The sequence below is a fragment of the Ascaphus truei genome, chromosome 3 (assembly GCF_040206685.1).
Source record: "Ascaphus truei isolate aAscTru1 chromosome 3, aAscTru1.hap1, whole genome shotgun sequence".
Taxonomy (NCBI): domain Eukaryota; kingdom Metazoa; phylum Chordata; class Amphibia; order Anura; family Ascaphidae; genus Ascaphus; species Ascaphus truei.
In genome coordinates this window covers 437,247,814-437,391,992 of record NC_134485.1, presented here as the reverse complement: position 1 = coordinate 437,391,992, position 144,179 = coordinate 437,247,814, and the positions used below count along the sequence as shown (strand labels likewise).

Here is a 144,179-nt window from a genome sequence, read left to right as displayed (position 1 = left end):
TGTGGATGGGGAAGCTCTGCAGGGGAAGTCCAGCTCCCTATGGAGTGTGAGTGGGAATCAGCTAACAGGCTCCTCACCGTTTCGGGTGAACGTCAGCTGCTCTGTGAAGAACCTGGTCAGTGAGGAACACAGCCACCTGACTAGTGTGTCCTGCCCAGGTGAGAGAACCCCCCCTATAATTCCTCTGTCCAAATCCCACATAGCTCTCCAGTCACCACCAATAATTCCTCTGTCCCCATCCCACATAGCTCTACTGTCCCCCCCCAATATTTCCTCTGTCCCCAGCCCACATAGCTCTCAAGTTCCCCCAATAATCCCCAGCCCACATAGCTCTCAAGTTCCCCCAATAATTCCTCTGTCCCCATCCCACATGGATCTCCAATTCCCCCCAATAATCCCTCTGCCCCCAACCCGCATAGCTCTCCTTTCCCCCCAATAATTCCTCTGTCGCCATACCATATGGTTCTCCACCCCCTCCCCCAATAATTCCTCTGTCCCCAGGCCACATCGTTCTCCAGCCCCCCAATAATTCCTCTGCCCCCAGCCCACATAGCTCTCCAGTCCCCATCCCCCCAATAATTCCTCTGTCCCTATCCCACATGTCTCTCCAGTCCCTCTAATAATACCTCTGTCCCTATCACACATGTCTCTCCAGTCCCTCTAATAATACCTCTGTCCCTATCCCACATATCTCTCCAGTCCCTCTAATAATACCTCTGCCCCCAGCCCACATAGCTCTCCAGTCCCCGTCCCCCCAATAATTCCTCTGTCCCTATCCCACATGTCTATCCAGTCCCTCTAATAATACCTCTGTCCCTATCCCACATGTCTCTCCAGTCCCCGTCCCCCCAATAATTCCTCTGTCCCTATCCCACATGTCTCTCCAGTCCCTCTAATAATACCTCTGTCCCTATCACACATGTCTCTCCAGTCCCTCTAATAATACCTCTGTCCCTATCACACATGGCTCTCCTTTCCCCCCAATTATTCCTCTTGCCCCATCCCACGTGGCTCTCCAGTTCCCCCAATAAATCTTCTGCCCACATCCCACATGGCTCTCCTGTCTTTTAACCATACTTACTCTACAGATGAGCGCACTGTGAGTTTGTGTTGCTGACCCACTGACACAGAATTATAGGAGAGATATGAAAGAGATGTGGGAATTGTTCATATCCAGAGGAAATTGCTTCTCCAGAATTAAAGCATTTCACTGAGATTGTGACCAGTTTTGTAAATCACAGAATGACGATCAGTTTTCCTTTTTGATGTTACTTTGTAGTGTGGCAGAAATCTGCCGCTTAGAGAACCCAGTACGTGTATTTATCCCACATCCCTGTGTTTTGGGTGAGTTTTGTTTCCAGGGACAGTTGTGCAAATCTAGACATGAGGAAAACTCCCTGAGAAGTTTGTAATTTGTCACATACGGAAATGTGTATAACGCTGAACCTCACACACTCCATGCAATCCGATTGCAGCACATTTTCTAAGTCGGAGAAGCTGGAGCTGCGTGCATATGATAGTATCATCAGCATACATGTGCAGAGACATTTTCTTACTAACTGTTATAACAGGTTTATAACAATTGTTATAAGTAATGGTGTCACGGGAGACCAGGCATTTACACCTTTATATCTGGATCATAACACTGAGCAAAATTAGTTGGTGAAATAAATTGTAGTTTATTCACTTAAATACTCAAACACACTATGAGGCACAAAATAAATAAGCAGGCCACACTTACTGGGGGTCTGGGGCAGAAAACTAGACTTCCCTAGCTCAAATGCACAAAGAAAAAAAGGTTTTATTTGTCTGGGACTTAGCCCGAAATGTCCCTGAATACAGAGAGGAAGGAGACAGCTGGGGTAACATAGAGCTCAATGATCCCACTGCTACCACCACTAAATAAGCCTGTCATGGGAGACCAGGCATTTACGCCTTTTATACCGGGATCATAACATTGAGCAAAACGGGTTGATGAAATAAATTGTCATTTATTCACTTAAAATAGGCAAACACACAGTGAAACACACGTGAGAAAGATACACTTACTGGAATCTGGGCTACAAAACTAGACTTTCCTAGTTGAAATGAAAAAAGAACAAAAGTTTTTAGTTGACCGGGAATTGTCCCGAAATGTCCGGGAACTCAAATTGGCATGAAGTTCCTGACGCCACCGCTCTCTTTCTTCTGGAGGTGCTGAAATTCCTTGACCGGGAGTTAGTCCGAAATGTCCTGGAACTGTTTTCGGCTTGCAATTCTAGCCGCGACCGCTACTTTCAATTAACCAGAACTTTGCCCCGAAAAGTGGGACTTAGAAAATTTCTCAACCTGAAATTTCTGAAGCCGGCCCGCTGCGATTTCTGTGAGAGCATCTTTTTGGCCATTCGAATTTACCGCTGCTGTCTTGGTGTCACGGGAGACCGGGCACTTTCACATTTATACTGGGATCATATCCCTGAGCAAAGCCAATAAATAAAATACATTGTGATTTATTCCGTAGAAACAGGCAAACACACATTGGATTACAATAGGCAGAAGAAAATACACTTACTGGGGGTTGAAAAACTAACTTTCCTGATTGAAACAAAGTCTTTAAATTGTCCGTTGGTTGACTGGGACTTAGCCCGAAAAGTTGTGGAGCTCAAATTGGCACGAGCCTCCAGCAGCTCCCGCACTTTCCACTCCAAATGGTGCTGAAAGTCTGAGTTAGACAATATCTAGCTCCTGACTTCTGCCGCTGTCCGCTGGAAATGGTACTGAAAGTGGGACTTAGAAACTTTTCTGCTTAAAGTCATGTCGCTGTTTCCTTGCTGTCTCCACAAAGCTTCTTTGGGATGCTTCGACCCCTCCGTGAAGGTTACACAATTTGAACCTTGGAATTGCAGGTCGGATCGGTGTTCTGATCTCTGGGCTGGCAACTGACATTCTTATAACTTTTGCAAAGTCAGTCACACAGCATTTCAGCCAACCCAGAACGTGGGAAATTGTGCAGCTAGCCATTCACATGCTTGCCAGTCCAGTGACGCCTGGCATCTGAGCTTCAGCATGGCAAAGGAGCATGTACAAAAATCGTCATCTGGCCCACTTGTCATGCAGGGGCCAGGTGCCTCTCAGGCTAGGGAGGTGACTGCTTGCCAAGGTGGCTTGCAATCCGCCAAGGACAGGGACACAACTCAGCCATCCTATTTAGATGGCTTTCGCACCTCTACCAGCATGTGTGACTTTGATCTACAGACCCAGAATCAGACTTGATGGCTCCACATTCCAGTAGCCCTAAGCCCCCCCTCCCCTCCGAGTCTTGTAGGACAAAGACCCAGCTAATGTTACAGTGAAAAAGTATATACCAGTTTAAACATGGCAGCTTTAATAAACTATAATTTTCTACTCTTCTTTATTAAAATGTGCTATGTCTATTTGGTGGGAGAGAGAGTGAAAACTGTAACTGTTTTTCCTCACTAGCCATATCTCTGACACTCAATAAATACACTACTTATTTTAATAAAAACCTGCTCAGCCTTATACATGGCTGGAGCACCCCTGCACCAGAGTCAGGTAAACATACTTAAATGCTTGGCACATTTTATTAGAAATACTCTTAAGTCTTTTTGGTTTGAGGGACAGAGGGAGAGCTAAACTGTCTGTCGCCACCCGCCATATCCCTTGTACTCTGCAAATGTAGACTTTTTCTTAATTCTAATAAAAAATCTCCTCAGCCTTATACCTGACTGGAGCACTCCCCTGAACCCCTATAAAGGATTCAGGGTACCTGGGCATCCCCACTTATACTAGGGACCCTGTGTATGTTGCAGGGATACATTAACCCCTTTATGCATAATTTACCTTTTCTCGATCGTGCTGCAACAGGAATCCTGGCGGTTAGTCGCAAGAACGTTTTCAGTGTAGGAGTTTACCTGGAGCAATGTGCTTTGATATGTATGAGAATCTTATTTGATTCCCGGATACATCTTTGGGGTATCCTGTAACTTTGGAACCCTGATACATAGACACATTCTGTAAAGACTTTCTCTGACACTCTAGGAGCTCAACACACAACTCAGAAGAAACCAAGTGGGCTTAACCTTTATCAGTGAACCTGGTTACCCCCTCACCGTCAGACTTGGCACTTAAAATCTCATCACCGGATTGGCTGACTGATTCTTATTGTATTTCAGAGTTCATTCATGAAATACTACAGCCAATCCGAGCGTGGGAATAATCCTGCGGACTAGTCCCGCTGCAAACTATCGACGTGGATGATCAAGAAAGCTGGACCAGCAGTGGACCGGCGCCGGCGCCAGCTGAATGGGAAATTCTATGGTGAGTATTGTTGCCGTATTATTTTCTGTGTTTTTTTTATTTTGACAATACAGTATCAATATCGGTGCGATTCAAAAGTCAAGCGATTCTCCTGTAAGCAATATCATTGGCTGAGCGGCTTCTGCAGCATGCGCATGTGAACAGGAGACGCCCGCGAGAGAATTATTGGTGGGACTGGCTGGGAAATTCTTTAGGGGACTGAACATTACAGTAAAACTTTTCTTTTTGTTTTTCCTCAGAAAAGAAAATGGCTAATGGAGGGATTTCGATGGATAATATCGCTGCACATTGCTGAATCGGATTTAAAAATCCACGTACCGGAGTCTACAGTTTAGTGGCCATTGTTATTGATTAGGATAGAATACCTGAAACAGTATGCTGATGTTGTCCGGCCTTACAGTATACAATACTTTTTTATATACAGTATACTGTGTAATAAACCCGAAAAATTAAAAACTATGCATTTATTCTACATGTGTCACATTCATTATGTGTCTTCTACAGTATACAGTGCTAGTACATACAGTACAGTAACTTCTCTGGAGACTTGACTCGGGGCCAAAATATGTTTAAGGTTAGGTGCTCGCCTGGGATAGTGTTCAAACGAGCACCTAACCTTAAACATATTCTGGCCCCGAGTCAAGTCTCCAGAGAAGTTATTGTATCTGGAGACATTAAAACTCGTCTGGGAATTAAAGGCATGTATAAATGCGGAAAGTGTAAAGCGTGTAACCATATCTGTCAAGGAAAAACGGTTACGTCAGGAGTTACTAAAAATGTTTACAACATAAAAACCTTTATCAACTGTCAGACAACGCATGTAGTCTATGTCTTGCAGTGTAGCTGTAATTTACAGTACATTGGCAAGACTAAAAGACCACTTAAAATGCGTATGTTGGAACACCTGAGAAATGTTAAAAACATACCAAAAACAATAGCAAAAGGTATGCCATTAACTCCGCTTTTAAAACACTTTAAAGAAGTGCATAATAACTTACCAGGCTGTATTACATTTAAAGGACTTGAGAGTGTATCACTAGGTAGCAGACAGGGAAATAGAGAGAATCATTTATTGAAACGTGAGCAATTTTGGATCTATGAAATGCAAACCAGACATCCGTATGGCTTTAATGAATTAATTGAATTGACTCCTTTTTTAAGATAATGATTTTATTGATATGAAAATGTATTAACATTGTATTTATGTACGTTTTGTAAATATGTTGTTAATTTTCTTTTCCTTTTTTTTTCTTTTAGTATACAGGTATTATCATGTTTTGTTAACAATGCTTACATAGTGTGTATACATAAATGTTGCAAGAGGTTATATTCCTGTCTATCCTCATAGGGGCGTTTATAATGATTAATTTATACCATACATTCACTCCCCATATGAGCTGCTATACACCCTGTTGCCTAGTACCCTTGTTTGGAGGTGTTCCTATGATCACAGCAAGCAGCCATAGTAAGGGTGTCTTTCTTAAGGGGCTGTCCTATTCAATTAGCTGCCGCCTATTAATACGCGCGGATGACGCTGTGCGTGACCTCCTGACGAAGCACGTGGTGCGAAACGCGTAGAGGTCATGACAAGTCATCCTGCGCGTGTTTGCTGGCAAGCTGGGACGGAGCGTGCAGGAGAAGGCGGCGGTGTTTTCCATCTGCGTGGTGTTGAGATCCGGATCCTTTGTAGACACCGCTATCCCGTTTTCTGTCTTTGTGTAAGTGTCCGTCACCCCTTGCCGGTGTCTATACTAAGATGATTTCACCACAAATCACTAGATAGGCTGTTTATTTTATTTTATTTTCTTTAGAGAGTATCTTACTGTATTTTACTGTTATCTGTATGCTGTGCATCTTAGGATTTAGTTACTACTAGATATAGTCTCTAGTGGTGTCTAGCTGTTTTAATCTGTGTAGTATTATTGAGGTGGGGTTGGATCCCCTCATTTATTGTGTACTTTTTTAATAAATTACTTTTCACTAATCCCTGGTGCGCATTTGTGCAATTTCTATACCTTGTTTTTCAGGGTGTTCTTCCCCCCTTCTGTAGGGGGGTTCACCTTGAGTTGGGAGCTTTTGGGGAGACTCTCCGTGTGCATGCTGCAAAGGGATTATCCACATTTCCACACAGCACGAGCGCTGATTATCCTGTGCTTTTTTTCAACAGTATATATATATTGTATATTTATATTTATATTACCACAGTATATATTTTTTGTATATTTATATTACAAGTGTATATACAATATACTGTATTTTGTATATTTATATTACAACAGTATATAAATTGTGTATATTTATATGTATACAGTATTACAACAGTATATATATTTTATATTTATATTTATATTACCACAGTACTGTATATATTTTTGGTATATTTATATTTATATTACTAGATTATATATATTGTATATTTATATTTATATATAAATTTTATATTGCTGCATATTAATAAAACAATATATTTTCTTTACATTGTAGGGAGACAACTTTTCTGATGGACAAAATAAGTGAGGAGAATGATGAGAGGAGCGCATTAAGGGTCAAATACACTCTGCAGGAAAAGCACAATCTGACTGTATCCGAGACCAGCATAAAGAAGATGAGACGCAGCATTGGATGGAAATATGGACGTGTGAGGTTAGTACTGGACAGTACAGGAGGTAAAAGTGTTGTTTAGGAAACTGTACTGTACCGCTAAAATTATTAATTCCTTGTCATTATAGAGCATACCCCATGATACGGGACGCAAACAAAATCAAAAGAGTGGTCCAGGCCCAGGCATGGATCGACAGTGGGGAAACTTTCCAGGATTGCATCTTCACTGATGAGTCTACTGTGTCGCTGGAGAGATTTGCAAGCTTTGCATTCCACAAAAAAAGCCGCATATCTTTGAATCCGCGGCCAAAACACCCTGTGAAGCTGCATGTGTGGGGTGCCATCACTAGGCGTGGACCAGGGTGCATTGTCATCTTTACAGGTAAAATATAGAAAATATAATGTAGCCTTATGCACTGTACTTTACTAGTGTAGCCTTACTGTATGCACTGTACTGTACTATTGTGCAGTTTTTTGAGCACTTTTCTTTTCTTGCTATAGGAATCATGAATAAAGCTTTCTTCCAAGACAACATTGTCCCTGAGATAGTGCAATACATCACACGCGACTTCCCCAATGGTCACCGCTTCTACCAGGACAACGATCCGAAGCACACCGCGTCAACAGCGCATATCCTTGAGCGCGGCATCAACTGGGTGAAGACGCCAGCGGAGTAAGTGCAGTAGACCGTGTCCGATTTTAGTTCCCCACTGTTTTAACTGTGTACTGTATCTCTTAAACCAATTGTCCTTTTTTCCAATGACAGATCGCCAGACTTCAATCCGATCGAAATGGTCTGGCATCAGCTGAAGGACCATATCCGGAAAGTGGCGAAACCCTCCAAAAAGGACGAGTTGTTGAAAGGCATAATGAGTTTTTGGAACGCTGCAATAAATATATAGACCATATTGCCACTGTGTTGCCCATTGTGATCGCGCGTAATGGGCAAGCATCAGGAAAGTAGTGCTGTGCTGTAGTATTGTAAGTACAGTATGATACAGGTAAGTATGGCACAGATTTTTTCTTTCCCAATAGTCAGAGTATACAGTAGTTACAGTTTTTTCTTTACAGAGAGAGCAGCACCAGCCATCAGGTTACAGTACACAGTATTTAAAGGTAGTCTGAGTATACAGTAGTTCTAGTATAGACTAGTTTGACAGTACTACAGTGACTGCTCAATGTATTTCTTACACATCACACAATGCCGTACAGTAATACAGTACGCACATACTGTAACTGCACTAATTTTTTGTTTTCATGTCGTTTCAGGAAAAAAGGGTGGCCTGGCCTGGGGGGAGGAGTGGTTTAGTGTCCAGTCAAAACTGTTGTGTACAGTAAAATGTACAGTATATAAACATCTGTATTGATGTACACAAAACCTCTCCTCTCTCAATGAACTAAGTACTGTACTGTTCACAGAATGAGGAACAAGATACAGACGGAAAAAATAAAATTTCTATATACAGTACAGTATATATATATATATATATATATATATATATATATATATATAATACAGTACATTACAGTATATATTATTAATTAATATTCATATAAATGTGCAATTTTCATGTTTCTCCATGTTTTACAAATGTTTTGTAAATGTTTATCCAATTTCAATCTGCCAGAAGAATGTAATAAAGACTGCTTTATGTATTATTCATGATTATTTTTATCTTTGAATTTTTTTCATCCTGATGAAATAAAATAAATATTTATTCACATTCCTGGTAATCTTAATCAGTGACAACAACCACACACCCTCCCACCTACAGTATAAAAATGAATGAAAAAACAACATGAATCAGTTAATGGTTTTTTTACTCTCAATTCTCACAATGCTGTGCACATCAGATTTACATTTCAAATTCGAGAGGGGATTTTCCAAAGCGTTACCATAAAGAAAGCCGCAAAGGGTTTGGGGGTAGGGTGTTGGATGAGTAATGTGCTCTAATCAGCTACAGTAGTTCCCCATCTCAAAGAGGCTCAGGGTACACGCTGGCGCAATCAGGATCATCAGGCTATTGATGCTCGGCTAGGGACGGATTAAACACACTGCAGAGGTGTCTGTCTAACATACCTGTAGTTTGTGTGTGCGTGGGGGAGGGGTGAAGGATTAGTTGAGCTGCAATTCAAGGAAATTACACACTTTACTGCAGAATACAGCACAGTAATTTCAAAAGGCAGTTCATCATACTGTAATAAATTGATCAATAAACCCCCAAATACAGTACGAACATAAAAAGCAAGTCACTTTAACTCCCTGTGCCTCAGGCACCACAACAGTACAGTACATTGTTTGTGCCTGCAAAATGTTCTGTACAGTATATGCAAAGCGCTACGTACACTACTGTATACTGAAACTAACAGCGCTATACTGTACAAAAACATACTATTCATATTATTATAATATCAAGGTTGATGCCCTGTGCAAATCAAATTTGAGAGGGGATTTTCAAAAGCGTTACCATAAAGAAAGCAGGAATGTGATTCAAACCAGACACACATTCAAAGGAATGGTGTGGGAGAGATGTACTGCGTTGCACAGAAGATAAGTTGAAATACCTTGCAGTGCAGTTAATTATACTGATTTAAATAATCCAAAAATTAGAACCTGATGGAGACAATAATTTTAATAATGTGTGTTATGAAACTAAGTTAAAAAAAATTTATTGGGAGAGATCCTCAATTAAAATATACGGTCCTCAATACATAAATCCTATGTTAGCGGCGAATTTAAAATCAGGTGGAGGAAGGGTAAACCAAAAAGGAGTATGTATCCCAAATAAATTCTAGGCTAGCTCTATACCCTCTAACAGGGCAAGTAAGTATATGCAATGATATACGGTTTCTAAATGTTTGATACAGTGTTTAGCACTGACATGTAAAAGGAGATACAATATTGCCAAAAGGGTTACTCAAACAATGTCAGTAGCGAGGGTTCAAAGACAACAGCTCGCAAACGCCCCCCTGAGTTTTTACACAGCATTGCAGAATTGCAGACAGCGAGAATAAAATGCTAATATCACGGGCGCGAAAATAACGCAGTTCACTCCGGGCTAAAACAACACAAAACCGCACATAACCGGGATAATCTGAAATTCGCGGATCTAGCCGAGTTAGAATAAAGGCTGTCGCCACTTTATGGAGAATATGAAGGAGAAGAGGGTGGTCCACGGTGTCAAATGCTGCAGAGAGGTCGAATAATATGAGCAGAGTGTAATGACCTCTGTTTTTGGCAGCATGGAGGTCGTCAGTTATTTTAGTGAGGGCTGTTTCCGTGGAGTGAGCAGTGCGGAAGCCAGATTGTACAGGGTCTAGGAGAGAATAGGTGTTGAGAAAATGGAGCAAGCGAGAGAATACAAGACGTTCAAGGAGTTTAGAGGCAAAAGGCAGGAGGGAGACAGGTCGATAGTTAGAAAGACAGGTATGGTCAAGCTTGCTGTTTTTGAGTAATCATATGACTGTTGCATGTTTGAAGGAGGATGGAAAGGTTCCAGAGCAGAGGGAGGAGTTAAAAATGTGTGTGAGCGTAGGGATTATAGTAGGAACAATAGGTTTTAGGAGATGGGAGGGAATGGGGTCAAGAGGGCAAGTGGTAGAGGGAGAAGAGGCGATCAACAGCGACACATCCTCCTCTGAGACAGTGGAAAAAGAGTCAAGGAAGGCAGGAGGAGAGTTATGAAGAAGTGTAGGATGGGAGGAAGAAACAGAGGGGATGTTCTGCCGTATGGATTCCACCTTTTCCTTAAAATAGTCAGCAAAGTCCTGAGCGGAGATGGTCGAAGGAGAGGCAGCAGAGGGTGGTTTGAGTAGAGTATCAAAGACAGAGAACAGTCGGCGTGGGTTAGACTTGTGCATGTTGATTAGTGCAGAAAAGTAGGCTTGTTTAGCTTGCGAGAGGGCAGAGTTGAAACAGGATAGCATAAGCGCTGACAAAGTTGAGACATTAGGGCGTCTGGCATAACAACATAACAGCATTTAGAATGAAGCCATTTTGTGTGAATATTTCAATCCGCCATCTTGTCTTGTCTTTGTGAGTCTAATTTCTGTGTTTCATTTCTGGATAAACAAATGTGTGAAGCAGAGAATGGAATTTTTTCGCTCCTAGCTAAATTTATTGACTCTTCCTCATCCAATCAGCTTCAAATTAAAAGAGTAAACTGGCTAAAAGTTATGAGAACCCATGAGATAAACTTAGATTCTCGCAGTGAAACTAGTTCTCACACAAATGCCAGGTGGTAGGATAGGCACATCCCATTTAACCCCAGAATGGTTTCTAGCTGACAGGCAGTTATACAATATTATTATGTATTACAAAATGACATCAGCTTTAGTATTGTTATGTATTACAAAATGAGGTAATGTTTAGTGACGTGCAAGCCCCCCCATAAAGGGGTGGAGCTTTAGGATTTAGGGTATAAATATATGGCATACCATGTTTATTGTTTGGAGAGCTTTTGTTTTGAAGCTGTCTCCGTTGTGCACTTGACTTGAATAAATTCACGTGTTATTCTGTTTTCAAAATAACCTCAGACTGTGTTTCTTATTTACGTTTTTCTCAGATGGCGCATTCCGAAATAGGGACTCAATATCATCGGAATCGAACACCCGGTTGAATCACTCCTCCATCACTCAAATCTGAGCTCACATATGAATCAAGGTAAGGCTACCTGCATTTTTTAGACAAACAGCCTGATTAAATTGTTTTGAGTGGTGCGTGGAGCTGATTTTTGAACGGTGTCTTATCTGATGTGACGAGTAAGAATCCCTAGCAGTTTCACGTGAATTTATTATTCTCTGTTCCTGTATTCATTTTAAAGTGTAAGAGTTGTTAAGAGTTGTTAGGGGCTAAGGTAAGAGTTCCGTTAAAGATGTTGGTGTTTTGGTGATGAAGGTGAGTGTTTGTGTGCTTAAAGGGATTGTTTTCAGACCGTCCTGGGTTGTGATAAATATTTTTGTTGTCTGAGCAGGACGGGTCCCTGATTGTACATTTGCTCTGTTTTGTCATTAACATACCAAGTGAGTTATTCATGGATATCTGGTTAGAAAGTCTTATCTGTATCCATGTTTTAAAAGTATAAGGTTTATCAGGACTGGGTTGGACCCGCTGAAGTGATTCAAGTTTTTCTTTGGTATAGTTATGGTGAGAAAATGTGATTGGGGAACAGTCTTGTGACAGGTCCGTATTTGCATATTTACACTATTCAGAACAATAACATGCCAAAAGAGTTGTACGTAATCAGCTTGTGCTGATTATTGTAACGCTAAATTGTACAGGTCAATTAAATTTGATTGTATCAGGAGTATAGTACAGGTCAATTAAATTTGATTTCTGTAACAGGGGAATAATGGGAAACCAAAAATTCTCACAGGATTGTGTGTCTGCAGACGAAAATAATAAAGAATGAATACAGAGAACGAAAAGAGACAATATAAATATATTTTGTTGGCCAGAGAATGGCACTGTTTGTACTATTATCAACAAATTGCGCAGATGTTTAAATGAAAGAGGGGTCTTTTTCTGTGGGATTGATAAGCTCAGTGAGCGCCGTCTCGTGTGTTTTTGAATCCCACAGGGAAACATACCTTACGTTAATATGGGTCAAAAGAATTATGTTGAGGGACAGAAGGGTCCCGCTGCATTAATTTTTACCATTGCCAGGACAGAAGTTAATATAATAACAAGTGAAAAAGAAAGTGTTTGGAAGGGACAGAAAGTGTTATAAGTGTAAAAAGGTAGGACATGTTGCCAGTAATTGCAGAGCAGCCCTAAGAGAGAAAGTAGAAGAAAAATAATGGAATTTAAAAGGTTTGTTCGTACTGGCCACACGAATAGGTATTTTGAACCAGAAAATATTATTTTTCCTTCTGTTCTAATGGCAACTACAGGGAAAAGGGAGACCAAAAAGCGCACCAGCACAAACGGAGCAGGAAGAACCCAGGACAAAAAAATGATTAAAAGGGCACTTTAATGTGGCAAAAGACCCATCCAATGCATTTCGAACGTCGCAGCGTTCTTTTTCAAGGATAAAACACAATGTGATAACATCCATTATATACCCTCTTACCTGTGGGCCGTTTCGCGCCAAAAATCAGAACCTGATGACGTCATAACAGAGCGACTCAGTGCCGATCTAAGGGCAAAAGGAAGTACCAAAGGCAGTGTGGCCATCTTGGATGTGGGCAAACATAGGAACACAATAACAAAGCTTTATTGACCATTCCAGCAGAACAAAATACATTGCTGCTAACTGGACAAGCATATTTAAACGAAATAAAGCTATATTAAACTAAACTAATGCTTAATAAAGGGTACTATTATATCAAGAAAAAACATGAACAAGGTGGATTAAAAAACTAGCTGTGTTACAACTAAGTTATATACAAAAAAAAGTTAAAAATAAAAACCTCTAGACATGATTAAAAAAAATGTGCAAGAAAAGTAAATTTAAAGACATATTACACATATATACTGTATAACACAGATTGTGTACCTAAATTATAGGAACCAGGGAAATACAACCATTATAAAATATGAAGTATTATCCACAAGATACATCAAAGAACAATTTAAGCTTACATATTAGCATAATATTTGCATGATAAGGCATAGGTTCAAAGGTTATAATGATAAGAATATAATGTCCAATATAATGACAATTGTCTTATTTAATCTGTATTACCAACTAATTACACCATAATACGTCTATCACAAAAATGTTTACAAAAAATGTGTTAGTTGCCAGTCAATGTTCAAGCCCATAGGGAAGCGCGTTTGGAGAGTGAAGATCCAATACGCCTCTCTACGGTCCAGAATGGCAACTAGAAAGAGAATAAAAGCAGGTTATTTATATGAGAAGCTGATTCGCTGTGTAGGAGAGAAGTTTGTGTCTATGTTCTTTGTGTGTCTGTATTGTGGTTTCTGTATTGTGTGTAAACCAGTAAAAACATGTCAATTGCATTTCTATAGGATTAGGATATGTTGGAGAGATTTTAAGCTTGCACGTACTGTATTGTTTAAATTATATAGGGTGTGTTCATAAGTTGATCTAACCTCAGTTTAGTTCATTGTCCCATTTTTATTTTTTGAGAGGCCATATTTTTATTTTTGAAAGGTCATATTTTTTATTTTTGAGAGGCCATATTTTTATTTTTGAAAGGTCATATTTTTTATTTTTGAGAGGCCATATTTTTATTTTTGAAAGGCCATACATTTTTTCGGTTTTATTGCTGTGGAGAGAGCTCCATTTTTAACTTTGAGCTGAAGTTTCAATCCAGTAATTAATATTTAGAAGACGGAGAAACTGTTTTGTTATCTGCTTTGCACTCAAGGTCTTTTTTTGGCGAAACGCCCGGGCTGGCAAACTGCCCAAGATAAACATGCTCTGAAATTTTTCTCTGAGTGTCTTTAAAAAATAACGCTGTCAGTGTGTTCGGCACTGTGCAAAGAGATTATATTACAAGAAATTTAGTGTGAAGTCCTATACAAAAGCATTTGACTATTATATGAATATGTGATATATTTTATAACTTTTAACCATTTATTTTTTCCATAGGTGTTCTATTTTATAATAAGCAGTAGTTATTGTTAAAATATTTGTAGAATGTTTTGCCAAAGTGGTGCATTGGGAGTCACCTCTCGTTTTTGGATATGTTCTAGGTATAGAGTTAAAGGACAGGTGATACCTAGTTGCAAATACAGTTACATAAGTGAGCAGGGTATATATTATATGCAAGGCATTTCATATTTTTAGCAGAATAGTTACAATGGAGTGTTTGGGGTGGAGGCCTGACTGTACTTGGCTAGGGGCATTTGTCTTAGTATAGTAATTGTTTAATTGGGAGTGAACACATTTTTGTCCATGACATTGGATAGTAGTGTATTGTAGTGTATGAATTTATTTACAGCGTCAAAAATGTACTCAGCACTTCACAAAGAATACAGTAGAGGGAATTATAATAGAATAATAAGTGCAGCAAAATCACATAAGTGCAGCAAAATAGGAAAGGAAATCCCTGCCCTTAAGAGCTTACAATCTAAGGTTTGAGGGGAATTTACAGAGATAGCAGGTGAGGGAATAAGTGCTGTAGATGGCAGTGCTTGGCCACAATGGGTGTGGTAGGAGTGACTGTGTGTGAAATAATAGCCATGAGTGCAGGCTATTGGGATGTTTAATTTGTGGGGCAAGTTTTAAGGTTAGTTAGTATTTTATGAAAAGGTTGATACCATTTGCATCGGAGGAGATGACAGTGAGGCATGAATGAGAGCAAGTGTGTATTGGGAGAAGAGAGATTGGTCTGTAGTTTGAGACAGTGTTTTTGTCCCCACTTTTGAAGATTGGGACAGCTCTGGTAGTTTTCCAGGTCTTAGGGATATGGCCTGCAGAAAGGATAGAGTTGATTATGGAAGCAATTGATTTGACAATGGCTGAGGCCCAAAGCCTTAGGAACTTAGATTGTAGTACAGTCAAGTCCACATTAGCTGCTTAGTTTTAAATATGAGGAGCATTAATAGGAGATACCTCTGTCTATATGCAGATGTTAAGACAGTAGTAAACACATTGATACACAAATTTGTTCTTAGGTATAAATTATCTCCCTATGAGACACTTATGGGATGACTTATGACTATCAGTAGTTCAAAGGAACAAATTAAGGACCATCTATTGGTAATAAAACAATAAATATTGTATACCACTAATACATTTTTGGAGTCTCTCTAGGCATAAGGTATGATAAAAGTTCACCTACACGAGACGGAGTTAAAGGTCAAGTAGTTCCTAAACAAGCATGCTCCTCATCCCAGATGAAAGGGCCCGTACTAACCACCAATACAGCAATTAAAGTGGCAAAGTTCTTTCCCTGGACCCAAAGTACTGTAAAGCTCATTCCAGATACAAAAAAGACCAAAGGCACCTAAAGCACAGCCGCATCAAGTTAACGTTTTGACGAGACAAACTTTGACCGTTAACCAACGAGGAAAATAAGATACCAGGCAGAGGCCTGATCTTATCAGGAACATTTCATTTTTTCAAAGACTCAAAACATTCTATTTTTCAGAGACTCAATATTCCTGATTTCTATCAGAACATTTTATTTTTCAGAGACTCAATATTTTTTATTCTTTAGAGTGTGTTTAAGTTAGAAATTTAAGGTGTATGTACAATTGAGCCTTGATGGGAGGATTGGTTTCCTGGAAGCGTGGCTTGTGAAAACTCTTATATGTGTTTTGGCAGTACTCATCACTCTCTATGTATGTGTCATGTGCAGCAAAACTTTGATCCAGAAGTGTGTTGCACCTCCACCGAGAGGAGGGGGTCACCCAGGGGGTGTGTCAGCCACAAGGAAAGGATCATAAGTCAGCCATGTTGACCATCGCAGACATTGTCTGTTCTGATATTCTGAGTGAATGATGTATACAATGCGTGCAGGGGTGAGGATCATGCATTGCGCTTCCACAGATACCAAACCCCCTCAATTCTCAGTAATAGCTGAAAATATATGATGATAGAGATAGATGCCATATCCTTTATCTAGCAATTGCATACCCAAAGAAAGGTTGCTTGCATAAAATAAGGTTTTTAGTATTATGTGTATAATTTCTGTATTTTTCCAATTTTATAAGGGAACCTCTTTAAAGGGTGTATCACACACTAGGAACAAGAATCAATTTATAGGTCAAGTGTCTCCACCAAACAATGAAACCTGTGTAAAAATGTATGTTCAGTCAGATAACAATTTACAGGAAGGATGTGGCCTTAATTTTGCAGTTTTTAATTTCATCATTAAACCAAGAACAGGTTCAGATCAGGCTTATGGCCTTACAAAACAGAATTGCTTTAGACTATGGTTTAACTTCAAAAGGAGGGGTATGTGCTCTAATTAAAGAACAATGTTGTGTTTTCATCCAAGATCAGAGTGGCAAGGTACAACATGAGTTAGATAAGATAGGAGAAATTCAAGAAAGACTTAGGAAGGAAGGTGACACAGACTGGGACCCTTTGGGCCTGACTGGATTGGTAGGATCACTAGGAGCGAAATTTTTGAATGCGGTAATGTGTGTGATTGTGATACTCGTTGTCTTCTATGTTTGTGTTACGTTTGTCAAAGGCATGATCCACAAATATGCAACCCCATCTGCAGACATAATGCCATTGTTTGCAGAACCAATCTACAGAGGTCCCTTGAAGAAAGAATTTGGCTGCAACGCCATACGAGACTATGACTACATTTAGCAGGCACCCTCGTGCATTGTCCTATACCCTCAAGCAGCATTATGAGATGATGGAGCACCCTTGTGCCTCCCAACGTGTTTCTGGACTAACATCATACCAATAATTCTCAAAAACAATGTTTTAAAGAATCAGAGGAGGGACTGACAAAGTTGAGACATTAGGGGGTCTGGCATAACAACATAACAGCATTCAGGATGAAGCCATTTTGTGTGAATATTTCAATCCACCATCTTGTCTTGTCTTTGTGAGTCTAATTTCTGTGTTTCATTTCTGTATAAACAAATGTGTGAAGCAGAGAATGGAATTTTTTCGCTCCTAGCTAAATTTAATGACTCTTCCTCATCCAATCAGCTTCAAATTAAAAGAGTAAACAGGCTAAAAGTTATGAGAACCCATGAGATAAACTTAGATTCTCGCAGTGAAACTAGTTCTCACACAAATGCCAGGTGGTAGGATAGGCACATCCCATTTAACCCCAGAATGGTTTCTAGCTGACAGGCAGTTATACAATATTATTATGTGTTACAAAATGAGGTCATGTTTAGTGACGTGCAAGCCCCCCCATAAAGGGGTGGAGCTTTAGGATTTAGGGTATAAATATATGGCATACCATGTTTATTGTTTAGAGAGCTTTTGTTTTGAAGCTGTCTCCGTTGTGCACTTGACTTGAATAAATTCACGTGTTATTCTGTTTCAAAATAACCTCAGACTGTGTTTCTTATTTACGTTTTTCTCAGCGCATAGAATCAGTGTTCAGTATTCAGCCTGTGCAAGTCTTTGACGCGAAGTCCTGGCAGCCGGATAGCCTCCTTAGAGCACTTCCGCCCTTAACCTTGTGTCAACCGGAAGTGACGTTGATGGGAGCAGAGACGTGGAGGGGAACAACACATTGTGTACCGGTGAATTGTGCTTACCTTATCGGGATTTCGTACAATGAGTGTACTTACTGTATAGACCTTATGTGAGTGCATATCCATATGTTTTATTTATGATGATCTCAAATACATTTTAAGACGTTATTGCGCTATTTGGTGTTTCTTATTATTCCTGGGTATTTGTGTTACGGTGGAGAGGAAGTGAAAGGGGTCTGTACCTGTGGATATCCAGTTTCATTGCTCTAATCAGAGAGAGGAGTGTCTCTGTAATGCCTTACTAATGAGAAGAAAATTGTGAGTGGATTATCTATACACTTGAAAGAAAGTCACACAGAGTTGAAACTATACCATACTATGTTGCTTTTATTATTCTCTTACATATGACTACATGAACACTGGCGCTCCCCTGAATCTTTGAGGAATTCTGCAATCAAACAGACTAAGAGAACAGTCTATACAAGGGTTTTGAGTAGCTTTTCTATTAGCACCTTTACACTGGGTGTTGGATTTTTAATTTCATTCACTAATAGATCACAGTTCACGTTAACCACTTTTTTCTGAGATATTTTTTCTGTAATTTGCGTTAAACATATTGTTTTATATAGTTCACATATTTTAGGACATTGTCACAAGTTAGCGCCGTTGCAATCGTTTTTTTCTTTAACCCTAACACTGCCTGCGCTGGTACCAGGACTACGAGCTGGACAGAGGATTTCAGTGGTCACAGGTTACATGGCTACATATACTTATAGCACAGAACATGCAGCAACAGTGGCACACACACGCACACACTGCATTGAGCCGAGGTGTGCAGCGCACAGCAAAAAATGGAGAGAGCAGGTCTTGCAAAAATGAACAGTCCTTTATTGATAAATCATGTGGTTGTGGGACAGCAGCAAACCTTCTGCGCGTTTCGTTCAAAAGAACTTTATCAAGAAGTGCTGTGCGTAGTGAGACTAACAGTTTAAATACAGCTGATTGCCTAATTTCGCGCCAAACGGTGACGTCACTAAACGTCTCTAACCAATGAAATGAGCGATCTCCGCGCATGCGCGCGGCGCCAGAGTACTAGGGACTCCCTGCTCATACCAGCCGTGCTCACTCACAAGAGGCACGCCCCTCCGGCCGGCTCCACCGATGAGGGCACGCCTCTGGCAGTCGCAGGGGAACACCCACTTCTCTCCGCTCAGCGCATGCGCTGGTAAATCACCCTTCCCCTGCTTTTCCATAGCGACCATAAGGGAGGCTAGTGTGTGAGGTAAAAAGATCTAATAATACACAAATACATGTAGGAAAATAATAAACATACATAACTGAGCTGGGGAATACTAGGCAATCAGCTACAATATGTGTGCACAAAAGAATACAATCAAGTATGAGGCAGAATATGCAAGAGAAAAAATATATATATATACAAAGGAAACATATGTACATGTATATAATAAAGGAATTATATAATTATCTGTTAGAGAAATGCATATAACAAGACAATTTATTGATTAAAAAGATATTAAACAAAGATTCATACATAGGTGTATACAGTACCATTCCTTAAAGTGCTACTGGTGTGGCTAGTACAGATACAATTGCTCATATACAAACATGGGGTTAAAATCTTGATAAACACATCTTTTGTAAGGGGATACAGTACTTGGTAAACGGGATAGGGAATGAATCTTATGAGAATATAAATTTAAATATAAAATATAAGTGGTGGTACATACTATAAATAACAATATTCATACCACCACTTATGCCTTGTGATATGCCCGTATTTTATTGTTAGAATGTGAGTATAATATTTTATTGCTATAAAACTTTTTTATCTCGAGTGATCTGTGCTATGCCAGTTTTTTCTCAACATTGGGGTACGTGATCCTGGGGACCTGATCCACTCTGATGACAACTGCATCATCCACTTACCTGTGACTGTTTGAGTGAACCCTGCCTATTTGACTCTTACATCTTGTAAGTAGTCAATTCATTAGAGCCAAGTCATTTGAAGGCTTTTTTCCACGTTGCCTTTTTTTGCGGCACTTAAATTTATTTTTGTTTCCTCCCCATGCTCCCCGTGGATTTTGTGTGTTTTGCTGTTACTGTGGGGGAAGAGTGAAGACTACCCCTTCCAGTGGGTTCCAGAGCAGGGGGTGAAACTGTATTTACTTAATAATTTTATCACATTATCACCTATTTAAGATTTTGATTAGTCACTTATTATTAGTGTTCACTTTTTATTTGTTTGCGCCCTATTTCACTTTACCACTATACGAAAGCTGATATAATACATGACAAGATTAATTGGGACAGTCATTGCTAATTAATTTCATACCTACTAAATGACCATACAGACGATCATAATTCTCCCAAATGCACGTTACGAGGACTCGTTTCTCTCATCGTTAAATTTTAGATTCCATTTTTTTTCAAGAGGAGTCTCATGCCCAGAGCCAACCACTGAGGTTTGCAGGAGAATGCACTCTCCCCAACACCCCCACCACCACTCACCCTACCACCACCACTCACCCTACCCCCACCACTCACCCTACCACCACCACTCACCCTACCACCACCACCACCACTCAACCCAGCACCAACACTCAACCAAGCACCAACACTCAACCTACCACCACTCAACCCAGCACCAACACTCAACCCAGCACCAACACTCAACCTACCACCACTCACCCCAGCACCAACACTCACCCCAGCACCAACACTCACCCCAGCACCAACACTCACCCCAGCACAACCACTCACCCCAGCAGCACCACTCACCACACCAGCCATACCACCATCACTCCCATGCCTCCCTTCTATACCTTCCATACCTCTAACAAATAACAAATAAATACATTAAATGACACACCAAACACTTTCAACCTCACAAGACAAAAAAATGTTAAATAAATGTAAAATATACAAGACTACACTATCACAATTCAATCCAACTATAACAATCACAAATCCTCACAAATCCTAGCTCTGTCTGTCTCCCACTCCAAACAACACAGAGAAAGATTACCAAAAATACACCATTTAAATAGGCCGCTCATCAAATAATTGAATGTCTCGCGAGATTCTCGCACAATAAAAAATAAAAACATTTCATTGACACGCCACGCCATTTCCTCATTCTCTAGGAGGCGAGAATCACGCCGCTGGCTACTCACCACTTTAGCAAATGTTGCTAGCACAGGAATTCGGGCCTTTCTGCATACCGTGATAAAAACACGGACAAAAATGACGACTAAAAACATGCAGCGATTTTTTTTCCGGAGCTTTCTGCATAGGCCCCTTAGTTAGAACTAAAAAACGCTTAGGTTCATTCTCCGAGCTGTATCTCATTTCAATACTGAAAACTTGACTTAGGTTTCATAAAAACCCTCGCAACCTCATACTGTATATGGTTGGAGTATCCCCCAGAACCTCTATACTGGTTCTGGGGATCTGGGCATATACAGGGGAACCCTCACTAACTTAGGGACCCCTGACGGTACCCAGGATACACATATCCCTATGCACTCATTTACCTCTTTGGTCTGTGCTGAAGCAGGGAAATCTGGCGGTGAGTCGCGTAACTGTTTCCAAGGGAGGATTTTGACCGGAGTAGTGTATCTACATGTCCCCGGGATTCTGACCTGATTCCCGGATACATTTTTGGGGTGGCCAGCAACTCTGGGTCCTGGTTATCTAGACACAATCCGACAACACTTTTACCGCAAAAAAAACCCTTGAAACTCACAGCCTGAGAATCTCCCCTGGTTAGCACACACAGCAAATAGGTTCAAGAGCTGACACTCTAAAACTCCAAATACAGCTGAGAGTTAACCAGCCGGGCATAATACCTTTATTGATGGCCTGGTTACCCCATCACCATCACAGTAACCCCTTCACTGACACGCACAGGCTCAGTAACCCCTTCACTGCCACGGATGGGCTCAGTAACCCCTTGTGACGATGAGGGGGAAACCCGGCCATCCAGCAGGTTACGTCTGAGCCATATTTTGGGAGTTAGAGTGTCAGCTCTTGGACCCATTTGTTGTACATGAAATGTGTGTGATTGTGCGACAATAAAGAATGTATATGTCTATTACTTTTCCGTGGTGCAGCAAGCAGAGATCGCGAGGCTATGAGTTTCAGCGGGGATTTTGTGGGGAAAGTTTTATCAGATTGTGCCTAGATTATCAGGGTCCCCAATAATGTACCCGGGAGTCCGGTCAGGCAGTCCGGATACACGTAGTACAAGGCTTCGGTCAAAATCCTGCTCTGGAAACGCTTTTGGGACTCATCGCTAGGACTCCTTGCTTCAGCACAGACCAGAAAGGTAAGCGGGGCATAGGGGTTTAAAGTATCCCCAGAACGGTACCGGGGTCCCCCAAGTAACCAAGGGATTCCCAGTTCAATGCACAGTTAAACAGAACAAGTATAGAGGTTCTGGGGGCACTTCAACCATATATGAAGCTCCGAGGGTTTTCAAGAAACCCAAGTCCGGTTTTCAGAGTATAGAGAAACAGCCGTGAAAATGAAGCTGCGCGTTTTTTATTCTACACAAAGGACTTAGCGAAAATATGTGAAAGTATATTTTATTACATGGTGTTTTAATGGTATAAATGCGTGTGCACGGTATTATAAGCTTTGGACTTCCAGGTCCACGGTTCCGAGAGACCATGTGGCTCCCAAGCCTGGTCAGAATCCGAATCCGTGCTGGCCTGGCTTAGATAGACTGGCATCGTCCTGATTGGCTGGTAGGATTTTTCCAACGCACGGATTGGCTGGAGTAGTTCATGAATGAATCTGAAATACTATAAGAATCCCTCAGCCAATCCGTTCGCGATATTCTAAGTGCGGCAAATTCAAAGTCACCAAAAGATGCTCAGAGAGAAATAGCAGCGAGCGGCTTCAGGAATTTCAGGTCAAAATATTTTCCGAGTCACAACTTTTGCGGCCAAGTTGTGAGAATTGAACGTAGCGATCGCAGCCGGGGACTGAAGCCGATTTAGTTCCAGGACATTTGGGACTTACTCGCGGTGAAGTTACTGTATTTCCGGCTCCGGAGCTCGTACAGCGGTGGCGTTTGGGGCTTCAGGCCGATTTGAGTTCCAGGACATTTCGGGACAAGTCCCAGTCAATCTAAAGACTTTGTTTTATGTAGCATTTCACCTAGGAAAGTCCAGTTTTGCAGCCCAAACCCCCAGTAAGTGTGTTTTCTTCTGTACTGTGTAATCCCGTGTGTGCGTGTGTGTGTGTGTGTGTGTGTGTGTGTGCGCGTGTGTGCGTGTGTGTGTGTGTGTCCGTTTCTATGGAATAAATGACAATTTGTTTAACCAACTTGTTTTATTCAGTGAATGATCCCGGTTAAAAGGTGTAAATACCTGTTCTCCTGTGACACCCCTTCACTGCCACACACAGGCTCAGTAACCCCTTCACTGCCACATTCAGGCTCAGTAACCCTTTCACTGCCACATTCAGGCTCAGTAACCCCTTCACTGCCACATTCAGGCTCAGTAACCCCTTCACTGTCACACACAGGCTCAGTAACCCCATTCACTGCCACATTCAGGCTCAGTAACCCCTTCACTGCCACATTCAGGCTCAGTAACCCCCTTCACTGCCACATTCAGGCTCAGTAAACCCTTCACTGTCACACACAGGCTCAGTAACCCCTTCACTGCCACATTCAGGCTCAGTAAACCCTTCACTGCCACACATAGGCGCAGTAACCCCTTCACTGCCACACACAGGCTCAATAACCCCTTCACTGCCACATACAGGCTCAGTAACCCCTTCACTGCCACATACAGGCTCAGTAACCCCTTCACTGCCACAGGTGGGCTCAGTAACCCATTAATTGACACACACAGGCGCAGAAACCCCTTCACTGCCACACACAGGCTCAGTAACCCCGTCACTGCCACACACAGGCTCAGTAACCATTTCACTGCCACATTCAGGCTCAGTAACCTCTTCACTGCCACATACAGGCTCAGTAACCCCTTCACTGCCACAGGTGGGCTCAGTAACCCCTTCACTGCCACACATAGGCTCAGTAACCCCTTCACTGCCATACACAGGCACAGTAACCCCTTCACTGCCACACACAGGCTCAGTAACCCTTTCACTTCCACACAAAGGCTCAGTAACAACTTCACTGCCACACACAGGCTCAGTAACCACTTCACTTCCACACACAGGCTCAGTAACCCCTTCATTGCCACAGGTGGGCTCAGTAACCCCTTCGCTGCTACACACAGGCTCAGTAACCCCTTCACTGCCACAGGTGGGCTCAGTAACCCCTTCACTGCCACACACAGGCTCAGTAACCCCTTCACTGCCATACACAGGCTCAGTAACCCCTTCACTGTCACACACAGGCTCAGTAACCCCTTCACTTCCACACACAAGCGCAGTAACCCCTTCACTGCCACAGGTGGGCTCAGTAACACCTTCACTGCCACACACAGGCTCAGTAACCCTTTCACTGTCACACACAGGCTCAGTAACCCCTTCACTGTCACACACAGGCTCAGTCACCCCTTCACTGCCACACACAGGCACAGAAACCCCTTCACTGCCACACAGAGGCTCAATAACCCCATCACTGCCATACTGGCTCAATAACCCCTTTCTTTGCCAGGAACACAGGCTCAGTAACCCCTTCATTGCCAGGAACACAGGCTAAGTAACCCCTTCACTGCCACACACAGTCTCCGAAACCCCATCTCAGTAACCCCTTCACTGCCACACACAGGCTCAGTAACCCCTTCACTGCCACACACAGGCTCAGTAACCCCTTCACTGCAACACACAGGCTCAGTAACCCCTTCACTACCAGACACACGCTCAGTAACCCCCTCCACTACTAGACAGACAAGTAACCCCTTCACTGCCAGGAACACTGCCTCTGTAACCCTTACACTGCCACACACACAGGCTCAGTAACCCCGTCACACACACACAATTACACACCCACAGTGACACATTAAACACGGGTTTGTTTTAGCTTTGAGTTCAAGTACACACACAAATTAGCACTATCCCACTAAGTCAGCCAGCACTATCAGGTATCGGGCTCATGGGTAACTCTCACACCACTTGTGTCCCCCAAACCCCGTGGCATACGTGTCCCTGCAGCACATACACACGTCATGGCTATTTGTGTTTGAGAAGATGTGACACAAACTTTACTCTCAGGAAAGTCTCACATTAATCAAGCAAATGATTATTTGTCACATGAGACAGTCAGTAAACTCTGTTATTTGTTTGTTTCCAAAACTGTTCTGCCCGAGAAATGTAATATTTACCCATAAAATAATGTGATTTCTTTCTCACACAGAGTCTGCTGATTCTATAGTGAAACATTCCCATCAGGATCTGTATATAACACTCACCTCACCCTCCATAGTAAGACATACCAGGTGATATTCACAGGTTACTCATCTCAGTTCCATCTCCACCCAGCTGTAAGTACAATTATTTCTAATGGTTATTTCTAATAGAGTTATTTTGATATGTGATAAAAGATGAGCCTTTAATATGTAATGTCTATAAGTATTTTCTGCATCTCAGAGTATAAACCCCACTAATACTCCTCACGTGTAATAACTAGATACTATACTGTAAGTAACACTGTATCCCTGGGGTGCAGCCCCCCAGGATATGTCTGATCTGTCCCGTGCTGAGCGTATTATTATACCTGTGATAACCTGTAACATTCTCTAACAGATCTGTAAAGATGCTTCTCTCCCAGAGACCTCTGCTGCTCGCGCTTCTCCTGGGGATAATCTCCATCGTCACATTGGTGGAATCGGCCAAATATAAGACGTAAGAAATGGAGTTTGTGGGACAGAGAGAGGAATAGAGATTTATTGGTGCTGTGTGTAGGATTGTAGCTGGGGATCCTTCATGTGATGCGTACCTGATATTAACCCTCCGGTGCCTGTTCCATACGCAGCCTGTCTAACGTGTTATTATATCTCTGCGTGTGTTATTATATCTCTATGCTTGTTATTATATCTCTCTGCGTGTTATTATATCTCTCTGCATGTTATTATATCTCTCTGCGTGTTATTATAGCTCTCTGCGTGTTATTATATCTCTCTGTGTGTTATTATATATCTCTGCATGTTATTATATCTCTATGCGTGTTATTATATCTGTGCTTGTTTTTATATCTCTCTGCCTGTTATTATATATCTCTTTGTGTTATTATATATCTCTGCGTGTTATTATATCTCTGCGTGTTATTATATCTCTCTGCGTGTTATTATATCTCTGCGTGTTATTATATATCTCTGCGTGTTATTATATATCTCTGTGTGTTATTATATCTCTGCGTGTTATTATATCTCTCTGCGTGTTATTATATCTCTGCGTGTTATTATATATCTCTGCGTGTTATTAAATCGCTCTACGTGTTATTATATCTCTCTGCGTGTTAATATATCTCTGTGTGTTGTTATATCTCTCTGCGTGTTATTATATCTCTGCGTGTTATTATATATCTCTGCGTGTTATTATATCTCTCTGTGTGTTATTATATCTCTCTGCCTGTTATTATATATCTCTGTGTGTTATTATATATCTCTGTGTTTTATTATATCTCTGCGTGTTATTATATCTCTCTGCGTGTTATTATATCTCTCTGCGTGTTATTATATCGCTCTGCGTGTTATTATATCTCTCTGCGTGTTATTATATCTCTCTGCGTGTTATTATATCGCTCTACGTGTTATTATAACTCTCTACGTGTTATTATAACTCTCTACGTGTTATTATATCTCTCTGCGTGTTATTATATCTCTCTACGTGTTATTATATCTCTCTGTGTGTTATTATAATGCTTTTCAATTCTTTACTTGCCCCTGTGGCAGTGAATGGGTTAAATCTGAGCTGGGAAATATTTGCCCCCTACCTCCCCGGGGGACATTTCCTGACATCAGTTTGTTGTCTTCTTGTCTAGTGAAGAAGATCAGATGTTGGAGACCAAGAGAGAGGAGAATGAGCAGGGAAATCGCATGGAGAGACTGGCAGGTCTCCTGGAAGAAGTGCGATCTCTTCTCACACGGGAGACGCGGGCGGGTCATACAAAGAGAAAAGGAAAAGGACTTACAAAAGAACAATCGGATGCGTTGTGGAAACTATCAAATATCCGTGGAAAGGGAAAACGTGACAGTGATTTGGAGAGCAGAGATATTCCTTTACTTGATAATCTTCTTGGGGGGTTGGGCCTGGGGCGTTAATAAATTCTGCGCATTACATGTGAGCTTTGCAATGTCCTGTAACACTGCGCTCTCTGTATAAGGACAATGTCCTGTAACACTGCGCTCTCTGTATAAGGATAATGCCCTGTAACACTGCGCTCTCTGTATAAGGACAATGCCCTGTAACACTGCGCTCTCTGTATAAGGACAATGCCCTGTAACACTGTGCTCTCTGTATAAGGACAATATACATGTCCCGCTGCTTTTATGGGGTTTCCTAAATCTCCTGATTTCCTGCTTTCTCCATGAAATAATAATGATAGAAATGAGAGATCACTGTTACAATAAGACAGACTGTAACATGAAGATAAAAGGGTCTCCCTCACTAATCCACGCCAGAGATTTAGCACACGCTAGTGTCACTGACGTGACTAGTACTAACATGCACTAATGTGAGTGTGTGCTTTAGTGAGTGAGACTCAGCATGTGTCACACACACACATGAGAAGAACATGCTACTAATAACCGTGCGTGTGCTGACAGTATACCTAATATCTGTGTCTGTGTCACACTGTCAGTGCTGAGAAGGGTTTCTTCCTCCGTCTGTAACCGTATAATCACAAAGATCATTTGTACGCTGCTTTTCCCTTTTACTTTGCAATAAAACAGCATTTCAGCATCAGTTTGTGTACTCTCCTACTTCCCAGGGACCCTTCACACACACACACACACAAACACACACGTCTTCCCCCACAGTGACAGTACACGCACACACAGACACCTCTACCCCCACAGTGACAATACACACACACACACACACCTCTATCCCCACAGTGACAGTACACACACGCACATACACACCTCGATCCCCACAGTGACAGTACACAAACGCACACACACAGCTCTATCACCACAGTGCCAGTACACACACGCACACACAGCTCTATCCCCACAGTGACATTACACACACCTCTATCCCCACAGTGACAGTACACACACACACACACACACACACACACACCTCTATCCCCACAGTGACATTACACACACACGCACACACGCACAGCTCTATCCCCACAGTGACATTACACACACACGCACACCTCTACCCCCACAGTGACAGCACACACACACACAACATGTATGCTGGTGCAACCACACACACACACAGTCTCACTTGTATCATACACACACATATATATATATATATATGTAGCCCTGCTTCCTGTCGAACACAGGCTGCTACCCTGTTCTGTGTCACCTGTAGGCTCGCAGGGCCTAAGTCTCTGCCACGGAGAGCCTGGGGTACTCGCGCAATGATTATAATGGGTGCAGCGCCTCCACCTGTGACAGCTCCCACCAGAGGGGGAGTGGTTCCTCGCAGGAAATATATATATATCACTCCACACAACGTATATAAAACAACCACTGACTTTACTTGCAGGTAATATCGTAAGCATACACACGTATATCAACAGGTGTCCCTCCCTAGACACTTACTACTGCGTCACGCAGGACGCTACCTCCACCGAATGATCCCACCCAATGTCCAGTAACCCCACACAGTATCACCCCACCCTCAAGTGAGATAGATATGTGTGACTGCGCAGCCACTCTGTCCCGTGTGAATATGATATGACTCGGTGGTGCACTTGTAGATTACCTGCCGGGCACTCCGGTGCCCGGGCCTGCCAAGGAACTTCACAAAGGATCCTGATGTCGACTGTACACCGGAACTACCGTCCGGGGCGATCCCACCCGGATGGCTGATGCAGCAACAGCAAAAGTCTGAGCCCAAATCAAACAGCTTCTGCTGTGTCACTAACTGGCTCTGAATAATATGTGGCAGGGTCCCTAACCTGGGGGCTGTCCCTGACACAACTCACACTACTGGGTGACTCAGGGCTAGCGGGGGCCTTGGGGCTGCTGGCCTAGTGCAGGGAGTCACTAACTCCTGCACCCTACCTCCTTCCCCTAGCTTCTCCTGGATCCAACTGACTAACGTGCTCCAAGCCCGCCAAATGTATCTCTTTGCCCCTGCAGGGCCATCCTCCAGCCCTGTTGGCTCCCTGGCATCATGTGGGGCGCTGCTGAGGCTCATGGGACTTGTAATCACTTCCAAGAGCCTTCCCTGGTAGGCTAGGGTTTCGTGGGCTCCCCTCACGCTTTCCTCGTGCATGCTCAACTCTGCAGGGCCGTCGGGACTCACTGCGCATGCGCGATCTACATCAAGATGGCGGCGCCCTGCTCGGGTGCCGCCGGGGACCGCCGGAACAACAAAGCGCTCCCTGCACTGGCCCCCACTCTCCAGAAATGCCGGCGGGTCCATCGAGCGACCCGCGGCAGCGGAGGACACAAGGGAAAGGTCGCGAGGCAGCAGGAACACCTACCCCCCCTCCCCTAAGGGAGATTTGCATGCAACGAACGTTATCTGGTGCTGGTTAGCTCACCTGATGTAGGCCAGGAAGCCTGAGTGTCTGTGGATGGTAGTGGGAGTAGCAACTGGACAGGCTGGTAGTTCTCAGGTACAGCGCTTCCATCCTGTAGGGAGCTGCCAGGGGCAGAGAGTAGTCCCTACAGGAACCCCTTTTTCCAGTAACCACACTGTAGGCCCGGAACGGTTCACCTTTTATTTGGCAGGACAGACCCGATTCCCTCTCGTGCAAGAGAGGTACTGTTTACATCCGACAGTCATGGAACATCTTCCCTCGCATCTTGCATTCGGTTACTTCCCTGAATAGGCCCCCGAGGGCTTGAGGCCCTTGAGGCAAGTCGAAGGTGATAATAATGTCCAGCACTGAAAGAGTCTCAGAATAGTAGATAGCTGCAGTACTGCACCGACACACTTTATTCGAGCAAATACCCAGTATGTACCTGGCAGATACCTGGAATGCGCCGCTCCTCACCTCTGACAAGCCCCGTTGCGTTTGCCTTCCCAGCCTGGGTTCATGCGTGGCTGACGGGCGGCTGATCTGTTAAATGATAATGATTAGGATTTAATAGGCTGCAATGCTTCGCGTGTCTACCAGATGGCATAAATTCATGAATTGTAATGCAGTATATATATATATACTGTGCAGTATTGCAGCCAGCGGGAATAAAATGCTTCAATCCCTGCCTGGAAAATAACCCAATGCACTCGGGCAGAAAACAGTCACAAACCTCAATACACCCGGGTATACCCGAATTCGTGGGACTAGCCGAGCTCGAATAAAGTGTGTCGCCAGTGTAGTATCTTCACAGCTTGTCTTCAATGTTTGGACTCCATATGTATATGCATGGGAGAAAAAAATAGACAAAGAAAACATATCATAGTGCAGTATGCAAACACCAAACATGCAGGACAAACAGGACAAGACAAACACTACATAAAACAGGCAAGGCTGACTAATCCTACAATAAAGTATTTATTAACACAGTAAAATGAAAATGATGAGGTAGCACACGTGGGATCCGGTGGGTAAAAACCGGAATCCTACTTACAGGACTGCCACAGGACATAAGCAGGGGTGCAAGGATAGATGGTAACCGGCAGCAGCTCCGTTTTCTCAGTCCTCAGACCTCCAGGGACCTCTCTCTCTCCGTGACCGGAAGCGCGTCACAGCACGCGGCTTGGCGGATCTCGTGGAGCTCCTGGTGCTGTCTGTCAACCTGAATCCGGAAATCTGCTGCTAGGAGGCGGGTGCAATCGCCGAATTTCCTTTCACTTGGCTGCAAGGCTCCCGCAGTAACTACCAGTCCTCTGCCACACTCAAAATACAAATCTGCCCAACGCGTTTCGTGCGTATGCGCACTTCTTCAGGGGTAATGGATACTGGGCATGTGTGATTTAAATACTGACAGAACTCTTCTAATTGGATGTTGTGGTTGAAACCTACCATGGGATTGGTTCAAGCTACTGTCAGTCATGCCCTCAAGAACAATCAGCCTTACTAATACAAACAAAACTCACAATGACAAAAAACCTGATAAAATATTAAAATTGCAATGGATGATATATACACAAATATTAAGCTAAACACAACATGTTAATCACATAATTATAGTTACATAACGACCAATAAAATTACTTACAAATAGTACTAATACATGTTAAAATTATAAATAAATAATTTAATAATTTTATAATTATTATCTATGTTAAAAACACTTTATAATCATTTTAAAAAAGCTCCTAGGTCAAATTCAATGTTCAAGCCATTCGGAGAGAGGGTCTTCAGCTCATAGATCCAGTATGACTCACGTCTACTGATCTGCTTGAGCTGATCGCCCCCTCTCCAACTGACCCACACATTTTCAATGGCCTTACATTTAAGTCCGACCGGATTTTGATTATGATGTATTAAAAAATGATGTGAAACACTATGTGTAATGAGCCCTCTTTTTATATTATATATATGCTCATATACTCTCCTCTGATAGCACCTCCCTGTGCGGCCCACATACTGAAGGCCGCAGGGGCACTCGAGTAGGTAGATCACAAATGAAGTGTGACAATTAATGTGAGACTTGATGTTATATGTTTTTAATGTCACATTTGATCTAAATATTTTAGCATTCAACCCTCTTTTTAACATACACTTTTTTACATACCATCATGGAGGACATTGATCATTCTGAAAATGAAGACATACAGAGTAATGTTTTTGTTCAAACATGTGGTGATAATACCAAAAGAATTAAGAGAGCAGAACATGTTTTTGACACTTCCACTGAGTTTATATGTGAAGAAAACTCAGATTTAACAGCCCATTTCCTCAAATTGGAAAAACTACTGACAGATAACATCAGATTATGGTGGGACATAACCACGTTACAGAATTATACAAAAACCAAGAGAATCCCGCGAGGATTGAGGATTAAAAAAGCACCCACTTTTGGTTTCAGTACAAAAGAATTTGAGCAGAAATGGAAAGACACACTTAATGAATGTTCATTTAAACTCATGGACTTGATCATAGAACATAATACAACAGAGAGAGCCTCATTAGGCATAGAGATCAAAACATTACAAAATAAACTCAAATCTTTTGAAAAGATGGACCATTTCTCAAACAATGATAAAATCTTACTATGTAATATTGAAGACATGGAAGATACTATCATGCAAAAAAAGCAGTCCAAGTTTGAACGAGATAAATTGGACTATGAGAGAAATCAGGTCTATACCTGGGAAAGACCAGGGAATGCTAATCCCAATAGAGGAAGATCCAGAACACCCTCACAACCACAAACCCATAGAGATAAAACATCTAGTACTCCCAAGAAATCCATCTTAAAGTCCAAATACACAGACACCTCCAGTTATGAATCAGACACCTCAGAAAGTGAAAACAAATATCCATCTGTGTCTTTCGATATTACATCAGATACTTGGAGGGGAAAAAGCTCCACAGGTTTAGACACCAGAGAGGCTTCCACGTCTGGGTCCACTGGACACTTCTCCCAAATGAATAAATCTCAGGAGTCAAAAAACTACCAAGGACAAGGAGGTCAAAGAGGAAGAGGGGGATCAAGAGGGGCAACAAAGAGGAAAAAGTACTCTTAACCGCAGAGGATAATAATGTTATCAATATTTCGAATAAGACATTGACTACTGGACAATTATCCTTACTAAATAGAGGGTTGAACTTTGCCCCCCACAGCAACTTCGACCTCTTTAACACTTATATTGATCTGCAGCGATTCACCCGCAAATTGTCTTTAAAGAAATTTTTCATGAACAAACAAAATAATGTTGTACCCATTTCTGATGTGCCTATGTTATGCGGCTCTGCAGAATCAACGCCAGATCACTCTGGCATTGATTCACCAGAGCAAATTGTATCTAGTCTTTCATTCAAAGATTACTGTGCGGTCTCTGACCTAGAGGATTTATATATATGGAACAAGACATAGAGAATAATTCTGAGGAGGTATCCCTTTCTAACTTTCTTAGTTTTGAACACACCACTTTTAGAAAGAAATCTACCTTTTGCCCTTATGGCTCAAAGAGTCCATTTATCACTACATTTGAAAGATTAGTGGAACAGGATTTGAGGAATTTGGCGGAAGACTGCAATAACAAAAAAAGCATACATCAGAGCAACAATCTAACCACCCTTGAATTGCAAGAATTACAAACCTTAAAATCAGACAAAACTATTGTCATTAAAAATGCGGACAAGGGTGGTGCGATTGTTGTTCAATCTGCTGAGTCTTACAGACAGGAAGCATTGAGACAGCTGTCTGAAGAACAGGCTTATCGCAGACTACCCTCAGACCCCACTACCACTTTCTTACATGAATTGAATGATCTGCTTGACCTTGGGAGAGAATTGTATGTACTTAGTAAGAAAGAATTTGAATTTTTATGTTCTCCTAATCCCATAGTTCCCATCTTTCACCATCTCCCAAAGATCCATAAGTCTCTCACAAGTCCACCGGGACGGCCAATTGTGGCGAGCATTGGATCTTTGGGAGATGGACTCTCTCGTTTCATAGATGCATATCTTCAACCGATTGTACAAACACTGCCATCTTTCTTGAAAGATTCAAGTCAATTGATATTCGACCTTAATCACGTACAGTGGCGAGAGAGTTACAGATGGGTGACTATGGATGTGACCTCCCTCTACAATATTATCAAACATGAGCAAGGCATTTCCGCCATACAACATTACCTCTCATCATCTCACTTATCACCAGCACTATGCACTTTTTTAATAGAGTCCATCACATTTTTACTCACACACAATTATTTTAGATTTGATGCACAATTTTATTTACAACTTCATGGCACAGCTATGGGCACCTCTTTTGCACCCTCTTATGCTAATCTTTTTATGGGGCTGTGGGAATCTAACTTTATCTTTAGTGACTATAATTCTTTGAGGCACCAAATTAAATTTTACAAACGTTACATAGACGACCTTCTATTTATCTGGGATGGTGACCTCCTTTCACTCCAAACATTCATTCACAAACTTAATATCAATGATCACAATTTACATTTCACTTTTCAGGAGAATATCCACCACATTTATTATTTAGATCTAATGTTGTATGTGGATATGCGGGGGTGCATCCAAACTGACATTTATAGGAAGCCTAACGCGCGCAATTCTTACCTCAGAGCAGACAGCAATCATTCAAAATATCTCAAAAAAGGTATACTTAAAGGACAATTTACTAGACTGAAACGGTTGTGTTCTACAGAGGAATCGTTTGATGTTCAATCAAAAGACCTTATCTCCAGGTTTAAATCTAGGGGTTATAGTATATCCCATATCACAGAGGCTTTGAATTCTGTTAAACAACTAGATAGAAGGGATCTGTTGAACTCCTCTAAAAAGAAACCATCATTAGAATATGCAGATACACCATTGTTTATTACACAACAAAGCACACAATCAGATCGTATCCGACACATTATACACAAGCATTGGGATACTCTAAAACTAGATCATGATTTGTCATCTATTGTCGACAGGAAACCTAAATTTGTCTTTAGGAAGGCCAAATCATTGGGTACATCGCTCTCCCCTAGTCTTTTTGACTCCAGTTCTAATTGCAAACGGATTAGCAATATCCCTAAGGGATTTTTTTCATGCGGACACTGCAGCATTTGTAAATATGCAAATAAAATCAAAAAAATCACTGGAATTAATCCAAAGGTTGAACACACTCTACATACCTTTATCAATTGTAATTCTAGTCACACAGTGTACCTCTTGAGATGCGGATGTGGGAAGGGTTATGTGGGCCGTACCATTAGGCCGCTTAAAAATAGAATCATGGAACATGTACGTGCGATCAACAAGAGAGATCAATCCCACCCGGTCTCCAGACATTTTTCAACATGTCCACAGGGGACTATTAAAAACTTTTCCTTCTCAGGAATAGATCATATACATGCCCCAATTCGGGGAGGAGACAGGTTGGGTACACTAAACAGAAAAGAAATGTACTGGATGTACAGCTTAGGTACCATGCAACCCTCTGGTATTAATATCGATTGGGAATTGAAGCATTTTTTATAAAACCTGTTTTTTTATAAACCTGTTGTTTATGCTCAAACATGTACTATTTCTGCTTTCTATGTTCCTTATCCAAATATGTCTTCTATGCTATTTATATTCATTAGACTGTTGATTTGTATATATCTATACACACGTCCTCACTGTTTGGTATGTTTTAATCGTACGATATATTATCTATTTCATAAGACAAGTTACCTGATGATAATATATTTACATTCCTTATATAAATTTCATTAGTATAACTATTATAGATCTAAATTTATACATGTATTCATTATTTATCTCATAGCCATACATAGGTGACTATATGATATTATATATGCACTATTCTGTTATTAGGGTTTTTTATCAATATTTTTTAATTTATCTGTATCAATTTGTTTATTTCACATCCGAGGATTTGACTAATTCTATTCACTAATTTTATTATCATTTTTTTACATTTTATTATTTATAGATTTAATTAATTTTTTTTTTTGATAAAGCATTTATACTATATATCTCTATGTCTATACATTAGGTATACACATGGTTTATATTGCCATTTGAATATTCACTTACACTATCACATCTCATTAGTGTTTATCTAGCGTCAATACACTGATTATATATATATATATTATTTTTATTATATTTCATGCACATATATCTTTATTATTATATTAACACATTTGACACATTGTTGCTATGATGTTCACTATTAGTCCTTTTCTTCTTTTGTTTTTGTTTTTATATTCATTGTTAGTTGTTGTAACCATTTAGGCTCTCACAGTCTCATATGATGATTAGTGTCATGTTAACATCTTACACCATAAGACCCTTACAACAGCTCTAAATTACAGCTGTCTGCATAATCAATTAGTATGGAAGAACCAGGCGCTTACCTTAAGTGACAGAATCTCAGAAGAGCGTTGAAACCAATTATTGTGGTTATTTGCTAATGGTGCGGAGTCGTTCTTGCAATCCCTTCTGCTTCTACCCCTAATAAAGGGATGATCCAAAGCCCTTATGGAAACGTATAGACAAAACAAAGTAGGGGGAGCGAGGGATAAGTAGATGCACAGATAAGACAAATACAGACAATTTAGTACAGGAGGTGAAAGGGACGGTGAAAAATAAAATATAATATATAATGATGTAAGCTTACACGGCCCTGTGTAAACCTTGTCCCAAGATGGTATCTTTGTGATAGATGGTGACCCTTCCGCAGTTGTGTGCAGGAGGGGTCGTGGTGATGCACAATATAAATATATCTATACTCACACGGCCCAGTGTAAGTAACGTCGCAGGGCAGTTGTCTTTAAGGCATACACCTAGGTTCCCCGTCAGAGATACTCCCAGGGGTGTTGTATGCGTTCCTGCTGGCGGGCAGGGGGTTCAATGCAGGTCTCAATTATAGTTCCCCCGTTCTGGGCTTCTTCCCCTCCCCGTTACAGAGAGGGGCGTGGGTGAGGCAAAATATTGTACTGGGATCAGCAGTGCTCGTTTTAAAACTTCAACGTTTAATGCACATCAATAAAATCCACAATAAATGCACTCACATGGTATTTACATTAAGCTGGTGTGTTCCCGTGGCTGCGGTTTGCACCGGTCCCCAGCTGCTCTCTCCTCCGCGTCCGGATTCCAACTTTTTTCTTTTTTTCTCTTCTACTTGTGAACTATAATTGAGACCTGCATTGAACCCCCTGCCCGCCAGCAGGAACGCATACAACACCCCTGGGAGTATCTCTGACGGGGAACCTAGGTGTATGCCTTAAAGACAACTGCCCTGCGACGTTACTTACACTGGGCCGTGTGAGTATAGATATATTTATATTGTGCATCACCACGACCCCTCCTGCACACAACTGCGGAAGGGTCACCATCTATCACAAAGATACCATCTTGGGACAAGGTTTACACAGGGCCGTGTAAGCTTACATCATTATATATTATATTTTATTTTTCACCGTCCCTTTCACCTCCTGTACTAAATTGTCTGTATTTGTCTTATCTGTGCATCTACTTATCCCTCGCTCCCCCTACTTTGTTTTGTCTATGCATAATCAATTAGACCATCTTCTGATTCATTGGTTTCAGATCAGGGCGTGTACTTTAGAGACTGCTATATAGTCTGACACTGTGAGAACCTCAGTACTCTTTGATAAAGCGCCTCCACGGCGGGAAACGCGTCAGAGTTTTTTAACCTTGTGTGTTTGTTTTTTTTGGCCATTATGCCCAATAAATAATCTTTATTCATTTTTTGCCCCAGCCTTTTTTCTTTTTCCCTGGCAGTGCTCCGCTTTTTTCTCTTCTTTTCAATCCTTCCACTCAGTTGGCAGCGTTGAGTCTCCGAAGTTGAAATCCAGATCGACTAACTGCTCATCCACTGCAGCGGCGTTCACCTGTGGCACCGTTTCCACAGGGCTGACCTGATATATGCGGCCCAAACTTTGTCCTTGTAAGGAATCCACACCTCAGGTTACTGTTTACCTTTCCTTACAGACCTGTGCAGTCCTGGAACACTTCCCCTGATATTTACTGCAGCCTGGATTCACTCATTAAAGCAATACTGTCACACGCCCCTTCTGCTATTGGTTCACTGACCTTTAAGTACTGCCTTCCCACAATGCTCCCTGTCGAGCATAGTCCTTCCTGGATGTCACAGTGTTCTGCCATAAGCCTTGCCTTGTCTGTCTCCTTGGTTCCTGAGACTGGCTGCTAGTGTCACGCAGCGGTCTGTTCCTGTCTCCTGTGCTGAAGCGGAGTACTCTCCTTGTTTACTTCAGCGCCTTGTTTCCTGAGACCGGCTGCTAGAGTCATGCAGCAGTCTGTTCCTGTCTCCTGTGCTGAAGCGGAGTACTCTCCTTGTTTTCTTCAGCTCCTTGCTTCCTGAGACTGGCTGCTAGTGTCACGCAGCGGTCTGTTTCCTGTCTCCTGTGCTGAAGCGGAGGTTTCCCCAGTGTTGCCTTCAGCTCCCTGGTTCCTGGGGCCTGCTGCTCTTTCTCTACTGCAGAGGCCGTGTCCTGGTTCCGGCGCTGTAGCGGAGGATCCTCCACCCCGCTCAGGACTCTTGCGCTGAAGCACTGATCTTCCACTGCTGCATGACGGTGTGCCCACTCCGGTCTACCTATCACTTCCTGAGACCAACACCATGGGCCATGGTCACCGCACGCGCAGAGTCCACTCCCGCGCTCCTAAGCTGAAGCGGGGAACTCCTGACTACCTGTTGCCGAACTCCTGCTTGAACAACGTTTATCCTGATGTCTCCAGTCCTGACTCTGGCTTATCCACTGACGATGCTGCCTTCTCCAGTCCTGACCCTGCTACGTACGACTCCGAACTGCGCAATCCGGATCAGCCTGTGCGGTCTAAGGTCGGTGCTTTTACAACCCCACCTCAGCCACGCGGTCCGACCCAGGTTTGTGGCGAGCACAACCGTGACAGTCCTGCATCAAGGTTCATCGGGAATGAAGAGATATTCTGAACATATGCGTAGGTTCGTAGAGGAATTTTATTTGGCCACTCTCTCACTTCGGGCATTACCCTATACCCTCTCTGAACTTCTTCCTCAGGGGTAGTCTCAAGAGAGAAAAGATGATCGGTCTCATCTCGATCGGGATAATAGCACCAGACGGCCATATGTTGCACTCACCCTGGTAAAATGGTCGTCTGTCCGCGCTGACGATTGTAGAGGTCCCCATGACGCTCTAAGGCATATACTCGATTGCACTCCTCCCGTAGTACAGGGTCAAGGAGTGTATTGGCCATTGGTAATTCGTTGGTTCTTTCAGGTACGCTCTGATTACAACTCGCACTATAATCAGTATTCGTTCACAAGATGATCGGTACTTACGCTGTCCTTGAGGCTTCGGACATACCATTGCTTCCACATGCATGGGATGCTTCTTGCCGGTGTTCAGTTGAAGTATCTCCAGTTGAACTCTCACAATCCCATCGATGGGGTAATCTTCGTTACTTAACCCCCTCACCTTCATATGTTCCGCCGATTGCAGGGGACAGTGTTTGAGGTGTTGGTCATAGAATTGTCTGTATATTATGGTCACTTGGGATCCGGTGTCCAGTAGAAAAGAGGCATAGATCCCTTCTAATACCACACGCATGATGGCAGATGGGCCTACCTGACTGTAAGCATCCCCTGGTGGAGTTCCATCATTGGGGCTTAGGTCAGTAGGAGCTTCGAGAGGCGCAGGAGTGGCCTCAGATATCTTATCTTCTGTGGTCTGTATCCGGCAGATCATGGACCTAGCCGAGCTTCCCTTACTTGGAGTTTTTTTCTCTTGGTTGACTCCTTCAGGGCACTCTCTGGAGAAATTACCCTTCTGTCCACAGCCATAGCAGACGATATCCTTAGGATCAAGTCATCTTGGGTAAGGGGGGAGAAGATTTCCCCGAAGTTGGGCCTTTCATTGAGGGTGACTTGGGTGGTTCCTCTTCTTCTTTGACAGGTTTCTTGACCCGGCGAGCGGAGGCTCCCTGAATGTCACTCGTAAGCTGTTCTTTGACCTTGGTGGACGTATGTACAGTAGCTTGGTATAGGCTTCAGGTCCCTTGACTAGCCCCAAAATGTACTGTATATGAATGTAGGAGGATGCCCTTCCATTAGTGAGCACCTAATCATAATCACTATGTGATGCGTGGGAATGGCCCCTCGGAGGAACTGCTTGCGCCGGTATTCGTCCATTTCTGAGGCTGGAATGAGGCCGCAAGTTCGCAATTTCCAAAGTACCAGCTGAATTCGTTGAAGAAAATCTGACAGGTCTTCTTTCTCCTTCTGTCTGAGACCATAATATTTGAACCACAGCTCACTCTGCTCTTCATCTTTGCCATAGATCTGGACTAACAAGTCTACCATCTGATGAGCAGAGAGATCAGGGTCTTGGTCGCGCTGTGCAGTGACCATGGTGGATGCTGGGGGTCTGAGGCTTTCCAGGATTCTCTGCCTTCTTACCGCTTTAGAGCAGGGCCATTCATCGATCACCTTGAGGGTGTGTTCCTTCCAAGACTCAATGCCTTCCTCACCTGCGGGGACAGGAACCATTCCTGAAAGTGCCTTCAGCTTCCGGTAATTCTGATCTTGTGCTGACGTAGTTATAGCTTCCACAAACTGCGGGAATGTCACTCCCAGCATGGAGCCGCCACTTGCTGAGGGACTTGCGATCCCCACTCCCTGAATGTTAAGGGTTGGTGTGAAGCTGCTCCTTAATCTGTTAGGGGCCGGTGATGTTGGCGGGCTACCGGACCAGCTACAGTTGCCCCTTGCCTAGCATCAGAAAAGACAGTCACTCGGGGTAGGGATACGTCCGATCTGATGGGAGTACTGGCGGCCATATCTTTGCCTTCCCAACCCGCATGTCTGGTATGGGAAGTTGCGTAACTGGAGACTGTTCCAGGGTAAATGAGAGGGCATCCAAACTAATTGTTGAAGAATTCAAAGCCTACTACGAGACCCTATATGACAGGGCAAAGGTCTCCCATTGCGAGACCACTCGTAAACTGCTAAGAGCATTCCTATCAGAGGCAAGTTTGCTCAAATTAAGCAGAGAGGAAAGGAAGGCGCTGCAGGGAGACTTCACATTAGAGGAGCTAATGGAGGTAATGAAGGCACTAAAACCATCTAAGGCCCCAGGCCCAGATGGCGTCTCAAATTTATACTACAAAAAAATTCGGAAAATTTAAGCTCCTCATTTACTAAAACTATTCAATTATTTTCTGGCTGGTGCTTCTGGCATCCATCTCAGTGATACATAAACGGGGGAAGGACCCAGCGGATTGCAAAAGCTACAGACCTATTTCTTTAATTAATTCAGACACCTAATCAGGCGATGCCAAAGCTGGTCCATCCCGATCAGGTGGGCTTCATATGTGGAAAGCAGGCGACAGACAACACCAGACGGATCATAGATTTAATCGATTAAGCTAGGAGAAAAAATATTCCGTCAATGGCATTAAGTCTGGACGCCGAGAAAACTTTGATCGGATTGATTGACACTACCTGAGAGAGACGCTGAAGGAATTTGGCATGGGGGGGAGATTGATAAACGCCATCCTAGCTCTATATCAAGGTCCGACCGCAAAGGTCAGATACCAGGGCTTCCCTTCGGAAGATTTCCAGATAAAGAGCGGCACCAGGCAGGGCTGCCCTCTATCCCCCCTCCACTTTGCACTATGCATTGAGCCGCTGGCAGCACACATCCGCCATAACCCAGACATAACAGGGATACAAACCCAGAAGCAGTCACATAAAGTGGCCCTGTATGCAGATGATGTTATTCTAACATTATCAAAACCCCTCACCTCTCTGCCGAATGTGTTTAGCTTGTTGGGGTAATTTAATAAGATCTCGGGATTTAAAATGAATCAGGCAAAATCAGAAGCCCTAAATATAAACCTGCCAAAGATCACAGAAAAACTAATTGAGGTAAATTTCAATTTCAAATGGCATGCTTCCTACATATAATACCTAGGGATTAACATCACCAAAGAGTATAGCGCCTTATATTAAGCAAATTACCCCAGACTGATAAGGACACTGAAGGAGGATCTCAGAAGATGGGCGAACTATAGTATCTCTTGGATCGGCAGGATCCAGTGCCTAAAAATGAACCTATTACCCAGAATTTTAAACTTGTTCCAAACACTTCCGGTACGAGTTACCAAGGAAGACATTTTCCGGCTGCAGTCCTCTATGATGAAATTTGTCTGGGGTAACAAAAAGCCTCGTATTAAATCTAGCACACTAATTCAACCAATTATAAGAGGAGGATTAGCGGTACCTTGCTTGTTGTCATATTTCAGAGCAGCCCAACTAACTCAAATTATTCAGTGGCACTCGCACCCTAACCTCAGACGTTGGGTCGAGTTGGAAAAAGAGTGCTGTGCCCCCATAGAGATACAGGATCTAATTTGGCTTCCAAAAAAGGTTTCTAAATTGGTTAGTGAACCGCTCGCTGCACTGAACAGCTCCCTGGCAATTTGGGAGACCATTAAATATAGGTGTGCCCTCACAGGGAGTCACTCCTTGATGACCCCGTTTGTGGGCAACCCTTATTTCGCTCTGGGCCTGCATAGTAAAGATTTCTTAATCTTGAAACCAAGGAGTCTCACGAGCTTCTGGACATATACCCTCAAAACCATGACCCCAAGAGGTCTAAATATAGAATTCGATCTGGCATCATTTCTAAAAGATGGCGAGGTCAGTTCTATATTCCAAGGACATGTGCTAACTAATCCTCTGATTTTAACTTTTTCCTCTGCATTCTCTGACTGTTGAAATCATCAGTGGTTTCCTTTGCAGTATAAGGTTTAATAACCCTCACCAGCATTATTTATGTTTTGTAATCTCTGTATTCACATTAACTGTTTGTCTTTTGCTGTACAGATTATGTGTAAAATGCTCATTTTATATGTTATGTATAATTCATGCAACAAGCATGTTCATTGAGTCCAAACGGATTAAGTGTTCAAGGTAATGAGCAGGAGTTTCCAGTTAGGCTAGTAGCCAATGGGAGCACTGCTGACATTCCTCAATGTGTTTAAATAGCACGTATTGCCTCCATGACTCCATTACCCCTGAAGAAGTGACGTCAGCAGTCACGAAACGCGCGTAGGGTGGAGTTTACCAGACGTGATACAGCGTGCACGCATGTGGGGAGGAGAAGGGGCGCTCTAGCAGTGACGTCATCAGAGGGAAACAAGGCGCTCCGAGTCGCGGCCACGAAGCGGGGATTCACGCTAGGTCTCACCTCCATCTGCATCACCCCGGCACCCTCTCACGCAAGCGGACGGCATGTTGTATCCTGTGCATAGGGACTATCAGCATCTGAGTGTACTGTTGTTTAGTCTTGTAGTTTTTTATTCAATTTTACGGTATCATACCATTGGTTCCTATTTCTTCCTTGTATTCCGGGTTATGTTGGTATAAGCCTCTATCCGAGAAGAAGGGTCATATCGCCTGGCAACTGATGTTGGATCAGAAAACCGGGAAGGAAGTTAAAAACAATACAGACCGGCGCATTAAAGTCCAAATGGGAGATATAAAAGTTCAATGGATGATTCTTTAGGGATAAGAACGACTATGACACGGGTCGCCAGAGAACCTGGAATAAAAAGAGTAAAGATGAACAGATCAAAAAACCAGATCAGAGGAATGATAATCCATCTGTAGGGACAAAGAGGATTAGGACAGAGAAGGGAAATCCCACTCCAAGTAATAATATTACTAGGTCCAGAAAACCACACACTCTTCCCCTTATACCCATTCCAGTTCCCATTCCCCAACCACAGAGGGTATTACCCCAGCATGATACTGTTCAATACCTGAGACAAAAAAGAGCTAAAAAAGTGTATGACGCACAGATAGCATCAACACATGAGGTCAATTTGACCAATAATAAATATCATGTGCTATCTGAAATCGAGTCAGAGAGTGAACCTGACAGTGTGTCTTACACCCCTTTACCTACACAAACAGCCAAGTCTAACTTCTCTTTTTTAGAATGGAGAAAGGAGAGGGAACACATCTTTCCCCAGGTAGAAATAAAGAAACCCAGTGTAGAACCTCCACCTCCCATGAATCACAAAAAAAGAAAAAATGCACCAGAGGGAGAAGAGGAGGTGTTAATAGAAATAGGTTAGGTGTCAATAAGACCTATCAAAACATCTTCAATATCAGTCGACACACTCTTACACAAGTTGAAAGGAAAGTGTTAGGTAAGGGTCTTACCTTTGCGCCAATATGTGGCCCTAACAGCTTCAACCTCCATATTGATGTTCACAAATTTGCACGCAAATTGGCACTTAAAAAATATTTTCTAAAAGATGCAGTTACCCATCAGCTAGATCATAATCTTCCCAATGTTGAGCCGAACAAACCGTGCACTAATTTTAAAATTAAATCAACATTTTATCCTAAATTTGCGCAGGGACATCTGGTAAACTCGTTTGTAGAGATTGTAACCAGAGAATTAGAGGAGTCCAGTAGGGCATATAAAATACACAAAGATAATCTTAATACTAAAGAAAAATTAGCTCTACAACAACTGGAGGATAACAAGAAAATAGTTATAAAACCTGCTGACAAGAGGGGGGTATAGTGGTGATGGACATAGACTATTACCTACGAGAGTCTATGCGATTGCTCGGGGATACTGCCACATACCTCCCCCTTGCCAGTAATCCATTAAGCCAGTTTGAGACTGAACTCACTAGAATGCTAGACATTGGTTTAGAAAAGGGAGCCATTACACAACAAGAATTTGAGTTTTTAAATACACAATTTTCACGCACTCCTATTTTTTATTTCATCCCCAAAATACATAAAAGCCTCACAAATCCTCCTGGCAGGCCTATCATTTCGGGTATTGGGTCACTCACATCTAATTTATCCTTATTTATAGATCACCATCTTCAACCACTAGTCCATCAGATCCGATCCTACTTACGTGACACTACACATGTCCTCCAGTTACTGAGAGATCTGGAGTGGAAACCCGAATATACCTGGGTAACAGCAGATGTGACATCACTGTATACCACCATTAATCATGTGAAAGGATGTCAGGTCATCACACGTAAGTTAGAATCGGATAACACTACACCATCAGCACTAAAGTCATTTTTAGTTGATAGCATTAATTTTATTTTAACACATAATCACTTTCAATTTAATTCACAATTCTTTTTACAGGTCTGTGGAACGGCGATGGGCACGAGGTTTGCCTTGAGTTATGCAAATCTATCCATGGACAGTTGGGAAGAAGATTACATTTGGAACAACTGTCCACTCGGGGCCCACCTCGTGCTCTGGCGCCGTTTCATAGATGACGTTATATTCGTTTGGTCAGGCAGCCAGGTACAGCTTGAGTCGTTTTTTACATATTTAAACTCTAACGATAGGGATTTGAAATTTACATTTAACCACCATAAGGAACATATAGAATTTTTAGACCTCGCTATTTATATCAGTAACAATAAAATAGAAACCAAAACATTCTTCAAGTCTGTCCAGGCTAATAACTACCTTAGGGCAGACAGCCAGCATAACCCTAGCTGGATCCGGAACATTCCTAAGGGTCAGCTCACCCGCCTCAAGCGCAACTGTTCAAATTCAGAGGAGTATGCGCTTCAGGCGAGTGAGCTTAAAGATAAATTCCGTGATAGAAGTTACCCAGAAAATCTACTCGAGGCAGCTTCCCTTCAGGTGGAGAAAATTGAGAGAGACACATTGTTGGAATATAAAGATAAAAACAAAAATGTATCGAACCAAAACAATGGAGTCTCTTTTATAACTCAGTACAATGAGATGGCGCCAAAAATTCGTCAGATTTTTAACAAACATTGGCCCATGCTCTTGTGCGATACGACTCTATCTAAATGTCTCCCGGAGAAACCAAAAATAATTTTCACAAAAGCACCAAATATTAAGATGCGTCTAGCACCTAGTTGTCCATTGGAAAAATCAGAATTAAAACCAAATAGCAAAAGAAGGTTTTTTTTTAAATGCACTAAATGTATGGCTTGTTCATTTAGTAATACCACTGACACCTTCCAATCTAATGTTACAGATAAAATATACACTATTAAAACATCAATAAACTGTGATTCCACATTTGTAATTTATCTATTACAGTGCCCGTGTGGCCTGCAATATGTGGGTAGAACTGGAAGATGTTACAAAAGAAGAGTGTATGAACACATCTATAATATAAAAAGAGGTTTAAATACACATAGTGTGTCACACCATTTTAACATCTATCATAACAGGAACCCGATGGGTCTAAAATGTCAAGCCATTGAAACTGTACAACAAAATTGGAGAGGTGGTAATTTATTGAAACAGATCAGTAGACGTGAAGCCTACTGGATCTATGAATTAAAGACACTCTCACCTAACGGACTCAACATTGATTTTGATCTACTGTAGGCATCTTTTTAAAATGATTTTATAAAATGTTTTTTTAAAATGATTTTTTAAAAACAAAAGTTTTTTAAACAAAAGATTTTTTTAAATTATAAGGTTTAAATGAATATATATATATTCTTATATATATTTATATTTTTATAATATATATCTTTATTTTTAATATAGATCTTTTAAAATGTTTTTTTCAGCAAGCAATAGCTGCTGCAATCATGAAAGCCAATAGCGTGCAAATGAGGTCACATCAATATGGAGAAAACAATTATTAAAAAGAAAAACATTATTAATTGCACTATGTGCATCCATCATAATATTTGTTATATTCTGATTAAGTAGGTGTATTAAGCATGATCAGTAATAACTGTTGAATTTTATGTATTTTTAAGGTATATATGTATGTTAATTTTTGTATATATGTTGTCTAGTTGTATGTTAAGGCTGACTTGTACACAGGACGTGATTGACAGGCAGTGCATCCAATCACGGTTTGCATAAACGAACTGTGAGTGACACTTTAATTAACCAATGAAGTGTGCCCTGTCTGTATTTAAAGTCACCATGGACTGTGCTCATTATCCCCTGAAGAAGTGCGCATGCGCACGAAACGCGTTGGGCCATTGAGAATCATATAGCAGCATTACTGATAGAGGAGCAGACCTTTTCAGCAGCCCCTGGAGCCGCAGTGTACAATTGTTGATATCGGCAGAAGTACCCGGTGTGTTGTCCCGCCCGCTGTGACGCACTTCCGGACGCCAGCGAAGGAGAGTCACGTGTGGTGGAGGGAAGCGTCGCCATCATCGGCAGTGGATGAGGGAAACTCCCACAGGCATCTACACGTGGCGCGTGTCCACCAGCACTACCCGTCGGACATCTACACTATTCTTACCTGCGCTTGTTCTAGGGACCTGCTGTAAGTAGGATTCCGGTTTTTACACACCGGATCCTAGACCTGCTCGTCACCAGTTACCTGCATTTTATTATGTTCATTAAATAATCTTTAATAATAGTCAGCCTACTGTTTAGTGTTGTTTGTGTATGTTTGTCTATGTCTATCTGTTTTTTGTTTCAATCATACAGTGTTACACTATGATCTTATTCTCTTGTCTCCCCTACATGTTATAATTATTCTGCTGCTGAGGAACCTGCTGTCCACTGGACCAGATCAACATCCATTGGATATTCCTAATCATCCATTGAACTTTTATATCTCCCATTTGGACTTTAAGGCGCCGGTCTGTATTGTTTTTCTTTTTGTCTATCACTAACTGTGTTCGGGTTAGTTATTCCTGGCAGCCTTGCCTATTGCAATACTATATAATTTTCATCACGTCGTTGTTAATATTTGAATTGTATTTGTACACATATATTTTTTAGCGCTAATCGCACCATCCTTTTTTCTAGGGAAGGAAGTTAAAGATACCTTTTGAGGCCTTTTATTTCTATTTTTAAGTAAGTAGCTGGCAACGGTGGGGAGTCAACGATTGACCAGAAGTACTGCGCAATGGTTGTCTTGTCTTCTATGTGATTACAGATCTGATTCCACCACCCCAGAGGACTTTGAGTACGATTGGATTCCGGACCAACAATCCTCACTACCGAGATTCTTGGACTTCATTTTTCTGTCAGGTTTATATACCATATAGTGCGCCAAGGACTATTTCTGTTTTCATTGTTTGTTTTATTTTTGTTTTTACGGTGTTAAAAACCCAGGTTGTAGACACATGGTGCTGGCTGTTGAGGAGAGAGGAGTAAGCTACTGAAGAGATTACTGATACAAGGTCTGTTATCAAAGTAGATGAATGATGAACTGTCTGTCTCCTGCATAGAAAAGGGTAACTGCATTATTTTTAGACTGTTTGCTAAAGAGAAACTTTTTTGTTTGTCTGCTGAAGAAAAAGCCATTTTCTTTTCTCCTGTCTGCTGAAGAAAAAGCCATTTTCTTTTCTCTTGTTTGCTGATGAAAAGCTATTTTTGTTTTTGTGTGCTGTATATCTTTTAAGGCTAAATAAATAAGCCTTGTCAAGAAACCCACATGTGTAGTTGCATGTACCCTGCAACAGGTCGCATGCGCGGTCTCTACTGTGCATGCGCGACTGAGCAGACCTTGAGCTGTGGAGCGCCACTTTGCCAATTCCGCGATCGCTCTGCGCATGCGCAAACCTTCATGCGTGCGGGCGCACACAAAACATGGCGGCGCCCTGTGGAGGGAGCCGCCGGCAAGCCCGTCGCCCTCTTCGCAACATCCCCCTGGCATCGGAGGCAAGGGGTGGGGAACAGGATACCGGGTGACAAGAGGGGACCTGGTTACATCTGTATGTATGTATGTTTGGACAGTAGGGAAACCCCTGCTACAGCCTTAGTAAAATGATACTATGAACGGTGCTTAGGGTATAAACTGTAGTGGATATTGGAGAGAAAGGACCCAATGTAGCACTCGGGTTCACATTCTGGGGATAAGTGATTGAATTAAAAACATAATCTTTATTAAACAACATATATAAAATATTAGTCCAACGACGTACTGAAGGTGAGTTGATCCTAAATATAGGAAGCCATATTGGCTCTGGATCAAAATAATAAATATGTACCAGACGGTTTTAATAAACCACTGGTACTGTTGCAACACAGTAATCCTAATGCAAACCTGTGTTGTAGGTGATTGTAACAGGGGTGTCCGGGTAAGTACTGGGATTGCAGGTCACAGTGTCATAATAAATCTGTATTAGATGTGACCCAACTGATGAACATAAAAACAAATATACTATGTGTATCAGTGTTGGTATTGCTTAATCAGCTGCGCTTCTCTATGATAGTATGCTTGTAAGCAGATATGCTTTTAAGTAGAAATGTTTCAAGTAGAATATGAAGTTTAAAAAGGAATGAAGACTATTGAATCACTCATCTCATCTCATCTCTTCTCTTTCCTCAGGTAAAAACATATTCCAATTGTCTGTCTATCCTGATATCCTCCCCTGCTGTGTATTTAGTTCTATCTAGGTAAAAACATATTCCAATTGTCTGTCTATCCTGATATCCTCCCCTGCTGTGTATTTAGTTCTATCTAGGTAAAAACATATTCCAATTGTCTGTCTATCCTGATATCCTCCCCTGCTGTGTATTTAGTTCTATCTAGGTAAAAACATATTCCAATTGTCTGTCTATCCTGATATCCTCCCCTGCTGTGTATTTAGTTCTATCTAGGTAAAAACATATTCCAATTGTCTATCTGTAAATCATCCCCCTAGTGTCTTAATTTAATTCAGCTTTCACACTTGTGCAAGGCAAGGCAACACCCACCTTAGAAAAACCATTTGCTTTAACGTCCCTCACATGTGCTAATTAAGTTTGTTGTGCCAACCAGGTGACTTTCTAAAAGTATATAAGTAAACTCCTAACAGCCATTGCTGCTAGCAGCCATGCTTCTAAGCAGATATGCTTTAAGTAGAAATGTTTCAAGTAGAATATGAAGTTTAAAAAGGAAGTTCAAAAAGAAGTGGAAAAGTGGACATCACCTACTGCTTCTGATTCCTGCTTTTGATCTACGTTGGAAAAGAGGATATCATCTATCTAAGACTGCACATCTCAACACTTAACTATTGCTGTGATGCCGCCTTTATTTTTTTATATTTGCTGCAACCTCACTTATTTTCAAATTATGCACTTCCTTCCACCAGTCTCCTTATGTCTCTAACTCTATTCATATATCTCCATCTCTCCTTTCTTCCCCACTTCTCAGTTCACATGAACTCCTTTCTTACCTGCGCCCTCTGACACCACACAGCTATACACCCTGCACTAAAACACACCCCTACAAATCATCCTCACACTTTCTCTTTCTTTCCATGCTTCTCCTCCTTGCTTCTGGGGATATCTCTCCCAATCCTGGTCCCTGCCTTATTTCTACTTGCTCTCGTCCTTGCCTTCCACATGCAACTTCTACTCCTGGTGTTAACCCCTCCAACCTCATACCCATCCCCTGCCACCCTCCCTCCTCTCTCCCTTTCTCCTGTGCCCTTTGGAATGCTCGCTCCCTCTCTAACAAGTTCCTCTCTGTACATGACTTCTTTCTCTCTCACTCCCTGCTTCTCTTTGCTATAACTGTGACCTGGCTCACTCAGTCTGACTCTGCTCTGGAAGCTGCCCTCTCCTACGGTGGCCTTTCCTTCTCCCACACTCCGCGCCCTGATGGCAGGGGTGGAGGTGTGGGGCTCCTGCTCTCCTCTCTCTGCCGTTACCGAACTCTTCCTATTCCCCCCTCTCTTGCCTTTCCCTCCTTTGAGGTTCACACTGTCCAGATCTTCTCTCCTCTCCCTGTTCATCTGGCGGTCATCTATCGCCCACCTACCTCTACTCACCCCCCTTCTGCCTTTCTCTCTCACTTTGAATCCTGGCTCTCTTTCTTCCTCTCCTCAGACTCCCTTGTTCTTCTCCTTGGGGACTTCAATTGCCACATTGATGACCCCTCTCTACCTTGGGCTTCCCGCTTTCTTTCTCTAACCTCTTCTTTTGGCCTTCAACAGTGGACTGCAGCCAGCACCCACAAGGATGGCCACTACTTAGACCTGGTTTTCACTAAGAACTTCTCTCTCTCCGATTTCTCCATTTCCCCTTTTCCTCTCTCTGACCATCATCTCATCTCATTCTCTCTATCTCGCTTCTCCCCTTCTCCACCTCCATCTACCCCCCGGTTCTGCAGAAACCTGCGCTCTATTCACTTACCTGACTTTGAGTCCACGTTACACTCCTCCCTCTCCTCTCTCAGCTCTGCTACAGACCCTGACAAACTGGTCAGGAACTACAACTCTGCCTTGTCCTCCTCTCTTGATCTACATGCCCCGCTTTCTCTCTGCCGCACTCGCCCTTTTAACCCTAGACCCTGGTTAAATTCCCATACGCGCATGCTGCGTTCCTGCACTCGTTACTCTGAACGCCTCTGGAGGAAATCTCATACTCTCGCAGACTTCCTTCACTACAAATGTATGCTATCCTGTTTCAACTCTGCCCTCTCGCAAGCTAAACAAGCCTACTTTTCTTCACTAATCAACATGCACAAGTCTAACCCACGCCGACTGTTTTCTGTCTTTGATAATCTACTCAAACCACCCTTAGCTGCCTCTCCTTCCTCCATTTCCGCTCAGGACTTTGCTGACTATTTTAAGGAAAAGGTGGAATCCATACGTCAGAACATCCCCTCTGTTTCTTCCTCCCATCCTACACCTCTTCCTAACTCTCCTCCTGCCTTCCTTGACTCTTTTCCACTGTCTCAGAGGAGGATGTGTCGCTGTTGATCGCCTCTTCTCCCTCTACCACTTGCCCTCTTGACCCCATTCCCTCCCATCTCCTAAAACCTCTTGCTCCTACTATAATCCCTACGCTCACGCACATTTTTAACTCCTCCCTCTGCTCTGGAACCTTTCCATCCTCCTTCAAAAATGCAACAGTCATACCATTACTCAAAAACAGCAAGCTTGACCCTACCTGTCTTTCTAACTATCGGCCTGTCTCCCTCCTGCCTTTTGCCTCTAAACTCCTTGAACGTCTTGTATTCGCTCGCTTGCTCCATTTTCTCAACACCTATTCTCTCCTAGACCCTCTACACTCTGGCTTCCGCACTGCTCACTCCACCGAAACAGCCCTCACTAAAATAACTGACGACCTCCATGCTGCCAAAGACAGAGGTCATTACACTCTGCTCATATTACTCGACCTCTCTGCAGCATTTGACACCGTGGACCACCCTCTTCTCCTTCACATTCTCCATACTTTTGGCATTCGGAACAAAGCTCTATCCTGGATCTCATCCTACCATCTCCCATCGTACTTTCAGTGTCTCTTCTGCTAATACCTCCTCCTCCTCTATTGATCTCTCTGTGGGGGTACCCCAGGGCTCAGTCCTGGGACCTCTTCTATTTTCTCTGTATACACTCTCTCTAGGTGACCTAATAACATCTTTTGGGTTTAATTGTCACCTCTATGCTGATGACACACAAATATATTTCTCAACACCCGACCTTACACCTTCTGTACAAACCAAAGTTTCTGAATGTCTCTCTGCTATATCATCCTGGATGGCCCTCTGCCGCCTTAAACTCAACATGGCTAAAACAGAGCTCCTCATACTTCCTCCCAAACCTGGCTCTACTACCTCCATCCACATTACTGTTGGAACTACGATCATTCACCCAGTAGCCCAAGCACGCTGCCTTGGGGTCACACTCGACTCCTCTCTCACATTTGCCCCTCACATTCAAAACATTTCTAAAACCTGTCGCTTTTTCCTCCGCAATATAACAAAGATACGCCCTTTCCTCTGTTGCTCGACTGCTAAAACTCTGACTCAGGCCCTCATTCTCTCCCGTCTTGATTACTGTAACCTCCTGCTGTCCGGCCTTCCTGCCTCTCACCTGTCTCCCCTACAATCTATCCTTAACGCTGCTGCCAGAATCACTGTACTCTTTCCTAGATCTGTCTCAGCATCTCCCCTCATGAAATCCCTCTCCTGGCTTCAGATCAAATCCCGCATCTCACACTCCATTCTTCTCCTCACTTTTAAAGCTTTACACTCTTCTGCCCCTCCTTACATCTCAGCCCTAATTTCTCGTTATGCACCATCCAGACTCTTGCGTTCTTCTCAAGGATGTCTTCTTTCTACCCCCTTTGTATCTAAAGCCCTCTCCCACCTTAAACCTTTTTCATTGACTGCCCCTCACCTCTGGAATGCCCTTCCCCTCAGTACCCGACTAGCACCCTCTCTATCCACCTTTAAGACCCACCTTTAAGACCCACCTTAAGACACACTTGCTAAAAGAAGCATATGAATAGCACTGTGGATATTCTGAACACATGGCACATAAAGCTTGGCCCCCTGCAGACACACTTACCAGAACTCCCTCCTACTGTCTCTGTACGTTCTCCCTACCTACCAATTAGACTGTAAGCTCCTCGGTGCAGGGACTCCTCTTCCTTCATGTCTAAAGCACTTATTCCCATGATCTTTTATTTATATTATCTGTTATTTATTGGATTACCACATGTATTACTGCTGTGAAGCGCTATGTACATTAACATATACTGTTAGCCTCTTTAAGGTGGTTTAAGGGATATTGCTCCGGTATTAAAGTATTGAGTAACCTCACTTGCAGTACACCATAGCTGCTCTGTCGCGCTGGTGTGCTGCTGTACATCTGTGAGGTTCACTTCAGCTTCTACCATCACGCAGCTCTCTGTTTTAAAAAGAGTTACCTACCTGCCCCTACTATCAGTGTCTCCCACACTGGGATACTGACCTACTGCCACAACCTTAGTCAGGACATTACTCTCTGACTATAGCCACACTGGTTCACATAGGTTTATACACCCCAGGAGTACAGTATCCAGAGGGTTACCTCAGGTCATGTGTCACTGATAGGGGCATACTAACTATCATAGAGAAGCGCAGCTGATTAAGCAATACCAACACTGATACACATAGTATATTTGTTTTTATGTTCATCAGTTGGGTCACATCTAATACAGATTCATTATGACACTGTGACCTGCAATCCCAGTACTTACCCGGACACCCCTGTTACAATCACCTACAACACAGGTTCGCATTAGGATTACTGTGTTGCAACAGTACCAGTGGTTTATTAAAACCGTCTGGTACATATTTATTATTTTTGATCCAGAGCCAATATGGCTTCCTACTGTATATTTAGGATCAACTCACCTTCAGTACGTCGTTGGACTAATATTTTATATATGTTGTTTAATAAAGATTATGTTTTTAAGTCAATCACTAATCCGCAGAATGTGAACCCGAGTGCTACATTGGGTCCTTTCTCTCCGATATCCACTACTGTATGTATGTTTGAAAAGGTGACATGGGTCCCGATTTTAGCCCCAGAAGAAGCTGCATTTCCTGGGGGGCTGGGAGCTTTTAATATCCCGTTGCTGTTTGCCCTGAGCTGAGCACACGTGTCAGGGCTGTCAGAGTTGTGATGAGATGTATTGCAAAGCTCTCAGTGACATGTTATGTTTGTATTCATGATATGGATCCATGATAATTACACATACCGTGTGCGGTGTTATTTGAACGTTGTGCGCTGAGTATTCCCGTATATGAGGAGCAGGAGTGAGATTAGATCATGTTTTTCTGCAACTCTATGTGGGACGTATTACTGCTGCACACATCGCGGAAATCTGATCATTCAACATCCTCAAACAGAGGATGTGACAGAGCTAGTCGTGTGACAGAGCTATAGTCTCAAAGGAATTTCATACATCTTTGTCCTATTCCTTTGACTTTGGACCCGTACTATTTTAACTCCTGTTGTATAAGTATTAATAAATGTTATTGTAACTGTTTGTATACAGTCGTGCCTAGACCCTTATTATTATATTATAACCGCTGGTCTGCAGTGCGCCACCTCTCGGGGTCCTGTGTGCGCATCTTGTCCTCTTTACATTATGCACAAACTCTGAGTCTGTTCTACCCCCCCCCCCCCCCGGCAGCACGCAGTGCCACACATTTAGGGTTTCAGCGAGGTTTTTCCATTACCTTGATTCAACATCCTCTGCAGAGCATTGCAACCCGTAACCCCTTCCCTGCCGGAGACCTGCAGAGCCTCGCTCCGTGTATCCATATTAACCCCTTCCTCCCCTGTGACTTGCAGAGCATCACTCCCTGTTTCCATGTTAACCCCTTCCCTTCTGCATATGAATATGAGGAGGTGTATTAAGAACTACTTTGGGCCGTCACATAGCTACGGTGAAGAGCAGGGCAGGAGAGGGGGGCAGGAGAGCGGGGCAGGAGAGGGAGGCAGGAGAGCGGGGCAGGAGAGCTGGGCAGGAGAGGGGGCAGGAGAGCGGGGCAGGAGAGGGGGCAGGAGAGCGGGGCAGGAGAGCGGGGCAGGAGAGCGGGGTAGGAGAGGGGGGTAGGAGAGCGAGGCAGGAGAGCGGGGCAGGAGAGCGGGGCAGGAGAGCGGGGCAGGAGAGCTGGGCAGGAGAGGGGGGCAGGAGAGGGGGCAGGAGAGGGGGGCAGGAGAGGGGGCAGGAGACCGGGGCAGGAGAGGGGGCAGGAGAGCGAGGCTAGCGGTTCCTGTCCGCAATCAATGTTTGTATACTCCGCTATACATCTCTTTGCAGCGGTGAAACCACAGGCAGGAAACACAGCTCACAAATAGAACAGAGATGCAAGCCCCACATAATTTCCCCTGTAAGTGATACATTGTAACACTGCGCTGTGAGGTTTCACTCTGACATGTCACCCACACCCGGTACCAAGGGTCACCTAGGAACAGTCCCGTGCCTATCACTCCTTCACTACAGGGACCCCCTATCCCTCTACAACTGTCACGTGCCTATCACTCCTCCACTACAGGGACCCCCTATCCCTCTATAACTGTCACGTGCCTATCACTCCTCCACTACAGGGACCCCCCCTCTACAACAGTCCCGTGCCTATCACTACTCCACTACAGGGAATCCCCCCCCCCTCTATAACTGTCATGTGCCTATCACTCCTCCACTACAGGGACCCCTCCCCCTATAACTGTCCTGTACCTATCTCTCCTCTATTACAGGGACCCTCCCCCTATAACTGTCCCGTACCTATCACCCCCCTATTACAGGGACCCCTCCCCCTATAACTGTCCTGTACCTATCCCTCCTCTATTACAGGGACCCTCCCCCTATAACTGTCCTGTACCTATTCCTCCTCTATTACAGGACCCCTCACACTATAACTGTCCTGTACCTATCTCTCCTCTATTACAGGGACCCTCCCCCTATAACTGTCCTGTACCTATCTCTCCTCTATTACAGGGACACCTCCCCCTATAACTGTCCTGTACCTATCTCTCCTCTATTACAGGGACCCCTCCCCCTATAACTGTCCTGTACCTATCTCTCCTCTATTACAGGGACCCCTCCCCCTATATCTGTCCTGTACCTATCTCTCCACTTTTACAGGGACCCCTCCCCCTATAACTGTCCTGTACCTATAACTCTACTATTACAGGGACCCCTCCCCTATAACGGTCCTGTACCTATCTCTCCTCTATTACAGGGACCCCCCCCCTTATAACTGTCCTGTACCTATCTCTCCTCTATTACAGGGAACCCCCCCCCCCCCTATAACTGTCCTGTACCTATCTCTCCTCCACTACAGGGACCACCCTTATAACTGTCCTGTAACTATCTCTCCTCTATTACAGGGACACCTCCCCCTATAACTATCCTGTACCTATCACTCCTCTATTACAGGGCCCCTTCCCTATAACTGTCCTGTACCTATCACTCCTCTATTACAGGGACCCCTCCCCCTATAACTGTCCTGTACCTATCCCTCCTCTATTACAGTGACCCCCCCCCTATATCTGTCCTGAATCTACCTCTCCTCTATTACAGGACCCCTCACACTATAACTGCCCTGTTCCTATCTCTCCTCTATTACAGGACCCCTCCCCCTATAACTGTCCTGTACCTATCTCTCCTCTATTACAGGGACCCCTCCCCCTATAACTGTCCTGTATCTATCTCTCCTCTATTACAGGGCCCCTCCCCCTATAACTGTCCTGTACCTATCAATCCTCTATTACAGGGACCCCTCTCCCTATAACTGTCCTGTACCTATCTCTCCTCTATTACAGGGACCCCTCCCCCTATAACTGTCCTGTACCTATCACACCTCCACTACAGGGACCCCTCCCCCTATAACTGTCCTGTACCTATCTCTCCTCTATTACAGGGACCCTCCCCCTATAACTGTCCTGTACCTATCTCTCCTCTATTACAGGGCCCCTCCCCCTATAACTGTCCTGTACCTATCTCTCCTCTATTACAGGGCCCCTCCCCCTATAACTGTCCTGTACCTATCTCTCCTCTATTACAGGGACCCCCCTCCCCTATAACTGTCCTGTACCTATCCCTCCTCTATTACAGGGACCCCTCCCCCTATAACTGTCCTGTACCTATCTCTCCTCTATTTCAGGGACCCCTCCCCCTATAACTGTCCTGTACCTATCCCTCCTCTATTACAGGGTCCCCTCCCCCTATAACTGTCCTGTTCCTATCTTTCCTCTATTTCAGGGACCCTCCCCCTATATCTGTCCTGTATCTATTTCTCCTCTATTACAGGGACCCCTCCCCCTATAACTGTCCTGTACCTATCACTCCTCTATTACAGGACCCCTCACACTAGAACTGTCCTGTACCTATGTGACGGGAGGGGGTAACCAGACTCTCAAATAAAGGTTAAGCCCGTTTTGGTTACCCCTGATCTGTGTATAAGGGTCCCAGAGAGTTAGCTCTTGGGCCCAATAACAATGTATCATTCTGTTGTATGTGTAGCCCTGTTTCCCCCACCCCTAAGTGAGATTGTATTGTATTGTATGTCTTTATTTATATAGCGCCATAAATGTACATAGCGCTTCACTGTAGTAATACATATCATATACATAACAAATAATATAAATAACAGATCATGGGAATAAGTGCTTCAGACATACTGTAAAAGTGACATTAAGGAAGGAGTCCCTGCTCCGAGGAGCTTACAATCTAATTGGTAGGTAGGGAGAACCTACAGAGACAGTAGGAGGGAATACTAGTAAGTGCGTCTGCAGGGGGCCAAGCTTTATGTGTCATGTGTCCATGATTATCCAGTGCTACTCATATGCTTCTTTAAGCAGATGTGTCTTAAGGTGGGTCTTAAAGGTGGATAGCGAGGGGGCTAGTCGGGTATTGAGTGGAAGGGCATTCCAGAGGTGTGGGGCAGAAAGTAAGAAAGGTTTAAGGCAGGAGAGGGCTTTAGATACAAAGGGGGTAGAAAGAAGACATCCTTGAGAAGAACGCAAGAGTCGTGATGGTGCATAGCGAGAAATTAGGGCTGAGATGTAAGGAGGGGCAGAAGAATGTAAAGCTTTAAAAGTGAGCAGGAGAATTGAGTGTGAGATACGTGATTTAATCGGAAGCCAGGAGAGGGATTTCAGGAGGGGAGATGCGGAGACAGATTTAGGAAAGAGTAGAGTGATTCTGGCAGCAGCATTTAGGATAGATTGTAGGGGAGACAGGTGAGAGGTAGGAAGGCCAGACAGCAGGAGGTTGCAGTAATCGAGACGTGAGAGAATGAGGGCCTGAGTCAGAGTTTTAGCAGTCGAGCAACAGAGGAAAGGGCGTATCTTTGTGATATTGCGGAGGAAAAAGCGACAAGTTTTAGAAACGTTTTGAATATGAGAGGAGAATGAGAGAGAGGAATCAAGTGTGACCCCTAGGCAGCGTGCTTGGGCTACTGGGTGAATGATCGTATTTCCAATAGCAATGTGGAAGGAGGTAGTAGAGCCAGGTTTGGGAAGAAGTACTGTATAAGGAGCTCTGTTTTTGCCATGTTAAGTTTCAGTCGGCGGAGGGCCATCCAGGATGATATTCCAGAGAGGCATTCAGGGGGGTGGGCTGTAAATATCTACTGGTGCTGCCCCTTTACCTGTTTGCTCGCAGGAGCCTAAGCCTCCGCCGCTGGGAGCCTGGGGTGCATTACTCTTACCACTATATGGTGCAGCGCCTCCACCTGTGAGAGATCCCAGCACAATGGAAGTGTTACGCCGGTGCTGCCCGCAGACCAAACCTGTCCCCTGAGCTGAAGGGGGAAGTGGTAATACACGCACCCACAGCAAAGGGAGCGTGTCCGGAGTGTGGTATGAAGCGTTGCCAGGCCAGGTGTAGTAAGGTAGACAATACTTGCCGGTACCGGTTGTAGAGGTAGAGTGAATGATGCCTTGCCGAAGTCAGGGAGTGGAGAGTGGGGATAGGTCGTAGTCCAAGCCGTGTTCAAGGGGTTACCAGAGTGAGCGTTGTCCAAGGAGTGCCGAGATCGAGAGCCAGATGGGGTAGTCGTACGAGCTGCGTCAGAACCTGTGAAAACACTGAAAGAATCCAGAAGTACTTCCATACAGAGACTATGTCAAGCAAAGACTGAGAGCAGAGAGGAGCTAGATAAAGCAGGAAGGTCCAATTAGGAAAGGAGGCGGGACAGGAAGAGCTACAGGGAGACACTGCAGATTGGTGCAGGCATAACAGGCCAGGTGAGTCTTGTTGGTAACCTGAGTATGCCCGTGCAGAGTGTGGGAGCTGAGCCTGAGGTCGGGGGGATGGGAATAAGAGTGTGCAGACTGAGCGTGCTCCGTAACTCGTGTACGCATGTGAACGAAGCCAGTGGATGGTGCAGGTGGGCGTGGGAGCGCCCGGCACCAAGTAGAGGAATCGCCGAGGGGAGTGATCCCACGGCGGCGGCAGGGGTGAGGAGCCGTGGAGGCCGGTAAGGCAGCATTGTTTTGTGTGTCCAGGGGCTCACTGCGGGGAGGGAGTGCTCTGTGGGGGGAGTGAGGAGAACGCCGATTCCTGACAGTACACCACTCTTTAGGAACGGCCTCAGGATGGTCAAAGAACGGTTTCTCTGGAAACTTTTTCCTGCAGGACTTAAGAAGGGCCGGGGCATGAATGTCCTTTGAAGGTACCCAGGATCTCTCTTCAGGGCCAAAGCCCTTCCACTGCACTAAGAACTGGAGCTGCCCCTTGGATAGGCGAGAATCCTAAAGAGAGTGAACTTCGTATTCCTCGTTATTTTGTACAGTAATGGGATCCGGTTTACGAGTCTGATCCGGAAAGAAGTGACTGGAGATAAATGGTTTTAAGAGGGACACATGAAAGACATTGGGAATCTTCATACTGGGTGGTAGTTGGAGCCGGAATGCCACGGGATTGATTTGTTCACAAATAGGGAAGGGACCCAGGAACTTAGGTGCCAGTTTAGGAGATGGTACCTTGAGGTGGATATTCTTAGAGGAGAGCCATACCAAATCCCCTGGTTTGTAACTGGGCACCGAAAGACGACGACGATCGGCCTGTAGTTTCGATCTGCGGGAGGAGTTGAGAAGGGTAGACTGAATCCTGGACCATGCGGTTTGGAGGGAAGAAATGCGTTCATCTACGGCTGGTACTCCAGAAGGAATGTTGGGTATGGGAAGGCAGGGAGGGTGGAACCCATAATTTATAAAGAAGGGCGACTCCCGGGTGGACTCGTTTTTGGTAGAATTGACGGCATACTCTGGCCAAGAGAGGAGTTGAGCCCAATCATCCTGGAAATCGGATATGAAACATCTCAAGTACTTCTGCAGGGATTGATTGATTCTCTCCGTTTGTCCATTGGACTGAGGATGATAGGCGGACGAGAAACAAGAAGAGATGCCCAATCTCTTCGTGAAAGCTCTCCAAAATTTGGATACGAACTGAGAACCTCTGTCAGAAACAATGGACGAAGGGATCCCATGAATCCGGAAAATCTGCTCCGTAAAGATATCAGCAAGGGCGGGGGAGGTGGGTAATCCTTTAAGTGGAATGAAATGGGGCATCTTCGAAAACCTGTAAACGACCACCAAGATAGTGTTCATTCCTCTGGACCTGGGCAACTCCACGATGAAGTCCATAGAAAAGTGGGACCAGGGGTGGTCGGGAACTGGAAGGGGTAACAGAAAACCCTGAGGCTTTTGACGGAGAGTCTTGCTTTGAGCGCACATTGGGCAGGCGCGGGTAAACTCCAGAATATCTTGAGACATCCTTGGCCACCAGAAATTCCGACAAATGAGATCAGTAGTCTTCTTATAACCTGGATGACCTGCAGATTTAGAGGAGTGACCCCAAGACAGGACCTCTGGAACAAATTTGGAAGGTACGAAGTGTTTGTTGTCGGGAACCACCAAGTCCTTGGGAATGCGTCTCTGGGAGTGCAAAATCTTGTCAAGATTCTTGAAAGAAGACGTGGCAAGAATCCTCTCTTGTGGAAGGATAGTCTCCAAAGATTCCTCTGGCATCTCTTCAGAAGAATGTATTCGGGAGAGTGCGTCTGCCTTTACGTTCTTGGTCCCGGGGATATACTGCACCGACACACTTTATTCGAGCAAATACCCGGTATGTACCTGGCAGATACCTGGAATGCGCCACTCCTAACCTCTGACAAGCCCCGTTGCATTTGCCTTCCCAGCCTGGGTTCATGCCTGGCTGATGGGCGGCTGATCTGTTAAATGATAATGATTAGGATTTAATAGGCTGCAATGCTTCGCGTGTCTACCAGATGGCATAAATTCATGAATTGTAATGCAGTTTATATATATATACTGTGCAGTATTGCAGCCAGCGGGAATAAAATGCTTCAATCCCTGCTTGGAAAATAACTCAATGTACTCGGGCAGAAAACAGTCACAAACCTCAATACACCCGGGTATACCCGAATTCGTGGGACTAGCCAAGCTCGAATAAAGTGTGTCGCCAGTGTAGGAAAGGTGAAAATCGAATCGAGAAAAAAAAAGAGCCCAACGAGCCTGTCGTGGACCAAGGCGTCGAGTGTTCTCTATGTAAAGAAAGTTCTTGTAGTCCGTGAGAATAGTAAACGGCTCTTTCGACCCCTCCAGCAGGTGTCTCCACTCTTGAAGAGCCATCTTCACGGCCAGAAGTTTCCTGTTACCGACGTCATAGTTCGTCTCGGCAGATGAGAATTTCTTTGAAAAATATGCACAGGGATGTAACTTATCTTGGGGCGTGGGTCTCTGAGAAAGAACGGCACCAGCGCCGCAATCAGAAGCGTCGACCTCCAGGACGAAGGGAAGTTCAATGTTGAGATTACGGAGAATAGGTGCGGATATAAAGGCTTCCTTGAGTGTCTCGAAGACGGAGATGGCCTCGGATGACCAAGCTGAAGGATCAGCTCCTTTTTTGGTGAGCGCAGTGATGGGTGCCAAAATGGTAGAAAAACTCCGTATAAACTTACGATAGTAATTAGCGAACCCTAAAAAACGTTGTATGGCCTTGAGAGAGTTGGGTCTTGGACATTCAGTGATTGCTTGAAGTTTACTAGAGTCCATCATAAACCCCTCATCGGAAATGATATACCCCAGGAACGGAGTAGATGTCTGATGAAAGGTGCACTTCTCCAGTTTGGCGTACAAATGGTGTTCACGGAGATGGGAAAGGACGTAGGAGGTGTGGCGTATATGGTCCTTGAGATCTTTGGAAAAAATCAGGATATCATCCAAGTATACAATAACAAAAATATTGAGTACCTTACGAAAGACGTCGTTGATGAAATCCTGGAAGACAGCGGGAGCATTACATAAGCCGAAAGGCATTACCAGATATTCGTAGTGTCCACTACGCGTGTTGAAGGCCGTCTTCCATTCATCCCCCTTCCTGATGCGCACCAGGTTATAGGCACCACGTAGATCCAACTTTGAAAAAATCTTGTCCCCCTGTAATTTATCGAACAGTTCAGTAATAAGGGGAAGGGGGTAACGATTTTTAATCGTGATGTGGTTTAAACCCCTGTTGTCGATGCAAGGCCTCAACGATCCGTCCTTTTCCTTGACGAAGAAAAACCCAGTCCCTGCTGGGGAATTGGAGTGACGAATAAAGCCTTTCTTGAGATTCTCCTGGATATATTCATCCATAGCGTGAGATTCTGGTAACGACAAGGGGTAGGTCTTGGACTTGGGTAGGGAGTAACCTGGAACTAGTTCGATCGGACAATCGTAAGTCCTGTGTGGCGGCAAGATGTCTGACTGTACCTTATTGAAAACGTCCCGGAATTGATGGTAAACGGAAGGTAGAATAACTTCGGGAACAGAGGTATTGGCCAGCAGTTGATGAGTCTCGTCTGACCTCGGCCTCCAGGAAATGGGAGAAGAGGAAGTCCAGTCAATGAGAGGATTGTTAAGCTGTAGCCAAGGAAGACCAAGGGTGATGGGTATCCCAGGAGCGTGAATGGCATCGAGAACTAAGATCTCCTTATGCAGATGTGAGGACAGAAGCAAGGAAGCCGTCTCTAAGGAGATGTGGGCCGGGGTAAGAGGACGTCCATCGATACCGACGAGTGCGATGGGAACCTTCTTTCTCACGAACGGTATGCGGTTTAACCTGGCGAATTCAAGATCCACAAAGTTTCCTCCAGCTCCTGAGTCAATGAAAGCGGCGGTAGAAGTCTTGAACTTATCGCCTGAAAGGGAGACTGGAAATGTAAGTTTCTTAGGGAGTTCACATTTAGAAAGGGGACGTGGAGACATTACACCCAGAGAGAGCCCCTCTGTACTCACTGGGTGTTCCCGTTTCACGGATGCAGTGGACACTCCCGAACCAGATGTTCCATGGATCTGCAGTAGAAACACAATCCCCCGGCGTGGCGGAACTGCCGTATCGGTGTGCGGATGCGTTGTACCCCCAATTGCATTGGCTCTGGCAACTACAGTGCAGGACGAAGAGGTAAGGTACCCCTTTGGGGGAGCAGGAGTGTTGCTGGGAGTACTGGAGAACGGAACTTGAAAGTTATGGACGCGAGTGCGCTGACGCTCTGAGCGGCGTACCTGGATACGTTGATCCACTCGAACAGCCAAATCAATGAGGACCTCTAATTGATCTGGCCTGGATTGGCGAGAGAGTTCATCCTTGATGGGATCTGCCAGGCCTTGCCAGAACACGGAGACGAGAGCCTCTTGTCCCCAGTTAGTCTCCAAAAGCCTGTCTGAGAGTACTGCGACCTGGCGTTTAAGTGCCACAATTTGATCCGCCATGGCCTGGTTTTGCTGAAGCAGATTGCAGAGAAACTGGTGAAGTTCGGTCTGGTCTGCGTCTTGTGGCTGTACATAATGTTACGCCGGTGCTGCCCGTAGACCAGACCCGTCCGCTGAGCTGAAGGGGGAAATGGTAATACATGCACCCGCAGCAAAGGGAGCGTGTCCGGAGTGTGGTATGAAGCGTTGCCAGGCCAGGTGTAGTAAGGTAGACAATACTTGCCGGTACCGGTTGTAGAGGTAGAGTGAATGATGCCTTGCCGAAGTCAGGGAGTGGAGAGTGGAGATAGGTCGTAGTCCAAGCCGTGTTCAAGGGATTACCAGAGTGAGCGTTGTCCAAGGAGTGTGCTCCGTAACTCGTGTACGCGTGTGAACCGAGCCAGTGGATGGTGCAGGTGTGCGTGCAGGAGGGCGTGGGCACGCCCGGCGCCGAGCAGAGGAATCACCGAGGGGAGTTATCCCGCCGGCGGCGGCAGGGGTGAGGAGCCGTGGAGGCCGGTAAGGCAGGATTGTTTTGTGTGTCCAGGGGCTCACTGCGGGAGGGAGTGCTCTGTGTGGGGAGCGAGGAGAACGCCGATTCCTGACAGGAAGCAGCCCCTCGCAGGACACTCTTACAATGAACACATACACATTAGTAAATACAGAAAGGGCTTTACTGGTAGCATAGCTAGGTGTAACACATCACATAACGCTATATATGGATCACTAATAATACAACTATCCTCCAGATTTCGCAGGGCCATATCCCCACCTTGTGCCCAATATGGTGTATCTCACACAGAGTCCCCAAGAGTCCCAAAATATTCCAAGGGTGTGACTGGTGTTAAAGTTGGTGCACTTGATGACTGTACCTGCCCGGGGCTCCTGCACCCGGGTACAGCAGAACAACTCAAGAGGACCCGTCTGTGTCCAGCGCCAAAGTCTCCGCGATGGCGTCCTTTTTCCAACAGAATATACTGGCCTGCTAAGGGGATCCGTTCCCTATCTAGGGCATGTCCCTGTAGCAGCCACAAACTATCAATGAATGGGGCCTTACTGGGGCCTAGGGGGTCCTTGGCCTAGTGCAGGGGCCACTTGCTCCCTGAACCTACACACCCTCCCCTATCTATGTCCCAGCTCCTACTGACTTCCTGACTCAGCTCACAACAATGTATCTCTCTGCTCAGGGAAACCTGTACTCCTTCACCTTTTTAACTTGGAAGGTCATTTCACTTGCTGCAGGAACAAGACCCATTATGGTTCTTCCCCTCTCACAGAGGTAAAAGGAAGGGTTCACAGTGTAGTGTAGGACCTGCATTATTTTGGTTATACCTTGACGTTGGTATGCAGGCTTATGACGCCTTTGGCCAAAGGGTTAACTAAATAACCAAGTATTTAATATTATTATTATTGAAGTATTTAATTATATATGTTTTGTCAATTGGATGCAGCATTGGGCACCCCCTGTCTCTTTTTAATACACTAAGGCAGACGCACTTACCAGAACTCCCTCCTACTGTCTCTATACGTTCCCCTACCTACCAATTAGACTGTAAGCTCCTCGGGGCAGGGACTCCTCTTCCTTAATGTTACTTTTATGTCTGAAGCACTTATTGCCATGATCTGTTATTTATATGATCTGTTATTTATTTGATTACCACGTATATTACTACTGTGAAGCGCTATGTACAATTATGGCACTATGTAAATAAAGTGAAACCCAGTGACTTGGAAAGGCGCTTAACAACTATAAAAGTGCTCAAAAAAAAATAAAATTAAAAGTTTGTGAAACTGACGAATTCTCTCAACCTTCCAGGGAATATGCACTGATTCCCTTACAACAGTTTAGGATCCAGGGCAGGAAGGGAGCAGCATCATCAGGAACAACCAGAAAAAAATACAAAACTCATCATAGTGTGGTATGAAAAATAAATATATGTCAATATGTGAAACTTGGCTCTTTAGATAACCTACTTACAAAATGTAAGATATATAATAGCAGGTTTGTAATTGTGATGGATCTTTGGACACCTCAGGTTTTGGGCTGCAGCAAACATCAGATAGGGGTGGTGTCAGGCAAGATGATGTTTTCACTCTGGCAGCAGCTTCCAATCAGTCATATGCAATCATACAAAGATAAGGGAAACAATAGTGCTTTACCAAATAACACAAAGTTTTATCGTGAAGACGAGCAGGAAATGTACTCACACTATATTAAATGAGCACATTCACATCATGGTTTCTTTAGGAATCAGGGTATTGGATCGGCAGATGGAGAGATCCCTCACTTCACTCCGCTTCCTTGTCCTCCACGAGGGTGCCCCCTCGTCCGGTGCCAGATGGATGGCGTCTGTCGTCACTTCCTGGCCTGGCGGTGACGACTTCCGGTGGGTGTGAGTAGAGCGGAGAGTAGGGGGAACGCCGGTCCAAAACTATGCCTCCGTGAATACAGCAGAAAGACAGTTCCCAAACGGTAGATACAGCTGGGCTCTGCTAACTGTCTGCAAGTTTCTTTAGCTCAACGCGTTTCACTGCATGCCGCAGCTTCCTCAGGCAACATTGCTCCTGAGGAAGCTGCGGCATGCAGTGAAACGCGTTGAGCTAAAGAAACTTGCAGACAGTTAGCAGAGCCCAGCTGTATCTACCGTTTGGGAACTGTCTTTCTGCTGTATTCACGGAGGCATAGTTTTGGACCGGCGTTCCCCCTACTCTCCGCTCTACTCACACCCACCGGAAGTCGTCACCGCCAGGCCAGGAAGTGACGACAGACGCCATCCATCTGGCACCGGACGAGGGGGCACCCTCGTGGAGGACAAGGAAGCGGAGTGAAGTGAGGGATCTCTCCATCTGCCGATCCAATACCCTGATTTCTAAAGAAACCATGATGTGAATGTGCTCATTTAATATAGTGTGAGTACATTTCCTGCTCGTCTTCACGATAAAACTTTGTGTTATCTGGTAAAGCACTATTGTTTCCCTTATCTTTGTATGATTGCATATGACTGATTGGAAGCTGCTGCCAGAGTGAAAACATCATCTTGCCTGACACCACCCCTATCTGATGTTTGCTGCAGCCCAAAACCTGAGGTGTCCAAAGATCCATCACAATTACAAACCTGCTATTATATATCTTACATTTTGTAAGTAGGTTATCTAAAGAGCCAAGTTTCACATATTGACATATATTTATTTTTCATACCACACTATGATGAGTTTTGTATTTTTTTCTGGGTGTTCCTGATGATGCTGCTCCCTTCCTGCCCTGGATCCTAAGCTATGTAAATAAAGACATACAATACAATATACTTCTGAGTTTCTGGGTACAGGGGACAGAAGAAGAAGAAAGAGGTTTTACTTTTATTTCTACCTGCCTTATTCCCCACACACTTTCCCTTGGACCCAGTCTGGACTCTCAGAGTCCCCCCTCAACCTTATATACGGTTGGGGCACCCACAAACCCTACACTGGTTGTCGTCACCTTGGCACTAGCTGGGGTACCCCCTTAACCTAGGGATTCCTTCAGCTACAGGAATCCATATTCATCCCTGTGCCTCATTTTCCTCTCTGGGCTGTGCTGAAGCAGGGAACCCTAGTGGTGAGTCGCGGTTAAGTTTTTAACGGGAGGTATTGCCGGGACAATGTGCCTACATGTATCCGAGAATCAGGCATGATTCCTGGGTATATTTATGGGGGAACGGACAACTCCGGACCCCAACCTCCTAGGCACATTCTGTTAACGGATCCTCCGCAAAGCACCCCTGAAACTCATCCCCTAGAAATCCCTGCTTGATTGCATGCCCGGAAAGGCAAAAACACAGAAAATACTTTTATTATGTATAGTACATTGGAATCATACAATATTACTGGGCCCAAGAGCTTACTATCTTGGACCCATATACACAGATCAGGGGTAACCAAAATGGGCTTAACCTGTATTTGAGAACCTGGTTACCCCCTACCGTCACAAGTATAACTCCTGATATTGCCCTATATACAGTGACTACTTCCTACGGTATAACTTCTGCGAAACTGCTTCCAGATTGAGACTAGATGTGGGAGTTTCTCTACCAGTGGTATTTTCTGAGAGCTGCAGAGCTCTTACAACGAGAGCTCTAAGGCTGCGGTCCCAGTCACTGCTACAGCAAATGCCTCGGCGTGCGCTGTGCGTATAAGCACCGCCCCTCAATGGGGCTGGGCCCAGTACTCACCTTCCCGCTGAAGGTGCAGCCGCGCCGTACTGACAGGTTTTTTTAAACTCAATGAAATTGAGTTTAGACCTTGTACCGGAGGCGCCGGCGGTTCACCCAATGAGGGCGAACCAGCCGCTTGATGTGATGGCCACGCCCCCGCAAATCCCTGACCATGACCCCTCCAGTCGCAATCTCCATCTCTCCCTGGAAGACCGCAGATTGCAGGTAACGCTGTGCACGCGCCGCCCCACCCCCGCCAGGAGCGCGTGTCACAGTGATAACTGGGACCGCAGCCTTAGCGTGTGCACTCGCTCTCTCGGCCCTCCTCCTCTCTCAGCCCTCCTCCTCTCTCGGCCCTCCTCCTCTCTCGGCCCTCCTCCTCTCTCCCTGTCACGGACCAGGTATTTACACCATTTAACCGGGATCATTCACTGAGCAAAACAAGATAGTAAAACAAATTGTCATTTATTCCATAGAAACAGACGTACACACAGGATTACAAAATACAGGACAAAACACACTTACTGGGACTCTAGGCTAAAAAACTAAACTTTCCTACTGTAGGTGAAATAAGAGGTAGGTTGACCGGGACTTGTCCCAAAATGTCCTGGAACTCAAATCGGCCTGAAGTTCCTGACGCCACCGCTGTATCCGCTCCGGAGATGTCAAAATCCCCTGACCGGGAGTTAGTACCACACGTCCTGGTAATCTTTTCGGCGTGTAGTTCCAGTCGCGACCGCTACGTTCTACTCACATAACTTGGCCCTGAATAGTGGGACTTATAAAACTTCTCACCTTTAAATTCCTGACACCGGTCGCTGCTATTTCTCTCAGAGCATCTTTTGTTAATTTCAAATTTGCCGCTGCTGTTCTCGCGCTTATAATCTCTCGTCCGGATTGGCTGAGGTATTCTTATAGTATTTCAGAGTTCATTCATGAAATACTACAGCCAATCCGAGCGTGGGAAGAATCCTACCAGCCAATCAGAGCGTTGCTAGTCTATCTAAGCCGAGCAAGCGTGGATTCGGATTCTGACAAGCGCACACGCCAACCTGGCGCCTCTGCCGCTTGTCAGGCAGAAGCCACCTGCGGAGTTAGGCTCCTCACAGTCTGGGCTGGGGCAGATGGTGATCCGAGGACTCCCATTCATCCCAGGACGTGAGTACTTGAGCCTAACTCCAGCACCCAAATGGCTTCCACACCTTGGCAACCTCTGAGGCTTTCATGTCCGGGACCCGAGCAGACTTGGTGGCACCAGACTTGGTAGCCACATGGTCTCTCGGAACCGTGGACCTGGGAGTCCCCGGCTCATAATACCGTGCACACGTATCTGTACTACACTGGCGACACAGTTTATTACACTGCGGCCAGATCCGCAAGCCGGGAGATTTCCCGGCTTGCTAGTGGCCGCCCCTCGGCGTGCCGCGCGTCATAGACGCGCGGTCACGCATCTTCGGGAGCGTGCGCCCCCTGCACGCGCGTCCAGGGGCTCCCCGAGGGAGCCCTGGTGTCCCGCGATCGCGGGACAGCGGCAGGGGGTTCCGGGGGACCCGGCGGACCCGGCAGCGGTAGGGAGAGCGCCCCGATCGGAGGGCGCTCTTCCGCTGCTTCGGCGCGCGCCCGTCACTCTCGGGCGCGCGCCAGGCTACTGCTGCGGCACAGAACGGGCAAATGCTCGAATAAACTGTGCCGCAGCAGTATAATACACTTTAATAAAGATATACTGTCACATACTTTCCTAAGTCCATATTCACTGCCGGATCCCCACACACTGAAAATTGGACGTACACTATTAAAACCCTCACAACCTTATCTAGGGTTGGAGCACCCCCAGAACCCCTATTCCAGGTTCTGGGTGATCAGGACATTAACTGGGCACCCCCCCCCCTCCTTATACTAGGGACCCCTTTACCGTTTCAGGGAAACCTTGCACTCCTGTGCCTCATTTACCTTTCTGGTCTGAGCTGAAGCAGGGAGTCCTGACGGTGAATCGCACAAGCGTTTTCAAGGGGACATTTTGCCGGATCAATGTGTCTCAATGTATCCAAGAAACCGGCCTGACTACCGGGTACATTTTTGGGGTATCCAGCAACTCTGGAACCCGACTTGCTAGACACATTCTGACAAGACTTTCTCCCTAAACCCCCCTCCCCCCACCCCCCTTGAAACTCATAGCCCAGTGATCTCTGCTTGCTGGCATTCCCCCCCCATCTCCCCCAGCGATCTCTGCTTGCTGGCACCTCCCCCCCCCTTCCCCAGCGATCTCTGCTTGCTGGCCCACCTGGAAAAGTAACAACACAAAAATCCTTTATTGTCGCAGATATACATGTGTAGCCAGGTCCCCTCTGCCAGTCAAGCCCCCCTCACCTTGCTAGCGATCGCGGGGGCCGCCGAGTCCAATGGTGGTCCTGTCAGCCGATCACAAGAGTGGGAGCGGTGAGGACCTGGCTTCAAGGGGGTTGCTGGGGACTCGAGCGGCCGGTTTTCAGGGCCGCAGACGCGTCGCTAGGGCTCCCGACGCTCCTGAAGCAGAGCGCCGCTATTCCCTATGTGTTTGCGCATGCGCAGTGAGTCCCTGCATGCAGTGGCCAGACAGGGACATTGCGCATGCGCAGTGATAAGCGCACGAACGCTAACCTACCAGGGAAGGCTCTTGGAAGGGACTACAAGTCGCATGAGCCTCAGCTGCAACCCATGTGACCCCAGGGAGCCAATAGGGCTACAGCATCTCCCTGCAGGGGAGAATAGATAATTTTCATGGGCTTGCAGCACGCTAGTCAGTCAGCGCCAGGAGCAGTTAGGGGAAGGAGGTAGGGTGCAGGAGTCAGTGACTCCCTGCACCAGGCCAGCAGCCCCCAAGGCCCCAGATAGCCCTGAGCCACCCAGTAGCTTTGAGTTCTTTCTGGGACAGGCCCCAGGTTAGGGAACCTGTCACTTACTATCCAGAGCCAGTTAGGGACACAGCCATCCAGAGGTTTGGGCTCAGACCTTCGCTGCTGCTGCAGCAGCCATCCGGGTGGGATCGCCCCGGACGGTAGTTCCTGCATTCTGCCGACATCAGGATCCTTTGTGAAGTTCCTTGGCAGGCCCGGGCACCGGAGTATCCGGCAGGTAATCCACAAGTGCACCAACGAGTCATATCACATTCACACGGGACAGAGTGGCTGCGCAGTCACACATATCTATCTCACTTGAAGGATGGGGTAATACTGTGTGGGGTTACTGGACACTGGTGGGATCATCCGGTGGAGGTGGAGGTAGCGTCCTGCAAGACGCAGTAGTTAGTGTCTCCTCTAGGGCGGGACACCTGTTGAGATATGTGCATATGCGTATGGTTGCTGCAAGTAAAGTCATTGGTTGTTTTACATACGTTGTGTGGAGTGATATTTATATTTCCTGTGAGGAACCACTCCCCCTCTGGTGGGAGCCATCGCAGGTGGAGGCACTGCACCAAGTACGAGGTTATTCACATAGTATTATACTTGCCCCAGGTTCCCTGTGGCGGAAGCTCAGTTCTCCCGTTTGCCTAACAGGTAAAGCACCACACCTGGCAACAATAGGTTCTCCGCACTCACAATCTATCTGCGATTGGGTGGGGGAATACCCGTTACATTTGGAGGCGCTGCTGAGATCCAGACTTGGGGTGCCCGGGTCCATTTTTTTGTCAAATTGTCCACCATGTTTGTTAAGTCCGGACACGAGGTCCTCGCCTGGGCCTTGAGGTTAGATGTTAGCCCCACCGTGTGGTGGCCGTAGAAGGCCTTCCTGCAAATATATCAGATGAGGTCTGTGCTCATGTGTGTAAAATCCCCGGGTGGTCGTACGCCCTTATTATAGATGCAGATCAAGACCCCACGTCCACGTGGAGTTCTATGCTTTTTGTGGTGACACACACGTGGGATATATGCCTGTCAGAGGTACCGTCCACATTGTTTATGCCAGGGTGCCTCCCTGAGGGTTACCCTTTAGTCTACTCTGACCAAGCGCCATGGCAACTTTCCCCAAGTTGGCAGCGTGCACGTGGTGCTGCGCTCAAGGCGCAGAAAGATCTTGCAGAAAACTGTCCGGGATTGGCAGGAAAACCTAAACACAACCCCCGCCAACTGAGTGACGCAGTGCAGAGCCAGAATCACTCATTGAAAGAGTGTGCTGCCCCTCCTTCACATCCCACCAGGGGGAGCAAGCACAGTGATCTTCAACCAGACACTGTTGCAGAAACAGATTATTTCCCCCCTGGGAATGAAATAGACTGCACAGAGTTACACTCTAACGCGTATAAGGGCCGGCAATTGCCCGGAATAGATGCACTCGCGCTACTGTGTCCCTGCCTTCAGGAAGCCTGTGACCAGGGAATCGACCTATTCCAGTTCTCGTTAGACTTCAAGACAACCGAGGTGGACGGAGAAATGTGTATACAATGTTTTAGTGCCAACTGTGACTGTTCTAGAGGCGAACTGGCGTGGGAGCCCGAATGTGTCCGCTGTGGGACATGTTTCTTGAAACCTATTATACCCCAGCCTGCAGAATCCGCAGAGGAAAAAGTGGTCGACTTTAATACGGAGCCGGTCAGTGTAGCTAGCCAATCTACTCCTCTCACAGAAATTTTGGAGGTTTCGGAGGGCCCGTGCGCTCTAGCTACGGTTCTAGACTCTGCTCTAGAACCACAATTTTTTCAAGCTACCATGATCAAAATGCATAGTTGTGATGCTGCGGTCATACCGAGTCAGTGTGCTATAACAGATGTTCCAGGGGGTCCATGTACCCCGGTTCTAGACTCGGTTCCACACTCAGGACTGCCGATTCCTGATCCGCAGATTCCGGAATCACAGGGTAAGGTGTCTCTACCCCCATCCCCTCTTAGTGATTCCAGCGGCCAACAACCAGCTGTGGTGATGTGCCAGCCGGCAGACCACACAAATGAAGCTGAAGATAAAGAGACATTTATCCCATCTGCTGCGGACCCTGCTGTGGGCCCATGTGCCCTACAATGGCCAGTCCGGCCTACTCCAATGGTACCATCGGTCCTAGGCTGGGGACCAGTACCAAACGAAGACAAGGGTGAGTTGACTGCCCCATGGGTGTCGGGTGTGAGCCTCCAGGTGACTGCGGAGCACAGTAGCTCCTTAAGTCTGGCCACCAGGGCGATTAGCTCCACTCGGCATCGCGTCCTGGCGGAGGTGTCCCCCTTAGAAGATAGCTGTCCAGGGATGCGAATGGACCAGTACCTACCGCCTATCGTCGAGGCGAAGAGAAAAGTCAGCCCCATTCTGATATCCAGTGAAGCACAGATGGTACCTGACCGTGTTCCAGATGAACCGGAACCTATCGCAAGACAGCGGAGTGGTGAGGAAACTCCTTCCTCCCCACAGGCTCCGATGGAGGCAGCCGTGAAAAAGGCTCCTGATCTGATTGTGAGCCCGTGCGCTCCAACCAAAATGGTCCCAGAACTGGGATCCAACGCTCCCGAGTTTTGAGACAGTGAGTGAACTGCCCCAGAAGCGCCGGGGACAGGTCCCGAGACAGCCGAGGTGGGAACTGACAGCCTCCCGAGGACCTGTTGGCCACTGTGAATCACCGCAGCGGTACAGTATTAACCCTTTATCCCCTGCAGGATGAAACAGAGGCTTTGAGGACAGAGACATGGCTAATCGCTCGCTTCCCAGTGGAACCATTTCACGTACGTAGGGACAAGGACTGTGTGGGGCGGGATTTAGTGAAAATTGCCTCCTTTAAGCCCAAAAAGGAGCGCTGCATTCACCATGTGGTGGACCGTGGAAAGGGTCAAGACCTCCTAGCCTATCGCATCCATGCTGCGGATGGCCGGGTAAAGGTCTGGCCAAGAGACATGGTACTATTCCGTCCACCAGGGGGAGGAAGTAGTAAGGACCCTGTTACTGTTACCCTAGAGCATGCTCTCCAAGAGATTCTCCCGGGGGAGGCTCACAAACGTAAAAGTGAGGTACCCCCACATGATCAGTTGGGGGCACCCCACGCTTGGTCTTGGCAAACAGCAATCACTGAGTTGGCGTCGGGTATTACTGTGGGTGTTGTGTGGGGTACCAAGTTATACAAAGCTCATGTGATATGTTGTATATTCTATGTACTGCATTTTTATTATATAATGTTGGTGCATGGTTATGTCGGCTATGCAAGCGACGAGGTTGGGATTTCACCAGGGGGAGGAAGGCAGCCAGATCCCCTCTGCCAGTCAAGCCCCCCCCCCTCACCTTGCTAGCGATCGCGGGGGCCGCCGAGTCCAATGGCGGTCCTGTCAGCCGATCACAAGAGTGGGAGCGGTGAGGACCTGGCTTCAAGGGGTTGCTGGGGACGCGAGAGGCCGGTTGTCAGGGCCGCAGGTGCGTTGCTAGGGCTCCCGGCACTCCCGAAGCAGGGCGGCAGGGCGCCGCCATTCCCTATGTGTTCGCAGTGATAAGCGTACGAACGCTAACCTACCAGGGAAGACTCTTGGAAGGGACTACAAGTCCCATGAGCCTCAGCCGCGACCCATGTGGCCCCAGGGAGCCAATAGGGCTACAGCATCTCCCTGCAGGAGAGAAGAGATACATTTTGCGGGCTTGCAGCATGCTAGTCAGTCAGCGCCAGGAGAAGCTAGGGGAGGAGGTAGGGTGCAGGAGTCAGTGACTCCCTGCACCAGGCCAGCAGCCCCCAAGGCCCCAGATAGCCCTGAGCCACCCAATAGTGCGAGTTGTGTCAGGGACAGGCCCCAGGTTAGGGACCCTGCCACTTACTATCCAGAGCCAGTTAGGGACACAGCGGACGCCGCGCGTCCATCCAGAGGTTTGGGCTCAGCAGCCATGCGGGTGGGATCGCCCCGGACGGTAGCTCATGCATTCAGCCGACATCAGGATCCTTTGTGAAGTTGCTTGGCAGGCCCGAGCACCGGAGTGCCCGGCAGGTAATCAACAAGTGCACCAACGAGTCATATCACATTCACACGGGACAGAGTGGCTGCGCAGTCACACATATCTATCTCACTTGTGGGTGGGGTGATACTGTGTGGGGGTACTGGACACTGGGTGGGATCATCCGGTGGAGGTAGCGTCCTGCGCGACGAGGTAGTTAGTGTCTCCTCTAGGGAGGGACACCTGTTGATATATGTGCATATGCTTATGGTTGCTGCAATTAAAGTCATTGGTTGTTTTACATACGTTGTGTGGAGTGATATTTATATTTCCTGCGAGGAACCACTCCCCCTCTGGTGGGAGCTATCGCAGGTGGAGGCGCTGGTTATTCACATAGTATTATACTTGCCCCAGGTTCCCTGTGGTGGAAGCTCAGCCCTCCTGTGAGCCTAACAGGTAACGTACCACACCTGGTAACAATAGGTTCTCCTCACTCACACTATATCTGCGATTGGGTGGGGGGGAATACCCGTTACACATACATGGCAGGTACAATAAACTGACACTCTAAAACCCCAAATACGGATCAGAGGTAACAAGACGGACTTAATAACTTTATTGAGAGCCTGGTTACCCCCTCACCGTCACACTCCCCTCCTCCTCCGCTTCCTCCTCTCTCCCCGCCTCTGTACTCAGTCACACATTACTCAGCTCCACCATCTACTCTGCGGGCACCACAGACCCAGGAGCACAGGGGGCGATGCAGCCACGGGGAACTCTGCCGCTGTCCGTCTGGGGGGGGATCTGGCTCCTGCTTCTCACAGGTAAGAAATATCCACACAGCTGCTGCCAAGACACGGCACCGGATTTATCCAATGGCTTTTTACAGGATTTGTACCCAAGTCTTCTTATTGTGCAAAAAATCAATTAAATCCGCCTCATATTTACTGAATCAAAGCAGAATATCCTGTTTAAGGGTAAAAGGGGACGATAGACAGCACTCTGATGGTGTTAAAAATATGCAATTGCAGGGTGCACGGAACAAAAGGGGACCCTTTTTCCCCTGTATAGTACTAACAAATCTACGTAAGTACCAGCACTCACTGTCTAATAGCCTCAGTGGCTCTGCTCCTTCAGCTGCTCGTGTGGAGTGCTTTGTTTCACTGGGATAAATTTGGTACATTTGGTCCCACCTTCCCCGCAGAGACTTTCATAAATAAATCCCAAACTCTCCCCTCGCTGCAGAATGGCAGAACTGCCCCAAACTCTCCCCTAACTGCCCCAAACTCTCCCCTCGCTGCAGAACGGGAGAACTGCCCCAAACTATCCCCCTCGCTGCAGAACTGCCCCAAACTCTCCCCTAACTGCCCCAAACTCTCCCCTCGCTGCAGAACGGGATAACTGCCCCAAACTCTCCCCCTCGCTGCAGAACTGCCCCAAACTCTCCCCTAACTGCCCCAAACTCTCCCCTCGCTGCAGAATGGGAGAACTGCCCCAAACTCTCCCCGTGCTGCACAACAGGAGAACTGCCCCAAACACTCTCCCCCCTCGCTGCAGAAGGTGAGAACTGACCCAAACTCTCCCCCTTACTGCAGAACTGCCCCAAACTTTCCCCCTCACTGCAGAACTGCCCCAAACTCTCCCCCTCGCTGCAGAAATGCCCCAAACTCTCCACCCGCTGCAGAACTGCCCCAAACTCTCCACCCGCTGCAGAACTGCCCCAAACTTTCCCCCTCACTGCAGAACTGCCCCAAACTCTCCCCCTCACTGCAGAACTGCCCCAAACTCTCCCCCTTTGCTGCACAACGGGAGAATTGCCCCAAACTCTCTCCTCACTGCAGAACAGGAGATCAGCCCTAAACTCTCCCCCCCCCCCTCTGCAGAACAGGAGAACTGCCCCAAACTCTCCCCCTCGCTGCAGAACGGGAGAACTGCCCCAAACTCTCCCCCTCGCTGCAGAAGGTGAGAACTGCCCCAAACTCTCCCCCCCTCGCTGCAGAACTGCCCCAAACTCTCCCCCCCTAGCTGCAGAACGGGAGAACTGCCCCAAACTCTCCCCCCCTCGCTGCAGAACTGCCCCAAACTCTCCCCCTCGCTGCAGAACGGGAGAACTGCCCCAAACTCTCCCCCTCGCTGCAGAACGGGAGAACTGCCTCAAACTCTCCCCTCACTGCAGAACTGCCCCAAACTCTCCCCTCGCTGCAGAACGGGAGAACTGCCCCAAACTCTCTCCTCGCTGCAGAACAGGAGAACTGCCCCAAACTCTCCCCTCCCTCGCTGCAGAACTGCCCCAAACTCTCCCCCCCTCGCTGCAGAACGGGAGAACTGCCCCAAACTCTCCCCCCCTCACTGCAGAACTGCCCCAAACTCTCCACCCCTCACTGCAGAACTGCCCCAAACTCTCCCCCGCTGCAGAACGGGAGAACTGCCCCAAACTCTCCCCCGCTGCAGAACGGGAGAACTGCCCCAAACTCTCCCCCGCTGCAGAACGGGAGAACTGCCCCAAACGCTCCCCCCGCTGCAGAACGGTAGTGGTGCCCATTGAACTTCTCCTTGTGGCTACATATAGTCCGTTTAGCACACTGGCGCTGTAATCCTGGCGCTGTAATCCTGGCGCTGTAATCCTGGCGCTGTAATCCTGGCGCTGCTTTCTGCCGGTGCTTGGGTTGCCCTATTTGACGTTCTCTTTCCAGGCACTTTGAGAGGACTCCCGTATGCACGAGAGAAAGGATAATAAGTCCAAGGTTGGCGGTGGGGGCAGGGGGGAGAGGGGCAGGGGGGGGGGGGGGCAGGAGGTTGCAGGGGGGAGAGGGGCAGGGGGGGGGGCAGGAGGTTGCAGGGGGGAGGGGGGGAGGGGGTTGAGTAACAAAGACTCGTGGATGTAAAAGTGATCTTGTGATGGTGCAAAGCAAACTGCGTCACATTTATCACACTAACAAAGCCCATTAATGGGAAGGTGATTTTCCCATGGCAGCGCTGGAGTTATTTGATAAATAGTTAAATAGATAAATTAGTTGATACATGCCCTTTGTTTTATACGATCTGCTCCATCTACAAACAGGCCGGGTGGCTACTATTGGTAAAATATGAAAATCCGGCTCTGGACTTATTCTTCAAATCAACAATATTCTTACATTTCCTGGTGATCATTTATGGGAATCAGACCTGATGGAGTTTGTTGTATCTAATAATGCAGTGTGTCACTTCCATCATAACTTCCCCATTGCTGTATATTACCGCTCTCTATAACTACTTCCAATAATTGCTCCCTATAACTCCTCCTACTGCCCCATATAACCTCTCCCTATAACTCCTCCTATAACCCCATATACCCGCTCCCTATAGCTCCTCCTATTACCACATGTAACCGTTTCCAATAACTCCTCCTGTTGCCCCATATAACTGTTCCCTATAACCCCTCCTATTGCCCCATATAACCTCTCCCTATAACTCCTCCTATTGCCCCATATAACCCATCCCTATAACTCCTCCGATTTCCCCATATAACCTCTCCCCTTAACTCTTCCCCACTCTCCCTGTTAACACTCCCCAAATAACAGGACAACATTGGAAAATACAATTATTCCAATAGACGCCGAACTTTAATTCCATATTACAAACTAATTACATTTATGGTCCAAAAGTTTTGGGCATCCCTAAAATCTGCTAAAGAAATGCAGAAATCTCTCACCGATAACCCTATCCTTTATGTTTAATTCTACATATTAAATTAGCCTACAAAGCAGGTGTGATGTGTTCTGCGGGGTGCGGAAATGTGTAACATCTCCTTCATATACTGCTTTCTGAGAAATAGAGCAGTTTGTGGGCTTGTGGTTTTGTGCTGGAGATGTGAGCAGCACATGTGGACCTCTGCGCTCACAGGCGCTGGGGTGGGGAACGCGAGACAAATGCCTCACACTTTTTGTAATGCTAAACTGTGTAAAATACTTCTTTATATGATATTGATGCAGAGTAAGACAAATACAAAGCTTTAGTGCAACATTTTCCAGCCGCTGGGTTTATGTTTTATCAGATTTAGCAAAAACAGCCACAATGATTCCACTGGATCTTTTTATTTTCCTCACTATATAGCAGCAGACGGACTTTGGTTCATAGATCTCAATCATCATCATAAAATAAATGAACCCCCTCCCCAGTTACTGACAGATATATAATAATATATATCCCTGTATAAATAGTCTACCAATTCTTCACTCTGCGTAGTCAGATCCTCCGTATATTCTGCCCGTTCTGCATATCACTGCGAACCTTTCCTTTGTACTAATGTACCTGGTGTTTTTCGGAGGTCCTCCCTTATCTGCCTTCATACTGTATTTTCCATGAGCTCAGCATCCTCTCTTTTGTTGCTGGTAACATGTGCTGTTCTGTAATCTCAGAAGATGACCCCAGGTTGGACTTTCCTTGTATTGAAGAAAAAATATGATCGATATCAGCGCTCCTTAGGATGACAGACAAGTCTGACCTTCCATCCCCTTTACTCATTTGGTGGCTCTTCTCTGCATGTTTTCCAGTTCCATAATGTCTTTTGTTTAGAGAGAAATGTCTTCTCATTCTCTGTCAAGGATTGACCGTATATCCCCTATTTAGTCTGCACGTAGCATGCTTGTTGCTGCTATAAATAATCATACATGTCTCTATATAAACTCATCTGCCATTTTGTCTGCGTCAGTGAGCACCAAGACAATGCAAACATGTATTTCTATGCTGCTGGCACAGGTCGGAACGTTTCCGGTTAGTACATAGAAACCACAGGCACATTGTTAAATGTTGGTATTATAGTGTTAATGTCGGGGTCACAGTGATATAATTAGGGTCAGGGTTGGTATTATAGTGTTAATGTTGGGGTCACAGAGATAATTAGGGTCAGGGTTGGTATTATATTGTTAATGTTGGGGTCACGGTGATATAATTAGGGTCAGGGTTGGTATTATAGTGTTAATGTCGGGGTCACAGTGATATAATTAGGGTCAGGGTTGGTATTATAGTGTTAATGTCGGGGTCACAGTGATATAATTAGGGTCAGGGTTGGTATTATAGTGTCAATGTTGGGGTCACGGTGATATAATTAGGGTCACGGTTGGTATTATAGTGTTATTGTTGGGGTCACGGTGATATAATTAGGGTCAGGTGGGTATTATAGTGTTAATGTTGGGGTCACAGAGATATAATTAGGGTCAGGGTTGGTATTATATTGTTAATGTTGGGGTCACGGTGATATAATTAGGGTCAGGGTTGGTATTATAGTGTTAATGTCGGGGTCACAGTGATATAATTAGGGTCAGGGTTGGTATTATAGTGTTAATGTTGGGGTCACGGTGATATAAATAGGGTCACGGTTGGTATTATAGTGTTAATGTTGAGGTAACGGTGATATAATTAGGGTCACGGTTGGTATTATAGTGTTAATGTCGGGGTCACAGTGATATAATTAGGGTCAGGGTTGATATTATAGTGTTAATGTTGGGGTCACGGTGATATAATTAGGTCACGGTTGGTATTATAGTGTTAATGTTGGGGTCACGGTGATATAATTAGGGTCAGGGTTGGTATTATATTGTTAATGTTGGGGCCACGGTGATATAATTAGGGTCAGGGTTGGTATTATAGTGTTAATGTCGGGGTCACAGTGATATAATTAGGGTCAGGGTTGGTATGATAGTGTTAATGTTGGGGTCACGGTGATATAATTAGGGTCAGGGTTAGTATTATAGTGTTAATGTTGGGGTCAAAGAGATATAATTAGGGTCAGGGTTGGTATTATAGTGTTAATGTTGGGGTCACTGTGATATAATTAGGGTCAGGGTTGGTATGATAGTGTTAATGTTGGGGTCACAGTGATATAATTAGGGTCAGGGTTGGTATTATAGTGTTAATGTTGTGTTCACAGTGATATTATTAGGGTCACGGTTGGTATTATAGTGTTAATGTCGGGGTCACAGTGATATAATTAGGGTCAGGGTTGGTATTATAGTGTTAATGTTGGGGTCACGGTGATATAAATAGGGTCACGGTTGGTATTATAGTGTTAATGTTGAGGTAACGGTGATATAATTAGGGTCACGGTTGGTATTATAGTGTTAATGTCGGGGTCACAGTGATATAATTAGGGTCAGGGTTGGTATTATAGTGTTAATGTTGGGGTCACGGTGATATAATTAGGTCACGGTTGGTATTATAGTGTTAATGTAGGGGTCACGGTGATATAATTAGGGTCAGGGTTGGTATTATATTGTTAATGTTGGGGTCACGGTGATATAATTAGGGTCAGGGTTGGTATTATAGTGTTAATGTCGGGGTCACAGTGATATAATTAGGGTCAGGGTTGGTATGATAGTGTTAATGTTGGGGTCACGGTGATATAATTAGGGTCAGGGTTGGTATTATAGTGTTAATGTTGGGGTCAAAGAGATATAATTAGGGTCAGGGTTGGTATTATAGTGTTAATGTTGGGGTCACTGGGATATAATTAGGGTCAGGGTTGGTATGATAGTGTTAATGTTGGGGTCACAGTGATATAATTAGGGTCAGGGTTGGTATTATAGTGTTAATGTTGGGGTCACAGTGATATACAGTAATTAGGGTCAGGGTTGGTATTATAGTGTTAATGTTGGGGTCACAGTGATATAATTAGGGTCAGGGTTGGTATTATAGTGTTAATGTCGGGGTCACTGTGATATAATTAGGGTCAGGGTTGGTATTATAGTGTTAATGTTGTGGTCACAGTGATATTATTAGGGTCACGGTTGGTATTATAGTGTTAATCTTGGGGTCACAGTGATATAATTAGGGTCACGGTTGGTATTATAGTGTTAATGTTGGGGTCACAGTGATATAATTAGGGTCACGGTTGGTATTATATAGCTAATGTTGGAGCTACAGAATACACTTTAGGTTTTTATTATTAATGTTGGGTTATAGTGTCAGTAACATTACTATTTTTACCCTCTGTCACATGGAAATATCCATTGACTTTAGCGCACTTTAGTGAATAATCTCCTGTATCTCTATGGCATTTAACAGGACTCTCTCTCCCCCCATAGCAGATGCAGCTGAGAAGCCCCCTGTGTATGCAGCCCTACACGACTCTGTACAGCTGGATATTCCAAAATATCCCAACGCAGAAAACTACCAGGTGACATGGACTGACGCAAGCAGCACCAAAATAGCCTGGTTCAAGAACAATGATAAAATCACTTATTCCAATGAGGATCTTTGTAACTGCACGCTCCACAAGAATGGGTCCCTGTACATCAAAAGTATGGATACAAAAGGAGAAATACATTACAAGGTGGAAGTGTACAACAAGGAAACAGGAAAGGGACTCTCTACTGAGGTCATCAAAGTGATAGTGCAAGGTAAGGGGAAGGTAACTGGTTCAGAGATGGTGCTATGTAAGGAGGAGGTACCTGAGGCAGAGATGGTGCTAGGCAACGAGGTGGTTCCTGAGGCAGAGATGGTGCTAGGCAGTGAGGTGGTTCCTGAGGCAGAGATGGTGCTAGGTAAGGTGGAGGTTCCTAAGGCAGAGATGGTGCTAGGCAGTGAGGTGGTTCCTGAGGCAGAGATGGTGCTAGGTAAGGAGGAGGTACCTGAGGCAGAGATGGTCCTAGGCAACGAGGTGGCTCCTGAGGCAGAGATGGTGCTAGGTAAGGAGGAGGTACCTGAGGCAGAGATGGTGCTAGGCAACGAGGTGGCTCCTGAGGCAGAGATGGTGCTAGGTAAGGAGGAGGTTCCTGAGGCAGAGATGGTGCTAGGCAACGAGGTGGCTCCTGAGGCAGAGATGGTGCTAGGTAAGGAGGAGGTAGCTGAGGCAGAGATGGTGCTAGGCAGTGAGGTGGTTCCTGAGGCAGAGATGGTGCTAGGTAAGGAGGAGGTACCTGAGGCAGAGATGGTGCTAGGCAACGAGGTGGCTCCTGAGGCAGAGATGGTGCTAGGTAAGGAGGAGGTACCTGAGGCAGAGATGGTGCTAGGCAATGAGGTGGCTCCTGAGGCAGAGATGGTGCTAGGTAAGGAGGAGGTTCCTGAAGCAGAGATGGTGCTAGGCAACGAGGTGGCTCCTGAGGCAGAGATGGTGCTAGGTAAGGAGGAGGTAACTCTGGCAGAGATGGTGCTAGGTAAGGAGGAGGTACCTGAGGCAGAGATGGTGCTAGGTAAGGAGGAGGTACCTGTGGCAGAGATGGTGCTAGGTAAGGAGGAGGTAACTCTGGCAGAGATGGTGCTAGGTAAGGAGGAGGTACCCAAGGCAGAGTTGGTGCTAGGTAAGGAGGAGGTACCTCAGGCATAGATGGTACTAGGTAAAGTGGAGGTACTGGAGGCAGAGATGGTGCTAGATAAGGTTTTGGTACTGGAGGCAGAGATGGTGCTAGGTAAGGGTGAGGCACCTGAGGCAGAGATGGTGCTAGGTAAGGAGGAGGGGACTGAGGCAGAGGTGGTGCTTGGTAAGGAGGAGCCACCTGAGGCAGAGATGGTGCTAGGTAAGGAGGAGGTACCTGAGGCAGAGATGGTGCTAGGTAAGTTGGAGGTTCTAGAGGCAAAGATGGTGCTAGGTAAGGTGGAGGTTCCTGAGGCAGAGATGGTGCTAGGTAAGGTGGAGGTTCCTGAGGCAGAGATGGAGCTAGGTAAGGTGGAGGTTCCTGAGGCAGAGATGGTGCTAGGTAAGGTGGAAGTTCCTGAGGAAGAGATGGAACTAGGTAAGGTGGAGGTCCGTGAGGCAGAGATGGGACAACTTGTAGCATTTCATTGTGTTATAATAGTGTGCACACAGCAGGGTGTAAATCTGTGTGCATATCAGTGTGTTATGGTGTGTACACAGTACTGTGTAGTTATAGGAGCAGTTAGGGAAGGGATTACAGGGAAAGGTTATAGGAGCAATTAGGGGAGGAGTTATAAGGAGAGGTTTTAGGAGCGGTTAGGGGAGGAGTTATAAGGAGCAATTAGGGGAGGAGTTATAAGGAGAGGTTTTAGGAGAAGTTAGGGTAGGAGTTTTAGAGAGTGGTGTCATGGGAGGCCTGGGGACCTATGCAGAAAGATAAGTCCGTTATCTGCAGTTTTTCATCAAAAAAGCCATCTGCTATTCTGTGAGGTCCGACATTTTGCCTATACTAGAAATTTTCAACAAACTTTTTTACTGAAAAAATAAAAATCGCCAAAGCGCGGCGATAAGCCACTTATAGTCAGTTTCTCAAACTCGCTCAATTCTAGTAGCCCCGATAAGCTTATCGAGTCTGATCGCCACCCTAGAATTTAGATTTCTTCTCCGAATCGCATTGCCAGAAAAACTTGGTAAGAAGGTGGGGAGAAGCTGCCGAGAAGCGGCGAGATGGGACTTAGAAAAAAAATGCATTTTCCTGCCTGGGATTGATGCCGGGATCTCCGGAGCTGATAGCTATTAATCTCACCACCGGAGACCCCCGGTATGCATCCCATGCAATAAAAATGCACTCACAGGCAACTTCATTACCTTAGTGGCTAACCGCTAAGACAATGAAGGGGTTAACCACCAGTGCCATGCTTATTGTGGGTAGCATGGGTGGATGAAGGAGGTATTTGGCCCTTGGTGGGTGTTTAGGCCTTGCAGGGGGGTTGCAGGAGGACTTAACCCCTTCATTACCTTAGAGGTTAATACCGCTAATGTAATGAAGGGGTTAACCCCTCCCGCTAGCAGCCAGTAGGCCTAAACACCCATTCTTGGGGCTAATAACCCCTTCACCCACCCCCACTACCCGCAATAAACACCAATACACACAACAGCCCCACTACCCCCCTCCTAGGCCCCCAATAAACATTACAATATATAATAACCACCAATACACAACCCACCCCCCCCCCCTGTGCCCCCACATAAAACCATTATTTATTTTTTTACACACAAGATTAATACCACAAACCTTGGCGGTCCCTGGGTTGGTCCCCACGGGTGTCCGCAGGCCCCACAGTGCAACCCGGGGGGGTTTCCACGGGTGTCTGATGGCCCTCAGGTGATCCCTGCAGGTCCATGGGGCCCCACATGGGCTCCCGGATCCTCTTCGCAGGTGTCCGTGGGTCCCCAGGTTGTCCCTGTGGGCGCCCGGGGGTCCTCTGGTGGTCCTCGTAGGCATCTGTGGGTCCTCGGGTGTTCCCCACTGGCCTGCGGTACCATTCCTGTATTTAAAAAAAAAAATATGGCTTACATTCAATAAATACACCTCCCCCTTCCCCCCTCCGCCACCAAACACATACAGTACATTAATGTGCAAAATAACTATTATCCCATTATTAAACATAACATTAGCCAGCCAGCATAAATAAAGTAAATAAAAACCGTTCTACTTACCCCTGCCAACAAGAAGGTCATCCTTGTCCGCTTACTGCAGTGCCATTGCCTCCGATGCCAGCAACAATACATAAAAATATACAACCTAATGGCCCCTAACCCCTTAATAACCTTAGCGCTTAATAACCGCTATAGTAATTAAGGGGTTAACCCACCCGGGAGGCCTAACCACCCACCCCAGACCCACTATACCCATCCTGTACCCATTGAATGGCATAGTAGTACATCATACCCATATAATATGGGCATGATAAGCTACTATAGCAGTCAAAGGTCATCCTAATACAAAAGCATGAATGCCCAAAATACACAATAATAAAACAGATACAACAAGCACCTAAACACCAAGAAACAAAAATTAAAAGCCCTAGCAAACCAAGCAATTAACTAAATAAAACCACTAGCCAATCAATTAAATAAATGAAACCACTAACAAATCAATTAAATAAATCGTACCACTAGTCCCAAAATAAATGTAATAGCTAAAAGCACTAACCAACACAACAATTTATTAATACAACCACTAGACAACACCAGTTTAATCCATTAGCCAACAAAATACACAATGGCCCATCAGATTAACACAGCAGGGGGCCCTGCTATTTGAATGGAATACAGGGACCCCCACTGTGTTAATTCAATGGGCTATTAGTCTGCATTCAAATAGCAGAAAAATCTATTGCAACATTTCTGTGACATAGCCCCAAATCTTCCTAGATTTTTCTTGTGCTAGCAGAAGAAACCATCTGGCTACATCTTATAAAGGATCCGTCCAAATATTCTGGATGAATGCTTACAGGAAGTGACATCACCTTCTCCACAGCTACCATGGCCATCTTGCCTCTTTGCAATCCATGCCCTCACAGGAAGTAAGCCTCACTTTGAACTTTCATTGTCAGCAGCTGCCTCTGCCCTTTAAATAGCAGGCAGTTGCTATCCAACCTTGCTCGTGTAAAGTACTTGTTACCTTGTCCTGTCTGAGCTCTGCCTTGCCTTTGTTTTGGCTCTGCTTATCTCAACCTCGGAACCAGACCTGACTACCCCTGCATCTCAGGCCTCTGATCCCAGGCAAAGGTCGGTGTATTACTCCCTACCTCTGCCCTGCGTGTCCATATCCTGTTCTGCAGTCAGCAACAGTACACGTTGCACAAGCTACGCAATGGTAGTGAACGCCGTTGTCTCTCAGGGCAAGCTTTTGGGAACCCATGCCACCATCTAGCTACACTGGATCAGAAACTAGATTCTATCTCCGCCATGCTGCAGACCCTGTGCAGTCACCTCAGTACACCCAGGGTGATCCCATCTATGCCCGCGCTGTTAGCTCGTGACACTGCACCAGATTCTGTGGATCTAAGGGATCCCCAGATCCTGATTCCTGTCTGCTATGCAGGGCTTTCCTCAGCTTGCAGAGGATTCTTGAACCAGTATCAGGTGCAGTTCAACACACAACAGTCATCCTTCTCTACCCACCGCTCTTGAATGGTATATATCTTTTCACTCCTCATGGATGAAGTATTAGCTTGGGCCTCACCTCTTTATGAAAAGGGTTCCCTCTTGTTGGACGATTCCGTTGCTTTCATGCAAACCTTCTGAACAATCTTTGATACCCCCAGCTGTGTGGCTTCTGTTGAATTTGCATTACTACACTTAAAACAAGGCTCCCGCTCTATGTGACAATATGCTATCGCGTTTAGGACCCTAGCAGCGGAGATCAATTGGAACGAGGGTGCTTTGAAGGCTGCTTTCCATCAAGGCATTGAGGAGAGGCTGAAGGACGAATTTACGTACAGGGACCTACCCACAGATCTGGAAGAACTTTGCATACTGTATGTCTGGACCTTTGGATGAGGGAAAGACGTCAGGAGCAGGATAATTCTCACAGGTTCCGGTTTCTTCCGCTGACTCCACCTATTCAGGCTCCTTCCAATGAAACACCAGGAGAACCAACGGAACCCATGCAATTGGGTAATTTGTGTTTGACAGAACGAGAGAAGTAGCACTGGCAATCCTTGGATTGCACCTCTACTACGGCGAGATGGGTCACATGGTACGAACCTGTCCTAAATGTCGGGAAACACCTGTGCCCAGAGCAACTAGGGAAGTTTACTCTGGGTATCTGCACCTCCTCCCCATCTCCTTGTCGTTTGATGGTCCGCATCTGCCTATCCTGGCAAGACCATTCCGTGATAACCAAGGGCTTCGTGGACTCCGGAGCTGTTGGTATATTTGTGGATAAGGCTTTCGCTCAACGAATCAAGATTCCTCTCCAGAAGAATGACGTACCCTTGTGTATTGCTTCCAATGGTGGTAGACCGTTGGGATTGGGGGTCAAATCACAAGAGACTGTTCAAATCAGGGCTACGCTTGTTTTTTTGCACCATGAACTCGTCCAGTTGGATGTCATCAATTCTCCAGCCTTCAATGTGGTTCTAGGGCTTCCCTGGCTACGTACTCACAATCCCCAGATTTATTGGTTTTCGGGACAGATAAGATTTTGAGGGTCTGCCTGCCATGGCAGATGTCTTTCACCCTGTCGTCCGGTGGGGTCTCTTCTACTGCGTGCACTGGAGGACTTACCCGGTCTCCGAGCCTGTTACTCCGACCTGAGGTGGGTCTTCGATAAGTGAAAGGCTGAAGAATTACCTGTACATCAACCGTTTGATTGTGCGATCGACCTTCTTCCTGGGATGACTCCTCCTCGTGAACATACATATCCTCTTTCCGTACCTGAAACCAAGGCGATGATGACATACATTGACGAGAATCTGAAGCGGGGATTCATTCGTAAATCCTGTTCTCCTGCTGGGGCAGGTTTCTTCTTTGTGGCAAAGAAGGACGGATCACTAAGGCCTTGTATTGATTACCGGAGTTTGAATAAGATTACTATCAAGAACCGGTACTCTCTCCCCGTGATCACTGAACTTTTTGACCGTCTGTGTGGGGCAACTGTTTTTACCAAATTCGATCTTAGAGGAGCTTATAACCTTATAAGGATAAGACAGGGTGACGAGTGGAAAACTGCTTTCAACACACGCGATGGATACATTTTAGACTCCTCCGTGATTGTACACAATTTATTCTAAAACTATGGAACAACATCATCAGCAGGTAAGGGTGGTCCTTAACCGCCTCCTGGATAACAGCCTCTTTGTGAAATTCGAGAAGTGTGAGTTCGAGAAAGCCCGCCTTTCTTTTCTCGGATACATCATCCCTGCCCAGGGCCTGGAAATTGACCCTGCCAAGGTCTCTGCTGTTCTGGATTGGCCAGTACCTAAATGACTAAAAGCTATCCAGAGATTCCTGGGCTTCGCGAATTACTACAAGCGATTCATATGGGACTTCTCCAAAATCGTTGCACCCATCACGGCCTTGACAACAAAACAAGCAGATCACTGGAACTGGTCCCCACAGGCCTAGGCGGTGTTTCTGAAGCTTTAGAAGATCTTTTCATCGCCACCAATCTTGAAACACCCCAACCTCGACATCCTTTAATCGTTGAAGTGGATGCCTCTGACGTATGTGACGTAAGAGAAGAAAGTTTGAGGGTCGGTTATATCCATGTTCCTTTTTCTCAAAAACATTTACCCCCATGGAACAAAAATACGATGTCGGCAATCGTAACCTCCTATCCGTAAAAATGGCTCTGGAGGAATGGAGGCATCTTCTTGAAGGAACCACCGTACCAGTTACAATACTTACAGATCATAATAACTTAGAATATCTCGAGGGGGCACTAAGGTTAAACACCCGTCAGGCTAGATGGGCACTTTTTTTTTAGCTGCTTCAACTACATAATCTCCAACCGCCCAGGTTCCAAAAACGTAAATGCTGATGTTCTATCACGCCAGTTCTCCACAGACGACACCGATTCTACGGTCAAGGTTCCCATCATTCCCTCATCTAAAATTATGTCAGCTATTATGATCCTCCATCGTATTCAGAAATCCCAGAACAGGGTGTCTGCTGGAATAGCGATTCCTGCATCCAAACTTTTCATTCCTCCTTCACTCCGCCTGGAGGTCCTACGATGGGGACACGGATCTAAACTTGCAGACCATCCGGGGTTTCGGAAAACATGTTAACTTCTTGAGAAGACTTTTTGATGGCCAAAATTAAGCCTGTGGGCTTCTGCAACCATTGCCGATGCCCTCTAGTCCCTGGACACACCTATCCATGGACTTCATTGTGGAACTTCCCCCCTCTCAGGTTATGATGACAATTCTAATTATTGTTGATCGTTTTACGAAACAAGCCCATTTAGTACCCCTTAAAAAACTTCCTGTTTCTTCTGAACTGGTGGACATCATCACCAAGGAGGTATTTAATCTGCATGGACTGCCTTTACACATCGTCTCGGACAAGGGTCCCAGTTCATTTCGATATTTTGGAAGGCGTTCTGAAGGCGATTGGGGATTGACCTTCACTTTTCGTCTGCCTACCACCCGCAATCCAATGGGCAAACTGAGCACACCAACCAATACTTGGAGCAATATCTCAGACGTTACATTAATGAACATCAGAATATTTGGGCAGAACTCCTACTGCTGGCAGAATTTGTACGCAACAGTTTATCTCATGACTCTCTGGGCTGTTGTTCATTTTTTGCAGCATGGGGTTATCATCCCGGCACCCTTCCCATTCATTATCCAGCAAAAGGTGTTCCAGCGGCTGATACCAGTTCTGTGCCCTGGACCTTTGGAAGGGGATTCAGGCAACCCTTCACTTAGGCACTGAGAAACAAAAAAAAGTCTTCAGATCAACATCGGAGGCTATCAGACCCATACTTCTTCGGGGATAATGTATAGCTCTCAGCACGGAACATCTGTCTACGCCAACCTTATGATAAACTAGGGCCATTATTTATTAGTCCCTACAATATCGTCCGGAAGATCAATGAGGTCACTTATCAACTGGAGCTCCCCTCTTTATTATAAATCCCCACCACATTCCACGTATCCCTTCTGAAACCTGTGGTGAAAAATTGCTTTTCAGAGGACCTTCCTACTCCTACTCCGGTAACCATTGAGGGACAAATTGAGTATAAATTACAGCAAATACTTGACTCTCGTATCTCCAGGGGATCCATTCAGTATCTGATAGACTGGCAGGTGTATGGTCCTGAGGAAAGGAGCTGTCTCAAGATTTTCATGCTCCAGCGAGAAAAACCAGGACCTGGTTGCCCTGGAGTTCGACCCTGAATGGGGGATACTATAAGGGACCCGTCCGAACATTCTGGATGAATGCTTACAGGAAGTGACATCACCTTCTCTGAAGCTACCATGGCCATCTTGCCTCCTGGCAATCCCTGCCCTCACAGGAAGTAAGCCTTACTTTGAACTTTCATTGCCAGCAGCTGCCTCTGGCCTTTAAGTAGCAGGCAGTTGCTATCCAACCTTGCTCGTGCAAAGTACTTGTTACCTTGTCCTGTCTGAGCTCTGCCTTGCCTTTGTTTTGACTGCTGCCTATTGCGACCTCTGGACCGGACCTGACTACTTTTTGCCTGCCGCCTGCCTCGACCTCGAAACTGGACCTAACTACCCCTGCATCTCAGGCTTCTGATCCCAAGCTAAGGTCGGTGTATTACTCCCTACCTCTGTCTTGCCGGTCTGTATCCTGTTCTGCAGTCAGCAACGTTACACATCTGTATCAGACTAATAATGAGGTATAATGTATTTGCAGTCTCCCCTCACTGAGATGCATACTCCATAGTTTAGGGCTTATAATATTGCTCATGCGTTATAACTTACCACAATTAATGTATTTGACGCCAATCATGGGAGATAAATGGTAGCCCTCATTATTGCACGCTGGTGATAATGTATTAGGTAAATGTAACCTTCCCTGCAGTATTTTTATACTCTGCATAGGTTACCTTACTTCAGGGTGCTGGATTCAGGCGGCCGGGCGATGAGGGGGACAATGATGGGCGTTAGGAACTTTTTTAGTGCAACTCAATCTTTATTCAGGTCCCCAGGCACGGGGGCACTTTACACACATACTTGACACCATTCTATGTTGCCGTACACACTCTTGGTTAATCATTGACACAGTGAAACACTAAGTGCCCACTCAACACAGAAAGGGAGGTGCATATATTTGTCCGTTACTTATATTGGACTGGTCCCCGCTTCGGAGTAATGTCCGTTATACCCTCTCTACTTTGGGCCTTCCGGATCTGCATAGAACCGAGATCCTGGCGGTTCTGTGCAGGTAACCCCATTCCTGATTGGGAACTGCCACTTCCCTACTAGTTGAGGAGAACAGGTGGATCCACCTGTAGAGCTGATCCGCAACACCCAGGAGCCCTCTACATATGGCCCGCTGTGGCATGTCTGTCTCCCCCTCTGTGGTACCTGCGTGTTTTCTTTTGCCATCTAATTGGGATCCTTACTATAAGGGCACTGTCCCTATCTGTAACATAACAAAGGATGAGGGCCTGATCTCTTCTATTACTTCAGGAACCGAATCCTTATCTACACTCCCCCAGGCTCCTCTTCCCTTGTCCTCCAAGAACCTATCTTCCAGAACCTTCTTCCTCTCCTATATACTCCCCTGTGATGTCAGTATCCCCATGGTAACACAAGGTGAGGCCCGGCATATGCTATTCAGCTATTATCCCTTTACAGCAAATTGGTAACCCCATTGGCGGGGGAGGGGGGGGGGTCAGAGGATACATAAAGAATAGTGACGCTCCCCTCTGAGGCCTACATGAAATTAATGTATATAAGGGTAATTATGTCATAAGATGCATACAAAGCATCATGTAATAGTGTGTACACAGCATAATGTAATAGTGTGTACACGATTGGGTGTAATAGTGTGTACACATCATAATGAAATAGTTTGTACACAACTGGGTGTAATAGTGTGTACACACTGGTGTGTACAGGTGCGCCGACGAGTATTCTAAAACTTGCCTTGGAAAATCTGGGGCTAATCACAAACAAGACCCAGGTACATGCTGGGTACATGCTGGGTACGTGATGGGTACGTGCTGGGTACATGCTGCAACATTTCTGCAGTGACATACTAATGGCCCATCGGATTAACACAGCAGGGGTCTCTGGCAGTCCCATTCAGTTTCAATGGTACTGCCAGGGAACCCCGCTGTTAATCCGCTGGGCCATTAGTATGTCACTGAAATGTGGCAGCACGTACCCAGCATGTACCCAGCACGTACCCAGCACGTACCCAGCATGTACCTGGGTCTTGTTGGTGATTGCCCCAGATTTGTTTTAGAATACTCGTCGGCACTACAGTAATAATGTGTACCCAGGAGGGTATAATAGTGTGTACCCATGAGGGTATAATAGTGTGTACCCAGGAGGGTATAATAGTGTGTACCCAGGAGGGTATAATAGTATGTACCCAGGAGGGTATAATAGTGTGTACCCAGGAGGGTATAATAGTGTGTACCCAGGAGGGCACACTGGCGACACACTTTATTCGAGCTCGGCTAGTCCCACGAATTCGGGTATACCCGGGTGTATTGAGGTTTGTGACTGTTTTCTGCCCGAGTGCATTGGGTTATTTTCCAGGCAGGGATTGAAGCATTTTATTCCCGCTGGCTGCAATACTGCACAGTATATATATATATACTGCATTACAATTCATGAATTTATGCCATCTGGTAGACACGCGAAGCATTGCAGCCTATTAAATCCTAATCATTATCATTTAACAGATCAGCCGCCCGTCAGCCAGACATGAACCCAGGCTGGGAAGGCAAACGCAATGGGGCTTGTCAGAGGTGAGGAGCGGCGCATTCCAGGTATCTGCCAGGTACATACTGGGTATTTGCTCGAATAAAGTGTGTCGGTGCAGTATAATAGTGTGTACCCAGGAGGGTATAATAGTGTGCACCCAGGAGGGTATAATAGTGTGTACCCAGGAGGGTATAATAGTATGTACCCAGGAGGGTATAATAGTGTGTACCCAGGAGGGTATAATAGTGTGCACCCAGGAGGGTATAATAGTGTGCACCCAGGAGGGTATAATAGTGTGTACCCAGGAGGGTATAATAGTGTTTACCCAGGAGGGTATAATAGTGTGTACCCAGGAGGGTATAATAGTGTGTACCCAGGAGGGTACAATAGTGTGTACCCAGGAGGGTATAATAGTGTGTACCCAGGAGGGTTGTCACAAGAAACCAGGTTCACAAATACTTTTTTATTACCGGGATCATTTGATTGAGCAAAACAAGATTGTAAAATAAATGGTAATTTATTTCTCGTAAAAGACAGACACACAAAGTTACACAATTCAAGACTAACACACTTACTGGGAACGGAGTTAACGAATAAATCTGTTTTCGGAACGAAATTCCTTAAGATCACCTTTTTTAGAGCACTTTCCGGTAGTTACACACGAAAGTCATGGAACTGATTTCGGCGCAATGCCAGCTGGGAACGCTCCGTTCTCAAAAGCAGGACTTGGAAACTTTTCTGAGTTCAAAATCTTTGAAGCCGGCTCGCGTCTATTCAGTACAGAGCATCTTTGAATTTGCCACTGTTGGTTTGGCGCTTTGAATCTCTGCTCCTTATTTGCTGCAAGCTCCCTTAAGCTTTCAGGCTCTCATTCACTAAGAGAAAAAAGGGGGAAGGACCCCCAGGCTAATGCTACAATAACTGCGAAGTCCAATGTATAATATACAAATATGGTATCAGGAACCGGTATGCATAAATCATGAACAAGTGTCCCGTAAATAATAGCCGATGGTGTGTGTGAAGCCGCTGCAGCCGCCACCTCACCTGAACTCCGTCGGGATAGCCCTCACGCCAGCTCGTTGGTTCACTCCCCCAACTGGGGTTCTGGAGTTATGGGATACCCCAAAAGTTGGATCCAGGAATCGAGTGAGATTCTCGGCTGCAGCCAAGCACATTACTCCGCCAAACTCTGACCCTGAAAACTTTCTTACGACTCACAGCCAGGATCCCTGCTGCAGCATCATCCAGACCAGGTAAACGGGCAGGAAGGGGGTACCGGTGGTCTGATGTTATGTCACATCTATACACAGTTATATTAATGAATGACCAGCATGGCTACCAAAACGTTGCTAGTGTTGAAGTCGTGAAGCAGATGGAGGTCCTGTACAGTAGCTGTTTGTTTGTAAAGTTGAATTTGAAAAAAAATCAAGTGATCAAAAACCATGTAATTATTTGGACTTACAGAATGTAAGTTTTCAGGAGATACTGTATACTCAGAATAACAGAGTGACAGAGAGAATAAGAGGTTTTATACACTAATTATGTAAATACAATTCCCAGGAAAGGTATAGGGGTATGTGCCATGTCTATACATGTCGTGGTTCCATTCTGTGACACACACCAGGCCGGACAGAATCAGCAGGACACTGCAATGTCTTTATTGTGTTGGGGCTGACAGGAGACTTCATGTGAACTATCTGCGAAGGGAGGTGCTGTGTGTCAGGGAGGTGCTGTGTGTCACAATGAGAGGCGTGTTTGATCAACTCCGGTACTAGTGAGCAGGCTGCTGGATGATGTCCTCCATGCTTCTTCACTGTGTGGGATCCGTGACCTTCTCAGCTGACGTTATATATCTCCTCACAATACTGCTCATCCAGCATCCTTTAGTATTCCGCTACGAAAGAATCAACCCTGAAATATGGGTTTTGTGGGAGAAGAAGAGAGAAAGGGGGGAGGGGAGAGAGAGTGTGTACCTATCAAAGTATATCTCTCTGACATTCAGACTACATGTGGAGAGACATACGTGAACACACCGGAGATACCTGGGAAATATTCTAGTTTAAATCATTAGGTTATTTCCCAGGTGTTGCTCCACATGTTCTATAGAGGAGGGTTTTGGGAGGTGTATGGTGTAGAGGGAGAAAGGGGGTGGCCCGGTATTAAAGGGATTGCACCCCATTTGGACATCCCCTGACCTCGCCAGGAAGACAAGGGAGTAACTGGGCTGAGACCCAGAAATGTGATTTAACCCTTGTTATGACATGAAAATGTATATTCCCCTGTTCCCATGCGTTATTGTAAAATCTGGTATAATCAGTGTCTGCATCACACACACACACTGGGATCCATCCGGGAGGGCAAGGGTTAATAATTCGTTAGTGATTATAGCCCTTTGTGTAATTTTCCCGCCTTTTCAGGCACCATTTTGCAGGGTCCCATAGGCCGCCATTGGAGTTCCATGTGTTTCAATGGCGAATCTTGCTGTTTTGGTCCTGTTTCCTGTGAAGACCAGCAGGTGGCGTCCGAGAGGAGGAGCGGCGGTTTCCCATTGTAAGTCAATGGGCCAATTGACTTCAATGGAGATTCCTCGACGGCGCTTTCCAGGAACGAGTTGGCTGCCGTCCAAACCGCAAAACCGCAAAGCGGATACTGCTGCGGCCGAGTTTATTCGAGCAATTGCCCGTTCTCGGCCGCAGCAGTAGCCTGGCGCGCGCCGGAGGGTGACGGGCGCGCGCCGAAGCAGCGGAAGAGCGCCCTCCGATCGGGGCGCTCTCCCTCCCGCTGCCGGGTCCGCCGGGTCCCCCGGAACCCCCTGCCGCCGTCCCCCACATCGCGGGACACCAGGGCTCCCTCTGGGAGCCCTGGACGCGCATGCAGGGGGCGCACGCTCCCGATGACGCGTGACCGCGCGTCTGTGACGCGCGGCACGCCGAGGAGCGGCCACTAGCAAGCCGGGAAATCTCCCGGCTTGCGGATCTGGCCGCAGTGCAATAAACTGTGTCGCCAGTGTACATTATCTAAAAGAGAGCTTTGATCACTTAGCAGTCAAGTTCAACGTTAAGTGGCGTGGGAATCTACAGTTCTAGAGCACCTAGAAATAAAATTATTTTTGCCCCTAGTTCCTAGGGCTCCCCCCACTCGACCACAACCGGGTCCCTGAATCCTTTACCCCCGAGAAGGTTCGTACCGAGAGAGCGGATCGCGCCATAGGTTCCGATGGCGGCGGCAGAAACAGCTCAAGAAATCGGCTAAGTGTAAAAAGCTGCAAAACATGAATCCATATCTCCGGTTCCGGAGGGTCCAGAGGGCCAGGGTTTGGGGTAACTGTAGTCTCTGCTCCGGCATGGCTGTAGAACCATCCCTGACCCTCTTGGACCAACCCGACGGAGTATGGACCCCCTTGGAAGTTCGGGACATTTCGCATAGACTTCAATGGCGGCCAATTTCCATTGACCGGCTATGGCGGAAAAACCCCATTGACTTCAACGGCGGTAATGCCCCGTTGAAAGTCTATGGCGGCGGATTCCCGTAGCCGCCAACGGCGGCGGTTTGCCATTGAAAGTCTATGGCGGCGAAGCCCGTTGTTTTCAATGGGGATTTAGTGACAAAACGTGATTTAATTTACAGCGCAGTTTATTGTATTAAAATAGGAAACGGTTTAAGGTGTATTTGTGTAACTCCAGTTCCGAAGGTCATAGCAGGTCGCAAATTGGACCACATGGTGACCCAGTTCCGGCACTGAGAACTGGGAAGCTTGGACCTGCTAAGCCCAACAGAACCGGACCTTTTAAATGTTTGTGTTTTACTTATAACACTGTATCCCAAGGTAGGGATAAAACCCAGAGGAAATTCCTTTGGACAAAGGATAGCAGATGGCCAGGGAAGCGTCCTAATGTCTAGAATTTAAGTGCTGTTCAAAGGAGTTTATCACCTCCACTGTTTACATGAGGGCGGAGACGACTCAAACCAGAGCAGTCTGTAAGTGTCACCTTTTACATCTCTCAACAAAGAGTATCCTTCCAGAAACCCCATCTGGTAGACTGGCTGGCATTCCTGATGCAAATGTGGGGCTACAGAAATGAGACCCCCAGGGTCCTAAAGCGCATGTGCCAACTAGCAGGGGGGCATGTATCAAAATGTATTCCCACGTTAAAGATTGGCTACAGGTAATTGTGACCCAATCACCTGTACTTAATGTTAAGGATAGGGTTACAAAAGGTATATAAATTGTGGTCAACCCTATATCCTGTGTCTTCTATACCATCTTGATTGTACCTGATTGCTGGAGAATTGCTATGCAACAAACTTCTCATTCCCCATCCCCCAAGTAAGTGCTATCTCTTGTCTGTTACTGTACTATATTGTGTGTTCACCTATCCAAAGGAATACATATACTTTATTATATCTAAGCCTTGTTCAGTTCAAACCCAGTTATTTGGTGTAACATTACAACCTTTCATAAGATATCGTGACATATGGGTAATCTACTTTCTGACAAAGTTCTTCCTTCTCCAGTAAAATACCCGACTGGGGGGACTTTTACTGGCGAAGTATGTAAATGTGAGCGTAAATATGTACATTTCCAGTAATGGGATGTGGCGACTGGCTGACCGTGGGGTGGGTGCCTTCAGGAGGTCACTTATTCCAACTCTGATCCTTCTGTGTTACAGAAAAGGTGAAGGAGCCAACCCTCACCTATAATTGTACAACCAAGAAGATCAACTGCATCGCGACAGCAGGAAGTGATCCCAAAATACAGATCACCTGGGACAAAAAACCTATGACAGAGTGGAAAGTGGGCTCCCCAGTTGATATAACATTTAAGGACAAGACAGGAACAGTGACGTGCAGCGTGAAGAACGTTGTGAGCCAGATGAGCCGTACAGAGAACATCAAATGCCATCAAGGTGAGGACTCTGCCCCCTGCTGGGATTGCACAAAGCGTACAATCTCGGCGCATTATATCTCATCTGTGGCCAGATCAGCAACTGCATGCTCCTCTCAATTCAAGGCCCACCCTTCCAAATCAGACCGACTCAGGCGGTTTCCCAGGCCAGCCCACCCTTCCAAATCAGACCGACTCAGAGGGTGTCCCAGGCCAACCCACCCTTCCAAATCAGACCGACTCAGGGGTGTCCCAGGCCAGCCCACCCTTCCAAATCAGACCGAATCAGGGGTGTCCCAGGCCAGCCCACCCTTCCAAATCAGACCGACTCAGGGGGTGTCCCAGGCCAGCCCACCCTTCCAAATCAGACCGACTCAGGGGGTGTCCCAGGCCAGCCCACCCTTCCAAATCAGACCGACTCAGGGGGTGTCTCAGGCCAGCCCACCCTTCCAAATCAGACCGAATCAGGGGTGTCCCAGGCCAGCCCACCCTTCCAAATCAGACCTACTCAGGGGGTGTCCCAGGCCAGCCCACCCTTCCAAATCAGACCGACTCAGGGGGTGTCCCAGGCCAGCCCACCCTTCCAAATCAGAACGACTCAGGGGGTGACCCAGGCCAGCCCACCCTTCCAAATCAGACCAACTCAGGGGGTGTCCCAGGCCAGCCCACCCTTCCAAATCAGACCGACTCAGGGGGTGTCCCAGACCAACCCAACCTTCCAAATCAGACCGACTCAGAGGTTGTGTCCCAGGCCAGCTCACCCTTCCAAATCAGAACGACTCAGGGGGCGACCCAGGCCAGCCCACCCTGCCAGGTTCAGTTGTGACTTAAAAATAATGTTACCGCATTTTGTTACATTTACATTAGCGAGCGTTGTGATTAGAGGAATCATATACTGGCTGATCATTTGCGTATAATGTCTACATCGGTTTCCATATGGTCTGTTTCTAATTCTCCGCTTGAACATGATGTTAAAATAAGTTATTTTCGTTAGCAGAGTTTAATGAGTCTGACAAAGAGAGAGGCAGGAGGAGTGCATTATGGGGGCTAGGACTGTGTAAACAGCCAGATGCTCACTCGCACACTCGCACACTCGGTATAGATTCACGCCAAGATTATGCCAAAAGAGAGAGTGCATTTCAGTCACACAGAAATCTTCATCAGGGTCAGATAACAATACACAAATGTAAAAGGATAGGCTCGTTAAGGGCGTTCAATTCATACATATAGGGAACATATATCAAGGAATGAAATGAAGTCAGGAGAGCAGTTATAGGGAGCAGCTTTGGAGCAGTTAGGGAGGAGTTAGAGCAGCAAGTAGGGGAGGAGTTATAGGGAACGGTTATAGGGGAGGGGTTATAAGAAGTGGTTATAGGAGCAGTTAGGGGAGGAGTTATAGGAGCAATTTTGGGATGCATTATATGAGCAGGTGGGGCAGAGTTATAGGGAGTGTGTATAGGAGCAGTTGGGGAGTAGTTACAGGGATCAGTTGGAGGAGGAGATATACGGAGCAGATATAGGAGAAATAGTGGAAGGTGTTATAGGAGCAGTTAGGAGAGGAGTTATAAGGACAGTTAGGGTAGGAGTTACAGGGAGCAGTTATAGGAGCAGTTAGGGCAGGTGTTATAGTGAGAGGTTGTAGGAGCAGTTAGGGGAGAAATTATAGAAGAAGTTAGGGAAGGAGCTATAGGGAGCAGTTATAGGAGCAGTTAGGGGAGGAAGCAGAGAGAGTGTGTAGGAGCAGTTAGGGGAGGAAGCAGAGGGAGTGTGTATAGGAGCAGTTAGTGGAGAAGCAGAGGGAGTGTGTATAGGAGCAGTTAGGGGAGGAAGCAGAGGGAGTGTGTATAGGAGCAGTTAAGGGAGAAGCAGAGGGAGCGTGTATAGGAGCAGTTAGGGGAGGAAGCAGAGGGAGTGTGTATAGGAGCAGTTAGGGGAGGAAGCAGAGGGAGTGTGTATAGGAGCAGTTAGGGGAGGATGCAGAGGGAGTGTGTATAGGAGCAGTTAGTGGAGGAAGCAGAGGGAGCGTGTATAGGAGCAGTTAGGGGAGGAAGCAGAGGGAGCGTGTATAGGAGCAGTTAGGGGAGGAGCAGAGGGAGTGTGTATAGGAGCAGTTAGGGGAGGAAGCAGAGGGAGTGTGTGTAGGAGCAGTTAGGGGAGGAAGCAGAGGGAGTGTGTGTAGGAGCAGTTAGGGGAGGAAGCAGAGGGAGTGTGTGTAGGAGCAGTTAGGTGAGGAAGCAGAGGGAGCGTGTATAGGAGCAGTTAGGGGAGGAAGCAGAGGGAGCGTGTATAGGAGCAGTTAGGTGAGGAAGCAGAGGGAGCGTGTATAGGAGCAGTTAGGGGAGGAAGCAGAGGGAGCGTGTATAGGAGCAGTTAGGGGAGGAGCAGAGGGAGCGTGTATAGGAGCAGTATTGGGAGGAAGCAGAGGGAGTGTGTATAGGAGCACTTAGGGGAGGAAGCAGAGGGAGCGTGTATAGGAGCAGTTAGGGGAGGAAGCAGAGGGAGTGTGTATAGGAGCAGTTAAGGGAGGAAGCAGAGGGAGTGTGTATAGGAGCAGTTAGGGGAGGAAGCAGAGGGAGCGTGTATAGGAGCAGTTAGGGGAGGAAGCAGAGGGAGAGTGTATAGGAGCAGTTAGGGGAGGAAGCAGAGGGAGTGTGTATAGGAGCAGTTAGGGGAGGAAGAAGAGGGAGTGTGTATAGGAGCAGTTAGGGGAGGAAGGAGAGGGAGCATGTATAGGAGCAGTTAGGGGAGGAAGCAGAGGGAGCGTGTATAGGAGCAGTTAGGGGAGGAAGCAGAGGGAGCGTGTATAGGAGCAGTTAGGGGAGGAAGCAGAGGGGGTGTGTATAGGAGCAGTTAAGAGAGAAGCAGAGGGAGCGTGTATAGGAGCAGTTAGGGAAGGAGCAGATGGAGCGTGTATAGGAGCAGTTAGGGGAGGAGCAGAGGGAGTGTGTATAGGAGCAGTTAGGGGAGGAAGCAGAGGGAGCGTGTATAGGACAGTTAGGGGAGGAAGCAGAGGGAGCGTGTATAGGAGCAGTTAGGGGAGGAAGCAGAGGGGGTGTGTATAGGAGCAGTTAGGGGAGGAAGCAGAGGGAGCGTGTATAGGAGCAGTTAGGGGAGGATGCAGAGGGAGTGTGTATAGGAGCAGTTAGGGGAGGAAGCAGAGGGGGTGTGTATAGGAGCAGTTAGGGGAGGAAGCAGAGGGAGCGTGTATAGGAGCAGTTAGGGGAGGATGCAGAGGGAGTGTGTATAGGAGCAGTTAGGGGAGGAAGCAGAGGGAGTGTGTATAGGAGCAGTTAGGGTATGAAGCAGAGGGAGCGTGTATAGGAGCAGTTAGGGTATGAAGCAGAGGGAGCGTGTATAGGAGCAGTTAGGGTATGAAGTAGAGGGAGCGTGTATAGGAGCAGTTAGGGTATGAAGCAGAGGGAGCGTGTATAGGAGCAGTTAGGGTATGAAGCAGAGGGAGCGTGTATAGGAGCAGTTAGGGTATGAAGCAGAGGGAGTGTGTATAGGAGCAGTTAGGGGAGGAAGCAGAGGGAGCGTGTATAGGAGCAGTTAGGGGAGGAAGCAGAGGGAGTGTGTATAGGAGCAGTTAGGGGAGGAAGCATAGGGAGTGTGTATAGGAGCAGTTAGGGGAGGAAGCAGAGGGAGTGTGTATAGGAGCAGTTAGGGGAGGATGCAGAGGGAGTGTGTATAGGAGCAGTTAGGGGAGGAAGCAGAGGGAGTGTGTATAGGAGCAGTTAGGGGAGGAAGCAGAGGGATCGTGTATAGGAGCAGTTAGGGGAGGAAGCAGAGGGAGCGTGTATAGGAGCAGTTAGGGGAGGAAGCAGAGGGAGTGTGTATAGGAGCAGTTAGGGGAGGAAGCATAGGGAGTGTGTATAGGAGCAGTTAGGGGAGGAAGCAGAGGAGGTGTGTATAGGAGCATTTAGGGGAGGATGCAGAGGGAGTGTGTATAGGAGCAGTTAGGGGAGGAAGCAGAGGGAGTTTGTATAGGAGCAGTTAGGGGAGGAAGCAGGGGGAGCGTGTATAGGAGCAGTTAGGGGAGGAAGCAGAGGGAGCGTGTATAGGAGCAGTTAGGGGAGGAAGCAGAGGGAGTGTGTATAGGAGCAGTTAGGGGAGGAAGCAGAGGGAGTGTCTATAGGAGCAGTTAGGGGAGGATGCAGAGGGAGTGTGTATAGGAGCAGTTAGGGGAGGAAGCAGAGGGAGCGTGTATAGGAGCAGTTAGGGGAGGAAGCAACGGGAGCGTGTATAGGAGCAGTTAGGGGAGGAGCAGAGGGAGCGTGTATAGGAGCAGTTAGGGGAGGAAGCAGAGGGAGTGTGTATAGGAGCAGTTAGGGGAGGATGGAGAGGGAGTGTGTATAGGAGCAGTTAGGGGAGGATGCAGAGGGAGTGTGTATAGGAGCAGTTAGGGGAGGAAGCAGAGGGAGCGTGTATAGGAGCAGTTAGGGGAGGAAGCAGAGAGAGTGTGTATAGGAGCAGTTAGGGGAGGAAGCAGAGGGGGTGTGTATAGGAGCAGTTAGGGGAGGAAGCAGAGGGAGCGTGTATAGGAGCAGTTAGGGGAGGAAGCAGAGGGAGCGTGTATAGGAGCAGTTAGGGGAGGAAGCAGAGGGAGCGTGTATAGGAGCAGTTAGGGGAGGAAGCAGAGGGAGCGTGTATAGGAGCAGTTAGGGGAGGAAGCAGAGGGAGTGTGTAGGAGCAGTTAGGGGAGGAGCAGAGGGAGTGTGTAGGAGCAGTTAGGGGAGGAGATAAAGGATGTACATGTGTTTGCCGCCTCCTTCCCGCCCCCTTGCTGCATCTCCTTTAGAATCCCAGCGTCAAATGACGCCGCTGACGTCATCAATGTGACGGCGCACTTCATCGTTTGACGTCGCAATGTCATGTTGCCATGGCAACGAGAGGCCATGTGACATCACTTTGGGGCAACCGTGGCATCATTTGATGCTACTGTAGTATTCCAAAGGAGGAGGGTGGCAGCTCTCTATAACTCTGATAAACCCATGTAACCTCTCCCTATAACTCCGTCAATTGCCCCATATAACCTCTCCCTATAACACCTCTGATTGCTCTGTGTTATTTGGTGAAAGGTAGCTAAAATCTGTATGTTTCTTTCCTCCGCAATATCACAAATATACGCCCTTTCCTCTGTTGCTCGACTGCTAAACCTCTGACCTCATTCTCTCCCGTCTTGATTACTGTAACCTCCTGCTGTCCGGCCTTCCTGCCTCTCACCTGTCTCCCCTACAATCTATCCTAAATGCTGCTGCCAGAATCACGCTACTCTTTCCTAGATCTGTCTCAGCATCTCCCCTCATGAAATCCCTCTCCTGGCTTCCGATCAAATCCCGCATCTCACACTCCATTCTTCTCCTCACTTTTAAAGCTTTATACTCTTCTGCCCCTCCTTACATCTCAGCCCTAATTTCTCGTTATGCACCATCCCGACTCTTGCGTTCTTCTCAAGGATGTCTTCTTTCTGCCCCCTTTGTATCTAAAGCCCTCTCCCTCCTTAAACCTTTTTCACTGACTGCCCCACACCTCTGGAATGCCCTTCCCCTCAGTACCCGACTAGCACCCTCTCTATCCACCTTTAAGACCCACCTTAAGACACACTTGCTTAGAGAAGCATATGAATAGCACTGTGAATATTCTGAACACATGGCACATAAAGCTTGGCCCCCTGCAGACGCACTTACCAGAACTCCCTCTTACTGTCTCTGTACGTTCTCCCTACCTACCAATTAGACTGTATGCTCCTCAGGGCAGGGACTCCTCTTCCTTAATGTTACGTTTATGTCTGAAGCGCTTATTCCCATGATGTGTTATGTGTTATTTATATGATTGTCCCGTGTATTACTGCTGCGACGCGCTATGTACAGGAATGGCGCTATATAAAGACACGTGTGGGGACCGCTGCTCGCTCTCTGCTTTCCCCCCCAGAGTTGGACATATTTCTGATGCTGAGCATTGCCGGGGCCGCTGCAGCCTTCCTCATCTTCCTCATCCTGCTGGGTTACTGTGTGAGGAGGAGAATGGCTAACACCCGGCGGATCCGTCAGCACAGAGCGGGTAAGAGATCACTTCACCCCCCAGCGGCTAATCAGTGCCCCCCATTCCTTGCAGGGTAAGAGATCACTTCCCCCCCCCACCCCCTGAGCCGGCTAATTAGTGCCCCCCAATCCTTGCAGGGTAAGAGGGGTGAGAGGTGGGCACATTTCACACCAATACTTTTACCCCAGCTCTGCTCAGGGCTGTCTAACTCAGAGGTGCGCAAACTGGGGGGAGCAAGATTTTTTAGGGGGGGGGGCGCAAGATTTTTTAGGGGGGCGCAGGAAGCTGAGAGGAAAAGCCGTCTGTAGCTGCAATTTCTCCTGCAGCCATTAGGTGGCGCTGTGTTTCACAGCTTATGCAGCACAGGCTTTGACATGCTGAATGCCGTGTGTGTGTGGGTGATGTGTGTGTGACATGTGTGTGTGACGTGTGACGTGTGACGTGTGTGTGTGTGTGATGTGTGTGATGTGTGTGTGTGTGTGACATGTGCTTGTGTGTGTGTGACGTGTTTGTGACGTGTGCGTGATGTGTGCGTGACGTGTGCGTGATGTGTGTGTGACGTGTGTGTGACGTGTGTGTGACGTGTGTGTGACGTGTGTGTGTGACGTGTGTGTGTGTGACGTGTGTGACGTATGTGTGTGATGTGTGTGTGCGACGTTTGTGTGTGACGTGTGTGTGTGTGCGATGTGTGTGTGTCTGCGACGTGTGTGGTGTGAGACGTGTGTGTGTGCGACGTGTGTGTGTGCGACGTGTGTGTGTGTGTGTGACGTGTGTGTGTGTGTGACGTGTGTGTGTGTGACGTGTGTGTGTGACGTGTGTGTGTGACGTGTGTGACGTATGTGTGTGATGTGTGAGTGCAACGTTTGTGTGTGTGACGTGTGTGCGTGTGCGACGTGTGTGTGTGTGCGACGTGTGTGTGTGTGCGACGTGTGTGTGTGCGACGTTTGTGTGTGTGTGTGACGTGAGTGTGTGACGTGTGTGTGACGTGTGTGTGTGACGTGTGTGACGTGTGTGTGACATGTGTGTGTGACGTGTGTGTGACATGGAGATGTGGGAGACATACAGGGGGAATGGGGAGAGAAAGAGACAAGGAGAGATGGTGACATACTTTGGGGGAGGGGGAGAGAAAGAGAAACAAGGTGAGGTGGGAGACATATTGGTGGGAGGGGGAGAGAAAGAGAAACATGGAGAGGTGGGAGACATATTGGGGGGAGGGGGACAGAGACATGGAGGTGGGAGACATATTGGGGGGAGGGGAGGGGGAGAGAGACATGGAGAGGTGGGAGACATATTGAGGGAAGGGGGACAGAGACATGGAGGTGGGAGACATATTGAGGGGAGGGGTAGAGAGACATGGAGAGGGGAGACATATTGGGGGGACGGGGAGAGAAAGAGAGACATGGAGAGGTGGGAGACATATTGGGGGGAGGGGCAGAGAAAGAGAGACATGGAGAGGTGGGAGACATATTGAGGGGAGGGGAGAGAGATACTGGGGGAAGGTGAGAGAGAGACACTGGGGGAGGTGAGAGAGACACTGGGGTGAGGTGAGAGAGACAATGGCTAAACGGAGGGATGAAGGTCAGACAGATGGCAGAATTGAGGGGCTTGGGCGGAGAGTGAGTTTTGTGGGGCTGAGGGTTATTGTTTGGGTCAGGGGGGTCACTTCGGAGTATTGATCAGCAGGGGAGATTCATCAGCACCCCCCTTGAGTTTGATTATGGGGGTCTCTGATTCCTGGGCAACATTTAAAACGGGAATAATGAAATAATACATAAAACTGGTAGGTAGGAGTGGATGACATCGGGGAAAGCAAATGGGAGAAGGAAAAAAGGAGCGACAAAAAGGGAGGTGGGAGAGGGAATAGAGGTAGCAAAGAGGTGGATGAATGCCCCCTCAAATGGATTGCCTTTGTGCACCAGAAAAAAACATATTACCAGATGCCAGCAAACAATAAAATAAACAGTGATCCCATACTAGTATACGCCTGCGCGCACGCCTGCAGCCCAAGCCATTTGTGAACTTGGCTGCAGGAGATTGTAGACGCGTGGCGGAGGCGTGGCAGGCGCGTCACAAAGCTGGTTCGCCCTCATTGGCTGAACCAGCTCACATGCGCTAACGTCAAGTGATTTTGATTACATCAGGCAGGTGGGGCCCGAGAAATTTCATGGATGAAAAGGCGGGCTCGGCATAAAAAGTTTGCTCACCCCTGGTCTAACTTATATACCTCCTTATATCTCAGTTCTCTCTTTCCCCCCCTCTCTCTCTCTCTCTCTCTTCTCTATCTCTTTTCTCTCTCTCTCTTCTCTCTCTTCTCTCTCTTCTCTCTCTCTCTCTCTCTCTCTCTTCTCTATCTCTCTTCTCTCTCTCTCTCTTCTCTGTCTCTCTACTCTCTCTCTTCTCTCTCTTCTCTCTCTGCTCAGGGCGGTCTAACTCAGGGGTGAGCAAAGTTTTTAGGCCGAGCCCCTCTTTTCACCCATGACATTTCGCGGACCCCCCCTGCCTGAAGTAATCAAAATCACATGAAAATAAACCTTTATTAAACGGTATACAAACTAAGTACAAATACAGTATGTCAACTGCTGCGGCAGACTTTATTCTAACAAATCACCGGTTTGTCCCTGGCTGGTTCCTGGAATGCGACACTGTTCACCCGGAGCATGCCGCGTTCCCAGCCAGTTGTCCTGCCCGGCTGACGCACGGCTGATGTGTTAATTTATAATGGTTCATGATTTAATAGGCTGCAATGCTTCGCGTGTCCGCCAGATGGCATAAAAGCATGAATTGTAATGCAGTATATATATATATATATATATATATATATATATATATATATATATATATATATATATATATATATATATACTGTTATATATATATATATATATATATATATATATATATATATATACTGTACAACAACAACCCCTATAACCCCTAACATACAGTACTGTACACATACAGTACTGTATATGCACATCAATGATACTATGGGCTGGCGGGGGCGAGATGTGTTTGCAGCAGAGAGAGATCCGCTGCTCTCTCTGCGCAAACATCGGCACATTAAAAATTATTTAAAATACATTTTTATTCATAGGGTACATGTGCAGGGGGTCTCCGGAGCTGAACCGCATTGGTTTCAGGTCCGGGGACCCCCTGCTTCCCGAGATACAGACCCCTTTATGAGGTGCCGGTATCCCTCTGCATTTAAAGGTCCCGATCACGTGACCGCGGCATGTAAACAAAGCAGAGGGATACCGGCCCCCCCTAAAGGGGCCTGTATCTCGGGGAGCAGGGGGTCCCCGGACCTGAAACCAAAATGTTTCTACTCCGGAGACCCTCTGCACATCTACAGTATGAATAAAACACATATATAAATAAACACTCGTTCCTTACCTTAGCGGCTATGTGCTATGGTAACGAAGCAGCATTTCTGTATTTTTAATAATATTGTACAATGAGCAGGGGGTTCCCTGAGCCAGAAATTAATGCTCAGGGGACCCCCTGCTCCTGCACAATATTATTAAAAATACAGAAATGCTGCTTCATTACCATAGCTGATAGCCGCTAAGGCAATGAAGGGGTTAACCCACCGTGCCCGCTTTATTGTGGGTAGCGGGGGTGGGTGAAGGAGGTATTTGGCCCTTGGTGTGAGTTTAGGACTTGCGGGGGGGGGGGTTGCGGGTGCACTTAACCCCTTCACGACCGTAGCAGTTAATACGCTCCCGCTACCCCCCCGCAAGCCCTAAACAACCACTGTTGGGGCTAATACTCCCTTCACCCACCCCCGCTACCCACAATAAAAAAAACTCACAAACAGCAGCCGCCCAAAAAATAAATAAATAAATCTAAATAAATAAATGAATATAAATAAATACATTTGATATACATTTTTATTCATAGTGTACATGTGCAAGGGGTCTCCGGAGCTGAACCGCGTTGGTTTCAGGTCCGGGGACCCCCTGCTTCCCGAGATACAGCCCCCTTTATGAGGTGCCGGTATCCCTCTGCGTTTAAAGGTCCCGATCACGTGACCGCGGCCTGTAAACTAAGCAGAGGGATACCGGCACCCCCTAAAGGGGCCTGTATCTCGGGGAGCAGGGGATCCCCGGACCTAAAACCAAAACGTTTCTGCCCCGGAAACCCTCTGCACATCTTCAGTATGAATAAAACACACACATCAATAAAGAATCGTTCTTTACCTTTGCGGCTATGTGCTAAGGTAATGAAGCAGCATTTCTGTATTTTAATAATATTGTACAGTGAGCAGGGGGTTCCCTGAGCCAGAAATTAATGCTCAGGGGACCCCCTGCTCCTGCACAATATTATTAAAAATACAGAAATGCTGCTTCATTACCATAGCTGATAGCCGCTAAGGCAATGAAGGGTTAAGGCAGAATAAACAATACATACATTAAATACATATTTTTAATGTGTGTGTTAAACCTCCCTGCCTTGACTGTAATCTGTGTAAGACCCCCTCCCCCTATTGTGTGTGTTAAACCTCCTTGCCTTCACTGTAATCTATGTAAAAAACCCTCCCCCTATTGTGTCTGCTAAGCTTCCCTGCTTTGACTAATCTGTGTAAGCCCCCCTCCCCCTATTGTGTCGGTTAAATCTCCCTGCCTGTGTTTCTGTGAGTTCAGTGTACTGTATGTAAATGTGGGGAGGGGGATCCCGTGTAAATAACCACACCCACACCCACTACCCACCTGCACATGGCCCCTCCGCTGCTGCAAAACAGAGACAAAAATTAAAACATACAAAGTAATGTCCCCTAACCCCTTAATCACCATAGCGGTTATTAACCGCTACAGTCATTAAGGGGTTAACCCACCCTCACCCACCACTCGGGATGCCTACATACCCTCCCACACTAACCCCCCCGTGAGGCCTAACCACCCTCACCCAGTACCCACAAGGGAGGCCTACCCACATACCGTTGGGGAAACACCCCCCCCCCCACCCCCAGTACCCACAATAAAAACAATACAGTGACCCACAATAAACACCATTCTATTTATTAAATACATTACCCACCCCCTGTGCCCCCCCATAAATACATGATTTATTCTTTTACATACAGGGTTCATAACGCAGCCCCACGCGAGTCCCCGGTGGGCTGGCGGGGCACCTGGACAGACCTACAGGGTACCAGCAGCCCTTTTTAAACAGGTTCTGGAGGCCTGCTGGTGGGTCCTGCCAGCACCATGGCCCCCAGGTGGTCTCCTTGGGTCACCGTGGGCCACAATTGGGTCCCCACGGTAGGCCCGCGGATGTCTGGGAGCCCCGGGTCAGACCCACAGGTGTCTGCAGGGCCTTGGGTGGTTCCCACGGGGGTCTGGGGAACTCACGAGTGCTCACTACGGGTCCACAGTGCCCCCATAGAAGTAGGACCACACATCATCATCCCCGCACCTACGGGTCGGCGGTGCCCCCACAGAAGTGGCACCACACAGCTTCATCCCCACAGACTACGGGTCGGCGGTGCCCCGACAGATGTGAGGCCACCGCTTCATCCCTGCATGTGTCACCCGTGGAACCACCAGCCTGATACCCGTGGGATACTCGAGGAGACCCGCAGGTGGTCTCCAGAGGTCCCACGCAGAACCACGGAACAAACCCTGAATGTAAAAAAAATAAACCTGGCCTATACATTCAATACATACACCCCCCCCCCCCCAACACCTACAGTATAATAATGTGCAAAATAACTATTATCCAGATATGGATAATAGATTAATTGCCCATTATTAAAAACATTAACTAGCAAACTGTATTAAAATAAATAAAGTACTACTGACCTCATCAATACGAAGTGTCCGTCGCCAGCAACGTCCTTGTCTTGCCCACAAAATACATAGCCAATACAAAGCCAATACATTGCAATTACATTCAGATATCAATTAACCCCTTAAACACCTTATCAGATAATAACCGCAAAGGTGATTAAGGGGTTAAGCCACACTGGCCCGATACCCACCCTTCACCCATGAATTTGTACAGTGGCTTCATCATGCATCTATATATATATATATATATATATATATATATATATATATATATATATACATATACATATACATATACATATACATATACATATACATATACATATACATATATATATATATATATATATATATATATATATATATATATATATATATATATATATATATATATATATACAGTGTTCGACAAACCTATACATTTGCACGCCCCGGGCTAGTGGATTTACTAATATACAAATAAATGTAGAAGGGTTATCAAAACCATACTGTCCTACAAATAACCCTTCTCCATACAGACACACTACATTACAATGAATTTCCTTTAATAATCCTAACTGATCTTACAATCTAAATCATCAAATGTCAATGAAACACCTCACATTCCAATCAATACATTACAACCAATCAAGTAAACAAAAATCAATTAGCAATCATTATTTACATCCCTAAACAATTGACAGTCCATCCCGAACAATGAAACAATTAACTAATTCACCTGGAGCAGAACAATTTAGCATGTGAAACAATATAAGTACCAACCAGAATACAAACTTTAAAACCAAGGCTATCCCTGAACACCGTGACCCTCCACACTAGGCCAGAGACTCCCTAGGCCCCAGCTAGGCTCCAACTCACTTTAAGATTGTTGCTGCTACAAGGACAGGCCCTTTAGGTAGGGACTTGCCCTTTAGTGCTAGTGAGTACAGGGCCACAGCTGCTGCACGGAGCAACCTGCTGCCATAGTCTGGAACCAGACTACAGGACCGAGGGATCGGCGGTCACTCCAGTGGAAGGCGTTCCACACAGTGGAGGATATCGTGGATTGGCAGATCCCCTTTTTTCTTTCATCAGTGCGCCCGGGTGTGGACACACCCGGCAGGTACCGTTACACAAAAGTGCACCAACACACTGTAGAGTGAAGGCGCTGATCACGCCTTAAGGGGTGGGCATTCTTTTGGGAAACTCTGTTGATAAAGTGACCAAGGGACTCCTCTGGTACGGTGGACACGGTGTGGGGGTACATGGTTGTGGCACAACGCCCTGCGCGGCGAGGTATAGCTGTAACCAGTTGTGTTGCTATTTAATTTATGCTGTCTATGGTTATCTGTCACAGTAAAGTTTATTGTTATAATCTGCGGGCTGTTATTATTGGTTCCTGCTCATGGTTATCCCATACAATTGGGATCCCGTGCAGGTGGAGGCGCTACCACTCAGTATATTGTTACCCCAGGCTCCCAGAACCAGAGGCTCAGATCCCTGTGAGCCGACTGGTAAAGCCAGCACTTTTAGACCCAGCACACTAGAGGGAAAGAGGCTTACATATGTATATGTGTGTGTGTGTGTATGTGTGTATGTGTGTAAGAACAGGCAGTGCTGTGTGTGTGTGTGTGTGTGTGTGTGTGTGTGTGTGTGTGTGTGTGTGTGTGTGTGTGTGTGTGTGTGTGTGTGTGTGTGTGTGTGTGTGTGTGTGTGTGTGTGTGTGTGTGTATGGGAGATGCCAGAAGTGTGTTGTATGTGAGAGAAGGTGGTGCTGTGTGTGTGAATTCCATGGTTTTACATATCAGGACATAATAACAATCTACTGTTCCTTAGCAGGCCTTAAAATTAGGTAAATACAACCTCAGATGAACAACACATGACATATTACACCGTGTGTGTGTGTGTACACATGACATATTACCCCGTGTCATGATTTATTTAACAAAAATAAAGCCAAAATAGAGAAGCCATGTGTGAAAAACTAAGCACCTTATGATTCAATAGCTTGTAGAACCACCTTTAGCAGCAATAACTTGAAGTAATCGTTTTCTGTATGACTTTATCAGTCTCTCATATCATTGTGGAGGAATTTTGGCCCACTCTTCTTTACAACGTTGCTTCAGTTCATTGAGGTTTGTGGGCATTTGTTTATGCACAGCTCTCTTAAGGTCCAGCCACAGCATTTCAATCGGGTTGAGGTCTGGACTTTGATTGGGCCATTGCAACACTTTGATTCTTTTCTTTTTCAGCCATTCTGTTGTAGATTTGCTGGTGTGCTTGGGATCATTGTCCTGTTGCATGACCCAATTTCGGCCAAGCTTTAGCACTTTAACACTGCCAGCGTCTCACACACAAACACACACAGCACTGCCCACACACAGCACTGCCTCCCCCTCACATAAACATAAAGCACTGCCTCCCCCCTCACACACACACACACACACACACACACTGCCGACGTCTCCCATACAAACGTTTGTATGGGAGACGTCGGCAGTGTGTGTGCGTGTGAGGGAGGAGGCAGTGATGTATGTTTGTCTGTGTGAGGGGGAGGCAGTACTGTGTGTGGGCAGTGCTGTGTGTGTGTGTGTTTGTATGGGAGACGCCGGTAGTGTTGTGTGTGTGAGCAGATGGTGTGTGTGTGTGTGTGTGTGTGTGTGTGTGTGTGTGTGTGTGTGTGTGTGTGTGTGTGTGTGTGTGTGTGTGTGTGTGTGTGTGTGTGTGCAGTGCTGTATGTGTGTGTAACCCTGTTTCCCCCACCCAATCTCATCTCCGGCCTATCTCTGGGAAACTCTCTCTGGTTACATGGTTGAGAGTGGTGCAAACCTGCTGGTAACAGGGGGCCCTGAGTCTCCCGCATTGTGGTATAGGGGAATGACAGGACAGGCTTCTGGGGTCTTGCCCGAATAGTACTTACAGGTGCAGCGCCTCCATCTCTTGCAGCCTCCAGGTATATGGGGAGAAGTCTCTGCAGGACAATCACTTTCACCCTCTTTCCAGAAGACTTCACTCTCAGGCAGGAGGTATAATAAAACACAGGACCTTTATTGAGTCTCTGTGTATTAAGCACAGCAGTTGATCTCAGCTTGTAGGGTGTCCACCCTCAGGATGTCCCTGGACATACACTCCCAGCCTACGTGCACTGAGAGCAGTCCCAGCTCTTCCCTTATCCCCTGGTGGGATAAGAGGAATACGGTTTCCATCGACTCCCCTAAGGGAGGCCCTCAAACTGACAGAGCCCGGACAGCTTAGTTTGGGTAAACCAGTCTCTCTCTCGGTAGAGGCAGACTGACTAAATACAGGCAGTGCAACGCCTTAAGTACAAGTCCAGTAACAAACACCCCTGTGCCTCTGAATGGACACAAGGCCTGATTACACTACCTTCCCTGACTCAATACACTGCTATGAGTAGGGAAAACTCATGATTACTCCTGGCGACCTACCCTTACTAGGCATTACTGCCAGGAGGAGAGCAGACCCATAGCCCAAAACCAATCAGGGCTATATGTGTTTGTATGGGAGATGTCGGCAGTGTGTGGGTGTGCAGACAGTGATGTGTGTGTGTGTGAGCAGGCAGTGCTGTGAGTGTGTGTGAGCAGGCAGGTGTGTGTGTGTGTGTGTGAGAGAGAGAGCAGGCAGTGTTGTGTGTGTGTGTGTGTGTGTGTGTGTGTGTGTGTGTGTGTGTGTGTGTGTGTGTGTGTGTGTGTGTGTGTGAGCAGGCAGTGCTGTGTGTGTGTTAGTGTGTGTGTGTGTGTGTGTGAGCAGGCAGGTCTGTGTGTGTGTGTGTGTGTGTGTGTGTGTGTGTGTGTGTGTGTGTGTGTGTGTGTGTGTGTGTGTGTGTGTGTGTGTGTGTGTGTGTGTGTGTGTGAGAGAGAGAGAGTAGGCAGTGTTGTGTTTGTGTGAGGGGAGGCAGGCAGTGCTGTGTGTGTATATGTGTGTGTGTGTGTGTGTGTGTGTGTGTGTGTGTGTGTGTGTGTGTGTGTGTGTGTGTGTGTGTGTGTGTGTGTGTGTGTGTGTGTGTGTGTGTGTGTGAGCAGGCAGGTGTGTGTGTGTGTGTGAGAGAGAGAGAGCTGGCAGTGTTGTGTGTGTGTGAGGGGAGGCAGGCAGTGCTGTGTGTGTATGTGTGTGTGAGGGAGACAGGCAGTGCTGTGTGTGTGTGTGAGACGCCGGAACTGTTTGTGTGTGTGTGTGTGTGTGTGTGTGTGTGTGTGTGTGTGTGTGTGTGCAGTGCTGTATGTGTGTTTGTATGGGAGACGTCGGCAGTGTGTGTGTGAGCAGGCAGTGCTGTGTGTGTAGAGACAGGCAGTCCTGTGTGTGTGTGTGTGTATGTGTGAGGGGGGCAGGCAATGCTGTATGTGTGTGTGAGAGGAAAGTGAGTGCTGTGTGTGTTTGAGGGATGTTGGGTGTGTGTGTGTGTGTATGTGTGTGTGAGGAGGGGGACAGGGAGTGCTGTAATGTGTGTGGGGGATGTTGGCAGTGCTGTATGTGTGTGTGAGGGGGCAATATGTGCTGTGTTTGTGTGTTTGTTTTCACAGTGTTGTATGTGTGTGAGGGAGCAGGCAGTGCTGTTTGTGTGTGTGTTTTGGGAGTGCTGTATGTGTGTGAGGGAGCAGGCAGTGTGTGTTTGTGTGTGTTGGCAGTGCTGTGTGTGTGTGTGTGTGTTGACAAGCAGTGCTGTGTGTTGGCAGTGTTGTATGTGTGTGAGGAGGCAGGCAGTGCTGTGTGTGTTTGTGTGTGTGTTGGCAGTGTTGTATGTGTGAGCGGGCACGCAGTGTTGTGTGTGTGTGTGTGTGTGTGATAGGCAGTGGTGTGTGTGTGTGGGAGATGTTGGCAGTGCTTTGTGTGTGTGTGTGTGTCAGACAGTGATGTATGTGTGTGAGAGGGAAGCCAGTGCTGTGTATATGTGTGTGGGTGGGGGGGAGCAGTGCTGTGTGTGTTTGAGGGATGTGTGTGGGTGTGTGTGTGTGTTTTGGGAGTGCTGTATGTGTGTGAGGGAGCAGGCAGTGTGTGTTTGTGTGTGTTGGCAGTGCTGTGTGTGTGTGTGTGTGTTGACATGCAGTGCTGTGTGTTGGCAGTGTTGGAAGTGCTTTGTGTGTGTGTGTGTGTGTGTGTCAGACAGTGATGTATGTGTGTGAGAGGGAAGTCAGTGCTGTGTGTATGGGTGTGGGTGGGGGGAGCAGTGCTGTGTGTGTTTGAGGGATGTGTGTGTGTGTGTGGGTGTGCGTGTGTGTGTGTGTGTGTGTGTATGTGTGTGTGTGAGGAGGGGGACAGGCAGTGCTGTAATGTGTGTGGGGGATGTTGGCAGTGCTGTATGTGTGTGTGAGGAGGCAGTAAGTGCTGTATGTGTGTGTGAGGAGGCAGTAAGTGATGTGTGTGTGTGTGTGTGAGGAGGCAGTAAGTGATGTGTGTGTGTGTGTGAGGAGGCAGTAAGTGATGTGTGTGTGGGGGGGGGGGGACAGGCAGTGCTGTGTGTGTGAGAGGGAAGTGAGTGCTGTGTCTATGTGTGTGTATGTGTGTTTGTGTGGGGGGAGCAGTGCTGTGTGTGTTTGAGGGATGTTGGTTGTGTGTATGTGTGTGTGTGTAGGGGGACAGACAATGCTCTAATGTGTGTGGGGGATTTGGCAGTGGTGTGTGTGTGTGTGTGTGTGTGTGTGTGTGTGTGTGTGTGTGTGTGTGTGTGTTTTGGCAGTGTTGTATGTATGTGAGGGTGCAGGCAGTGTGTGTTAGTGTGTGTTGGCAGTGCTGTGTGTGTGTGTGATGACAGGTAGTGCTGTGTGTGTATGTCTGTTGGCAGTGTTGTATGTGTGTGAGGGGGCAGGCAGTGTTGTATGTGTGTGAGGGGGCCAGGCAGTGTTGTATATGGCAGTGTTGTATGTGTAACGGGTATTCCCATATCTACATATGTTACCAGTGTGGTGCAATACCTGATAGGCTCACAGGAGGCCTGAACCTCTGCCACCAGGAGCCTGGGGTGTATCCTGGAACGTACAGCGCCTCCATCAGCACCTCCACCTGTGCAGGGATTCCAGGTGTATATAATGACCCCTGACACAGCACCCACAAATAGGAAACACATACAATGAAGTATATATATATGTAACTGTTTACTATATGGGCAAAACAATAACATCACATCATATCAACACAATAGCAACACAGCCATGTCACCCTTAAGCTGGGCTCACTGGGCCACAAACCCCACCACTATACCCAAGTGTCCCAATAGACCAGCAACCCACCCTCGAGGCGTGATCAGCGCCTGTAAGGAAACCGGTATGTAGGGTACAGTTGGTGCACTTGTAGAAATACCTGCCCGGGGGTCCTGCACCCGGGTACAGCAACAACAGATAAGGACCCGCCTGCGTCCAACGCTGAATCCGCAGCAATGGCGTCCTCTCTCAATCCAGATGATATCACCACACAGATAGTCTCTATCTTGAGTGATGCAGGTCTGATCCCAGACACACTTTTCACACTGCTCCCTCCTTGTCAGAGCGCGCAGCAGCGTCTGTCTCACTGGCTAAGCTACTGCTAAAATGGTAAAGTCCCTACCTTAGGGCCTTCCCTACACAGCAGCTACACATCTACTGGTGAGTTGGGCCTAGTTGGGGCCTGGGGGTAACCTGGCGTAATGTAAGAAGCCACTTGCTCCCTACACACACTACCTCCCCCTTCCTTATCCCAGCTCCAACTAACTCATGTGCTTCACTCTCTGCTTCCTGACTCTGCACACAACCATGTAGCCACATGCAGCATGAGAATCTGTAAGCCTCAGTGGCTGTCTGGCTGCATGTGATCTGGGTGAAAGTGCAGTCCCCAGAGGCTGCTGGGAATTGTAGTCCACTCAGGAACCCTTTTGCATTGGGGCCACATGCTCTATGTGTAATGGCCACCGCTACTCTCCACTGAGCCTGCGCAACTCTGTAATGGCCGCCGCATTGCCCTAACTGCTCATGCGCGACTTCTAGGTGTCCCTGCACTACGGAGAGCCATCTGCGACCTGCTTCCCTCTCTGCAATGGCCGCCGCGGCTATCTGCGTATGCGCGACCCTCCGCGCATGTGCGAGCACCAGGACCCCGGCGGGGCCAGCCAAGATGGCGGCGCCAACCGGGAGAAGTTACCGTTCCCTTCCCCCACTGCCACAGAGGTAAGGCAGGGGGCAAGGGAAGATCAGGGAAACCGGGAGTGACCCCCTTACACTCAGTATGTGTGTGAGGGGGCAGGCATTGTGTGTATGTGTGTAAGGGGGCAGGCATTGTGTTTGTGTGTGTGTTTTGGTAGTGCTGTATGTGTGTAAGGAGCCAGGCATTGTGTGTTTGGGTGTGTTTTGGCAGTGCTGTATGTGTGTGAGGAGGCAGGCATTGTGTGTTTGTGTGTGTTTTGGCAGTGCTGTATGTGTGTGAGGGGTCAGGCATTGTGTGTTTTGGTGTGTTTTGGCAGTGCTGTATGTGTGTGAGGGGGCAGGCATTGTGTGTTTGGGTGTGTTTTGGCAGTGCTGTATGTGTGTGAGGAGGCAGGCATTGTGTGTTTGTGTGTGTTTTGGCAGTACTATATGTGTGTGAGGGGACAGGCATTGTGTGTATGTGTGTGAGGGGGCAGGCATTGTGTATATGTGTGTGTTTTGGCAGTGCTGTATGTGTGTGAGGGGGCAGGCATTGTGTGTATGTGTGTGAGGGGGCAGGCATTGTGTGTATGTGTGTGAAGGGGCAAGCAGTGCTGTACTGTATGTGTGTGAGGGGGCAGGCATTGTGTGTATGTGTGTGAGGGGGTAGGCAGTGCTGTATGTGTGTGAGGGAGCAGGCATTGTGTGTTTGTGTGTGTAGCCAGGTCCTCCGTTTCTCCCCCTTGCCTCCGCTGAGCGCAGGGACCTCCGCTGCGCAGCAGTGAGTACCAGTGGGGCGTTCGCGTCGCCGGCGGCTCCCGTAGCAGGGCGTCGCCATCTTGCGCATAGCCACGCATGCGCACAGTGCCAGGAGTTGCGGCGGCCATGGATGATGTTGCGCATGCGCAGAGCAAGCGCATGAAACGGGGCCAATTAGATAAAGGCTCTGAGGAGGGACTACAAGTCCCATGAGCCTCAGTAATGGTCACCTGACCGTGCCATCCAATAGGGCTCTAGGGCTGTACTGGGAAGGGAAGTAGGAAGCTGACAGTGGAGCATGAGTGAGAGTAGGTGCCAGGAGAGGATAGGGGAAGGAGGTGTAAAGAGGCAAATAGCCTTTGCTCTAGGCCAGAACCCCCTAGGCCCCAGTTAATGCCCTGAGTCACCCCCAGCTTGTGGTTGCTTTAGGGACAGCCCCTATAGGTAGGGGCCTTGCCTGTAGTATTCAGTAACAGTCAGGGACAAAGCTGGTGAAGCTGAGTAATCTGATATTCCTAGTCTGAGACCAACCTCTTCTGTGGAATTCCGGATCTAGCTGAGGAACTCATGGATCAGCGGATTCTTTTTGAAGTAGTCGGCGTGTCCGGGTGCTGGAGCGCCCGGCAGGTATTTCATAAGTGCACCAACATACCGGTACCTTAAAGGCGCTGATCACGCCTTTGGGGTGGGTTCTTTGGGGAAACTCAGGGGTTAAGTGACCAAGGCTCTGCGTTGGTACATTGGACACGGTGTTGGAATACACGGTGTGGGAATACACGGTGGTGGGTCACCGCTTATCCAGAGGGGAACGGTTATGGTTAACCGTGTTGATTATAATTCATGTGCATTCTGTGTAACACCTGCAGTAAAGGTTATCAAGTTAATCTAAGAGCTGTTGTTACTATTTCCTGTCTGGATATGTATAAACCAAGTATCATCTGCAGATGATAGTATTGGCAGATATACCCTGCTCAAGCGAATGAAGAGGGATTAATACCCCAAACAGTATAGGGGAAGGGTGGTGCTCACAGGCAATAAATGATAGACTAAGTGAGAGGAAATAAAGAATCCCAATATTGTGGCACTTAGAGAGTGCACCCAAACTAAAACTTAATATTTATTGATTAATCTTAAAATGATAACTGTTTGGAATAACCATAGATGCAGGACAAATTGTTATTAAAATAAATAAAAAACCGGAGAGGTGAGGTAGTACATAGGGAAATTATATATAAACCCTATTGTCAGTCTGTTAGCCCTTGAATGGTTTGTAAGTGTTAGAGAAGTATCACACAGGTAAGTAAGGTGAGGATAATGTTATATCACTGATCCCTTGTGGGAGCAACCATAAGCTTACAAAGGAGAGAATGAATATAGCTATACAGATAGACACATATGTTCAGGGAAGCTATAGAAATAGCCCCAAGTCTATCTAAGGAGCTGATCTCTAACTCAATATATTTGGACACAAACTCTTTATTTAACATTGACTGACACTAAAGTCTGGGTGCTGTTGCTGCCCACGAATGCAGTCTACGAAGCACCCAGACGTACACAAGCCCTCACCACTCCGACAAGCCGACGTCACGTGATGGTGACGTCAGACGTACCCTCAGCTGAAGAGGAAACTGCCTCCTGGTATAATGAAAAGGCATTTCCATCCATCTGTATGTCCAGTATATATATATTTATATAGTAAAATACATTAGTGGTATTTTCATTATTGTATTTGTCAAGAATAATGGAAATCTTCGTTCATATTGCTTGCTCTGCAGTTTCTTCAAGCTCTCTGCGCTGATGGATCCAGGATCCGGAAAGTAGCCATGAGCCCTTTAGGCAGCAGGACATCGGAGCTAGGCTCCTCGTTCCCTCCTCTCACAGTTTGGGCTACTTTTACCTCCCCCCGCCCCTTGGGCTATTTTACCTCCCCTCCGCCCAACCCCAAGCCATCTTAACGGCGAGTAGTGACACGGTGGCGAGGGCACCGGGGAGAGGTTATTTAGGAACTAGGCATGGGGCGGGAAAGCGATCGGCGCCCTGCAGGAAGGTTTCCGCCCACCCTGCCAGGAAGGTTCCAGCGCGCCACGCCAGGAAGTTTCCCACGCAACCTGCCAGGAATGTTCCAGAGCGCCCTGCCATGAATGTTCCCGCGTGTCCTGACAGGAAGGTTCCCGCGCGCCAAGCCAGGAAAGTTCCCGCGCGCCCCGCCAGGAAAGTTCCAGTGCGCCCCGCCAGGAAAGTTCCCATGCGCCCAGCCCAGAAAGGTTCCCGCGCGCCCCGCCAGGAAAGACCCAGCGCGCCCCGCCAGGAAAGTTCCAGCGCGCCCAGCCCAGAAAGGTTCCCGCGCGCCCTGCCAGGAAAGTTCCAGCGTGCCCCACCAGGAAAGTTCCCGCGCGCCCCGCCAGGAAAGGTTCCCGCGCGCCCTGCCAGGTCGGCTCCCGCCCTTCCCTTTGTGATCAGGTTATACTGTTGATGCTTGTACTTGTTGAGTTTTTTATTAAAAAAAAAAAAAGAAAGAAAAGAAAGAAAAGACTAATGCCTGTTTATTCTTTTGAAGTGGGAAGTCCGAAGCCTGTTGTTGCCTCTGCAAGGGGGTAAGTGCACTTTAACCTGGCCAGACAGGTCTCTATGGTTCGGTAGAGCCCGATGGTGGCTGGGAGTAGTAAGTGACGTCACGGGCATGCCCCCCTCCCCCCGGCATGCCCTCGCCATGCCCCCCTCCCCCCGGCATGCCCTCGCCATGCCCCCCTCCCCCCGGCATGCCCTCGCCATGAGGATTGTGAAACAGCTGTAAATAGGTCTGAGTCGGACCATACGCGTTATCACTCTTGAGCATGGAGCCTGCGATGGAGGTCCCCCCACTGTGTATACATATCCCCATAATAATACATACAAATAAATAAACAGATATGTATAAACCAAGTATCATCTGCAGATGATAGTATTGGCAGATATACCCTGCTCAAGCGAATGAAGAGGGATTAATACCCCAAACAGTATAGGGGAAGGCTGGTGCTCACAGGGAATAACTTATTATGGTCCAACTCAGACCTATTTACAGCTGTTTCACAATCCTCAGGTGTTGGTGCAAGGGCCAGTAAAAACAAAATAATAGCATTGTATTAGCCATGTAGAATTAACACAGGTGTGATTTCACTTGTCCTACAATTGGAAATGTAGCCCCCTTTCCCCATGTCTAAGGGAACTATGTGTTTTCTAATGCAGCCTGCATTATCCAGACAAGCGGCTAGTGAACAAGCACAGGTTGTCACTCTTAGGCCGCATCCATAGTAGGCGCTCGTGACAGAGCGCGTGACGTCAGGCGCGCCTGTACTTGAAGAGATCCGTGGCCTGCAGGTTTGCGCAATGGGGGCATGGCGAGGGCATGCCGGGGGGAGGGGGGCATGCCCGTGACGTCACTTACTACTCCCAGCCACCATCGGGCTCTACCGAACCATAGAGACCTGTCTGGCCAGGTTAAAGTGCACTTACCCCCTTGCAGAGGCAACAACAGGCTTCGGACTTCCCACTTCAAAAGAATAAACAGGCATTAGTCTTTTCTTTATTTTTTTTTTTTTTTATAAAAAACTCAACAAGTACAAGAATCAACAGTATAACCTGATCACAAAGGGAAGGGCGGGAGCCGACCTGGCGGGGCGCGCGGGAACCTTTCTGGGCTGGGCGCATGGGAACTTTCCTGGCGGGGCGCGCGGGAACTTTCCTGGCAGGGCGCACGGGAACTTTCCTGGCGGGGCACGCGGGAACATTCCTGGCGGGACGCACGGGAACATTCCTGGCGGGGCGCGCGGGAACATTCGTGACGGGGCGCGCGGGAACATTCGTGACGGGGCGCGCGGGAACATTCCTGGCGGGGCACGCGGGAACATTCCTGGCGGGGCGCGCGGGAACATTCCTGGCGGGGCACGCGGGAACATTCCTGGCGGGACGCACGGGAACATTCCTGGCGGGGCGCGCGGGAACATTCCTGACGGGGCGCGCGGGAACATTCCTGGCGTGGCGCGCGGGAACCTTCCTGTCAGGACACGCGGGAACCTTCATGGCAGGGCGTTCTGGAACCTTCCTGGCAGGGTGGGCGGAAACCTTCCTGCAGGGCGCCGATCGCTTTCCCGCCCCATGCCTAGATCCTAAATAACCTCTCCCCGGTGCCCTTGCCACCGTGTCACTACTCGCCGTGAAGATGGCTTGGGGTTGGGCGGAGGGGAGGTAAAATAGCCCAAGGGGCGGGGGGAGGTAAAAGTAGCCCAAACTGTGAGAGGAGGGAACGAGGAGCCTAGCTCCGATGTCCTGCTGCCTAAAGGGCTCATGGCTACTTTCCGGATCCTGGATCCATCAGCGCAGAGAGCTTGAAGAAACTGCAGAACAAGCAATATGAACGAAGATTTACACTATTCTTGACAAATACAATAATGAAAATACCACTAATGTATTTTACTATATAAATATATATATACTGGACATACAGATGGATGGAAATGCCTTTTCATTATACCAGGAGGCAGTTTCCTCTTCAGCTGAGGGTACGTCTGATGTCACCATCACGTGACGTCGGCTTGTCGGAGTGGTGAGGGCCTGTGTACCGTCTGGGTGGTTCGTAGACTGCATTCGTGGGCAGCAACAGCACCCAGACTTTAGTGTCAGTCAATGTTAAATAAAGAGTTTGTGTCCGAATATATTGAGTTAGAGATCAGCTCCTTAGATAGACTTGGGGCTATTCCTATAGCTTCCCTGAACATATGTGTCTATCTGTATAGCTATATTCATTCTCTCCTTTGTAAGCTTATGGCTGCTCCCACAAGGGATCAGTGATATAACATTATCCTCACCTTACTTACCTGTGTGATACTTCTCTAACACTTACAAACCATTCAAGGGCTAACAGACTGACAATAGGGTTTATATATAATTTCCCTATGTACTACCCCACCTCTCCGTTTTTTTATTTATTTTAATAACAATTTGTCCTGCATCTATGGTTATTCCAAACAGTTATCATTTTAAGATTAATCAATAAATATTAAGTTTTAGTTTGGGTGCACTCTCTAAGTGCCACAATATAGGGATTCTTTCTTTCCTCTCACTTATTTCCTGTCTGGGGTTATCTCATAGTATTGGGATCCTGGGCAGGTGGAGGCACTGCCCATTAATACATTCATTGCCCCAGGCTCCTAGTGGCGGAGACTCAGATCTCTGTGAGCCAGCAGGATATGCAGCACTAGTGGACCTGTCGTGGTAAAAGGGAAAGAGGGCTACATGTGTGTTGGCAGTGCTGTGTGTGTGTGTGCGGGATGACAGGCAGTGCTGTGTGTGTGTGCGGGATGACAGGCAGTGCTGTGTGTGTGTGTGTGGGATGACAGGCAGTGCTGTGTGTGTGTGCGGGTTGACAGGCAGTGCTGTGTGTGTGTGCGGGATGACAGGCAGTGCTGTGTGTGTAAGGGATGACAGGCAGTGCTGTGTGTGTGTGCGGGATGACAGGCAGTGCTGTGTGTGTGTTGGCAGTGTTGTATGTGTGTGAAGGGGAAGGCAGTGTTGTGTGTGTGTGTGTGTGTTGCCAGTGCTGTGTGTGTGTTAGGGGGCAGGCAGTGGTGTGTGTGTGGGAGATGTTGGCAGTGCTGTGTGTGTGTTATTGGGCAGGTGTGTGAGTGTGTGTTGGCAGTTCTCTGTGTGTGTATTGGCAGTGCTGTATGTGTGTTAGGGGGCAGGCAGGCAGGTGTGTGTGTGTTGGCAGTGTTGTATGTGTAAGGGGGCAGGCAGCGCTGTGTGTGTTGGCAGTGCTGTATGTGTGTTAGGGGTCAGGCAGTGGTGTGTGTGTGGGAGATGTTGGCAGTGCTGTGTGTGTGTGTTATTGGGCAGGTGTGTGAGTGTGTGTTGGCAGTTCTCTGTGTGTGTGTGTGTGTGTATTGGCAGTGCTGTATGTGTGTTAGGGAGCAGGCAGGTGTGTGTGTGTGTGTTAGCAGTGTTGTATGTGTAAGGGGGCAGGCAGTGCTGTGTGTGTGTGTGTGTGTGTGTGTGTGTGTGTGTGTGTGTGTGTGTGTGTGTGTGTTTGTGTGTGTTGGCAGTGCTGTATGTGTAAGGGGGCAGGCAGTGCTGTGTGTGTGTGTTGGGGTTGGCAGTGTCACTGGCTGTGTTATCCCACACAATGATAGTAACAGAGGACTGATGAGTAGGGAACAGAACAGCAGAGCCGCGATTTCCTGAGTTACTGTTTGATGTTGTGCAGGTGTAAGCAACGTCAGAGATCAGAAATGTGATAGCACACAGCACACACAGCACACACAGCACACACAGCAGTACTATCATAACCTCAAACATTATCCTGTGCTAACACCAGGCCCGCTGTATGCACACTGCACACACTGCACACACTGCAGTACTATCATAACCTCATTGTCACGATGACATCAACTTTTAGCAACACATTTATATTTCTGAGTACTTGATTGAACAGAACAAGTTGCAAAATAAATAGTGATTTATTTCCTTAATAGACAAACACACGACATCTGCAGAAAACACTTAAAACCACTCACTGGGATCAGGAAACGAAATAAGTTGTCCTTGGAACGAAAGAAATGGTCCTTTGCTTGCCAGTGCAAGAAATGCAGCCTTGGTTTTAAAAGTCCTGTGGTTATGTGGTTGTTAACCCCTTCACTCCTGGACGGGTTGCTGCTGTACTGGAACAAAGTCTTGCATCTTTACATCATGGATTAAAATTCAGGACTCACACTGGGAAATACCTGGGAAACCACAGTTATAGACTGGCCAAAGCTATCTTTAACATGTGGATCCAATCCCCTCGTGGGAACAAAAAAAACCCACGAATAGCCAAGTGACCCACAGCTCATAAGACTGGTCAAAAGGGCTGTCCGGTGGGCAGGGCGCATGGGTCAGGTTGACGCCCATGCCACTTAGCATACCTGGGCTACACCCATTTCTTGGGGCCACTGTGTCTGATCTCTGACTTAGAGGTGTCACTAGCCTGACATCTGCTGTGCATTAGTATGCCAGTATTGTATACATTATGGGCCTCTGGGTATTGTCATAATTGACCCTCTTTTAGACAGGGGGACTCTAAATCTGTGGGAGCCTTTTGAGACTCCATCATAAAAATAATTACAACCCTTTCAGGCTTGGTCATAAAAATACCGAAGCTCATTCACCCATATCACAGCTGGATGTCCAAGTAATTCCTGCTTAGACTTACAAAAAAATACCTCCTGCCTTACATTTAAGATCTGCTATCATGTGTTGGTTAGATGGTATGGCAAGCAATGCATCTTGTCTTTTACCCTCGCAGACAGGGAATGGCCTGCACATGGGGAATAAAAATGGCGGGGACAGGGCCACAACAGTAATGCATGTAAAATCAGGTATTAACCCTTTCCTCCCCGTCACATTCATACATTATCCTGTGCTAACACCAGGCCCGCTCTATACACACTGCACACATTACACACAGCGCACACTGCGCACACACTCCGCACACACTGCGCACAGAGGGCGCACACACTGCAGTACTATCATAACCTCATACATTATCCTGTGCTAACACCAGTCCCGCTCTATACACTGCACACACTGCACACACTACACACACTACACACACTGCAGTACTATCATAACCTCATACATTATCCTGTGCTAACACCAGCCCGCTCTATACACACTGCACACATTACACACAGCGCACACTGCGCACACTGCGCACACTGCGCACAGAGGGCGCACACACTGCAGTACTATCATAACCTCATACATTATCCTGTGCTAACACCAGTCCCGCTCTATACACTGCACACACTACACACACTGCAGTACTATCATAACCTCATACTGTGATGATGAGGGGGTACCCAGGGTAATAATAAAGGTATTATGCCCAGCTCAGCCATATTTGGGAATTGTAAAGTGCCAGCTGTGCAACCCAATAGTTAGGTCCAGTCTACCTGACCAGACCTTAGAGCAGGTAACTTCTTCTACTTCTTCTACTCGACCCGGGGAGATTCATCACGCAGCTGCTATATGCTTCTGGTCTCAGATATGATAGTTACGAGCTCGGAGAAGCATAGATTCAATGCACACAAGGTGATTGAGTTCTTTCCTCTGTTTAAAATGTCATCAAGGTAGTTCTTTTATACCCAAGACAAGGACAATACATCGTGTGTCAATTTCATACATCTGTTACAAACTGAGTTCTCATGTATAGATCATACATCTAAAATGACATATACCATCTGGCCTAAATTGGTGGAAAAAGGGATAAAAGGTCAATAACTACTAATGGGGTCAGAAACAAGACTAGTGGTCTTGTTTCTTATAATCTTATTTCTTATGTAATAGATATCCTGGGACTGCTGGTCCAAAGCTGAAATACTTTTACCATCTAGTCTTCTGAGAAAATAAAGCTTGGCTGTTTTAACCTATTCAGGCCCTGAAAAGAACAGAGCTGACAGATACAGTTTTTAACCTTAAATGCCCTCCTTTTGTTCTGGAAGAACAATCCAATCAACCAGTCCCATTTATTCTTCTACACACCACTCAGGAGAGGAAAAACTCCAAGGGAGAAACCTCTAAGAGACCATGGGGATGCAGAAACCTATCTCTTTTAGGTATCCCGTTTGATAATCAGAGATGAACATATGGGTGGTTGACGAGTACCAAGACTATTGGTATTTCTCGCTCTCATTGTGGGAGACATATATATATAACTGTAGAGCTAGAAGCAGAAGCAGCTTTCTTTTGGCAAAAATAGAGCTGATTACACTTTTAGCCATCTGAATTAACATATACACACAAAGTAATAAACTTGCGTTTGCCATGATTCCATAAAGAATTTTCATTCCCAACGCACCTAGCCAATTTCCAAGACCAAATGTTCAATCGAACCCTTTTAGTTCCTCTCGCATTCTAGATTGAATTTCTGCTAGAGTGTCCATGTCATGATGTATACTTTTTGATTGGTCATCAATATAAACACAACATTCTTTACCTACTAACTTACAAACCCCTCCTTGTGCTGCCAACAGATAATCTAGTGCCATACAATTTTGCAATACTATTGCTGTAATTTGTTGCCATTTGCTACTGTGCCTTAAAATAGCGTCTTTAGTATCGTTAAAAACGGCATCTATATTGACTACTAAAAATCCCCTTTTGCATATAAATCATACATTCCTAAAAAGGTATTAGACCCCCCCGCAACTCTCTTAACTGAGCTACTTTTCCTTTCAATTTCGTATCCTTTGCTTAGGTAGGGTGAACATTATTTGAAAAGTGGGCAAATTCTATTTCTGAGAATAAGTGGGGGTTGGTGGGGGTGAATATTTCCTAGGAGCGACTGCACAACACATACATCTTAAATACTACTTTCACTCAGAATATCGGAACAGACAAAATCACTGCCATAGTAAAAAATGCTGACTTGTGATCCTTTCCTTGTGGTTGACACACGCCCTTGGGTGACCTTCCCACCTTCCTCATGTCCAATCTTCTCAGCCCCCTCTTATCCTTTAGAGACAGTCTTTTTAAAGAACAGTTAACCATATCATAGTCCTGCCGGACCAAAAAAATAGTCCCATAGTGCATAACTTCATTCCTTTCTGGCCATTGTATCGGCCCAGTTGATTTCTTTTTTTTTTTGGTCTCTTCTTCTGAGGGACTGCTGACATCTTCATCACTAAAAAGAGACATAGCATCGGTGGGGGGGTTGCAACGCACTTCTGGACCAAAGTTTTGCTGTTCATAACACAGAGAGTAATGAGTAGGACAGACACACATACAAAAACATCCACTAGCTTCGCTCCCAGTGAAATAATCTAACCACCAAGTCCCAACAAATCCCAACCCTCATCTCTACCTTTAAACACTGAAATCACTTTTCCCAAATAACATAACCTAGTTGCAGGATAATACTTTATCTATCCTTCAATCACAGAGTCAATAACTTCCCTAGGGCAAAGTTGTATTTCTACTCCCTTTGTAACCAGTTTCTTTTATATATATAGTTCTACAAATATCTTATAGCATCTTGTCTTTTTCCAATGGGTTTAATATAACTCTCGTGTTCCTGGGGTGCAACTTATTGGGTATGGATAGTACATTGGGATATATTGCACATAAGATGTGGGCTTTGTTTACCTGGATTCCATTATATAACAAGAAGGTGTACATATATTCTATACTGTACACAGAATAATAAAAACCCATACAGAAAAATTATGGCTAAACAAGCTATATCTGTTCCTTCCTTATCATCTTCATGTAGACACTACTTATATAAACATAATAGAATAAACATTGTAATTAAAAAAATAAAACCTGTAAAAAAGGTTATTAAAAAGTTCAAAGTTCATATATTGAGGTCCGGATTTTCTGCCTATGAACTTTTCTCCTTCTTTGGTTAGTGCCGGGTTTTATTGTGACCCAAAACACCAACTGAAAATAACTGTGTCTTTAGGCCTTCCCTCCTGTGTTGAGGTTTAATTTTGAAGCGACTGTGAGTGCACTTGTGTAACATGGATCCAGGAAAAATACTCTGACTGGGAAGAATCTGGAATAGGGCTCTCCACTTTAGATGAAAAGCGCTTTTGCGTCACCTTTATCTTCATCTAATTGGAAGGACCGCACCTGGACATGAGACACTCAGACAATTGCATTAGTTTCACACAATAGACGCTGATTAAAATCGTCTGTTTAGAGCATATTGTCAAAGCTTAGAAATAAGATCAATGAGTCAAATACAGGGTTCAAAAAGTAACACATGAGTTTATCTGTACCAAGGCACAATTTGGGAGACAAGAATTCAGAAAGAACTCAAGCCTCTGAAAACATATTGCTTAGTATCACATTTTTATACATTTCAAAATGAGTAATACACCCCTTAAGGGGGCTGGCTTACAGATAAGTGATGATATGATGACATGCAAAAATACATATTTGTTGATGCCTAAATATGCTTTACATTGCTATATTCTTATCGATAATGTACCATAATGTGGGCCTCCCAACCCTGTGACATAAGGGAGTTACTCTGTCCAGCCCTGTATGTGACTGTATCTGTCAGATAAGAAAGAACTCAGATCAGCAGGAATGTCTAATCGCTTACGAATGCTATTTCAATTCTTGCCTGCCTTGTAGGAATTAAAAAGGGTTAGTTATATCTAGGAGCGATACTCTGCAGATTCAAACATTCACAGTTCATTCATTCATTCACGAATGAGACAAATATACATTCATATAGCAAACACTCAGAAAATGGTGGTTTAGGCCAAAATGGAGGTGATGATAGCCACTCACATTATCTCAATCTTCACAGTCCTCTCTTTTTATTCTTGAAAACATAGTCTTTTAAGGATAATTCAGATAAAACTCAGAAGCGTTGCACTGGCCTGGAGGGCCCCAATTTGCATGGCTTTGATAGTTCTGAAAACTCACAGAGCTGCTGGCTATCATATCAGCCAGGTTGGTCTTTCTGCCATCATCTTCATCTGTATTCCATTGAGGAGGACTGACTTTTCCTTCAGAGATTGCATCTTCCGTAGTGTCGTCTGTGATCAGTGGCATGGCCTGGGTAGAGGGTGTTATACACCTTTGCAGTATGGATTTACTGCACATGGCACAGACATACAAAACAATCAGAACAGCAAACACACAGACAAATCCATCCATCAGTTTCGCTTCTAGAAAAACCAACCAACATGGTAATTCCTAACAAAACCCACCTCTTATCTCCACCTTTCCTTAATCTCTCCTGTATCTCTGCGATCTTCTCTACCTCATGCTCAATCTTACCACTTTGATCTCTAAATAACATAACATTGCTCTTTAACTCGGGCACACACGCTAAAATATAGTCCAGAGCCATTCTATTCTGTATGGCCATTAATCTAATCTGTACCTGCTCTTGATTAAGTAAATTAATGAATGTAGTTGTATGATTGAGAACATCATCCAGTACATCCATAAGTACATTGAGCCTGTCATATAGCAACTCAACTCCTACATTAGGAAATAAGCTAGCCCAAAATTGTTCTTTCCATAGACTACTTTTCAACCTTTGTGCGTTGGAAGTGGCTCTGCTATTCCTGATCCTGCCAGTGGGTCATTGTAAAGGCAGGTACAATTGTACCTAGATAGCAAGACCCCGTCCAACCACATGGTAATACTCTGTAGGCCCATTTTCCACAAATCCAATACACTCCCCTAGGTAAACTAGAATTTGTGCAAGCACCTTTTACTATCTTAATTAAACTGAAAAATTAAGGCTACATCCTCCCTGTACATTTTTAGTTCAGGGCTGTAAATACATTTTCATACAAGTTTCATTAGTTGGTGGAGACACCTGACCCATAAATTGATTTGTTGTTACCAGTGCAAAATCCACCTGCAGGAACCTCATTTACCAGTGGAATTCGGTTTAGAAAAGTTTCCTGTAAACAAATTCAAATTAACATTTCATCATTTTAAATTCGGCATTAGTGTAAGGTATCCCTACTCAAGGGGTTAAATGTAATTCTCTCTTACGTCATTGGGGGCCACCAGAGTATGGCAGGGATTCATTGTATATATTCCCTTGTGACCCATTAACCTGTGTAGCATTGTGCAAGATTGTATGATTGTCTGCAAAATGATGTGACCATAAAACAATGAACATTACAAATATTTCAAAACTGATCATCCCTTATCATCATCTGGATGGTGTAGGCTGATCATGCCTAGTGGGGCATACATCTTAAAAACACACTCTAAAGCATAAAAAAATAATAATATTGAGTCCTGTAAAAACAAATTGTTCATTTAAGTCCGGGCCTTGATAATATTGAGTTCAGAAAAAACAAATTGTTTGTTTAAGACCGGGCCTTGCCTGAAGTCTTAATTCCTCGGTGGTTAAATGTTCAGGGATTATTGTGCCTAGATACACTAACTTTTGGTAAGAAACACTGGCTTGATGATTCTTTATCTTTGTTAACTGTTTACGGTGGTGCCGGCACTTTTTTCTTGCGATGATGCTGCTTTGTATTCTCCTTGGTAGACTGTATAAGCTGCACCTAAGTTTGGAGAGACTTAAACATTTCATTAATAAAAGCACAAGGAGAGCGCTTTTAGCCACTATAATTTAGTATCAGCACAAATTTTTTTTTTGTTTTTCACCACTATCTTGGCATCCGCGTATAAAATAAACACAAAAAATACCTTGCTCACCAATTACAAAAGAAAGAAATCAAAGGTGCATAGGAAAGTATCGTAAGAGAACACTGATAAGTGACAAGAGGTTGTCACTAAAAGTCCCTAAAGCTTGCACTCATTGTAAACTGTAAAATATACATAAAGTACCAGTTAAATAACTAATACCACTAATATCAAATTTATTACAGACCAAATGGGAAATATCCACATAAACTTAACCAAAACACAACTAAAACGTATACAACTTTTTTACAAGCTAAAAACTTACAAAATGCATAAAATGACAACTAATAAATCATAAATAAAAGAGTCCCCATGTGAACTAAATGGACAGTATACAGTAAACAAAAATGCTAATATGAACACAAAGCCCTATCAGAACATGAGGGGCCAGTGACCATAATATACTAACAATGCTAATTAGCTTCACCACAAAACACTGCGTAGTAGCAGCTTATCACATTAATACTTAGTTCCCAAACAGGCTCAAAATAAAGCTATCCAATAGTTATGCTGGAAAATGTAAAGAGATGGGGTATATCCCTCTCTACATGAATATTCATGAAATAACATGTTGCTATGTGTAGCAATGAGTAAACAGCACCAAAACACGACACAGTATGAATGGAGTCATATCGGCAAGGAATGTTCAAGGATAAATAACAAAACAACACACATAAGGTAATGTTGCAATTAACAAAATAGGCAGAGTCCGCATATAGACAGGTGTGTTATGGAAAATCACATAAATTATCCTCTCTTTTGTTCATATGCAAATCCTATGACATGTGAACAATATACGACATAAAGAATGATGGTATTTAAAACATCAGCAGCTTGAGATTTAAATATATATATATATATATATATATATATATATATATATATATATATATATATATATATGTCATGAATTTGACAATAGCTACTGCTTTAAAAAATAAAATCTAGATAGCCTACAGTTGCATTCTTTAAAATGAGAGGCTATAGATCAGGGTTCAAATTAAGACACCTTTTGGAGGGAAAGGAGAGGTAATGGTTAAAAGTTATAAAAATACATCTCATATGCAGTTAACTTTATAGGAAAAATTATTTCATATCTGATTTTATGCTTACCCGTTTATATTGTACGCTTTGTGAAGTACTGAGTATACTTTTGACACTATTCAAATACGGAAATACATATTAAATATTATTGTATTGTTAATGAAACAATTATAACAAATAGCGTTAAAAAACATCTCCTAATTAGAACAAATAGAATTGAAATGTGTTTACTGGTTTCTGCGTAGAGGTAATTTGGATACTGCATGTGGGGATTATAACCCCTTCTTGTAATAATTCCTACATAATGGGAGCTATGCCATCTAAAGCATTTCATAAACTATGAGGTATTTATCCTAAAATAGATACAAAAAACAAAAAGCATAATTTCACATTTCTCTGATACAGAGCAAAATGAACTTTACAAAAAATAAGATAAAAACCCAAAACAGACCTGTTTGACCCTGCAAACTCAGTCCCAAAAATAAATAAATTACAATATCATTCTCTTTCCCCATACTATAACTAAGCTGCTTTTAAACATTTCTTTTTTTTTTTTTTCTCAGCTTCTAGTTAACTTTTCATGCCTGGAACGTGGTCTTTGTACATTCCTTAAGCTGGAGGGGGGGGGGGGGGGGGCAGCCCACTTGGCTGCTTTTAACCTTCCCTCTTTTAAATGACTACTGTTCAAAAATCAGACGAGCAGTGTATTTAGGAAAACAAACCGTTAGTTTCCTATTATAAGTTTGAACAGAAAAACCTTGATAACACAAAAACAAACACAAAACCATCTTTGCAACCCTTCTTATAAAACATAAATCTTATTGTTTTATTTACTATATATTTATAATTCCTTATCTTTCTTACACACACCCACACAGACACATACACACGTTCTCTGAGTTTATCTTCCATCAACATTCATTCTTCTTTCTACAAAACTCCAACACGATCTTAATCTTGTGGGCCAGAGTAAAACTTAATAAAGCTTCCTTACTCCATAAGATCAGACTCTTTCTTTTTGTTTAAATAAAAAATAAACATTTACTTTTTAAAACTTTGCATTATGGATATACCTTGCTTTTAGTCCTGACTCCTCTAAATCAGCACATGCAATTTAAATTTAAAACTTCATTTAAATATTGTAACACAGTATTTCCTACGCCCAGGAACAAACATTTGCTACAGTGAAAAAAATACAAATTCATATTTGAGTCAGGGTGAAATTACTTCTTTTTACAACTGCCAAATTTTCATTCTCTTTTAAAATATTACACTAACAGACTTTAACATACAATACTTCCTAGGTTTATTTTAAATGCTACTGTCATGCCTTGTAAATGGCAGCAGGCTTAATACACTTTGACAAAAGGGTTTAAACTTAAATGACCCTTTTACAAGAGATTATTTGTTATTTTTATGATTAGTACAACAAGTGACAATGTGAAGCGCTATGTACACTAATGGCGCTATATGAATAAAGACATTTCATACATACATACATACATACATACATACATACATACATACATACATACATACATACATTAACTATCAGAGTGACACACAAACACTTCACTCCATGACATGTATATTATTATGCCATCAAACTAGTTTCTATGAGCTCTCTAAGATAAAAACAAACAAAAAACATTTAAAGTGGATGTCCTCTTTTTCTTCCATGCAGTATTAATGCATTCATTCCTAAAAAACTACTTTAAGATTCTTAAATTCAAGCCATTTCTTCCTAGGTTAATAATTAACTTCCATGTCTCACAGACATGCAACTCCTGTGCCTCACAGACATGCAACTCCTGTGACCTTTCAGTGAAAAAGGGTGAGGGAAGGGAGATGAGGAAAAGGGGATTAGAAAAAGGGGGGTCCAATAATGCTGCAGTTATTTTTAAAACAGAGCCTGATATGTTTCACTTTCCTTCTTATTCAATATATTCTGCGTCACTAAATATCCATTTTTAAAACATTTTATTGCCATAAAGTCCACACATAATTTCAAGGGACGTACCCTTCGCCGGCGACTGCTGAGAACGTAGGTTTCCCCATAATTCTCCTCTATTACACCGATCAACGTTAGCTGACCATGTACCTTACACCGATCAACGTTAGCTGACCATGTACCAATAAGGTGCCCCAACCCTTGGTATAATATAAGTAGAATATAGAGTTAAGGAACAGTGGCCTTAAAAACAGATACCTGCTGTTCCTTAACAATAGTTCTCTCCCCAAGTTCTAGGAGACTTAACACCTTATTAATTATTATACCTTCCGGGCCCTTACTTGGCCCTGCCGTTTAGCGGCACACGGTATAACCTGAGTTTATGGCAATAATACAAAAACAACAATAACAATACCTGATCAGTATAATATTGATAAACTCACGTGATACAGGGTGTCCCGTCACTCAGGTAGGTTGCCCATAAAGAACAAACTGTCTACAGATTACTCAAACAATTAATCTAACGGCTTTTTTTGTTAAAAAGGATAAAGCCATACCTTATTCCAAGTGTGCACGTTTGAGTAATGTAGGCAGCTGCTCCGTCTGGGGTCTCCTTGTCCCGAGCTATTGGGGTCCCTATTCGGGCGCCATCTGTCAAAGCTTAGAAATAAGATCAATGAGTCAAATACAGGGTTCAAAAAGTAACACATGAGTTTATCTGTACCAAGGCACAATTTGGGAGACAAGAATTCAGAAAGAACTCAAGCCTCTGAAAACATATTGCTTAGTATCACATTTTTATACATTTCAAAATGAGTAATACACCCCTTAAGGGGGCTGGCTTACAGATAAGTGATGATATGATGACATGCAAAAATACATATTTGTTGATGCCTAAATATGCTTTACATTGCTATATTCTTATCGATAATGTACCATAATGTGGGCCTCCCAACCCTGTGACATAAGGGAGTTACTCTGTCCAGCCCTGTATGTGACTGTATCTGTCAGATAAGAAAGAACTCAGATCAGCAGGAATGTCTAATCGCTTACGAATGCTATTTCAATTCTTGCCTGCCTTGTAGGAATTAAAAAGGGTTAGTTATATCTAGGAGCGATACTCTGCAGATTCAAACATTCACAGTTCATTCATTCATTCACGAATGAGACAAATATACATTCATATAGCAAACACTCAGAAAATGGTGGTTTAGGCCAAATGGAGGTGATGATAGCCACTCACATTATCTCAATCTTCACAATATCATACAACATTAAATTTAAAATGTACCTGGGGTGACCATTGGTCTTCCCATGAGAAAAATTCTTTCTGATTGTATATTTAAGGGATCGGTCACAAAGCAAAACAGGCAGAAAAATACATTGCGGTTTATTCGGATAGGACCTCAGAAACACACAGAAACACAAGAAACAGAGAATATACTTTGGGGGACCTTATACTTATTAGGGAAATAACTTGGGGGGATTTGGGCTCAAAATTAAGGAGTCTGGGGGGCACAGGGAGGCCCTGGTGTAATTCACACTGCGTACCGTCAAATCATGCCTGCTTGCTGGGGAAAATTAAGTGACTACCAGCACTTTGGCCCCACAAATCCTGCAACCAAAATAACTATATTTCCACCTAAATATCCCCCTAAAACTGGCACACAAGAAATTTCACAGTTCAAGGGCTAATGGAACATGACATAGAAAATAACAGGGTCAGTTCACTTTCAGGCACTCCATATCTGAGCTGGGGCATTGGAATGCTTCTTCACATGCAATTCACCAACCAGGGTTTAAATCACAGGACAAACACAATGCATTGCAGGTTTTAGAGCACATAAAACCAACATGTAGACACAAGAGCTTGCACTCCACTATTTGCACCTATCATGTGGGGTTTTAAAACCGTCTCTAAGACACCAGCTAAGAATACCTTAGTCTCTGCCCTGCAGCTATTTCTCATAAGAGGCCACCCATACAAGGCAACCCACTTATAAGCTTGCACAGGCAGTTGCAGGCCCATGAGGCAAAGGTAATACACAAAATTGAGTGTAAAAACAAGATTATAACAGGTATAGGTTTCTTTTTCCATTAGAATGTTTTTATTACATTTTCAGGCATGAATATGATAAAAAGGTTGATTGTATGTAATCCTTGTGTGTGTGCATGTAAGAATCTGAGTGAATTCTATCCATGTGAAAGTGTTATGTGCATTGAATAATAAGAAAAACGGTTTATTGTATATATACAAAATTACTATTCAGGGCAAGTGCTTCTAAAATAAGAATATAATTAATTGCTCATGTTGAAATTTCATTTTTAAAATGTGTACACCCCCACTATAATATAAACTAATTTACACTGGGCAGGGGAAAGTTTTGGGTATCTGTGGAGAAAAAGAATAAAGAAAGGATTAATTATTTTTGTAAACAGTTCGGTCACTGGAATAATAAGGATGTTTATCGTACTGGCCAGGCGATTTATTTCCTTAAACAGAATTACAATTCTTTTCCTCTAAATCTCCACAGATAAAATCAGGTGAATATGTTATATAGAAATAACAGGCGAAATATATTCTAGACACAAAGCTAACTAGAAGCTCAGCATTTTAAAATTAGTTTTAAAAGTTAATTATGATTAAAAAAAAAGGATATATTTATAAATTTAGTCTGCAGGATCAAACTGTTTTGTTTTCCTATTTATTAGAATAGGTGAGAAAATATGTGTCTGTTATTTTTGTAAAAACTGGTTGCATGTGTGAAAGAAGTGTAAAATTCTGTTTATTTTGTGTCTGCACTCTGTGCTCTTTTTGTGTATAACCAGTAACTAAAACTGTCTAAAGTATATATTAAGCCTATAATTTTCTGTTTAACAAAGACACAGTTGTAATTTTTGAATACCAGTAACATTATCGGGCTCTGTGACGAGCTGCATATTTTAAGCTGTCCTAAATTGTATTGCAGTAACCAGTAATTAACCTTTTTTTTGTTACAAGGTTTTGGCAGGAAGCCCAGAGAGTTATTTTGAGCTTGTTATATGGCTTGAAATGGAAAAAGGTGTAAATTGATTAATATAGAGTTCAAATGAACAGAGGACAGTAACCTAGAATGAGCACTCTAAACACCTGGTGGGTGGATAATGAAGTGGTTAAAACTTAAATCTTTAATATCCGTGTAAAATAATGGGGATTAAAACAAATATTAAACGCTCAGACCCTATAGTATGAACACAATGTAATGTTCTGGATCACTGATTAACTGCATAGAATCACTAAACTAGTGTCTTGCAGTGTGAACAGGTGGATAAAGTAACCACTAATCCAATGTAATCAGCACAAAAAAAAACTCTAGTGTTGATGTACGTATAAGTGTGCAGACCCTGAAATAGCAGTAAAGCAATGGACAAGGAAAACTGACCCTAGCCAGGTCTGCCAGTATACTAGAGGGTTCCATGTGGAATTATTTTTCTGCAAAGTTGATCAAATATTTAATATTTTATCATTTTTAACCATCTTTTTCTCTCAAATGTGTCCCACCTTTAAATCTGTGTCTATAAGTTTTTATGCTACAGGTTGTTCTTTCAGCAAACCAGATGTTATTTTGTGTTCTAAAAGTTTCTGTCAGAAGACTATAGCAGATTATATTTATATTCAGTAGGGTTCTTTTGAGATTTTTAATGTAAATTTTATACCCAAAGGTTTCAGGTTAGTTTTGCTATATGTCAAGCAATTCCATAAAGGTTATGCTTTAAATGCTGTTATCCTTTATGTGATATTGTTCACATGTAATAAAAGTGAACAAAAGTTTCCCAAACATCCAAATTTGAAGGTCCAACGTCTTTTGAAAAGATGTGTATGGTGGGCACATACCGGAAGGGTCTGATCTCAGAGATTTACGCGGGGCTAGCACGGTCCAGGAGTCCCGTCAACCACAATTATATGTTGAAATGGGCTGAAGACCTCAATCTTGTTATAGACAGAGATGAATGGGAGGATATTTGGGAAGCAGCAGCCAAAACTTCTATTTGCACTACTACTAAGGAAAATATATATAAGATTCTATTTCAATGGTACTTAATCCCGAGTAGGCTGAGCCGGATCTTCCCTGGCCTGTCTGACCTCTGTTGGAGGGGGTGCGGCCAGAGAGGAGATCTGGTGCATATATGGTGGACATGCCCAAAGATCCAGACTTTCTGGAATATGATATGCTCATTGGTTGAGGAGACGGTAGGAGTTGAGGTCCGGATGGACCCGCTGATATGCCTACTCGCGAAACCCATCGAAGATATATCTGTCCCTCTTAAAAAACTGGCCTCGTTCATTCTGACTGCGGCTCGCTGCTCAATAGCAGCTAATTGGAAAAAGATTAAACCCCCTTCTAAGCAAATGGTCCTTCGCAAGGTAAGCGAGGTCAAGCTTATGGAATACCTATCGGCGCTCCTGAAACAGAATATAGTACAATATGAGAAAGTTTGGGCACAGTGGCCTTATAATTAAAGAGATTAAAAATGAGATATGGATGCTTCAGTTGGACTCTGCATTAGACCACTAACCCCTCTAAGGGGGAGTTCATGTCTACTCAGGGTCTTTTGACAAGGTGGAGGGGAGGACAACTACACCCCTTCCCTTAGCTCTCCCCGTTCCTATCCCCTCTCTCCCCCCTTCTTCTGTTCTTCTCTCTTCTCCCCCTCTCTCTCTCTGCCTATCCTTTACAGTACTAATATAAGGGGTTTGATCTAAGATCCTCCTAAAACTGTTAATTCTCCCGGACGGGATCTACATAGTAGAATCTAAATGCATAGGAGGTTACAAAATACTAGGGGCAGATCGCCTCTTCTCGATCAATCAACCTTGAGATGCTTCGGGTTGTTCACTTTTAAATGTATATGGTAATTAAGTTTACTGTCTATAAACAACCATGTGATGTGAATGTACCCCTGTCAGAAAATAATAAAAATGTTTGAAACAAAAAAAAAGTGAACAAAAGGAGGGTGTTATTGCTGTTATTATTACTGGCTGCCCCTGAAACCGTATGGCAAGGGCTGAGATTGTCAGCTCTTGGGTCTAATATTGTACCTTACTGTGCTGCCTATAATTTTTCCCTTTTATACTGTACCCCATAGGGGTATAAGATAGGAACGGTGTATGTGGGATTAACTGTGTAAGACCAGTGGTCTTGTTTCTTATAATCTTATTTCTTATGTAATAGATATCCTGGGACAGCTGGTCCAAAGCTGAAATACTTTTACCATCTAGTCTTCTGAGAAAATAAAGCTTGGCTGTTTTAACCTATTCAGGCCCTGAAAAGAACAGAGCTGACAGATACCATTTTTAACCTTACACCAATGATGGCAGAAACACTGTAACTGTAATATAAATGTATGTGCCTTACTATTCCAGGAGTGTCCAGTAACGGAGATTTCCCTGCTTCAGCAAATAGCTAAGAGACAGCAGGCTGCGCTTTACCTTTGTTTATTAAGGGAGCCCGGCCTATTCCATCACGCACGCTCTTCTAATGCCCCTGCTTTGTGTTCCGTGCAGATGGGGAGAGGCGCGTCGGTGACACGCGGTTAAATCCCAACACTCAGCGGCGTGAGCTGCCAGAACCTCCCACCCAGACCAGCGCCGGCCCACACACGGTGCCCAGGCCCATTCCAGAAGCGAAGGAATACAGACCGGTCGATAGAGAACCACCTCACCAGAGACTGGTCCAACCGGTACCACCGCACCATGCCAGGAGGACACCTAATCCGAACCACAGCCAAAAGGGACCACAGCTACAGGAGCAAGGCGAGAGAGATGCCAAACGCCACACGCAACATGTGCCTGATCCTGCCGAGAAACCCGCCTTACCCTCAAACCATCCCACCGGGCAGCCCCCGAGACCTCAGCACCGCAAACAGGCAAAGCCCCCCCGCCAACATCGGAACAACTATTAGCCAAATCACCGGCTGGGTACTGGCTGCGAAGTTAGCAGCAAATGTACATGTTTCATTATTCTGTATTCCTCGGGGTGTGTAATATATATATATATATTCCTCGGGGTGTGTTTTATATATATATATATATTCCTCGGGGGGTGTTATATATATATATATATATATATATATATATATATATATATATATATATATATATATAAAAGCAGAAGCCCCAATTAGCGGCCAAGAGTCTGGGATAAGTATAAGGATTTTAATATATGAGAGAGAGAGACATGCGGGACAGAGAGAGAGACATGCGGGACAGAGAGAGACATGCAGGACAGAGAGAAAGACATGCGGGACAGAGAGAGAGACATGCAGGACAGAGAGAGAGACATGCAGGACAGAGAGAGAGGGAAGCAGAACAGAGAGAGACATGCAGGACAGAGAGAGAGGGTAGCAGAACAGAGAGAGACATGCAGGACAGAGAGAGAGACATGCAGGACAGAGAGAGAGGGAAGCAGCGAGAGAGAGAGAGACATGCAGGACAGTGAATTAGCGAGCGAGAGAGAGACATGCAGGACAGAGAGAAGCAGCGAGAGAGAGACATGCAGGACATAGAGAAGCAGCGAGAGAGAGAGAGAGAGACATGCAGGACAGAGAGAAGCAGCGAGAGAAATATGCAGTTTTGTTCTCCAATGCAACTGCAACACACATCACTGCGAAATGCTCAAAGAACTAGATTGGTCGTCACTCGAGTCTAGGCGCAAAGTTCACCTTTCCTGTCTTGCTTTTAAATACTTTCTGGGCAAGCTACCCAGCTACCTGAACAAGCTCCTCACCCCTACCACATGCAGCACCTATCACCTGAGATCAGACTCCAAAAGATTGTTCATGGTCCCAGTGAGCAGTGAGAGGAGACAGTGAGCAGAGAGAGAGATAAGTGTGAGAGGAGACAGTCAGAGCAGTGAGAGAGATAAGAGTGAGAGGAGACAGTCTGAGCAGTGAGAGAGATCAGAGTGAGAGGAGACAGTATGTGCAGTGAGAGAGTGAAGAGTGAGAGGAGACAGTCTGTGCAGTGAGAGAGATCAGAGTGGGAGGTGACAGTATGTGCAGTGAGAGAGAGAAGAGTGAGAGGAGACAGTGAGCAGTGAGAGAGATAAGAGTGAGAGGAGACAGTCTGTGCTGTGAGAGAGAGAAGAGAGACAGTCTGCAGAGAGAGAGAGAAGAGTGAGAGGAGACAGTCTGTGCAGTGAGAGAGATAAGAGTGAGAGGAGACAGTCTGTGCAGTGAGAGAATTAAGAGTGAGAGGAGACAGTCTGTGCAGTGAGAGAATTAAGAGAGAGGGGAGACAGTCTGTGCAGCGAGAGAGATCAGAGTGAGAGGAGACAGTCTGTGCAGTGAGAGAGATAAGAGTGAGAGGAGACAGTCTGTGCAGTGAGAGAGAGAAGAGTGACAGTCTGCAGAGAGAGAGATAATAATGAGAGGAGGCAGAGAGAGTGATAAGAGTGAGGGGATATAGAGCGAGCTCTGAGACTTGGGGTAATTTCTTGTCGCCAGTGGGATTAGATTGTACAAATAAGAAAGTTATGTTTGAATAATAAGGAGTGTTTGGCTGAACTTTTTTTTTTTTTGGAATTTACATTTGATTAAAGTTCAGTACATCATACATATAAATCATTACATCACTTATTTGGGGGTAACAAGTAAAATCAAAGGTAACACAACATGGGAAGGAGGGTATGGGGATGGTAAGGGTATGGGGAGGGGGGTATGGGGAGGAGAGTATGGGGAGGGTACGGGTATGGGGAGGAGAGTATGGGGAGGGTAAGGGTATGGGGAGGGGGTTATGGGGAAGACGGTATGGGGAGGAGGGTTTGGGGAGGGTATGGGGAGGGGGTATGGGGAGGAGAGTATGGGGAGGGGGTTATGGGGAAGACGGTATGGGGAGGAGGGTATGGGGAGGAGGGTATGGGAAGGGGATTATGGAGAGGAGGGTATGGGGAGGGGGGAATGGGGAGGAGAGTATGGGGAGGGGGTTATGGGGAAGACGGTATGGGGAGGAGGGTAGGGGAAGGGGATTATGGGGAGGAGGGTATGGGGAGGAGGGTAGGGGAAGGGGATTATGGGGAGGAGGGTATGGGGAGGGTAAGGGTATGGGGAGTGGAAGGGTATGGGAGGAGGGTATGGGGAGGGTGGGTATGGGAGGGTAACGGTGTTTTTCCTCTTTTATTTTTCAAATACCGGAAGGAAATCGGCGCATTCCCTGCCACGACCGCTACATTCGTTTGTGAAAATTTGGCCGCGAAAATCTGGAATTATAATATTTTCCAGGCAGAGTTTTCTGAAGCCGGCGCTTTGCTATTCGCACAAGAGCACTTTTGAAAATCCTGTCGATGTTTCTGGCGCAGAGAATCCCTCGTCTGATTGGCTTAGGGGTTTCTTATAGTATTTTGGAGTTCATTCACAAAATACAAAAGCCAATCACAGCGTGGGAACTTTCCTTCCAGCCAATCAGAACGAAGCCGGTCTTGTGAAGCCGGGCAAGTGGGGATTCTGAATCTGCCGAGGGACATGTGCAAGTTTGCCACCTAGTCAATTGCTTTTCAGATGCCCCCCGCTGGGTCAGGCTCCTCGGTGGTGTCCAGGGAGTTCGGGGAGCGCGGAAAACGTGTAACAGAAGAAATGTTCGGTAATGCAATGAGATGTGTTCCCACAGATGTCTCTGTATTGTGTATATAAAGGTTCCTTTATCATACGATTGTGTAGAGTTGTCACGTCTGGGATCAGCATATGACGGAATCCTAACGACATGTAACCAGGAAAGAGTACAGACTGCTAAAAAACACTTTATCTGCAGTAGAACTGATAAAATGACACTCACATGGTGTCTGAATCGTATGCACATTTGGGTAAAATGATCAGCGCTAACAGTAGAAGTTGCAGAGTGGTCTCTCTGCTCGATACATTGAGGCACTCCCGCCGGCTGTCTCCTCGGGTGGAAGACTCGGAACAGCTGTGGACGAGCAGGTTACGCTGTGTGGAGAAAAACAAAAAGAAAAACAGCGCACAACGCACATCGTGAAGTGTGTTTAAAAAATAGAATTGTATTTAACAGGTAATAGTTCTGCGAACATCAAAGAAAGTTAAGACAAGCATTCCATGTACTCAGACACGGGTTAGCACACGCCGGAACGGAACGAGTCGTCGTCACCGCACCCTCAGATAGCGTCAATCACGGGCTTCTGGAAACGTGGGGTTCCCCCCCAGGTAGGGGGCCTCTCACATAGTGGCACTATTTAACCTCCTTGGTAAAACGTCCCTTCCGATTGGTTTCTCTCCACGGTGGTGTCAGTCTCACTGATGAAAATCGTTCAGGCAATGTCCATGAGTTGGAGCAAAAAATGACCCCCCTCCCCCTTACACCAACCGGTGTATCGGTTAGGATAGAAGCCCGTATATTGGGAAACGGGGGGTGATGTCACAGGGGTCACAATTAGAAATGAATGAACAGCCGGGATATACCAAATTATAAACCCACTGAGCTCAACATATGTACAGTATCAATGGCTTACTGCAGGTTCTTATCCCGCTACACAAGATAAACAATGCTTAGGAGCTTCAGGGGTTACCTGAAAGAAAGAAACAGGATTTAGCCTTTAAGGATTCAATAGTACAAATTAATTCTAAGCGTTTCGTAGCGCTATGCTACTTCTTCAGGGTAGTATGTACTAAATCAAACCAAAGGCTAAATACCCAATGGTGTGTGCTATAGTGGCTTATCATGCCCATATTATTACAGTATATGGGTATGATGTACCACTATACTACTCAATGGGTACAGGGTGGGTAGCGGGCCAGGGTGGGTTAACCCCTTAATTACTGTAGCAGTTATTAACCGCTAAGGTGATTAAGGGTTTAGGTGACATTAGATTGTATTTATTATGTATGTACAGTATGCTTTCCGGCAACGGAGGATAGAGGGACCTGCTGTATCCAGAGGAGGAAGCCCTTCATATTGCTGTGGTAAGTAGAACTGTATTTATGTACTTTATTTATGCTTGCTAATGTTGTGTTTAATAATTGGGAAATAATCTATTATCCATATCTGGATAATAGTTATTTTGCCCATTACTGTACTGTATGTGTTTGGTGGTGCGGGGGGGAGGGGGGTGGATTGATTTATTTTAATGTAGGTCCATATTTTATGTTTTTATATACAGAGTTGGTACCGCAGGTCTGCGGGGACCTCTGAAAACGACATGAGGACCCATGGGTCCCACCTGCGGACCCACGGGGGACACCTGCGGGGACGAATTGAGGGCCCCACAGCTGTGAGGGCCCTGCGGACCCATAGGACAACCAAAGGGCCCCCAGACCCCCGTGGAAACCACCCAATGGCCTCAGACACCTGTGGGGCTGACCCGGGGACCCTCAGATACCTGCGGGCCCACCCATGGACCCCATTTCGGGCCCACGGGGACCCATGAGAACTACCTGGAGGCCCACGGTGCCTGGCGGTGACCACCAGAGGGCTCCAGACCCTGGGGTACTGGTGCACTGTGAAGCCTGCGGACACCTGCCGGGACCACCGGGGACTCCCGTCGGCCTGGGGTATTAATCCTGTGTGTAAAATAATAAATCATGGTTTTATGGGGGGC

The 144,179-nt window shown here is 45.7% G+C and overlaps 1 protein-coding gene and 1 long non-coding RNA gene across 4 annotated transcripts in view; both read left to right on the top strand.

The window, feature by feature from the left end:
- The window catches only part of LOC142490548 (uncharacterized), a 13,070-nt gene extending 1,079 nt beyond the window's left edge, over positions 1-11,991 (top strand). The window contains exons 2-3 of the long non-coding RNA XR_012800100.1: positions 1-158; positions 11,484-11,991. The exon at positions 1-158 is cut by the window's left edge and continues 103 nt beyond it. This is a non-coding gene — a long non-coding RNA (uncharacterized LOC142490548). The remainder of the gene's footprint in view (positions 159-11,483) is intronic.
- A 63,411-nt stretch (positions 11,992-75,402) lies between these two features.
- Positions 75,403-141,157, top strand: CD2 (CD2 molecule). Of its 3 annotated transcripts, none has more exons than XM_075592960.1 (5): positions 75,403-75,620; positions 81,858-82,172; positions 97,503-97,739; positions 103,649-103,777; positions 116,499-116,859. In XM_075592960.1, exons 1-5 carry the CDS (start codon positions 75,557-75,559, stop codon positions 116,744-116,746), a joined length of 993 nt encoding a protein of 330 aa, XP_075449075.1. In that variant the 5' UTR covers positions 75,403-75,556; the 3' UTR covers positions 116,747-116,859. The 3 variants fall into 3 exon arrangements, with proteins under 3 accessions (XP_075449075.1, XP_075449074.1, XP_075449073.1); XM_075592959.1 differs by lacking the exon at positions 116,499-116,859 and adding an exon at positions 139,139-141,157 and having other exon boundaries at positions 75,411-75,620; positions 81,861-82,172; XM_075592958.1 differs by lacking the exon at positions 116,499-116,859 and adding an exon at positions 139,139-141,157 and having other exon boundaries at positions 75,415-75,620.
- The last annotated feature ends 3,022 nt before the right edge of the window (positions 141,158-144,179 follow it).

Coding starts and splice junctions, on each gene's coding strand:
- CD2 (XM_075592958.1), top strand. CDS start 75,557: ATGCAGCCACGGGGAACTCTGCCGCTGTCCGTCTGGGGGGGGATCTGG. Junction 75,621..81,857: donor CTGGCTCCTGCTTCTCACAG/GTAAGAAATATC, acceptor CTCCCCCCATAG/CAGATGCAGCTGAGAAGCCC. Junction 97,740..103,648: donor GAACATCAAATGCCATCAAG/GTGAGGACTCTG, acceptor TTTCCCCCCCAG/AGTTGGACATATTTCTGATG.